Genomic DNA, 143,397 nt, shown 5'->3' on the forward strand with positions numbered 1-143,397 from the left:
ATTTGACTTCAAAATTGGGAAATAATGGCTGATGTAATAAATCTTACAAGTGTAAAAACCACCTTGGACTCATCAAGTAAGGGCAAATTATATGTAAAATATGTGGATTTTACATATCTCATAGAATAAGTTTTAATATTTTATTATAAATATAAGGCCCCGTTTGGTTTGAGGGATAAAGTAGGTTTATATTATTTAACCTACTTTATCCCTCGTTTGGTACGCGTGATTATTTAACTCACCTTATCCCTCCTATGAATGATTAGGTTATATTAGGTAAGTTAAAATAATACCTCCTCACACCCTAAGATTACTTATCCTACTCTTAATCCATCCTATTTTTCCAATTTTACCCTTCTCTTAAATTCAAACTCACCACCACTTCCCGCCTAAATTCAAACTCACCACCGCTGCCCGCCGCCTCAACGACCGCCGCCCGCCGACCGTCGGCGCCGGCCGGCCGTTTCCGGCCGCAGCCCCCCGCCGGCCGTTTCCGGGGACCATTTCCGGCCGGCCGCCGCCGCCGCCATTGACGCCGTCGCCGCCGCCGCGAAGGGGTAGGGCAATTTCGTCTTTTCATAAAAAAATTCAAAATTATCCTACACTCAAAAATCTTACCAAACATAATATTATTTTACTCCATATTAATCCATCCTACCACAATCATTTTCTTTATCATTTACATACTAATCATTAGTTTATCCTATCCTTCCAACCAAGCGTAGCCTAAAGATACAAACACGTCTCTAATATTTGTAAATAGGCCATGTATGTTAATTATAGCTCGAGCTACGTTTGACCTCGCTAAAGCTGAGTTCGAGAAGCTCAAGCACATAATTGAGTCGAGCTCTGAGTATATTGATTGGTCTAGTCGAGTAGCTCGTGAGCGCGCGCGCACACACACACATATATATATATATATATATATTCAAATTAAAAACCTCAGGCTTTACGATTACTATATTATCTACAAAATAGTTGTAGATACATATACAAAAAGTTTACTTGTTACTAATTTAGTCTAGTTTATGTTTTTCTTTAGATCTCTTGTTTACTCCGATAGTATTATCAATCAGATCAATGCAGAAGAAATGAATGCATTTCCATACTATTTCATTTTTAGATACTATTTTTTAAGTATAAATATAAAATTAATTAAGTGAAATAAATAAAATAAAAATAATATTTATCTATTTCACTTAATTATACCAGATCTTACGGAGCTTACTCATGTACAATGTGATTCAGATATAATCATAGAAAAGACTCTCTTTAAGCGAACCAGCATATCTTCTGTATACTGGTTACAGTACGCGGTGGTTGGAACAAAAAACAGTTTTTCATGCTAGAGCTCGAAAATTAATATTAAATCGAGTTGAGCTCGAGTTCGACTCGATAACATATCGAGTTAGTCAAGCGACTCGAAAAAATATGAAATACGACATGAGTTCAATTTGCAAAATTATGAACGATGTTAATAATTTTGATTTTAAATTATTGTTAACAGTAAAAAAAAAATATGTTTTAAAAAGTCCAAAAGAAAAAGAAAAACACATGGAAGAGAAAAGAATGAATTAACTAGTGTTTAGATTGATATTGTTTTTAATAGAAATAAAAATGAATATGTGAGTTTGAAATATTAGTTATCAATTAAATGTCAATTCAAATATTTAAGTTGAATAAAAAACATTTGTTGATATTGTATAGTTGTACCTTATGCTTAATTCTTGTATTTAATTGAATTTTATGCTTAAATTTTATAGAAAATATAAAAATGTAGATACCTCTGTATTTTTAAACTCCATAAAAGTCATTTATCATCATAAATGATAACTCCATTCCAATGACTAGATACTTGCGGCCGACCAGCCCGGACAGATGGTTATAGTCAAGGAACATATATCAGCAAAGTATTTGTTATATATAAACCTGCTTGACAACAACGCCGAGAGAAAAAAAAGTAAGCAGAGAATAAACATTTCTATCATTGTCTTAACACAACTGCAGAAGCGCTTTACATTTATATATAATATATATATAATATATTCTAACCAATCCAAAGACCAGCTGTGATGATAAGCCAATCTTGGCCGGAAGTTTTGTGAAACTACTCTATTTGACAAATGCATCTGCCTTTATGATGCTAAATATAAATCTGTAGTTTTTTATCTTACAAATTTTTGTAGTTGAAATGAGCTTCACTGTTGATCACACACCATCAGCAGAATGTTGCTGATAAGTACGAACTGTAAAACCAGCGTACCAAGCAATCCTCATGAGCTGCATGCCAAGAACCAGCACCCAAAAGCATACTAATCCCCGAATGGTATGCACCATCCAAGATGGTGAACCGAGTTCAGCACCAAGCTTCAGTGCTCTCATCAGTTGCAACAACCGATATGACTCATAAACAATCGGTGTAACTAACCACACGGGTGATTGCCAGTGCCATGTTAACATCTCGGTAAGCATTTGCACAGATAAAAGTAGAAAGTAAGGACCTAATAGAATCGCAAATGAAATGAAGGGAAGTTGAGGCTGAAGAAATCCCTTTTGAGAACCGAAAACTATTGCCAAGGGGATACCATATCCGGTAACATTTGCAACCATGTTCCAGAACTGATAACTAGAGGGAGGTTTGCTGATGCAACCTTGAGTATTGTCCTTCGACTGGGAAATAGCATCTGCCATGAGAAGAAAGAGGGAGGCGCCAAGATTGAAAATGCAGTCTAGTCCTGTTAATGAAAGAAGGCTGGCTATGTTGGGACCAAGGAAAATTGATGAAACCGGTAGCCACAAGGTGGGAACCATGCCTGTGACTAAAAGAACAGTTGGGCCAAGAAACCATAAAGGCCATCTAAGGTGCTGGAGTTGAATGTATGGATGATTGTTAGTATCTACAAGTTGTTCATTATTAGTTATTGAAGCTTCTGCTGGATCACCAGAAGAATTCACGGTTTCAAAGTTCAGTAATTTTACTTCATTTTCAGGGGCATATGTTGTAGGAGCAGGTTCCCATGGCGACATATTTGCATGAACAATAGGGCAAAGTTTCCTACTAATGCAAGGAAAATTACTCCGGTATTGCAGATTTTGAAATTTCCGCATCGGGTTCTTATAATGCAATTGAGAGACGGTAAGTACTGGAACACTAAATAGAGGCTGCGTCGATGATGTCATACTGTGGTTCTTGAACTGAAGATTAATGGTAAAAAAAAGTCCGATTACACGTTCAGATTACCTGAAAAATAGACAGAGACCTCAATATATAGACCGCCCATCGTTTTAACTAAAATGGAGAGGTGGGTGAACCGTGAATATGGCTAGAGCACAGCAGAATCCAAAAACTTTCTGAAAATAGATACGTCATAGTTCTTCGAAGTCAAAAGCAAGCTTATGTTCAAGGCAAGTGCCATCATAAAACTTTTGGGAATTCCAGTTCAAACAAAAATCAATCTCAAATATCAACATTTTTAAAAAAAATCAACTCGATTGCTAGTTTACAAATCTATCTAGCACATACCACATATTTATACGCTTACGATAACAATAGCAAACAAATAACTCAAAGAGCACATTCTCCACGAAGCACCAACAAAGAACAAAATCTTCCATGGCTATACTTTTTCAAATTTTACCTCCAGTTTTTTTCTTGAATAAAGGACAAACCACTGAGTACCAGTGTCACGCCCCGAGCCCGGACCCGCGACTGCACAATGGCCCCTATTGCAGCTACTTCGTATTCGTCCTTGCTTTACGAAAATGATTAACCCAAGTTGCTATAGAAGTATATTGTAACTCATAATAAACTCATTTTAAATCTTTAATTTTTAAGACGCGGGACAAAGGTATCACAACCAGGCTACCAGCTATCCAGTCTTAGGTTATTGCACTTTCTTTAGCACGGTAATAAAAATGTTTCATCCCATTTGATCCTAGCTATTTCAGCTGCAATATTCAAATAAGTATTTCTCTGCCAAAACTTATTTACACTTCCAGCGAAAGTTATCGTAGTAGTATATAATTCAGCAGCAGCAAACAAAGAATCTTTCAGCGCATAAATACGCATAAAAAAAGCGAGGAACTCAAACATAAGTTATAAACAAGAAATCTTTCCAGTAGGGGAGAGGAGATACATAAATTAAAACCACTCACTAATTCGTATTAACCTGATAGGTTTTGAATAGGTGGATTAACCAAGGTTTACCATTACCAATCGAAATCGAGATTAACCGAACAGAAATCTAAGAAATTCAGATAGTCCCAGAAGAGATGCAAACCTCGTAATCGTAAGAACCCCGTCGAGGAAGAATTCCAGAGGATCAGAATCGAATTTCTTCTTATGCGGGGGCGAAATTTAGAGACACAATCGGATGATCGCAGTTCAAAGTTCCTCCGATATATTACTTTATTTTTTAAAATCCATTTTATTATTCTTCATTATGTAAATAATAATAATAATAATAATAATAATAATAATAATAATAAAAAATAATGTAATTTTCAGAAGAAAATAAAAATAGTAGCATTTTATGTTTAAAAAATTATTTGGAAACTCGTTCTATTTCAAATTTACATATTTTTAAAAAAAAAATCAAAATCGCACTAAATAAACTGATTACTGTGATTTAAAAAAAAATAAAAATCGGATTTTTTGAATTATTCAAATTTAATTTTCAAATTAAATAGATATTTCATTTCAATTTATTTGAAATTTGGATCGTATTACCTCCCTCATTTCACTTTCGTCAAGTCCCCATGTCAATGCTAGTCTGCTACCATGTTGGCCTATGTCTTGGCTGCTCCACTTATCCATTCTTTTACACCTACCGTGAAAGATATATCTATGGCTTTCTTAACTTGTTCACTTTGTGTAAGCCTATATATTTGGATATCCCTTGTCATTGGTTGGTCTTTCTATAGTTTTACTTGGTTCGGTCGACCCTATCCCTGCGGGCAGTGCCCGCAGAGGTCGATCCAACGACTCGGATTTTTCCGAGTCAAATTTTTTTTTTTTACAGGGTGGTGGGCTCGGATCACTCATGTGGAGTGATCCGAGCCGTTCATTGCCCTGTCTGCACGGACAGGGTGAAACAAACCGTTTTACTTAACTGTTACACGACGAAGGAGTTTGATGTATTACTATATTTGTTGTAGCTATGTCGAGTTTCTAGATCAACTCACAAATCCAGGAACTTTGGTTGCTACCATATTTCTTGGTACTGGGGAGTCATTGAAAGAAATTGGCCACAATCGGACAAACATGAACGCCCTTGGCCAAAACTTATTGGCCTCATAAAACTACTAAAGCACAGTGTTTGACAAAATGGAAGCAACTTTGTGAATTTTTCCATTGATATTCGTGTGTTTTATTTGTTAACTGTGTATAATACACTTTTGCATCAATTTAGACATTTTTCCTAACATCCATATATGCACTTCACTTCGCTTCAGTCTCTTCCCCATATATATTTATGTGCATCATTACACTTCATTTGGTCATCTTTCTCCCATAAGACATGCTTTATACATATACAAACTTTTATGAATATTTGTACGACTTTGCATGATTAATGAAATTTCATTTCAAAAAAAAAAAAGAGATGGAGAGTCACGAGAAACAAAATATCCCAAGAAAGACCATATTTTTATCCTTTCCCCTAGAGGTAAAATGGGTGAAAAGTAAAGAAATCTAACTTTTAAGAAATCATACAACATATGAACTAAATTTGATTGCAATTTCTAATATCCTAATAAAATACTAGGCTAAAAACAAAGGAAAATAGTCTGGAAATTGAATACTTAAACTATGAACATAATTTTGTATCTACAAAATCTGAAGGAAATTAAAAGGCATAAAAATATATTAAAGCGGATGAAAAAGCTAGCAACTGAATAAAACTGAAGAAAATATCTAGAATATGGAATTAAAAAGTGAAATTTGCTTGAAGTAATGCAAAAGAATTTTTACAGTGTTGCAATTTATTGAGCGATAATTTGTCTCCTTCTTTAGTCGATCCTTTCTCTATTATTTACGACACGAAAGTTTATTCCACTCCCCACAACTATCCACGATCTCCCACCACGATCTCCTGCAAATTGCCATTTGCTTGCCTGCTAACATATGCATTCAAAGTAGTTTGAATAATTATTAGGTTGTTCAATTTTGGATCTCGAGTTTTGGCCAAATCTAATTGCACTAAAAACTTTTTAGGTGCAAAATATTCCCATCGTACATATCACACCGCAAAACAAGAAACCAAAAAACATTATATGTATATAAAAGAGAGTTTGTCCTAAAAATCACCAAAAATATAATCAGGGGATTTGTATAGGCGGAAGAATCTGCAAGGTGTGGATTATGTCGGAATCCGGGAATTTCAGCGGCGGCAACGAGAAATGGCTGAGAGTAGAGCTTCCCCTTCTCATCTCCTGCATGGTGAGAAGCGCCGCCAAGGTGTTCCGGAATATTCCTTCACCGGCTAACGCTAACGCTTCCTTTTCTCCGCGGCGTGTTCCAGCAGCCGATTCCGATGGCGGGAACACGGAGTCTAAGGTGTTTTCACACTCTTTGATTAGCTTTGAGATCAAATCGGTGGTGAAAAAGGGCTGTTCCAGCACTTTTTGGATGAAGGGCAAACGAAGTACTCCACCTGTTCTCTTGTCATATTTCTTGAGTATCTTAGCCAACCCTGAGGTTAGTTTATATATGATTTCAGTGTTTTTAATTCTCATATAAAGAAATCTGATTCAAATATAGATATATGAAATATAAATGTAAGTAATAAAGTCTGTACCTGTGTAATTAATGTTGCTGTAATTCATTAAGAGGACCATTTCACCATGGAAGTTAACTATGTCTTTTCTGATCTTTGCCAACTCCTCCTTGTAATCCTTCTGATCACTCCGGTTCTCCATCACTTTCTGTATTCTCTGCTGCAATTCCTGCATCATTTTATAATAACTAACCCTTCCTTAATCAAAAATGAACCATCCTGCTTCACCACTAATCAAACTTATTTATATCAATCAACTTGCTACCTGGAATGGATTTCATTTTGAGAGGTTCTATACATCTACTTTTTCTCAAAAGGTCGACAGGCCTATTGAGTTTATAACCTAAGATATGAAATCCATCTATACTAGGTTGGAATTTTCTGCGTTAAAAAAACATATGTCAACACTCATATAGCATAGTCAAAGCCTCAATATACATGTATTCCCTCTGGGTTTGAATTACTGTGACATTGCTCAAAAAAATTTCCCAAAAACCAAAATAAAATTACACAACACGATTCTCAATGACAATTTCCAACGAATAACACGCTTTTCTCATTATATGTAAAAAGTGGTAGTCCTCCGTTCAACAGAAGCGATATTGGCGAATATACTCTTGATAAGTTGAATATCCAATCCAACACATAATACGATCGAATCTTACAAATATTCGTGAGGGAGCCCAACTCAACAGTACCAATTTTATTCTCGTTCACGCTGTGAAAAAAGAACTGAACAGAACATACTGAAAACCTATATAATATATATGAAAAAAAAACGGGCTTTGAATGGAATTGATTACAATGACTTAAATTGACTGGGATTTCAACAGAAGCAAAACGCAGTGGATCTAATGAGTTTGAAACTGGAATATATACTACCATACATCAATATCAATGAATCTTAAAACAGAACCAATTGCAAACAGAAAATTGATCGCAAAAGTACTAACCTTGTGGTGGATGATGAAATCCTCCTCTTGCTCGACGAAGAAGGAATTGAACTTGTCAATCTCGTCGTTCAACAGGTAAACGAAGTCTGCCTCCGCCTTTCCACGCTCCAACGGCGGCGACGCCGAGGAGATCGACCTCAGCAGCTTCTTCAACTCCTTGTAGGACAGGAAATAGTCCCGCCACCCCGGAAGAGACTGTTCGATTTGGTTCTTCAATCTCTTCCCAAATTTCATACTCCCCGGTCACAAAATCAATGGAAGCTGCAGATAAATTTGTCGGGAATGGAGGAATTAAACTGGAAACTGGGGAGTGGTCGGTTTTATTATTGGGAAAAAGAGAGAATATTTGGAGAGCATATGCTTTGCGTGATGAGAGTGGCGGGTAGAGTGAACTACTCAGCATATTCGGTTCTTCAACTCACACTTACCAATTAATCAAATTTCTCGTCATATTTAATCTTCAATTAGGTGCTGCTACCTTAAAATCAAATCAAATGTATGTTTTAGAAAATAAACGAGCAAAAATTTGTCTGAGATGATTTCACGGATCGTATTTTGTGAGCCATATCTCTTATTTGGGTCATCTATGAAAAAGTATTACTTATTATGTTAAGAATATTACTAACTCGTCTCACAGATAAAGATTTATGATACCGTCTCAAAAAAACTTAATCAATCAACGTTAATATAGTATATACTGTTCGTATTAATTATATAAGTTTATTAATTTATTTTTTGATCGTCTTAAATATTTAATATTTTTAAAATGAATTAATTAAACAAAGACAAAAATAATAATATATATTTGAGACGGAATGAATTTTGATTCAAACGTTAATATAATATGAAAATAATGGTGAAAATGGAGATATTTTTTTATTGAAAATGATGAAAATGACCTTTAATAAAAATATAATAATAATTCTTTGAAATGGGGACGTGGATATTTGAGAGGTTGATCCCGAGGTATGTATCTGCTGGGATGCTCCCATTGGAGAGGGAGAGTGGTCAGTGTATGGCTACAATTCACGCGTGTACATATCTTTCTTTTGTTCTCTTTAACCCTAGTTAGGCAACCAGTGATCATACATCGGATTAATAATATTAACATTTTATGGTAAGAAAATGGATAGAGTTGGATTACATATATATTATTAATTTATTGTCTCAAAATCAATTTTATGATACGAATATTCAATCCTATCCGATTCATGAAAAATATTATTTTTTCATTTTAAATATAGATCAGCTTAATCGGTTGTCTAACAAAATACCTACTTTGATTAATAATCATCCCAGTCTATTTTCTTCATAGATATGTTTGCATAATATTTTTATGACGTGGATGTGTCAAGTAATTCAAGCACCAATTTTTAACAAAAATAATGAAATATCTTACGTCTAAAATTTCGATGAGAATGGATTTTTAATTAGATCATTCGTTCTAATCTCCTGTACAAATATAATACTAAAACTTAAAAAAAAAACAATGGAATTTGATGAAAAAAATCTTTAACATGATTGTATATCTACAAATCAGTAAGAAATTACAAAACATTAAAGTATAATCTAATAGTGCTGAAATATGACCAAAAAATATTCTTAATGCTAGAGTGTGGAACGAAAAATATAAAAAAAATACTCGAACTATGACTAATTTTTTGCAAGGAGTGGTCGGAATTTATGTGAGATACGTAGTGTGTTCTACCGAATAATTAATTTTTCTTTAAAATTATGAGTTCTTCCCCATTCTTAGTAGAGTAGGTCTCTTGTGAGACGGTCCCACGAATCTTTATCTATGAGATGAGTCAATCCTACCGATATTCACAATAAAAAGTAATACTCTTAACATAAAAAGTAATAATTTTTCATACACAAAATACGAACGGTGAGACCGTCTCACATAAATTTTTGTCTTCCAAATATTATTTGTATTCGTCTTCTTCAGCCACGCGAAAGTCTTGTCAAATTGGAACCTAACTAGGCGTTAGTTCCTTCCACGTTTGTGTGTCGATAAGTAAGTAGATTGATATATATACTATCGAATTAAATATGATATTTTATAAAATTTCCATATCTATCTGTTTTCTATTCTATGTAACGCTAAAGGTAGGCTAACCAATTTTAAACGGTACATGGAAATAAACAATGAGGGGGTGACAAAGGATAATATATTTGAACAAACATCATGGGAAGCAAAATGGATAAATTAAGACAAAAATTAATGGCAAAAACTTGTGTGAGACGGTCTCACGGGTCGTATTTGTGAGACGGATCTCTTATTTGGGTAATCCATGAAAAGGTATTATTTTTTATGCTAAGAGTACTACTTTTTATTGTGAATATGGGTAGGATTGACCCGTCTCACAGATTAGTATCTGTGAGACGGTCTCATATGAGACTCACTCAAAATTAATATGAGACTGTCGACTTTGTGAAACGAGACAGACTCGATCTGTGAAAAATGTTATTTTTTATGCTCAATTATTATTTTTATTTGAAAATATCATTATTTGTCAGTGATGATATAGATAAATATTATGTAATATATGATAATTTAAACGAAAAGTATTGTATCGCATATTATACCTACTTTAAAACTAATGCCATCGATTTATTTGACCATAGGTACTGCTTTACTTGAGAACAAAAATAAATAAACACACATACAAGGATTTCTTAATATTTCTGTTGAAAAAAATTAATTAACATATTTAAAAAAATTATTTGATAAATAAGGATTACCCTTGGCATGTGTGGCGGCCATTTAATCACTGATCCTGCATCTGCATGAGCCGAATGCTTAGCGCACGTACACTGCTTTATACTTCTAAAACCAAGCAACGATTCTTTGCTATGAACCCAGACATCTTCTGAACTTTCTACCTGCCATTTTTATTCTCAGATTTCAGACAAACTGTCCTTTGATACAAAAATTAGTCAAAAACATCTTACTGTCATTTAGCATTAATCACAAGTGCAACTCAAATATATAATCAGCTTATATCAATGAAAATCCTTGCTTTGTTGTTACAGTAACAAGAACATGTTCCTTGGTAAAAAAAAATTGCAGTTTACATTTGGAAGGGGAAAAATTGTTTGACCAAAGAGTCCCCTTCTTTCTTGTAAACGGTTGCCTCTGATCCGATCCAAGAAGAAAACCACACTACAGATCACAACTTTACTACTAAAATAACAAAACTCCCTTATTCAGTTGGTGTAATTCTGCATCAGAAGCAATCGATTTCGATAAGATCGTGTGATCGTCGTTAAAGGGGGGAAGGGAGATTAAGATCCATACTCAAATTCTTGAAAATGGCTTCACCATTAAAGGGCCAACAGTCTCTATAACATTTCTTGAAATTCCAAGAAAATGTGTTCTTTTATGGCCTCCAAGTGCCTGCCCTGATTTAAAGACTCTCGGGCAAAAAGCGCATTCGTGTACTTTATCCTCCACCGCCGCTGCCGCCTTTGAACCACCACCGGAATTCTTGCTCCTCCCTGTATCCCCCCCGATCTTCGCGTGGCTTGCCCTGTGCCCACCAAGAGCTTGATAGGACCTAAACAATTTATTACATGCCTCACATATATACTTTCCTCTAACTTTGTTACTCGTTGTAACCTTTTGAAAATCTTCTGAATAATCGTCTTCACCTCTCTTTACTTCGTCTTCTATTCGAATCCGAGCTCGATATTCAAAATCATGATCCCTCTCCCACTTGTCCTTGGACAGCATGATCAAACAATAAGCAACATCTTCTTCCGGTGTTCTGTCTAAAATTGAACTCAATGGTTCAGTCTCGACAAATGAATTACAACAGTGAATACTCACATTTTTTCCCTTTTCTTCTCCAAAACTCTTTGATTTCTTAACTCGGAAAAAACCCTCCATTTCCATCCTTTCTAAATCACAAGTTCTTGACTTTATAACCCTCTTGGATCTCCTGCAACTGGGGTACTTCTTCGATGAATCCGTTTCACTTCCTCTATCTTGCAGAACAACAGAACCCACAGCATCAAAAGATGAATCCTCGTCATAGCTTCCTTCACCTGAGGTTGAAGAATACGAATAGAAAGGATCATCAGCCCCTTTCATCTTTAAAGCTAAAGGATCCTTTTTTGCTGCATAAAGAGTCATCATGGGAGATTTCATGTGCCCGCCTAAAGCTGAAAAAAAATGTATTCAATCTTTTCACACGCACCGAGTGTGTTGAAAATGGTGGAAAATTGTTAGAGATTTATAGTGCTCACAAGTGAGGGGAAAGTAGAATTAGGAGTAGGTGACAAGCATTACTCCTTCCCAGGGAATATATGCGCAGTAGTGCACTTGTGAAATGAAAATAGTGTAGTTTACGTTTGCATATGACAAATTAACATATATATTCCCTAAATTGTATTCTTCATTACATCTCATCTATGTAAATATTATTTTTAAGCACGCTCTCGATATTTAGTTATGTAAACACTGATTAGGTGATATATTTCTATTGGTTGTGATGAAACATATGAAAATTTTATATCCAATATGAGTAGATCTCTTGTGAGACGGTCTCACGAATTTTTATCTGTGAGACGGTCTCACGAATCTTTATCTGTGAGACGAGTCAGCTCTACTAATATTCACAATAAAAAAATAATATTATTAACATAAAAAAGTAATATTTTTTCATGGATGATCCAAATCAGATATCCGTCTCACAAAATACGACATGTGAGATAGTCTCACACAAGTTTTTGTTATCCACTATATATGTCATATCATCGATGTGAACACCAAAGAGTTACAGCATAACTAAATTTTATATATATATATATATATATATATATATATATATATATATATATATATATATATGTGTGTGTGTGTGTGTGTGTGTGTGTGTGTGTGTGTGAAATTGAGTTTGATTAATAGGAACAAACTTTACTAAAAACGATGCTTGCAGGCATTGTTATACTACAAATGTATAATGCAAGATTTAAATTTCCTAAAAATCCTTTTGACTATCGTGGATTTATACATTTTTCCTCGAAAAGTCGAAAAAGCTTAAAATGCCATGTCGCATTTAATAAATTCTTGTTTAATAGGGAGCATAATAAATGTAGAATTAATTGGAGTTTAACTTTATTTTTTTAAAAAAAATTGCATTGATTTAGGTTATATTTGGTCGAAATGTTTGGATTGGAGGTGGGAAATGGGTAGCTAGGAAGTAAGCCAACTATCATTATATCGCAATGGCCTAATATCAAAACCACACTACAAGAAAAACGCCCAATGACAACACTTCTACGACAACGGTTTTGTTAAAATCGTTGTCGTATAGTTTTTAACAACGGTTTTAATGAAAACCGTTGTCGTAGGTGAGTTTTGACAACGGTTTTCCAAAAACCGTTGTCTTTTAGGAGGTCAAAGACAACGATTTTATAAAAACCGTTGTCTTTTAGGGTGTCAACGACACCCTAAAAAAACATGCCAAAAAGACAATAGTTCATAAACCGTAAAACATGCCAAAAGACAAAAGTTCATAAACCGTTGTCTTTTGTCCTAAAAAAACGCTGAAAGACAACGGTTTTTAGAAAACCGTTGTCTTTTAGCATTATTTTAGGGCAAAAGACAACGGTTTTACGAACTGTTGTCTTTTCGCGTGTTTTTTTGGACAAACAACAACGGTTTTTGAAAACCGTTGTCGATTAACGTTTTTTTTTTTTGAAAAACAACAACAGTTTTTAAAAATTGTTGTCTATTAGTGTTTTTTTTGGACAAAAGACAACGGTTTTTTTAAAAAAAACTTTGCCACATTTAGCGACGGCTTTTCTAAACTGTCGCTAAATATAGCGACGGTGTTTATAACCTGTCGCGAACTTCAAATTAGCGACGGCTTTTTATAACCGTCGCTACACACTAGCGACGGTTTTCAAGACATTCGTTGCATGTTTAAAATTAGCGACCAATTTAGAACATCCGTCGCTCACTATAGCGATGGTTTATCGATAACCGTTGCTACTTTTATCAACGGTTGCCGCTGTCCGTCGCTAATTTGAAATTAGACGGTTTAACAAAATACCGCGCAAACCATCTATAAATATCTCCATTTTCATTCCATTTTCTCCCACAATACTTAAAATTTTTTTCTCTTACACAATTTTATCACTTCACACAACACTTAATTTTTTTTTCACTACTTCATAATATTTAAAATTTTTCTCTCTTACACAATTTTATCACTTTACACAACACTTAAATTTTTCTCACTACTTCATAACATATAAAAGTTTTATCATTTTACAAACACTTAAAATTTTTCTCACTATTTCATAACTCATAAAATTTTTCTCACTTCTTCATAACACTTAAAATTTATCTCTATTACACGATTTTATTTCGATTGTCAGTTTCTTTTAGATTTATTAAATTATTAAACGATTTTTTTTAATTTTCGAAACATTTTAGCGACGGAAATTATGATACAAGACCGTCGCTAATGTTTGCGATAGTTATGATATGAAGACCGTCGCTACGTTAGCGACAGTTGTCATAACCTTCGCTAATTAGCGCCGGTTGTTCTCACCGTCGCTAATTGGCGACGGTTTATAATAAAACCGTCGCTAAAATTATTAGGAACGGTTTTTAAAACCGTCGCAAATTCTACCTACCACAACAGGTAAAAACCGTTGTCGTTGAACGGACTTTTAACAACACCCTCAGTTATAATAATTTTAAAATGGCCTACGACAACGGATTTAATCCGTTGTCGTTTTGCGTTTTTGTAGCAGTGCCATTTTATTATTTTGAAAATTTATGTGTATAAAAGGGGAGAAAAAGGGTAATTAATTCCAAATTCAATGCACTTGTTTTCTTTTTTACTCACTCACTCACTCACTAATTTTATACAATAGAAAATTGTAATCAAATTATTATGAAGCTATAATATACACTAATTAAAACTTATTCATGTCAACAAGTAGACTCGTCAAAACAGATCAATGAGTTGGGGCGGGCGGGCAGGGCAGGGCAGGGCCGTACCTTTTATGAGGCCAAGGAGGCCACCGCCTCAGGATACGGTTCTTGAGGGGGGTCCAACATATATATTGAGTCGTTGACATATTGAAATAAATTTTTTTTTGCCCAATATTAAATAAAAATAAGAGTAATTATCTGATTATTTTTTTGTTTATAATTGATCAAACCCGATTTTTTTTTCAAGTTCAGTTTGAATAATTTAAATAATATCAAGGAGGCATTTGTTGAGTTTGGAAAAGTTAACGAGTTAGTATTTAACTAGCTTGATGAAGTATTGTATATAACTTCAACAATTTTTTTAAGATGCTACAGTATTTGGAAAAATTGGATGATTTATTCTTAAATACTTATAATACATATAAATTTTTTTTTTAACTATCCTAGTAACTAGTAACAGTTGCATAAGTAAGAATAAGTTTATTGAAGTTGAAGTTAATAAACACTTATCTTCGATCAATAATATCACAAAATAAACTAAATGAGTTAGCTATGTTGTTAATTGACAAATAAATGATCCGAAAACTGGATTATACAAATTTGATATATATTTTTATCTAAAATAGCTAGACAATTATTATTTGTGTAATTATTTCAAATATTTAATGACTTTTTTTTATGCAATATAATGTTTTTTGTGTATTTATTGTATTTATTATTTTCTAACTGAATTTTAACATTATTTATAGCAACAAGAGAACTTGTTTTTAAATTTTCGCTTCAGGCCCCTTCAAACACAGATATGGCTCTAGGGCAGGGCAGGTGGGGAAATTGCCAAGTTGACCTACCTATTTGGTTAGACAGACGGTCCGTCAATTTTTAATTATATTTGACGAGTCTGACGAGAAATTATCAATACAACCCACTTATTTGAGGAGCTCAGTCCATTTTGAAGGCTATCAAGAGGTTTTCATATCTGTTTCTCAGTTTGTTGGAACTTTTTCTTGAATTTTTAGGCATGTATCTTCAGGAATCAAAATATTAGTAAATTAATATGCATGATCAGTAGATTTATAGCAAAAACTTGTGTGAAACTGGTCTCACGGATTGTATTTTGTGAGACAGATATCTTATTTCGGTCATCAATGAAAAAATATTAATTTTTAGGCTAAGAGTATTAATTTTTATTGTAAATATCGGTAGGATTGACTCGTTTCACAAGAGACATACTCTATATTTAATTAGTCATTTAGTTGAGCATGCAACGTTGATCTCAATTAACGAATGCGGTTTCTTTAAAGGGCTCATTTTCGCCACTTCAATTTTTAACCCTTTTCCTAATATTTCTTCTTGCCGTTATGTTGTGCGTGCACATCTAAAATCAATAAACACAAACTTCAAGTTATAAAATATAATCAAGTGAATAATAATATAAATAAATTTTATTGATTAGGTGAAATAATAATGTTTAAAATTGTGATTAAATACCATCTTTAAAAATAGGATTAATTAATACTATTAATTTTTTTAAAAATTTGACTGAACATAAATGTAAATGATGTATATAATTAGTTTTTAGAATCATATATTTATTGGTAGTTAAATAAGAAATTCCTACTATTTAAGTCACTATTAAAGAGTTATTAAACCAGTCAAATGATGTTTAACATAAATATTATATTTGTATGATGTTGGAGATTTAATAAAATAAATCTATAAATAATGTGCTTAAATCCATATATCACAATACATCAGAAATTCACGTCAAATTATCAAAAAATATAAATAACAGTAAACAATTATCAGAATTCATCGATTGATCTAGTGTCGGAATTATGAATGTTCCAAGGCAACAAAGAATCGACCATCTTATTCTTACCTTTGATGAGAAAAAGAGATAAATCTAGAATATGTGCGCTGTGTTATTTCTTTGTGCCTTGGGGACCATAACCTTATATAACTTTAGCAGTTTTCAACACATCATAGAAGAAATAATTGGGCTGGATTTCTACACATAAGGTGAATCATACCAATTTATTTAATGTTTTGGAAACCAATAATTAATTAGATCGCTTTATTGAGTATTTTATTAGATAATTTGGTCATATATAATTAATTAAATTACGTGAGCCCACAAAATAATGCCAACATATGATACTTTTAAAACTATAATTTTATTTTTTGATGAAAAAATTATATTTTGAATTTAATATTTTTTTTTCAAAAAAGCAGAAGACGTAAATATAAAAATATCTAATATTTTAATGTTGAAATTTAAAAATATTAAAAGTTTGATTTTCCAGTCCATTATGAAATTATTTTGGTAAAATCGGAAAGGTGAAAAAATTAAATTTAGACAATTACTTTACTTTAGATAGATAGAAATATATTTAATATATAAGTTGTTTTAAATATTAAAAATTAAATTTCTGTTATATTATTATTAATATTAATTTCGTTAGGTATTTTAGAAAATTGATTTATAGACAGACGGTCGACGGAGGTATAAAGACGCGAGGGCACGATACAAGAGGAAGGAATTCTGATCGATCCACCTGATTTGAGAAAACCCTAGAGGGGCGTAAATTCTATTGATTATTATCGAGAAAGGTTGGTTTACTATTCTGCATTCTTTGTTCTTCTATTCGATATTTGATTGTAATTCGATGAATTTATGGGTGTTTTTTTTCTTCATTCATATGGGTAATTGATTTTTTTTATATATATCCGGATGAACACTGCATATTCCGATATGGAAAGTTTTGTCATTTTTATTCGATTGGAAGGATGAGATCTGGGCATTGAGATCTATTCGGACTTTAGAGACGATGAAATTACTTAATTTGGGGTGAATTATGTTTCCGGTCAAAACTTCTTGAGCGATGATTGTTACAGTTTGGTCTGATAGATATTCTGCTCTTATGTTTGAAAAGATTTGTTTTTTTTGTTTGTTGAATGATGTTTGGAAAAGGTTTCTAAGTATACTGAAATGTAAATCTGCATGAGGTCATGGTAAATCCATTCTTTGTGTAATGAAGTTCCAACTATAAATCTTGAGAAAGAATTCAGTTTGCAGTAGCAATTGTGTGTTACACCATTGTGTCAGTAGAACAGGGGAAGCTAATTAAAAGACCTGAATGATGCATTGCGGACCCATGTTTAATTGAACCAATGCCTCTAATGTTTGCTCTCTTTTTTTCCCATTCAGACACTTTCCTAGCAAGTGTGATGTGGACGCATTGTAGTTTGCCTTATATATGTGTCGTGTTATTTCTGCTTACTGCTGTTAAAATGTCTCTGAACAGTTGTTGGAGAGTCATGGAATCTTTTGAATGAAGGTGATATCTTGATAGTCATGAACATTTTATTTTTTATATCACACTCTCGGTGAAACTTGAACAGATGGTTTTGGCTTTGGAAGCCATTTATTTTACCCGTTGAACAAGTTTGTTGGCCAGGATTGTGTTGGCCTTTTGTTTCAGTTTGTCAGCATATGTCTACTCTAAGTTTCCATTACCTGAAGAACGTACTTGTTTGGCGACCTAAGCATACGCATGCTTTCCTTTCATTATATAACTGCTCTTATTTCTTCACTCCCCCTTTAGTTTACTGCTATTGTGCTGATATGCATTTGCTTAGCCTTGCTTCTTGTTCATCTTGGGATGTTATATGCCTTTTTCTGAGAATTGAAATCTTTGGTGCAGAAATGGCCACAGGTGGAGCTGGTCCCCAGAGAGGCACTGCAGCAGCTGCTGCAGCCAACCTTCGTAGGAGGAGAACAGGGAGTGGAGCCCCTGGTGGTGCAAGTGGGACAATGCTCCAGTTCTACACAGATGACGCCCCGGGACTCAAGATTTCTCCCAATGTTGTGCTTATAATGAGCATTGGTTTCATAGCTTTTGTCGCCATACTTCATGTTATGGGTAAGTTGTACTTTGTTCGCAAAGATTAGATGTCTGGGTGGTGGATGACTTTTGGATGGAACACATTTTGGGAGAAGTTTATTTTTGTTTCAAGTATTATTCTGCTAAAACGTTGGATCATATTTTTTTAACCTTTTTATGTAAAAGAACCAGCCCATTTTATGATTTTGCAATGTCTTTCAAAATTTTGTTCTCCTGCTGCTTATAAACCACTTGACGTTGGCTAATGATTCCTTAGCTAAAATCAAAATTCTGAATTTACATTGAAAATTCAGAATATTATTAAATTCACGTACATATGTTCCTAAATTTATCAGGATTTGTCGAAACTTCGTATTGTATTTTCTTAAATTTGAATCATTTCGAGTAAAATATTGATATTTATTAAATTGTTGAAAATAATAAGGAAAAATATATATTAATTTAATCCGATATTCAGGTTGGGTATTAGTAGAATTCTTTAAGATCCACTTCCATCCTCGTATCCGAAAATCTCCATATCTGATTACTCATTTATTTGATCGAGTAAAAAATTAACTTCATACCTTCCTCAATAGGGTTGGGTATCGAATTCTCCATGAGATTCGGATGAAATTGTCCCTCTTAATTTTTATATTAATATATGTGTATATATATAATATTAAACAATGTCTCTATATGCCTTTATGTCTATAAAGTTCGGAATGAAGCAAATGATAAATATATTTTTAATTTCGTATTTTATATTATTCTTTTTTATTCATAAAACGTAAGAAACATATCAACATGTTTACCATTTTTTTGTTATGATTACATTACCTAAAAATTAAAGATATCAAAATATAGTGTAAATATAAATGTCTAACATGTGTAACCCATGAAACTCCAAATATGAGTCGGGTCGGATATATGTTTGGGCTCTAACGGGTTGAAACGGGTATTGGTTCTTCAAAATTTTAACATGTAAGATCTTAGTGGACCCAACCCGTTATGAAAATGTTATTGCTCTGCCGAAGAATAGAAAATTGTAAAAGCTAAAGAGGAAGAAGGAACTTAGGTTACAGAGAATCGAGCTTAGCTCGAATATTATGGAATTCGACCATAAGATTAAATATGTCCAACCACATATTTTCAAGCGAAATTTTTCAATAGCTTTCAAGCTTTGATATATTCTGTAATATAGTTAAAATTAAACAAGCTCTCGAACACGAGCCATAAACCAAGTCCTTGTTTCATAGAATTTGATTCGAACAACACATACTCCAAGTTGAGCTCGAAATATTTTGGTTTTTGAGTTTCGAACCAACGAAGAAAAATCGAGCTCGAGTTTAGAAAGGAAGTATGGAGTAGTATTTTACTCGAGTCACTTCTCTTATGTCCCTGTACTCGAACTGTGTCAGTTTAGTGCTTCCTCCTCTTTGTTAGCTCTGAGTATGTATGTGGAATTTAGCCGGCTGCGGCTCGTGACATCTGATGGAACATTCAGTCAACCCGAATTAGATGAACGAATTGGAAAGTCGGTTCGATTTAATAACCAATTAGGCCAACATGATCAAATGTGCGATATTAGGTGGATAATTTTAATTTGATTGCTTGTATTGAAGAAGAGGTGTTTTGTGAGACGGTCTCATGAATTTATATTAGTGAGACGGGTCGATCCAATCTATATCTACCATGAAAAATAATATTTTCAACACAAAAATAACGCGAGAAAAAAATCCATTTGGTGATCCTGGAAATTCTATGTAGTGATTCATATTATAGCCTGTAATAATATATTCAAATTTTCCTTCACACGTAATGAAATAAGGAATATCTTGGTCTATTTGACCCCTTTTTACCGACCATAACAGGATACTCCTCACTTGGACATAGAGAAGAACTTGATAGTGATATATATATCTGTAGTTTTTTTTAGTTGGGGAAGAGTTTTCGAAATGTGATTTCGAATCCAGGACTTTGTATGAACTTGAGATATTGATGTCAGATGATTTATAACTCATCGTCAAAATAAATATCGAAACAAAATATCTCCAAGGTTATATTGAAACAAAATATCCCAAGCTATCGATTACCATACAGTATATACAATATTTTATTTATATATATGAATATACACACGAAAAATATTCTATATAAAAAGATTTGGAAGCTTGCATCACATCCATGAACCCGTCCAAGTCTTGTGAGTCCCTCCAGCCCCTAGCACAGTCCATGTTTCATGAGCTTTGTTGCGACGGGCCATTAGATTATGAAATCTATGGTGTCAAATAAGGTTCCATGGACCAAAACCTTTTCGCGTTAGTGGTGGTCGGTGTGTATGGAATATATAAACTCTTTGTTTGTGCAGCGAAAATGAATTCGACGCGATTTTTCATTAATTGGTTAAAAAAAATGTGGTGGTGCTCGCCTGAAGCTAGCTTCCCTAAAGTGCATAATTGTTGATATGTTTTTGGCAAAATATGAAGGGCGTTTTCGGATATGCTTCCTTGAGACATATACTGCAATGGACACAGAATGTCCTATAAGAACTTAAGATTCTGAAAAAAAAAAAAAAAATTTATATTATTTTTTATCTCAAATTTCGTATCTAAACTACATACACTGCCTACACGAATGAGATCTGAACTCCAAACTTTTTAAGTTTTGATGTCTCACTTTTATCGTTAAACCAAGAGATCCTTGACATTTAAAATGCACGATATTTGTCTTTGAAAGTATTCTGTTTAACATAAACTGTAATATATGTGTGTATCAAATATAAATGTTATATCAGATTTTGTAACATATTATGAGAGCATGCAGCATAATAATTAATAATCACATAAATAATTTAACTTGATTAAAATAACTCAGAAGTAATTATGCACGAGTATAAATACTTGCACGATTGCTCGGGGTAAAATAATCACTAGAAAAATAAAGTCAGTTTACAAAATCAATACTAGTTATTCAATAAAAATTAATTTCCTCAACAAATTGAGAAAATAAATTGCATCATAAAGCAAATAACCAGACTTAAAATGAAACCTATGAATGCAAATCTAATCAAATGAAAACTTAAGCAACACAATGAAATCTTCAATCAATATTTTCATAAGTGTTGTTTTCAGATGTCTCCAACACTCAACGAAAATACAGTATAATTACGATGCTTCGTCTTTGAGATTTTTTTTTGAAAATTCTTGCGTATATTGCTTGTCTCGCTTTTCTGACACCTTCGACCGACGCATCTATGTGTATCAACTATTCTTCAATAGATATAGACTTGTGTTGATCTTGATAAGTTTAGATAGATTCCTACAAAGTAAGGAAAATAATATTTCGTTATGAATCAAATTCTTCCAAATAATAAAAATTAAATCTAGAGTTTAAAAAATTCAGTATTATAAAATGACAAAATTGTTAAGCAAAATCTTATGAAAAAAAGAAAAAAATTGGGAGAAAAATTATGTCTTATAAGACAAGACACGTTTCTTTTCGGTCCTTATTAACTAAGGTTGAGATAATGGGTTGTTAAAGGGTGTTGAAAGGGCATATGCGAAAGATAAGAAGAATGTGGGTGTGCTATTCTTTAAGGAAACATACCCATATAGATCCCTTGACTTCTATTCTCAACTATAATTTATACACATATCTTTGAAAAGAGGTCGTTGCTCATAAACATACAAGAAATAAATATATTGTGTATATCAGAAGTTACTGTTGTACTTTGGTATTGTCAACACGAGCACACAACATACAGTAGAACTTAATTATTTAATACAGATGTAAACTTTAATAAATAAATACCAGATTTAAATTATGCACAAGTACAAATATTTGTGCAATGACTCATGGCAAAATTAACTAGAAAAATATGTAAATTGTTTACACAAAACAATACTAGTAAGAATAAAAAAACCAAATTCCTTGACACTCCAAGGAACTAAAAATCTGTCAAAATAAACCACATAAATACTAGATGCATAAAATAAGAACTTATTGCTTAAAACCAAACGAAATCACTCTCCAACCATCACACAAAGTTGTTCTTCAAGTATTGTCAACATCAATCAGCAACACGGTAAATCTGTTAATCAATCACCCAAATTTTTCACTCGAATCTTCAATACCGAACTTGTGCAGGTTCAGAAAAGCTCCCGCGACTGTAGCAAATCCCTCCAAAAAGCATCTTTATTCTTCTCTCGATATTCGACCTATATAGATCTCCCTCTTTTTCCTAAATATCTTTTCATAGATATCCACATCCTATAAACAAGGAAACAAGAGTTTATTAGGAATGAAACTCTATCCAAATATAGGATGTTATATATTAGAAATAAGTTCCTAAATTAAATCCCGATAATAAAATTATCTATGAATAAATTTTATCATCTTGACCAATTTAAATTAGTCTAATTAGACTAATAAATATAAATGTAAAATTCTAATATTTTTAATTAGATAGAATATAGATTCAATAGGAATAAAATATTCCTTTCAAGCTTGAATATTAAAACCTCCATTTCTCATGGATGCAATTGGTTCTCATCACAAACTTTAAAGTGACTCGATGCAAAAGGGAGTAAATCATATGGATCAAGATCATATCGGCATTCACGAGTAGTACGTAAGTCGTAACTATATTATAAAAATGTTAAACATACGAGGGGTGAACAATGTCATGTCAACATTCTGATGCCAAATGACTAAAAAAATAAAAAGCAAGATAGTGGACTAAGACTGTAAATTAATCGCTAACATGATCACAAATAAATAATGTTCACATTACATTTCAAATAATGTTGTTATCCCTTAGGATTTTAGTATTTCGATTATTATATATATGAAAAGTTATAATTCGAAAATGGATGCATGTCAAAACGATTTCCACAGTAACGTAACTTAAAATATTTATAATCTAACTCACATGTAACACATTTAAAATAAACAAATATTTAGGAAACAGTCATTTTCTCACATTTCTAATGTTTTATGCATTTCTAATTATTCTAAATTATTCGTGGGTTAGAACAAATAAGTGAATGACAAGAGGAGGAAAACAATTCTCAAAAGAGTAGGTCTCATGTGATATCGTCTTACGGATCTTAATTCGTGAGACGGGTCAACCCTACCCATATTCACAATAAAAAGTAATATTTTTAGCATAAAAAGTTATACTTTTTCATGGATAACCCAAATAAAATATACGTCTCACAAATATGATCCGTGAGACCGTCTCACACAAGTTTTTGCCTTCTCAAAATCATTGAATTCAAATCTCATCCAATAACATAAGCTTATTGACACTAATATAACAAATTTAAGACAAAATCTCGTGTTCGAAACTTCAACATAACAAAACTAGCTCCTACTCTACATTCTTTTAATAAAAAATTAAAAAGAACATCAATAAATAAATAAATAAATTATTTTTAAGAATAGAAATAAATTTATTTCTATTAATAAATAAATGGATGTCCCCATTGATGAAAATGAAAACTAAATCGGGTCCCATTTTGTGCTTATCGCGTCTGCGTAATCTTAGTCTGTTGTATTACAGTGAAGATTTGATGATGTACAACTCGATTCAAACTAAGCCATCTTTTTTTTTTTTTTAATCAACAAACAAATAAATAAAAGCAAATTGCAAAAGGTCAACATCGAAAATCCCATGAATGGAATCATTTAGCTTTTTGTTTAATCAAAACAACATTCCATAAATGTTAATTAATCTCTTCGTCTTAGAGTAGATCTCTTGCGAGACGGTTTCACGAATATTTAATTGTGAGACGGATCAACCCTACCGATATTCATAATAAAAAAGTAATAGTCTTAGCATAAAAAGTGATACTTTTTCATAGCTGACTCAAATAAGAGATCTGTCTCACACAAGTTTTTGTTCTCGTCTTAATGCTAGATTTGTTATCTTTAATTTTAAATAATTCCTAATAATCTAGCCACTCCGAGAAACCTTTGGCTTTTACCACAATAAAATATATCGGAGTTTGAAGTAACTAATCTCATGTTTGGGAAAATTTCAACCTACCCTGACTGCAATGTCTTCCGGTGATGGAGTCAGAAATTCAATACTAAAATCGTAATTTTAATGAACTTTATTTTTTTCCCCTACTTGAATTACTTGGACTAAATATGAAATTTTTTAACTTTTTTGTCTCCTGTCTTTATTTTTAAATACAAATTTGGAAGAAGAATGTGCAATGATTAATGGTGGGATAATAATATTGGTGATTTTTTTGAAACCCAATCCTTATCAATTACCATGGAAGTGACGATGATTTTTTGACTTTGTTAAAAGTTTTTCAAATTATCGGTAATATTGTTCTTTTGTTTCCACTAAATATGATTAAAACGACGATTGTATCCCAACTCTATGATTATTATCATTATCATGACAACTAATCATGCCAAGTTGACCGTGATTTTTCTCAACTTTAAATAAATCCTTTTTATATTTTAAATTTATGGTATATGTCTGTCATTAAAAAAAAATGGAATGCAATCTCTATGATATGCACTTAAGTGGTGTTATTCATGAATTGGTATCTTCGAAAAAAAATATTTTTGGTCTTATAAATTACATTTTTTTAGTATTTCCCACACGCAATGATAACATGACAACGGAAAAATAGTGACCTATTCGTTGTTACATCAGCATTATGATAAAAATGATCAATATTGTAAGTTAATTGCGTTTTTAAATTTATAGCTTGCATGTTTTCTATTCTTAGTCATATTGATGGAAAATCGACGTCAAATCTTTTTGGTGAAACGTTGTTATTTACTGGTGTCATCTCATCACTCAGGTGAAAAAACACGATTAAAATTATTATTAATTATTTTTAAAACCTGAATTAAATGAGTATCCAGTACATGTGCTGTGGTCAGGAGTAAATAATTGAATGCCATATTTTTGGCAATGAAAGAAACAACTTGTGCTTCACGCTACAAACTTTCTGTCTCACAAAAAGGAAGAAAATAAATTAAAGGAAGGCATGGAGGGATGGGAATGAAGCAAACCGGGGACGAATTTGTCCTTTCCTTTTGTCTCCAACCGGTCTATCCCCATCAAAAACACCTACATAAACATTCTTCGTAATTCCACAGATGCCGCGTCTGATTAATCTTCTTTCTAAACTTATTTATCAAATATATAGTAACTAGCAATTATCCGATCAATGGAAAAATATCATTTTATATGATAATTATAGATCAGATCAATCCGTCTCTTAGTTCACCATTTGTCACTTCTGGTCGAAGGAAATATATTCTCTTCCTTTTCTCTTTACATACATGTACTTTTTTGAAAAGAGATATGTACGACGAAATATTAATCGACAGCATGAAAGAATTTTCTTGTTTAGGTCGGTACGATAAAATATATTTCCACATAAAGAGCCAATTCCGTATTTTATGTGGGAATTTAGTGTGACTATTGATATCAGAGAGACTCACACCGACTAAAAGACCACGTATATTACACATAATTAATTTCTTCCTACTCCTCCTCCATATATATATATATATATATATATATATATATATATATATATATATATATATATATATATATATATATATATATAATCACACTACGTGTGAGATTAACTAATTTCTTCGACGATATATCGCTGACCAGAAGGAAAAAAGAAGAAGAAAAATGGTGGATCTCCAGACTGTGTGCTGTATGTGCGGCGACGTGGGATTCCAGGACAAGCTCTTCCGCTGCTCAGGCTGTCGCAACCGCTTCCAACACTCGTACGCCTCCTCCTTCTCTCTCTATATATATAAACACACATCATACGTGTTTCTCTCTCTGTGTGTGTATGTGTGCCATTCTATGATTTTGCAGTCGTGTGTTTTTTTTGAATGATGGTCGATCATGACTCTGATTGGATTTTTGAGACTGCCCAAATTGAGCGATCGATCCCAGAAATTATGCACTGTGATTTGAAACAAGAAAATTTACAGTCTTTAAATTATTCAGTCTCACAGTTTCTTCTTCTTCTTTTTTTTAATGTTGTCTGTAGCAATACTTTCACTTTTGGTAAACACCGATTTATCAAAATACGATGACACTCGCTAATGGTGTTTGAGGTCCTTTTTTTTTGGGAATACTTTCATAGTTATTTTGATTGTTTTTTCCCCATTTAATTTGCCTGCCATATTTTCTTATAATCCATTTAGAAACATTTACACCATGGTTTTCTGATAGGAAAAGGGACTATTTTATATATAATTGCTGGCTTATCAACATCATCATTCTTGATCACACACACACAAAATTAATTAATTAATTATGTGAAACCCGTGTGATTGTGTCGCCTAAAGCATATTCTAATCGAGTTATTACAACTCTTGACTGCTTGAAAATATATTTTTTTATATGTTTGGTGGATATTGGATCGATATGTGATAGGTACTGCAGCAACTTCTACAGTGAATTTACGGGCCCTGTCGAAGTATGCGATTGGTGCCAATATGAGCAAAAGAATTCATCACCAAGGAATGCAAACTCTTCATCTTCAAGAAATAATAGATCTGGCCATGTCAATGAAGTGCGGTCACCGTACTCTGGCGAAAAAATCAAGCAACAAGTGCGCCACGACGGTGGCAGCGCCTCAACGGATAAGGCCGCCGGAAAAATCCCGTCGCCTCGTCCCGCCACCCGTAGGTACAAGCTTCTCAAGGATGTTATGTGCTGATTAATAAATCAACGAAGCACGCCAGTTTAATTAATTAAGAAATGCTTATGTATATATCATGTAAATATATAAGATATTAATTAGCAGGAAAGATTTAATTTTTTTTTTTAGAGTTAAATAAGTTTTACTTACCCGTGTAATACACGAGACTAGAAGTTCATATATGCTAGTAGGGTTCATGTATTCTAGTAGGGTGTTGGATATAATAATCGTTTTTGTTGGAAGAGTATTTGAAACATGATATTTGTACTGTTGTACGTACATTTTAAATGATTTGAGTTGCATCATTATCACTAGTTATAATCTTTGGTAAAACGTCAAGTATTCGGTTTTACAAAGTCAAGGTCACATATTAGATTCTCATTGATTACAAGAAGTTCAGTTATTGAGAGAGATTGTTGGCTATAATAATTATCTTTGTTGGTAGAGCATGTACAGTTTAAAAAGATTCGAGTTATCTCATTACCATTAATTGTAGCTTTTGTTAAAACGACAAACGCTCAATGTTACGTAAAGTTCTCGTGATTTTGGTGTTTCACGTAATATGTATAAATAATATTGTTTCAATGATGTGCGTTAAATTTAATATAATTTGTTGGGAGTTTTATAAATGTTGTGTATTAATTTAGATTTTTAAAATTTTAATATCGGGAACTGTCGTAGATGATATCTTTCCCTTATATGCACTAGAGAATAATATAATTTAGACAAAAACTTGTGTGAGATGGTCTCACGGGTCGTATTTGTGAGACGGATTTCTTATTTGAGTCATCTATGAAAAAGTATTACTTTTTATGCTAAGAGTATTACTTTTTATTGTTAATATGGGTAGGGTTAACCCGTCTCACAGATTAAGATCTGTGAGACGATCTCACATGAGACCCACTCTATAATTTAATGCGAATCATACATGTTAAAATAATTTATCACTAAAAACAATTAAAAATATAACTATGGTGCATGTTTTCACATTTACTTTTAAAAATATGAATTTCAAATCAACTCATTATATATTTATATAGTATTTCATATTAATTAGGATAAATTCAAGCGTTCATCTAATAATAATGTTATTTGATATATATTATACTTTGTCTAATTAATGTGTTAATAAATAACGTGTAAATTTATGATTTGATCAATTGTTTCATTGTAAACAATAAAAGTATAATATAAATCCATGGATTTCAAATCCATCTTCCCAAGTTGGTGGATTATCTTAAAGATCGAACTAGTTCTTAATCCAAATATTAATGTATTATAATTAATTACATCTTTTGATACTTAGTTACAAAAGATTAGAAAAACAAAATAGTAGGTTTCTTGTGAGACAATCTCACGAATCTTTATCATGTAGACGGATCAACCCTACCGATGTTCACAATAAAAAGTAATACTCTTAGCTTAGCATAAAAAGTAATAACTTTTTATGGATGGCCCAAATAAGAAATATGTCTCATAAAATACGACTTGTGAGACCGTCTCACACAAGTTTTTGCCAAACAAAAATTAGTAATTAATAATATATGTTTTCTAAATCGTTTAATTTTAGAAGGGTGTTTTTTTGTCTTTGTCCTATTACAGTGGCTTTGGCTTGTTTGGTCGAATCTATTAACTAAGGAGAAGTTAATGCTCTTGACTTTTTCTTCAAAAGAATGTGAAATATTCATAATACCTAAATCCGATAACTTTACCAGATTCATTGAAAGTATTTATGAATCAATCCCAGTTATAGTTTTTTTTTTCGCTTTCGAAAAAGATTATATGTAGATTTCTCGCATGAATACATCATCGTTCCACTTTTATAAACAGTTCCTATCATATAATTAATTATACACTTCAAAAACACAAAAAATCATGTTAAATCATCTCATATAACAATTTTGTAAAGTAGATTTCTGACACGACTCAACTCATAAAAAAATATAAACGGTCTCATTTGAAAAATATCAATTTATGTCTTTATCAATAAAAAAAACGAATACTTCTACGAGAATATATTGGTACAATGACCATGTAATAAATTATATTTCATGGGATGTAACTTCCAAGATATTTGTCTCTTACCTTTATGGCAACTTACACAACAAGGTAAAATTAATATACTTTTTTGCCACGTACAATTATATTGCTTTCCTTCTTCTTCTTTTTTTTTTAAAAAAAAAATAAAAGGAAAAGGGAAAAAAAAGATTAGTCAAGAGTCCATGTATCTAACTTGTCTATTTATTTATGATTCAACCTATATTAGAATTTGAACCGTCAATCAAGCAATGAATTATATATAACATCCATGCATAATTTCGTTTCTATTTCCTTCTCGTTGAGGTCAAATCTTGGCTGGAACTGGATTCGCCCTTATTATTTTCTTTAAAACGACTGAAAATAGTAAAAAGATATGAAATTAATTTATAAAATAATATAATAAAAATTTAAATATTATATTAATTATTAAACTTTCACTAATTCTAATTTTTATATTATATTGAAGAAGAAGATTCAAAGGTATTATGGTTAATATACAATATTATCATGATCACTATTCAAAAATTATACATTATCACACCTTTGGAGGAATGATATTTAATCACACAAATAACATGAATAATGCAGGGTTTCAATCATAATCAAGGGCCTACTGACTAAATAAAAAATTAACCAAACGCGAGATAAGAGATGATTATTTAATAATCATTCTTTACCATGACTACCAAACATAGCCTTACGGTAGTACGCAATCACATTTAGGGATGATGCTTTTTTTAACAGGTTCGAAGCCTCGTGGGGAAAATCCGAGAAAGTGACGGGGATCTGCGATTTTTTTCGAATTTGGGTTTGGATTAGAGGATTTTTTTTATGATTATAAAAATAGTTCGGGGCGGATATGAGATTACTATCCACATCCCCGAATCTTTCCCGAAAATAATATTAACAATAAAATAATAATATTATTAGTATTTATAATATAATAATATTACTTTTTAAAATATTAATAATAATATTATCATTAATAATAATAGATAATAATAAGTTTGTTTTGAGAAAATCTTTGGACCCGTCTTCGTCTTGCTCAATTAATATTGTTGAAATGTGGATGGGGGCGGGGATGTAAATTTGATCCCGCTATCCCCAAACCCGAAAAACGAGGATCAAGACCGATATAAGGGTGATGATGAAATCCGAGGACAATGACGGGGATGACAAATCCGCCCCCACTCAGCCCCATTGCTATCTCTAATCATGACATTTGTTTTTCATGGCATGAAAAAATACATCTGACTCTCTTACAATTATTATATTAAGTGTTGGGTTAATTGGGTATCAGTACCCAAGATAAAAGAACTTGTGTTTTAGTACCTGGTGAGAGAAAAGAAATTTTAAAATGCCAAAATTGCCCTTGTCTTTTATTTGATTTTAATTGATCCACGCGCTCCCGAAAAATGGTATCAGAGCATGGTTAATTTATTTCAAACACAAAAATTTTATTATTACTAGCAACTAAATGTATGAGAAGGAGAATTTCGAAAATTATGAATCCGAACTTTAGTTCGAGAAAAATAATTTACAAGAACTATTCCAATATTTTGGAATATACACAAGTTTATCTAACTATTGTTAGATATCAGAAACAGGAGAACAAAGGAAATTTATCTCCTGATAAAAGACAGCAGTGTTTGCAAAACCTTGCATACACAAAAGGTAGATCCTTACAGGCCGAAAAAACCAGATCTTCATTGATCTGTTAAACATGCCAGGAACTACCATCCAGTTCGAAATTGAACTTATTTCGCTAGAAATAATTCAATTAGAGCAGGAATTACAGCGAAGTACATGCTTCACTGAACTCAGCACAAAAGGTATGCGTTTACAAGGTTTAAAAAACCGGAAAAACATACTTCAAAATCTACTCAGAAGAAATTCTTCAGAGAACAATGGATCTGTATAGACAGCAGATTTACGAAGGGAAGCTACTGCACCCTCAGGTAAAATCTCAGGTAAACTTATGATACAAAATAATAAGTTTCTGGAGATAGTTCCAGACTCCTCTAAGCTCTCTTTAGATCTTAGAGAAATTCAAAAGACAGTCCAAAATTATGGCAATATGCTGTATTTTGTACCGCAACGAGTTGAGAAAATCTTTGAAACCCAAGAAGAAATTCTGGGATTAATAAAGGATATTCAAACAAGAATTCAGAAACTAGAACAACAACCAAGTTCTAGTAGAAGAACTTCAGGAGGATGGTTACCACCATCTTTTGGCACTGAACCTTTGTTACATCAACAAGGGAAGGCCAGAGTGGTGTCAAAACCTTTGACTGAAGAAGAAAAGATGATCAATCTAATCAAGTCTGTCTCAGAAAAGAAATTCATCTGATGACAACTTTAGAAAGGATTGGTTTGGAGGATCTACAAGAACTTGCGGAATCTTTCGCAAATCTTAAAGTAGTAGATCTAAAGATGAATACAGCAGTAGGTGAAACACCACCTGTAATAACCTGGTCATCTTCTCAGGAACCACTAAGAGAAAGTATGGGATCTCATAATGTAAATATGAGAGAATCTCAGACTGATTTTCATACTGGTGGAGGATCACACCCAGCGGGAACAAGGGCAAGGAGAACTCAAATTCTTTTGCACCAAACACCCTATGGGAAAACTGTTTTAGATCCTATACATCCTTACGGGGTTATGCTTAACCTTGATGTATTAGACTTCAAAAACAGAGAAGATCTCATAGACGATTGGACATCTGCTATGAGGATTGCAGCAGGAACACTTGATCTCAACAAAGAAGGATTCATCAAACTTTTGGAAATGAGTCTTATGGGATCGGTAAAAATTGCTTGGGACATGACTTCATCAGACATGAAAGAGTCAGTCCTAGTTGGAGAATCTCTTAGTGAGATCGCGGGAAAAATGGCTACCCTATTTAAAGCACACTTTATAGGGGTAGACTATTTCAACAGTCAAGATACAGAGAAGAAGAAGAAATACACTCAAGCTCTGTATAGTCTTGAATTACATGACATATGTTTGGTGGATGAATACATTATGTTATTCACTAAATACAGATGGAATTCAGGAGTCGAAGAGGATATAGCTATGCAGCTTTTCTTCGCAAAAATGCCGAGCCCTTGGAGAGAAATGCTCATAAGGGAATACGTACCTGGTAATCCAGATACGTTGGCAAGAAGAGCCTCTTTCCTTAAAGGAAAACTGGCAGAATGGTGCCATATGGCAGCATTACAAAAGAATTACAAACGCTTAAGGGGTATCAACAAAAGAACTCCTTTGTGTTGTAAAGAAAATGATCTTCCAACAATTATTGGAAGTAAACCACAGAAGCATAAAAGGAAAAGCTTTAGGACTCATCCTTATGCACAAAGTGGGAGAAGTTCTTGGAAACCAAGAACCGTATGGTCTAGACAGAAAGCCAGATCTTATAAATCTGGACAAAGAAGCGGACCATCGAGAAGTAGGATATCATCCCAGGCATCGAGTTCATCTCGAAGCACAGGAAGAACACCTACCAAGAAAACTTTCAGAAGAGCTCATACTAGGGCCAATGAAAGTTTCAAGGACTGCAATTGATGGACATGTGGAGCAAGAGGTCATATCTCGACCAACTGTCCAGAAAATGAAAAAAGAGGTATTAAACGCTTCGACCCGACTCCGGATATAGAAGATGCAGTTTATTACCAGGATCTTATTCAAGTATACCGATTTGAGGACATTGCCTCAGATGAAAGTATATATGAAGAAGAGGAAGTCTTGAGTCAGGAAGAATCTGATGGAACAGAATCGGAATCTGACTGAAGACGAGGTGTTTCGACACGAAACACATGAAGATTTGTCTGGGTTTTTCAGCCAGACAACTATATCTCATAACATGGTTCAAAGAACCATGAGAGAAAATCCAAGTCTACAGAGATATCAAGGTTTCTCCGCAGGACAGGTAGAAAAGTTCTTAGGAAGTCTTGGCCTAAGAAACAGAAAGCATCATCTAATCTATAAAGTTTCTAGAAGGGAAATGGCAATCCCAATGGAATTTACAGGAAACAGGATGGAGATGCAGTTAATTCCTTCCGAAGAAATTAAGGAGGAATTACAAAAACTCAAGATAGAAGTAGCGAGGACTATGTCCTGGATTCATATCGGAGCAATCCAAATTATGATAAAGGCTACTTTCAAAGAAGGGATAGATTCACCTATCGATATTGCTATTTGCGATAAAAGAATGGGGAATCTACAAGACTCAGTACTGGGAACAATCTCAGGAAACCTCTGTGCAGGAAAAATTGTAGGGGTAATCTATCCAAGGATAGCCTACAACCTGGCAGATCGAGATTTCAGCCGAGCCTTGACATTGCATCAGAACTTCAAGGAAAAAAGGCTGATGAAAGAAGGTAATAGGCCATATTCTATTACCTATCAAATTTCATATGCTCTATCTAATACACATCATTCTGAACTGTTTATTAGAAATGAGTTTATTGAAATCCCTGAGATATTTGGAAAAGTTGCTCAGGCAATTTATCCAGAAAGAGTCGAGTTTCCTTTAATACAGGAAACAGATATCCAGATCCAAGACAAACCGATTCTACAAAGGAATCAAAGTCTTAGATTGGAATCAAGAAGACTATCTTTTCAAAGAGATAGAATTACAAGTTACAGATGGGATAAAAGGCCTGTCATAGACACCCAACAGGAGCTGAAAAGTTTTTCTACAATAGGAAAACTTAGATGCCCGGAAGGGTGGAAGGAGGTTGAAATAGTATTTGATATTACAAAGCAAAGGAATCAATTTCCTTGTAATTCAATATACTATTTAGAACAACCTGCGATGGGAACTTACCAAGGACTGATTAATATCGGAGAATTGGAAGTCCATATCCAAGGGATTCCAGGGAAAGAATCAGATCGACTGATTCTTGGACTAGAGTTTCTCGAGGAACATAAACCTTGGAAACGTCTAGAGTATGGAATGGAGTTTATGGCAGAAGATAAAATGTGGAAAATACAATGACCACAAGTCCATTCTCCATATACATTCCAGTAGGAATGTTGTATGAACAATATAAGGCAGAATATTTTGCTGCTTATATTGATTCAGGTGCTGGAATATGTACAGCAAAACGAGGAGTTTTTCCAAATAATTTGGAAGAAGAGTTACCCAAGATTGCTGGAAGAGATTTTTCCAGAAGAATCTTAATCTTAGGTAAAGGGATCAAGATGACTGAAATCATGATTGGCGGTGCTGGACAAACACCTTGGTACAAGGTAAAGACACCACCAATTTATTTTCATGACACAGGAGCTGACATATTGTTAGGAAATAATTTCCTACAAATGTTCAAGTCCTATACACAAGAAAATGAAACTAGAAGATTAGTGTTCACAACACCATGTGCTCACAAAATCATAGTCCAGAGACTTAGGGAGGCATTTTACAGAAAATTGCCAATCCAGTTTCGCAGCAAGCGTGGTGATTCAGGAAAATTTCTGAACCCGAAAATGAAAGATTCAAGAGTTAAGAGCAGATAAGGAACTCCAACCAGAAGATATAGAATGCCTTAAGATAACTCTACATACAAATGAAGTAGAGTTTGAATCTAAGGTATCACTGGAAGATGTCAAGAAGAGGATCAAAGAAAATTATAACGAAGATCCCTTGGCATGGTGGGACAGAAATCAACTCAGGGCTTGCCTTAAGATCAAGGAAGGCAAAGAGTATGAATTTGTCCGTTGCAAACCCATCCCAATGAACATCATTGATCAGAGGGAGATGCAGATTATAATCAAGGAACATTTAGACCTTAGATTAATCAAAGCAGGCATATCACCTTATAGCAGTCCAGGTTTTCTGGTAAGAAATCATGGTGAGATTAAACGAGAGAAACCCAGATTGGTTATTAATTATCAAGAAATTAATAAGATTCTGGAGTTTGATGGGTATTTTATACCTAGTAGAGAACACTTGATTAGTTGCATTCGCAATACCAAGATATTCTCTAAATTTGATTGCAAGTCTGGATTCTATCAGATTCGGATGCAGGAAGAAAGCAAGAAATTCACAGCTTTCTCCACACCTCAAGGACATTATATTTGGGAAGTATTACCAATGGGATTGGCTAACTCACCCCAGATATTTCAAAGAAAGATGGATAATCTTTTCAAAGATTATTTCAAGTTTATGTTTGTTTACATCGACGATGTTTTAATAGCATCCAAGGATATGAATGAACATGTTAAACATTTGGAGATTTTCTCTAATGTTTGCAAGAAAGAAGGACTGGTTTTATCTGAAAAGAAAGCAGTCATTGCTACAAGAAAGATTGAATTCCTCGGAATTGAAATCGATGAGTCAGGAATAATTTTGCAAGAACACATAGTAGAAAAGGTGCAGAATTTTCCAGACAATCTCAAAGACAAGAAGCAACTTCAAAGTTTTTTAGGGGTTGTTAATTTTGCTGGGATGTTTATCAAAAACCTAGCAAAACACAGGAAAGTGTTCAGTCCATTATTGAAAAAAGATGCTAGATTTATATGGACAGACGAACACACAAAAAGACTTATCCATTTAAAGAAGGTTTGCAAAAATCTTCCAAAGATGGCTATTCCTCAAGACGAGGATGATCTGGTATTGTATACCGATGCCAGTGATCATTGGTGGGCTGCAGTATTAACCAAGCTCACACCAGATGGAGAACAACCATGCAGATATTGTAGTGGGTTATTATCAGATGCAGAAGCCATAAGATGGCATATCAACGAAAAGGAATTCTATGCAGTAAAAAGGGCTTTTGAAAAATGGCCGTTATTTTTACTTGCAAAGAAATTCACTTTGAAAGTTGATAATACTCAAGTTAAAGCCTTTTTGAGGAATAGAATTGAGTCTAAACCGGAGAAGGCTAGATTATTACGATGGCAAGCTTTATGTCAGAATTATATTTTTGATATTATGATAATAAAATCTCATGAAAATATTCTTGCAGATTTTTTAACAAGAGATGGACAGCATTGACATTGATGCTATTATCAAGATGCAGAGGCATTTGAGGGAACACCTTGAAATGCTTCAAACCGAGTTCAACAAGTTAGCTGTTAACGCAGAAGTTGCGGGAAGGCTACAACAAGCTGATAAGAGAATTGTCTCTGATCGAATTACAGGATGTTTACAGGCATATACTCAGTTATGGTCTGTAACGCAAAGGCCTATCCTCCAGGGCATTGAGAGACCACTGGTTTCTCAAATGGAGAGTTTTCGAGTACAGGACTCTATACCTGTAGCGGGGGATTCAAATACCCCTTGCACAAGTGTTAAGTCGGGATCATCATCAGATGAGTCGGCCAAAACAAAAATTGAGACTCCTGATCCTTATCTTGAGTCTTCAAGTCAACCCTTCACCTCGGGGATTGAAGAGGGGGAGATTAACCTTAGGCCTCGTATTGACAAAGGCAAAACTAAGGTTGATACTAATGAAAGTATAATTTCTCCATTTCAGGTTTATCAGCAGAATTGGGAGAAATTAAAAACACGAAATGGCATTAACCCAACTACAAGCAGGGTTGACGTTTCAGGAAAATATCCAAGGGTATGGATGAAACAAAATTCATATCCAAAGGAAGTTAAAGCATGGTATGAATTTGGGGCTCTTGCCTCAGTTTATACTACATCACCCAGCTTTCCAGAAATTTCAGGTCTACCAAAATGGATCCAGGAAGCTGTTCACGAGACTTGGGCAAACAATGATTATTTGTCCAGGGGAGATGTTCTAGAGCTATACTTCTTTAGTACAGCACCAGAACCAGCAGGAAAAGGTTCTCACGAAGCCTTCCATTTCATCAAGCTAAGGAGGCCAGATTTGAATGTCCAGAAATTTATCAAGGACCCTCCGACAGAAGAAACACCCCTGGTATCTTCAATAACTGAAGATGACATTTCTACCAGAAGAGCTTGGGGTATTTGGGTCTGTCTCACTGAGATGGACAAAGTCAAGTTTCCGTTCAAATTCTACAATCATTCAGTGAACGGATCATTCCTGTTAAATACCATGACAGGAAAAACAACAAGTTTTGCAGAAGATCTATTTGAAAAGAAAAGAAATCTTTTGTGGAATAGCAAGCTGCCGGCAAGTAAAGAAACTCGTCGGAAATTCTGTAATATGGCACATGTAGGAAGATGGTCTGAAAACATCTGTCCAGAATGCCAAAACCAGAAGGAACCGGAATTTGGTAAAGGATTCAAGCCGAGATCTGATCGGAAACACTTTACCGATACCAGTACAAGTGGGGATGGACCACATTCACGATTTCCTCGAGGAAGCCGAAAGCCGAAGATTCCTCGACAAAATTAAAAGGGACATGTGACCCTCCATTACAAAAGCAGGACCACTACCATGTGAGTGGTAGAAACAAGACAACCACTAATTAGTGGTAAAGGACAAATAGACCACCAATAACAAATGGTGGATGACTCAGCAAGCATTGGATACCAATCTAAAAGGAATCCAATGAATAAAAGTAAATTAACTGGTCCCGAAAATTCATCCATAAATAAGGACAGAAAGGAAACCAGTTAACACACCAGAATCAAAACTTAAAAATGTATCGTGTATATTTGAAAGTTTTGAAAAGAAGAATAACATACAAGAGGAAATAGGCAGAAGCACTGAAATGGTTAGTAAATCATTTCAAAGAGTATAAAAAAGATGAAATTACTGCTGATATCCTGGAAACTCATCGTCAATGGTATCTAAGAGAGATAAAGGAGGATGAGAAGTTGATGTCAAGATTAATAATCTAGACAGGGACCCCTCAACCACCAAATGGTCCCCAATGCAAGCTGTAAAGGCTTATGAAGATTTGAAATCCGAAGTTCAAATCCGAAGGAGCCTTCTATAAATAAGGCAGGAAGAAGGAAGTGAAGATCATCAAATATTTTCTCCATTTCTTTCATACAAGGTTGTAATATTTTCTTTTCAAGTTTTATGAGTGTTAAGAGTTCAGCTACGATAAGTAGCTAAACAAGTTTCTCCTCCTCTACAGGAGGTTACTATGTAATAAATAAATGCTTGTGTTTGAATAAAAGAGATCTTTTGCTCTAGCCCCTCTCATGTATTATTTTCAAAATTTTATTTTATACTGTACACTCTAAGGTAGGAAACGAATTAGAGTTGTGCCAAGTGCTGCTGAAGGAATCTGCGTCGGTAACCATCGATTGCGATCGCGTGGTTAGGCTGTGAGGAGCAGTCTGTAAAATACGGTGGATATAACCCGGTGGCACTCCGGTCAAAGAGGTATAAGGTTTAATTTATTTTACGGAAGCATGATGGGCCGTTAAATTTTAAAAGAAAAAATCAATTATTTAAATTAAAGCATAAAGGGTATTTTGGGAAGTTGGGTACTAAAACAAAAATTGAAAAACTTTAGGTACTGAAACCTAAGTTGCCCTTAAGTGTTCGCATACGTGCTATCCAAATGCTAGGATCGAACTGACTTTATCGAGTAAAGGGTGACCACTGTTAAAATAAAAAATAAAAACTCATGAAATTATTATATCTAATTTATAAAAATATATAAAAAGATTCATCTTCAACTTATTGGTTGAGGTATTTAATTCTCACAATTAAGGTTTCGTGGTGGAAAATAGTGGATGTTGACTCACGGCCTACGCATACGTGGCACGTCTAATTGAATGACACGTGGTTTGTAGACATAGCCCTAATTGTCAATTTAGGCTGCGTTTGGTTCGGGTGATTAGCCGGGATAGATTATTTTATCCCGGCTAATCACCCGTTTGGTTGGATTTTTAGGAAATACGAGGGCCCGTGATAAAATTGAAAAGCCCGCACTGTAGCTACTATTTGTTGGACAAATAATACTGACAATTTAGGTGTGATAAATTATCCCACTCTTAATACCTCCTATTTTTCCATTTTTACCCTTCTCCTAAATTCAAACTCAAGTTAGCGACGGTTTGTAAAAATCTGTCCCAAATAGCGACGGTTTTCTCAAAAACCGTCGCTAATAACCACGGTTTTCTCAAAAACCGTCGCTAATAGCAACGGTTTTTCAGAAATTGTCGCCGATCTAAACAAGATCGGCGACGGTAAATCCGTCGCAAGACCATTTCCGGCAGACCATTTCCGGCAAATCCGTCGCTAATAGCGACGTTTCAGGCCCTCTCACCCGCCGACCTTTTCCGGCAGACCATTTCCGCCCGACCGCCGGCCACCACCGCCACTGTCGCCGTCGCGAAGGGGAAGGGCAAATTCGTCTTTTCATCAAAAAATTCAAAATAATCCTACACTTAAAAATCTTACCAAACATAATATTATTTTACACCATATATTACAATCCTATCACAATCATTTTCTTTATCATTTACGTACTAATCATTAGTTTACTCTATCCTTCAACCAAACGTAGCCTTAGACTAGAAGAGCATTATTTAGGTTTTAATGTAGTGGTGTTCTTTGCGGTGATGGCGATGTTTGGGGTGCAAAAACATCATGGCCAGTAATTAAGATTTCACAAAGATTTGAAAGTCTTTTTCTTTCTTAAAATTAATAAAATATGAATAGAAAAATATATAAATTAAATATGTTCCAATATAATAAATAAAAATCCCACTAGCTGCAAGGGAATTTTTCAAATTAAATTTTGGTGACATGTTGGCAGATTAAATTTATATTATTATTCCATTATTAAGGTTGAGAGGGGCCTGCGAATAACTTATTTTTGATGTCATTATAAGTTCTGGAAGACCAACAGGACAAACTGCTAGTTTTCGGATACGAGATATCCACCCTAGCGATATTTATCCAAAACACATACATTATCTCTATTAAACCTTTTAAACATAGTAACACAAATTTAAACTACCAAATTATTTTTTAAATCGTTTAAGATTTATTTAAAACAACCAAAATAACGTCAATTTTTTATTCTTAAAAAAAAAATCAATCTTTTTCTTGCATCCCAAAAAAATTCAAATCAATTTTTCTCACGATCGATTTCTCTCTGTCTGTCTGCTAGTTTATCCAAATTATTTTTAAAAAAATAATTTTAAAATAAGATGCAATAGATTATAAATTATTTAACAATCTTAATCATAAGCTTTGAAAACATATAAAATATTTCATATAAAATCCGCCAAACTTCTTTTAACTTTTATGTTACAAAATATCCTTTTACCTAATTAACACAGAATCATGAACAAAATATATCATGGTAAGATTCAAATCTATTATTTTATCTGAAAATCTCACGGTATACATTCCCAAATTATATTTAATTTCTGCACTTAAATATAAATAATTATAATCTTATTCAAATTTCATTTCATATCATGTCGAACATAAATATTTCAAATTGACAATATTACTTATAATAATATAATAAAAAGATTTTCGAGTTTTCGCCTCCATATTAAGCCGTTCCACGGTTTATGCCAATTCCACATCAATTACGCCCGCCGCAAAGGCTCGCCAAAAATTACGGAAAATGCAAATACTACGATAAACTATGAGCTATTTTTTGTTATTTTATCTGATAATCGTCATATAACATAAGTTCTATTTTAGTTATCATCGTCACCAAAAAAACAACAATCATTCCGGACACATGTTTTATAAATTTATTATTTACAAAAAAAAATTTGTGATCTTTTATAACCTATCCATAGAACACAAAAAAAAAAAAGTCTGCTCAGATCATATTATTGTAGAGAATAAAAATAAATGAATGGAGGGAGGGCGTCATATTTAGAGGTGAGAAAAAATACCAAATTTTCGGTATAACGAGTTACCGTATCGAAAAATACCGAATTTATCGAAATTTTCAGTATGGTATGATATCGATACGGAAATATACGGTACGGTAACTGACCGAAATTTGAATTTTCGGTATATACCAACATTTTTGAAATAATATATATAAATTAAAACATATATAGTATTTTAAAATAATAAAATTAATTTTTTAAAAAATATAAAATATTTTTTGGTGTCAAAATAAAGAATTTAACTTCAGTTTTGACTCATCTTGTTGGAATAGTCCAAATCGAAGTTCAGTGTAGCAACTCGACTTATAGTTAAGAATTTAAACTATTGAAAAGTCTTATATCTGTCGTCTAACCTTACAGCTAGCTAGAGGACTGAATGCTAGGCCTCGACTTGTTAAAAAGCTGACAGGCTTCAGAAATCATAGGACCCCATACATTGTTGCAAAGATAGCAGATGAAGAAGTCGCACATGTTGCGATTGAAGTTTATTGGTGTTTATTGATGTCTTGAATCTCTACACATGTTGCTGTTTGTGTTTATTGTCTAGATGGACTTGTTTTGTATATATCTTTCCAGGTTTCTTTGACTATCTTGAGGGATTTGTTTAGTATTGGTAATCACTTGCCTTGGAATTACAAGAGAATGAATTTTTTTATATATACTTTTCGATATGACGGTATTTTATCGATACCGTACCGAAACTCCAGCATACTCATACCGGTATCTTCGGTACAGTACGGTTCAGTACCGACCACCTCCAGATTCATATTTTAACACATGAAACCGCAGGAGAAGAGAGAATCAGAGAACCCCACGCACAAAAGACACAACTGTCACGGACTCCTTGCGAAAAAGAAGTCATTTGCAAATCTAGTATGATGATTTACAGGCCATATTTGTTAAGGAATAGAAGGACTACGACACCTAAGCCAGACAAGAACATGAAAGTTGCGGAGAAAACTTCCTTCGACCCTAGTTGGAGAATTGAGGTGTATGAGCGGAATGTGGGAAAGTTGACCACAACACATAATATTCATGTAGAAGGAAGTCCACTGGCTTGATCAAGAAACACAACACCAGACAACTCAGAAGTAACATAGATCTTGCCACGCACCATGAGCATGCAATAACATATTGCTGAGTAATAAGAAAAGGAAACTGGATCCTAATACGATTAGATATAGACGATCAGGAGTAAGAGGTCAAATATGAGTGTGTACTGTGTAACTGGTCTATATATGAGATGAGATAACACTGGAAACATTCAAATGTTGAAGTATATTCTCTATAATGTTCTCAGGGGCCAGATTTGAGCTTACTCGATTTCCTTGGTTCAGGAACAAACAACAGAAGAAGGGGCAGATCAACGTCTAGATTTGATCGACATACTCTGTCATGAAAATTCAAGTCCCTAGAACAACTTCAGTGGATCAATCTTTCTCTACGATCCTGGGTCAAAACCAAAAGAGTAACCATGATTTGTTCAATACATAATGTATGTTTGTTGCACAAGAATATATATATGAATGAATTAATATTCAGCAAACCTGGTATTTATAGGATAGATGTAAATGATAACTTTGTTTTCAGTGCTCAGATGATACTCATGGCGAGAGGGTTGCCCATGCTCTATTCACTGACACTGTTAAGTCAGACAACTCATACTTACTTCGATCTAGTCACATGAACCCCACATGCACCGAAAGACCTCCTAATGATGATTAAGTCATTACGCCCCATACATGTGAACTTGAAGATGACACTTGTACTGGAATGTCCGGATGAATATCCTTGATTAAGAGTAATGTTTCTTTGTTGTACTACTCGAACTCGCGCTACCCACGCTCCTTCCAAGCACTGGGTGGGCTGCTCCACTTTCTTGGCTACCCAAAACTCGGACTAAAAATGACCCGAGTACCGGATATATCCCGAGATATCACATAAAAAACATTTTATATTTGATCAAATGAGATGTTAGTTTTAAAAAAAAAGGAGTGTTTTGAACACCGCCCCTGTTTAATTTTTCAGGAGGTCGCGGTCTTTGTGCTCGCTCTATTATTTAAATTATTTATTTATTTTCTGATATTTCCGTAATTTTTTTAATAAAAAAACCCCAAATAGACAATTCATTTTTTATAATCTTTCTAATGTAAATTGATTCAGCCATTTAGAACGGAAGAATGCCTTATTTTGGTAAAGCCCAACAAATACATTATTTTGTAAACATAAATTGCTTCTAAAACTTTATAATCTTTGATTAGAAGAACCCAAAACTTACACCATAAGTCTGTACTTGAAAACATAATTCCAATAATGAAAAACACGGGAAAGCAGGGGAGGGGGTTAAATTTTTTATTAAATAACGTTAAGACACTCCCTCCACTAAATGCCGTTGAATCAGAAACTCGGCTCTCCAACAACCAAGCATCATATCGATATATCTTAACTTAAAATTGTTATATATAGAATACAATCTTCTCCAAAAGTACCATGCGCATCAAAACCCATCAGCATGCAACTCATAAGCCGAAAACTTCTCAACTTGAGGAAGCAAAGAAAGAAAATCAATCAGCCTCCATTGGGTTGCCGTCTTTTTGGATGATCTGCCATGAAAATGCCATTGTTTTTTCAGAACATAAACATGAAAAGTGAGATAGAGAAAAAATTCAAATGCCAAGAAAGAATAATGTAACAGCAGGCAACAAAGATTCAGAGAGGATGAAGAGAAAACGATATGAGAACCATGTAGACAAAAAAGAATAACATCAAACAGAACCCGAGGTAAGTATTCTTTCATTTTGTCATTAATTGATGCGTCGAAAGTATAGGAGGAAATAATGATATGATAGCACCATGTAGACAAAAAAGAATAACATCAAACAGAACCTGAGATATGTATTCTTTGATTTTGTCATTAGTTGATCCGTCAAGAGCTCTCTCAGCAAGCTCATAGTAAACAGTATTGCCTTCAGGGCCATTCACTTTTTCTTTCTGCAAATATCTGATACATAAGGCACACTAAGATCAGATATTATAACATTAGGCCAATCAAAGCCCCCAATAAATACAGTAAGAAACACCTTTGTTGGACGAGCGCCTCTAGTGCCTGTTTGGTATTTCCAAAGTTTGGATGATTCTCCTGATTTTCTTGCAACCCCATTCGTCTCAGATGATGCCAGAGATTTTCTTGGAGAATCAGAGACAACACAATAGTTTTATACATTAAAGCAATCTTAGATTGAAAAAAAATCTATAATATCTGAACTGGCACGATACAAAATCATAACCCCATCGGTCATTCATTCTCAATTTCACCATTTTAATAATATGTGAGTTCACAAATATTTATTGATATGCACAAGCGAGAATTAACTTGAGTTCGATGTGCACTGTTTTCTTGAAATTGAAGACAAGGCAATATATTAACAAATAAAGCATACAACATTTTATCGTGGAATCTAAAGCTGATAATCAAGAAAACAAGCACACCTTCTTCCACTCTGCCACCTGCTAAATGAATGATACCAACGACGACAAAAGTGAAACCTGCCAAGTGTGTTGAGTTTGTATCCTCTACAAATTTTCTGTAGACATCAGGGGGTATTTGACTTACGATTATGTACGATTTTGCATCAGATATCGCTGCATTGAAGAAACTATTAGAACATAGCATTTGGAAGAGCACTAAGAATTGAAAAGAGGAGGGTGCAATTGGTTGATTCAGCTGTCCCAGACATACTTTCAATCCAGACAAACAAAACCAAACATTACCCTCTCATTTTCACCAATTTTTAAACCTATAACATATCATAACTTTAATTCACCTTTCATCATTTCCCAAAAATACTATGTTATTATATTATATTTTAACACAATTCAATGTATTTTAAATGTACAGGACCCCACTCCTAAACATTATTCACGCAAATATGAATACAAAAATATATTATAATACTTATAGAAAGCATTTTACATGATTTGACCCTTATCGTAAAAGCTTTTCACTAAAATACAATTTAAAACACAAAAGTTTTATTCCTCGTGTCATTTCTTCAAAACTTTTCAAGTACAATGGCTAACTGTATAGCTTTGTTGGTAGAGGTTGTTTTCTAAATGGATTTTGCACGTGCACAACTCGGTCAGTTAATAGTTCTAGTGTATTGTAGTGCCGATAAATACTGAAATAAATTCAGAAAATGGCAGTGGAATTTGACAAAAAATGAGTCTGATATAACTCCAGTCAATGATTGTGGACCATCTATGCCGACCTTTGGAAGTTCATCTTTGCTATATTTAGAATGGAAGTGCATTAAGCCAAGTTCAAGATGCTAAGAAGCTCGGCTGAGAACCATTTGTTATCCAATTGAATAGCTAAGTCCGTGATATTGTTCACGAAAGCAAAGTGGGCCAATTCAAGGGGGAAGAGTTGGAATGCATTGATTTGATTGAAGCCCAAGAGTACAAAAAAGACTTAAAATAGGTGCGATTCACTTAAAAATTTATTGATGAAGGCCTAATTAGTGATAGTTCACCTAAGGTTTAGGTTTATTTATAATTTTTAGATTATTAGTCTGACAATTTTTATCGGCTAGCCTACACATTATTCTAGGCCCATACATGTTTCATTTTTAATTTATGTGTGCATATGTAGGGAATGGGTTTTTGACATAATTATTGAATATTATCCAGAGCAAATTCTTGAGTATTGCGAACTAAATGAACTTATCAGGATCTAGATACAGTAGTGTCCAACCAGATTCAGTATCTTTGATTTGTTGGAGAGGTTGAGTTCGAAATCATTTCAAATCTTGGTGAAATTTGGTTTATGCTTGGTAAATAATTGTTCTGCCAATTTCCAAGTCAAACTGAGATGATGCTTTTGCATTCTTGGTTTGGTACCGTGTTGTTTATGTATGATTGAAAACATTGACGACGCCTTTGGAAACTATACAAGTATTGATTAGGGACATTCATTATCGTTGGGGTTCTGATTACTCGTTCTCTCTTTCTGTGAAGGCACTGGTCATCCTCAAAAGTGTCTTAATTCTTCACAATTCAGTTTAAGTCCAACACATAAAAAAAAATGCTGATCCAACCAACAAAAATGTTAACACGAATCTCAGGTTCCTTGAATGTAAGCCCAAAATTGAAAAAATCTTACTTCATACAAAATTCAGGTTTACATAAAACGCATTAACATTAATTAATACAGACAACTGTATTCACCAAAACCAACACAGAAAAATATATCATAAAAAACTTACCCTGTTGCGATTGTGAAGCACGACCTGGATTAGCTGAAACTGAAGGCCGTGACCGCTGAAGCTCTCGCATTTCATAGCCAAAAATCGAGGAGAGTTTAGCTTTTGCCTCATTTATCACGAAAGCAGGCAAATTTCTTTGCCTATAGTTTTTACCAGTAATCAATTGTGTCAATTCATCCCTTTTTATAGGACAACCTGAATTTTGCTCAGATTTGAATAGGATATAACGGATGACTTCCCCAACCAATTTATCCTTTTCCTATAGCATAGATGCAAACAAAAACATGAATACATACATACTGAAAAAAGAATTATTCACATGGATACATACTATTTTTATGAGAAAAAACTCACATGCTCTGAAATGTCGAAATCGGAGAAGATTTCAGAAGACATTGTATAATGTTTTGGAAACTGAGGAGACCGTTGCTTTACCCGCTTCTAGCAAACTGCCAGTGACCAAAATTACCTTGCAAACTATCAAACAATACCAGATAAATACTATCAGTTCACAAGCAATCGTAAGGGACGAGCTCTTGCATTTCACTTCAAACTAAACTGCAATTCCTGCATTTAAGGCACTGTCAGACCTGCATTTCACTAAAAAGCTATGCCTTTCTGAATGCCTTCTTTCTAACAGCTATAACAAAAAACAAACATAAAATCTTTCATCTGTAACTGCAAGTACACTTTTTTATTAGAAAAAATGTAAAATATCAAATGAGTCATTGACACCGCGGAGAGTTCTTTAAAAAATGTATCGGCGGAGGGGAAATTCAAGCTTTCAGGGAGGAATCAAACTTGACTGGAAGGACACTCAAGATTTGGAAGGAACAATTGTTAAAACAAAAAGGGATTTTACTCTTACTTTTCTCTTCAATAGTTTCAGTGACTTGATAACCTATAGGGTTTTTGAAACAGGATTATAGTACAAATTTAGATTTATAAGGGAAAAAAAAAATATATGGGAGCAAAATAAATAAATTGGGATAATACCTATTTTCGTCCTTCTCGTTAACCGCTTTTCCCATTTCAGTCCCTTGTGATTTTTGACTGCTTAATTAATCCTTCATGTTTTCAAAATATTCCCGAATTGATCCTTACCGTTAGTTTGGCGTTAGGGGTAACGTTGACTTGACATTAGCGACGGTTTTATAAAAACCGTCGCTAAGTAGCGACGGATTTTCAAAATATTAGCGACGGTTTAATATTTTCATTAAAAAAAATAATTTTAATAATTTTTTAAAAAAAACTTAGAATCGGACTATGCTAACAATATTAATAATCTTAACACACACTTAAAAATTTACAAAAAATTAAAGCGAAAATGTTAACTTAAGTCGAAACTAAAATCGTGTGAGAGAAAAAAAATTTAAGTGTTGTAAAGTGATGTGTATGAAAATGGAAAGAGAGTATATTTATAGACAGTTTGCGACGGGTTTTGGTAACACCGTCGCTAATAGTGACGGTAATATTATTAACCTTGAAGTATAGACGGTTTTGCAATCACCGTCGCTATTTTACCAAAAGCATAAAGCAAACTGTCTATAAATATACTCTCTTTCCATTTTCATTCACATCACTTTACAACACTTAAAATTTTTTTCTCTCACATGATTTTAGTTTCGACTTAAGATAAACTTTTTCACCTTAATTTTTTGTAAATTTTTAAGTGTTAGTTAAGATTCTTAATATTGTTATCATAGTCCGATTCTAATTTTTTTTTAAAAAAAATTAATAAAATTAATTTTTTTATTTTATGGAAATAGTAAAACCGTCGCTAATGAGGGACGAGTTAAAACATTGTCGCTAATTAGCGACGGTTTTTTTAATGCCGTCGCTAAATAGCGACGGTTTAAAAACTCCGTCGCTAAGTAGCGACGGTTTCTCATAACGCCGTCGTTAATTAGCGACGGTTTAATATTTTCATAAAATAAAAAATTACTTTTATTAATTTTTTTTTTAAAAAATAAATTTATTTATGGAAATAGAACACGCAAATAGGAACTTTTAAAACCGGGTAGTCTCATTTTCATTCAATAGTTTCAGTGATGAAACCTATAGGTTTTGAAACAGGGATATAGACAAATTTAGAGATAAGCGGTTAACGAAAAGGACGAAAATGGACATTATCCCTAAATAAATTTGAAGCCAGCTGGTGAAATAGAAATGGTGAACGAAAGAGGGATTTGAGAGGGAACAATAACAAATATGAGGGAGAGGGTAGAAATGAAAAAAATATGAGGACAAATTTGGTCCCTATATTTTAGGGGTTCATCAATCAAAATAGTCCTAAATATTTCTAATACGATGCCATTTCAATCCGCCGTCAACAGCAGAGCCATCGATCCAATGTATAAATCGACAGATTAGAAATCCCATCTTTTCCTACACGACCTGGACGAAATCCATCGAACCACACAGTCTTGAAAAATAATAAATCAAAACACATTCTTTGAACTTAAAACAAAAACCCATATTAAAATGCAAAACCTACGGAGTTAGCTTTGAACGAAGCAAAGAGCAATCCATTATCATCAAAAGATATAAACTTATCGCCGTTTCAAGAATTATTGCTTCCATTCTCACCACATCAGATAATAATTTTCCACTCTCAAAATCAAAAGCCAATAATAAAATGAGAAACCCACGAATTAAAAATTAACCCTAAACTTATCCGACCCCCAAAAGGCAGAAACAATTAATTAAACGTAGTTAAGTGCCGTATGCGAAAATCAATCAGTAAGCAAAGTTTAATCATCAGTAGAAGCAGGTAACTTAGGTCGAAGGTAGGTTGGCAAAGCTTACCATAAAAGAGGAACGCATCAGAAGCACAAGGAAGGAAGTTGGGAGATCGATCAGACTAACTTTCGGAAGAAGGGAATTGAAGAGACACATCAAACTTATATCAAAAGTAAAATTTCTTTCTAATTATTAATTCAAAAATGGCGGAATACTGTACGAATGAGGATTGCGCTCAGTTTGCTGCGCTAATTCGATGCTTGGCGCGAAAATAGGAAATTTTTAATTTATAGTCTAGGACGATGTAAATGAACCAAACGATTTGCGAGCTATTCGAAGTTTGGTTCCATAAAAAGTTCGTTTGAGTTTGTTTGTTAATCATATCAATCAACATGTTAAACGAGCTATTAATGAATCGAGCTCAAGCCTCGCTTGATTAGCATGCTAAACAAGCTTTTAACGAGCCGAGCTCGATCCTGGCTTGATTAACATTCTAAACGAGCTTTTAACGAGCCGAGCTCAAGATTTTAATGAGCTCAGTAATTTCAATACAAACCAAATTCGAGCCTGATAATAGAAGCTCGAATCGAGCTCGAGCCTCAAACAATTTTAAACAAACCAAGCTCAAGTCTGATACTGTTTGATTTGGTTTGGATCGTTTACATCCCTATTTAGAGCATACATATATGGGTTTAGAATGTTAAACTACAAAATTATATATATATGCAAATATTTTATATATTTATTTGATAATCTTGATATTTATATTATGAAAATATTTTAAAACATTTTTTAAAATAATACATAAGAGCTCAAAAGCTCATGTTAATCATCTACAAATTATTTGAAATTGTTATGGACCGATGAATTTCAAATATATTCAAATATATTTTTGTAGTTTAAAAAAACAAGACCATAAATTTTAAATTCGCTCATTTCATATTTACATAATATTTCATTTAGTTATGATAAATTTCAAGTTCGCCCAATACGGTTGTATTTGAAATTCATTCTACTTTACGTATAAATTATGTGAATAAATAAATAAATACGTATTCAAAATTTTATCTATGGATTCATTGTTCTATCTAAATACAACATATACAAGTATATTTTATTCGACAATTAAATACTCCATTTTTCTTATATATTTCAAATGATTTTATTCCGATCCTCCATTCCATATTTCCATGTATATATTAGGTGATTGTATATGTACAGATAGCTGCATCATATTATTAATAATATATATTAATATAAAATCTTAGAATATATAAAACAAGAACTTTGAATATTATAATTTGGAACACGAAATTTGAACCGCTAGTAATTATCACATAGAGAACACAAGCACAAAGAAGAATTCCAAATAATTTAACATTCACACTCCCAACCCACGACTTGGAGAAAAACCATTCTTATTAGAGAACGAACATTCTTAATTACTCATGCTAGTGTTCCTTTGTCACCAACTTCTCTCCAATACCACACTAAAATCCCATTTAAATTCTCCCAAATCCCATGCAACTTTACACACAAATTCCCACCAAAACTTTGGAATATCTTAGCCATGTCGCAGATCAACGGCAATGGTGAATCCAAGAAATGTGCTAATTCGTTGCCTGAACGCACACCGACACCAGGGAAGGCAACCGTTCTTGCTATCGGGAAAGCGTTCCCGAGTCAAGTTGTTCCTCAAGATTGCTTGGTTGAGGGATACATTCGTGACACTAAGTGCGATGATTTAGCCATCAAGGAGAAACTAGAGCGTTTGTGTAAGTGATCATTTTACTTAGCAACAAATCATAATGTTCATATTTTCCCCTTAAGTTTGCTTTGATCACATATGCCTGACTATCTGTTCGAAAGATATTTGTATATGTGATATACAAAACAAAAAAATTACGTTAAGATTAATGTCAAATTAGAAATCTAGAGGGCAAAATAATAACAACAAATTAAATAAAATATTCATGAAAAGCATATATTATATATCTATAATTTATGCTGTGTTATTCCCTCATATTTCAGGCAAAACAACTACTGTGAAGACCAGATACACAGTCATGTCGAAAGAAATCCTCGACAAATACCCCGAACTCACCACCGAAGGCTCTCCGACGATTAAGCAACGCCTTGACATAGCGAACCCAGCCGTCGTCCAAATGGCTGCACAAGCAAGCCTAGCATGCATAAAACAATGGAACCGACCCGTATCGCACATCACGCACCTTGTTTATGTCTCATCCAGCGAGATACGCCTCCCAGGCGGTGACCTCTACCTCGCTGCTGAATTAGGCCTCAAAAACGACGTTAACCGAGTCATGCTCTACTTTCTAGGCTGCTACGGTGGGGTGACAGGCCTGAGGGTGGCCAAAGACATAGCGGAGAATAATCCCGGCAGCCGAGTTTTACTCACCACCTCCGAAACAACCATTCTTGGCTTCCGGCCACCGAATAAAACCCGCCCTTACGACCTTGTTGGGGCAGCATTATTTGGAGATGGCGCAGCTGCGGCGATCATAGGGACAGACCCGTTACTTGGGACTGAATCGCCATTCTTCGAACTGAACCACGCGGTGCAGCAGTTCTTGCCAGGGACACAGAATGTGATCGATGGGTACCTTTCGGAAGAAGGGATAAACTTCAAACTTGGGCGGGATCTTCCTCAGAAAATCGACGAAAACATCGAAGAGTTCTGCAAGAAACTCGTTGCAAAAACGGGTTTGAAGGATTATAACGAGCTGTTCTGGGCGGTTCATCCTGGTGGGCCGGCGATCCTCAACCGATTGGAGAGCACCCTCGGGTTGAAAAGAGAGAAGTTGGAGTGTAGCAGAAGGGCTTTAATGGATTTCGGAAATGTTAGCAGCAACACTGTGTTTTATGTGATGGAATACATGAGGGAGGAATTAAAGAAGGGGATTGATCGAGAAGAATGGGGGCTGGCTCTGGCTTTTGGACCTGGAATCACGTTTGAAGGGGTTCTTCTGCGTAGCTTGTGATGGAATATATATATATATATATATATATATATATATATATATATATATATATATATATATATATATATATATATATATATATTCATATTCTCAGAGTGTTGGAAGGTTGAGCAAAAAGTAACTTGCATGAGAAATTAATTAATATAATGCTGCAATAAATACTAAATTATGGATCGAGAAAGCCAAGGCATGTGAGTTATCAATGCTTTATTTTTATATATTTTTCATTCTAGATTTCTTTTTTATACACAATGAAAAAGTTGAATTTAAATTTAAGTTATTTTATTACCGCAAAAAATATCACATACAATATTATATTAACCATCGATTGTCACACAAGTAATTTTTTTACGAGTGTTACAGTAATTTTTGAAATACGACAAAATTAAAAAACCGTTGCAATTTGATACACGCTTATTAATGTAAGAAATGTTAATGATGTGATTTTTCTTCTTTATTACACTTGAGCTCAACCTTGTTTTCGCATGATGTATTTGAATTGAGAGCAAAATAAATCATAGTAATGCATGTACAAATTAAATAGTTTAATTTATTTACTCATTTACTGGCGGTATTTGATCATATATCACATTAATTAATAAAACAAATATATGCAAATCACATATCATTTTTTTTTAAAAAAAAATATTAGTGATGAATTTTGGTGGAATGATACGAAATAGTCCATGATTGATTGTTAGGAGTGTCAAAATATGGGACGACCAAACAAGTGGACCCGGTCAACCCAAAAAATCTTATTTGAATGGAGGGTTTTCAGGTTGAGATCAAATCGAATCGAACTTGAGAAAATCGAACCTGAGAAAATCTTTTGAAATATATAATTGTGACACAAAACAAGAACATGATATATGCTCATATTGGCATGTTATTTTTAAGTGGTTGAAGCATAACATTCAGGCTACAATTGGACAATCAAATAACAAACATCTTTTTATCAAAATGAATATTTCATTGACCAAAGTTTTTTGTGATGGTATATTTATTAGACGTATCTCTTATTTAAATCACTAATGAAAAAATATTATTTTTTATATCAAAGATATTGCTTGTTATTATAAACAAGAGCAAGGTTGACTCGTGAGACCGTTTCATTACAGACCTACTATCATCCTTATTACCATAACTAAACTCGCAACCAGTGTCATTCGATATATATTGGATAAACTCACAAATTAATATAATATTTTACAAATCACGTTATTCGGATAAATCTCACTTAACAAATCTCATAAAAAAACATTAGTAAAAAATAAAAGAGAAACCTCGATCATTGAAATAATGTTAATCTTCTCCAACATTTTGTGAAAATAAACCTTGGAGTTTTTAAATGTAGTAAAGATCGTATTTTTTTTATTACAACACATACAAAAAGATTCGAACTCAGAGAGACAACTAATCCGACAAAGATGAAACCTCTTGACTACGAGCCCCGACTCAAGTAAAGATCATTTCTACATAAGCTAAATCATCTATTTGATTTGACCCTTTCCTAAGAAACACGTCGATTATTATCTGAACTCAGTCGTTTATAGGGATGTCAATGAGTCCCGGGTTTACCCAGACCCGAAATGGACCCGCGTATATGGGGTGAGTTTGGGCATACCTAATGGGTAATGGTGCGGGTCTCGGGTCCAATTTTTCAGACCTGTCCGGATATGGGACGGGTCATGGGTCCTATAATACCCCCATACTCGTCCCATATATGTGGATATAAATATTCTAAGGTTTTAGTTTTATTAATTTTCATTTTCTTAGTAGCTCACCTCAACCATAACGATCTTAGCTATTCTTATGCCAACTGTTGCATTTGAATCTGCTTTTAGCAATAGTGGAAGAATAGTTGGTCCTCGTCTTAATAGACTTAATCCAACGACTTTGGAGACATTGATGTGCTCGCGAAGATGGTTGTGGGGTGAGGTGAAAGGTAAATATATCACAGTTTTATTTTGTTATTGTACTTTCATTTTAATTTTTTTTACTGTAGTTTCTCGCTTTAAATTAATTTTTTTTACAATTTGAAATTACAGTTTTATTTTTTCAATGTATTTTTTCTATTTAATTTTATAGTTAATTCTTCAAATAGTTTACCAACTTGTCCCACCATTCTTGATGAAGAATGATCCAGAAGAATGTGTCTGAAATATTACCTACTCGCTGATTTTATATTGATATGTTTAAATTATGTTATGACTTATTTTTTTAGATGTCAAGATTTTTTTGGAGAGCTAGTAACTCTTTTTTATCTAATTTTTATGTCGTGAAAATATTTTGTTTGTTATTATTAAGTGTGATCGAAGATATGAATTAATTTTCCACAATGTTGTATTTAGAGGCTTGTCTGTTTCAAATTCAGTCATGTGACAAGAAAGATTACTTTTTTATTTTAAAAAAATTCGGGTCTAACAGGTCTACCCAGGCCCGTTTCTTATGCGAGGTGGGGTGGGTCCGAAGAATATTTAATTTAACTAACGTGAGACGAGTAATGAGTCAAAGTTTTTTAATGAGGAGGGTCTTGGGTTTAGCCAAATCCACCCTATACCCACCCCATTGACATCAATAGTCGTTCGCACGTAATTTAAAGTCGAATGACTCAACTGCCCTCGACAATTTTTGAATTTCCGGAATGCTCCTCCGTCGTATTCAGGAAAAAAGGTGAAAGAAAAACCCCCCCCCCTCTCTCTTCTCCCATAGTTGTTTTGTTTTCAGAGCTTTCAGTGCGAGTGGTGATTTTTCAAACATTCTTCTTCCCCTTTTATTTTATTTTACACCTTCTGTTTTGTTTGAACCAAACCAGTCTCTTTTATCGCTCGATTCTGTGTTTAAATCGAAGAGAAGTGAATGTTTTTTTTCCTTTCTGTTTTTGTCTTCGAAATCCGAGAATTCAATTCGTGGAGGGTGAAAAGGATCAGTCTTTTTGTATTGGCACTTGTTTTAGTGTGCGTTCTGTTAGATTTCCGTGCTTTGGGTACGAATTGAGTTTTTCGTTCATGTGGGGGAATGGGAAATTGATGATTCTAGGGTTTTGAGGGGGCGGGTTTCAAATGGGGAGCACGGGTGAAGCTGACAGGAAACGACGTCACTTTAGCTCCATATCACCCACTGCGGCTTCCGCTAAGAAACACACATTCGTGCCCTTATCCGAGGAAAAAAAGGTGCAAAATTGTCTTTATCTTTTCTTCATTGTTCAAAACCACGATCTTTTGAATTGGGGTTTGCAGACTGTTGTTTGATTTTGAGTGGTAAGTTACTGTCTGGTGGTTGGCCAGGTTTTTTTTGTATGCATATACTTTCTTTTGGGATGAGTATGGGTTCATGTTTGTCAATAATTTGCAAATTTCAGAAATGATAAAATCAGTTTTATGAGCTTCTGTATATGAATTCTGATTTCATGAGTGCGATTAATGGTTTGACATGTTGTGGACTTGTTTGTTGCAGTGGACCAACTTAGTTCTAACATATTTTGTTATTTGTTGCCACTGAATTTTTACCCATTCTTGATGGATACATGATTATTAAGTCATTGTAGCTATATTTTCTTGACTTCCATTGTAACTAGATTTTCTTGACTTGTGGGGCATGATTAGCTTTCTCAGCTAACAATTCTGCTTAATGGAAGGAGAAACTTAGCAGGAACATATCTACAACATGGTGGTCATTTATGACTTGATTATGATCTTTCTGTTGGCTGTATTTTATTGTATAGCCATGTCCCAATTGTACTTTTATTTTGATATTTTATTTCTTTATTGGTGAAGGAACTTTCAATTTTTATTTTCCAATGCTGTAGCTCGATGTGGCAGTGCTTAAATTTCAAAATCAGAAACTCATGCAGAAGTTGGAAACTCAAAAGGCCGAGATTACTGGTCTGGCAGACAGATTGAGCCTGCTAAAAGACAAGCAAAAGTTTTATGCGAAGACATTAGATGTGGTAAATAATTCATGGGAGGAGGTATATCTTTTTTATGCTGGTTTTCCATATAAAATTACCTTCTTCTCACATAGATTGACTACTAAAGATTTTGAATTGGCATTTGTATTTACAAACTGTTATTTTTTTTATTTTTACAGTTTACTGTTTTATTTGTTACACATGCTCAAACTGTTTAAGGCACCGTCGAACCAAAAATCAGGAAGTGGGATTGGGAAAGGAAATCTAATATGGGTTCTCTTCTTTTCTTAATTCTTTTCACTATCTTTAATTGGTGTTCATTCCAACATCAAGAGTATTTGTTAAGCATCCTGTCATATTATAGCAAGATACAGGTTGTATTTCAAAATTGGCTTAACCACCAATTTTGGATTGAGAAATAATAAAGGAAGAAAAATAAAATAAAATAAAATAAAATAAAGGCACTCAAGTCCAGAGTCATAATTGCTTTACTCACTTCCTTGCTGCTGATGACCTCAAATCAATCATCAAATGTAAGTTGAGGCAGGGGGTTGGTGGGGTGGGGTGGGGTTGGGGGTTGAATGGAACTTTATCAACTTAAACTCCCCTTATCTCTTACTACCAATGGGAAACTTGTCCTATGTTTCGGTCGGGTAGATTTCCTGTCATTTAGCGTAATTCAAAATTTAAAGTTGGGCATCGGATTTTGTTGGTATATGATTTTTCTTTTCTTTTCTTTGAAATCATGGATATACTTTTCATGGATTATTAGGCTTCTTTTGTGTAATGAGCATGAAATTTATTTGCGGTTGGCAACAGTGGTGGAGAGAACGAAACCCATGAAACATTTATCACTGGGTGTATGGTTGGTCAGTAAGTAAATTGAAGATGAATATAGGGCATTTAGGGTTGACAGTGATAGTGAAGCAGATAATACTTGTAGAAGAGGTCTTTTATTCATTTGTTTACCAAAGAACGAAGTCACAAACTATCTTGAAGTCTGATGTCTATTAAACAAACACAATATTTGAAAAATTGTCATTCATAAAATTACCACTGAGTAAGTGGTTCATGTAACCAATACATATGAAGCAGAAATGTTTATATATCATTGGGCATATATTCAAAATTTTCTATGTATTGATTTTAAAATTGTTTCACTTCTTTGCCAGCTGCTTGGTGATATGGAATCACGCTCTAAAGGTACAAAGGTCTTAATGAAGCGCAGACAAGGTTTTGAAGTCAAAAATACAATTGAGGGTGAGTGAAGCCTCATGTTGACATGAAACTCTTTCTTTGTTCTCCCTTCCATCACACCTGTAAACCCATTTTTGGACATTCTGTTGTAAAGAAATTTAATAAATAAAAACTAGTAAATAGTTTATATTATGGTTCTATAATGGAAGAGCAAAGGGGGAAGTTTGCAGCGGCAATTTGCATTCGAATATATGTTGTTTGTTCTGTATTTTGTACAGGTTATGCTTGTAACCTTCTTTTTCATGACTTTTAGATCTCTGTTACTATCTTCTGATATATTCTTTTCAGAGCTTAGTTGATTGTGAAAATGCCAGCCAACGGGTTGTTTTATTTACTGTTTAACTTTCTTTATTGCTTTATTGACTTTATAGCAAGTTGTGTATTTAGTTTTTTTAATATTTGACAGCCTGAATTATGCTTTGTTGATCATGAACTGTGGTTCCTTGAATATTCATTTCAACCGTTGTTACATGAAATTTCATTTACTGATAAAATTATATTAATTGCTTGTTTTGTTAGATGGCGATTCACCACCAGAAGATGCATTCCTAAGCCGGCTACTGGAAACTGGTGCAACTGAGAGTTGCTCAACCACTACGGATACAAAACCAATGGAAATAGATAGACAAACAGATGGTGAAAAGGCTAAGAGCATACTTCGCAATTTAGTAGCTACATTGGATGACCTAAGTGGTTTGAAGGTTTGGTTGTATGCTGCATCTTTGGAGGCAATTTCATCTTGTGGTGAGATTATATGGGAAAAATGTGAACAGACGTTAAGTTGTTTAAAGTTGATGACCAAGTTTCTTATCAGCTTTAAATCTGTTTTCCTTATAAATTATGATTTCCTGTCCCTTTGTTGGTATTTCTTGCCTTCATCTCTCTTCTTACATCTTTTTCTCTCCGTACGCATTTTAGGACTTGGCCAGAGGGTGGTGCCTAGTAATTGTCATGCAGAAGTTAGGAATTTGAGAATTGAAGTTCTCAATCTTCATGTGAAACACAAATCGCTAGCTGGTGAATTACAGAGGCACCGAGACAATGAGGCAATGAATAAATTCGATCTTAAGCGTTTGAGAGGTATTTTTTAATGTTTTCTTCTTTTTAAAAAATATTATTTCTGTATGACTGTTATCAATGAAATGTTTATGCTTTATATTGGTGTCCGCTCACTTCAGTATGCTCTTCAATGTCCTTGGCTCTTGCATAAGCTGTAGATGCCTTTTATAGTCCACATCTATGTCATGGGACATGGATAGTATGAATCCTTTCTTTTGTAGCTAATGATGTTGAATATGCTTTAAGAGTAGGTAATTTTGCTTTAGTTTGTGATGATATTATCAATAATATTCACTAATATTTAGAAACAGTAGATTTTCAAGTTATTCAATGCTAATTCTCTTTTGCTTTGAAATATTTAACCAGTGACTGAAACACTGCCCCCTACGAAAAACAAGAGGTTGATCAGATGAATTTGCTCATGTTTTCCTTTCTCATTTTGCCACTCCCTTTCTTTCAATTTTCAATACCGCTTCATTATTTTCCGTTGTTTTAGAGGCTTTCATCTACCCGCCCTATTATGTACCCGTTCATCTCATTCAACTTAAAGAGTTGTCTTTATTCCAATTCCAACTCCCAAGTCCCAAGTACCCAACAAGTGCCAGGTTTTGATTTTAAAAAATTCTTCTTCAATTTTGATGGATTCCTTATCACAGCAAATTTTATCCAGTATAAATCTTTTGCTTAATCACGCATTATTACCATTTCAAACACATTATTCACCATTTAAATTTTATAGCTTATAGAAACCAAATTATCTTTGTTTACTCCCTGCTTGGTTAGGCTTTATTTGTCTGTTGATAAATGTATTAAGAAATGTTACAAACAAAGGGGAAAAGATAATCTATTTGCCATGAATATTTGATGCCAATTCCCAGGTTGCCTTTATCTCCGGGGTTTATTTTGAACCTCAGCATCCATTTAAAACTTCAAACCACATCAACAAGGGACTTGGTACCAGTTTCTGATTCTACTAGGTGGTTTTCTAGTGGTTTAAGCTTGAACCTTACCATCTTACTAACACTTTTATATGTTAGTACGCGACGCAGTATGCAAAGAAAGATACATGTAGAAGTGACACGAGAGCTGCTCAGGCCGTGCCATGATACTGAAAATTGCAGCACTAGTACCAGGAGAGACTCTTGCGTACACGAGGGTCTTGGACTGTTGGGCCCTTCTCATTTTCTGCCCTTATGTGGCAGGCTCGTCTTTCCCAAATTTATTTTTCCCTAAATGTGCTTTTTGTTTTTCCTCTAGTGGCTAATGGAATGTGGTGGTCTATTAAGTCTCCTGTTTTTTTTTTTGAAATTAAGTCTCCTGTTTATAATAATATTATTTGGTCCTTGTGTAGTAACATCTGTTTTGTGGCATTCTAAATTATTTTTTGATATCTGAAGTATACTCAATTAATTATTATGGTAGTTTGTAAAATGTACAAGTCATTGAGAATTTTTATCATATTTTTGTGTCTTAAGGAGAACTAGAAAGTACAATTGCTGACTTGGAAGAAAATAACCGTAAATTGGCAATCCTAAAAGCAGAAAGAGATGTGGCGAAAGAAACATTTTTCCCTGTCCTGAATCGAGGAAATAAGCAGCCCACTAGCGAGAAAGTGAGGGACAAACAAAAAGATTTGCACGACATGGAATCCACATTGAAGGAACTGTTGGTAGATACTTGCATTTTGATATCTGTTATTTATGATAATTTCATTTCTGGGGGTACATTGACTGATTAATATTTTGACCAGGATCAATCCTCGTCTCGACTGCACGATCTCAAGCATCTCCATGAAGATCGGCTGGATATATTGAGGCAGTTGTCAATTTTGCAGGTCATTATTATAGTTTCTCCTTATTTTTTGTTTCTGGTTTTTCTTCTCACTTATATAAATATTCATTATAAATGAAACATTTGACAGAGCAATCTGAAAAATTTGAAGTTTATTTGCTCATCCCAAGCATATCTCTTGCTGAAAGATCAACTGGCGAAGACCAAGGCTGATGTAGTGCATTATCAGGCTCTCTATGAGCAACTTCAGGTTGTAACTGGTTGATGGTTTCATTTGGGATTCCTTTTTACGCAGTCAAGAGTTTTGGTAGATATACTGATTCTTCATTTCAAACCAAGGTTGAGAAAGATGCTCTTTTCTGGCGTGAAAGGGAAAATCACATGAAAAGTGAATTAATTGATGTTCTTCAGCAATCGTCAGCCTTTGCTGATTCCAGAATAAGTGACTTGGAAACAGAGATACGGAGATTCATCAAAGAGAAAACTGATATTGAGACCAAGCTGGAAGATGCACTAAAAGAACCTGGTATATGAAGTTGACTCTTATCCTCACTCAGTGCGTCCTTTCACTTCTTCACTGTAAGTTATGTGCCAATTTATTATCATCCTTATTATATTTCAATTTTAGGTCGGAAAGAAGTCATTGCAGCATTTAAAGCATTGGTTTCTTCGTTTCCTGAGAAAATGGGGAGCATGCAGAATCATTTAATTAAACATAAGGAGGCTGCTTCAGATGTACATTGTTTGCGAGCTGATGTTCAATCCCTTACAAATATTCTTGATTGCAAGGTTAAATTTTATATGTTTGAAGTCACCTTTTGGGCTGGCCTTTTTTCCCCCCAATTATTTCCGGTATTACTTTCCATGAATATATGCAGGTTAAGGATTTGGAAAGTTATACTGCTAGATCAGCTCAACAAAAGGCTGAAATACAGAAGTTGAAAGCTGTGGTATGAGTTGTGACTTTTTGTTGATTAAACACAAGGAGATATACCTATTTTTGCATTAGATCAATTTGACTGATGATACTTACACTTGAAATAAAGTTCAAAATGAATTTATGTATCATCCTGGGCTTGTGCTTTGTTTTCTGGTGAATAATTTCTATTTACCATACCTGAGATAAGAATGCATTTAGAGCTCAAATAACCTTTTACGCCTTGCCTTGATCTTGTATACAATATGGCATATATCTTGAAATGGTGCAAGCTCGGTATGGCTCCGTCTGACCTCTTCTATGAGAACTTATAATATCCTTGGATTTTTTTTGATAAAATCCTTGGATTAATTTGGTAAAAATTGAAGAGATGGATTAAGGGCTTTTAAATTTATCCGTTCTGGTCTTTTATGTTTATTCTTTCTTGGTTCAGGTCCATGATTTAGAGTTAATTGAGTTGGACTTGAAGCTTTTTGTGGAAATGTATGGAAAAGAGTCAACTGATTCAAGGTTAGCATTCCTCAATGTTGTTTTTAAGCGACTCTTATTGGACTATGATCAGCTCATCTTAATTTACAGCTGGGAGGACTGTTATTATTCTTAATACTTGGGCAATGTCTGCTGACTTACTTATAAAATAGATCTTTGTCACGGTTTAATTAGTTTTAAATGTCAAACTGCGGCATGCCGCCCAATTATACACCTATTTCGTGCAACAGTCTGTGAATTATTGTTAACTGTGAAATACCTTTGCCCTTTTTTCTTTTTTTGGATATGTAAACAGTGTTGCTATCTAAACTCTAAAGAATGATTGTGTCAAAGATAAAGAAGTTTGTTCATTTGAATGTTGCTACTTGCTAATCATGCAAACCTTGTGAAAAATCTGGGAGGAAGTTCAGTGCTTGACGACATGATCTGTTATGTTTTGGGTTTGGCTACACGTGACAAACATACAATGACGCACTTCGTGGCGATAGAGTTTGCAGAGAAATCAGGATTTTTGCCGGTGTATGAATAGTCCCCCCTTCTTAAGTGTTTCCAATTTTTTAGTCTGGTGGCTGTGGTTTTTTGCCTGAAACATGTAGTGTAAGTGATTGTATAGGATCTTGAGATAAGTTGTTTATGCATTTTTATTGTTTACTGCCCTTGGTATCTACTATTATTCATTCTTCTTGCTTTCATAGTTTCTTTTCTAAGAGGTTAGTTGGAGGATTCAGAAACATGGATTTGATGTTTCATGAATTTATGATCTAAATAATTTTATATCTTGTTTACTCCTAGAGATTTATTAAGTTCTTTGAGAATGTTTAAAACGTTGTTGTCCAAGGCACCACTTTATCGAAACGCTTATTTGACCGGCAAGTAATCAACCTTAGAGAAGAGTGTTTCTAGAGTTGTTTGAGTTGGTTTGAATTGAATATCTCCTTGAATTACAAATCATATTCAATGTCTGTGCTTTTAACCATGGCATGTATTCAGGGAAGTTACTGAAGCTAAGAACTCTGAGATCAAGGCGTGGGCTCGAGTTCAGAGTTTGAAATCTTCTCTTGATGAACACAATTTAGAGTTGCGAGTTAAAGTTGCAATTGAAGCCGAGGCCAAAGCACAGCAAAGATTAGCTGCCTCAGAAACTGAGATTGCGGACCTAAGACAGAAGTTAGATGCCTCTAAAAGGTTTGCTCCTTGTCTTTGTTATGTCTGCTTCTGAATCTATTCAGATGCCCCATCTCCCAGTGCTTGCTTCTTTTAATCTTCTATAACTTGGTGTGGTTTCATAAGAAGTTTATAAGTTTCATTAATTTTTTATAATTACATTTTTCATGTTAGGAAGTAACACTAATTGCTGTGTGTTTACCTTTGACCCCAGGACGGAATCCGACCCTTTCTTATTGATCTAGTATTTGGAATGACAAATATAGGTTCAAGACATGATAATTTTCTTGTCATATTGCACCTTGTTGGTATAATTTTGTTATATTTCTACTACTGCAGGTTGACAAATTTGTTTGATTGATGCTTTCTGGTTTAGATACAACATGAATGTTAGGGTTGGAAATGTCCAAAGTAAATGGACTTGCTGTATTCAAATTGACCCTAGGCCCTAGATATTTGTCTTTTCTCTTCAGACAATTTCTCGAGTCCTGACATTGGTCAACCGTCTAACTTTTGAATTACTAAAGTCCAACCATCTGACTCAGGGATAACAAGTCAAATGTAGGTTGGAAACTAAAGGTCCTGACAAACATGGAAATTAGAGAATTTGTGGCAATAGAAAACACAAGTTCTAATAAATTGGGGCCCGTGATTTTGGTTGCAAGGTATAGTGGCATGCAGCAACAGAGAATTCTATTCATATAGGGCCCAAAGGCCCATCTATTGCTAACAGGACATTTGCAAAGCACACAACATTTTGTTTTTCAGTGTATGATTACTGAATGGAGTTGGTGGAATAAACATACCTTTTGACTCTTGAGAATTGGTCTGTATTCTTTATTGAAAAGTTTTGTTTACCAACTAATCTTATAGTTTTTCTCCTCTGAGGTTTCAGGGAAAAATCAAGACTTTCTGATGTCGTAAAATCCAAACACGAAGAGACTGAGACCTATCTTTCTGAGATAGAGGTTTCTGTTCTGGAAGTTTCTGTAAATATTTATGCACTAGGACGCTCACAATGCAAAATGATCTCTAGTTATATTGAATTTTATTTGTCACAGACAATTGGGCAAGCATATGATGACATGCAGACTCAAAACCAACAGCTTTTGCACCAAATCACCGAGAGAGATGACTATAATGTGAAGGTAATCACATACCGGTCTTCCTAATTTAGCACGATTTCTAGAGACAAGTTTTTACATGTTTGCCTGTAGTTGTTAATTCAATAACACGAGATAAAAATTGTTGGATTTTGGAAAATAGATTATTCCATTACAGTTATTAAGTAAATCCTGCTAATGAGAGTTGCTTTGTCTTTGCTGCTGCTTTTGCGACGCTCAGACTCATTCAAATGGTTAACTTTTGAGTGTTATCCAACATCTGAGATTCTTGTAGCATATGCAATCTGTTATGCATAGTTGTCAAAGGTGTGAAGTTGAGAGGCTCCACCAGGCGAGCCTGCTGCGCCTGGGTGCGCACCTGGCCGTATTGGGTTACTCATGCCGTCATGCGTGCCTGGGCGTGCCTGAGAAGCTTTCCTCAGGCACGTTTAAGCTCCCCTGAGTGAAGACAGCTCTTTTTTTTTGCCCTAGTTTGAGTGAAGGCTACTCGGCATCTCTGTTATTTTTCGAACAAAAATGGGTTGCAAAGCCCAGAGTCCAGAGCTGATTAAAAAAAAAACAAAGCCCAAAACGTAAACCCTAAGATGTAAGAGGCAGGGCAGCAACGATGAAAGTCAGCAGCAAGCATTCCCTATGAAGTAAGAATCAGCACAGAGTTTAAAAAAATATTAATCTACTATATCATTATATGACAAAAATGAAATTGCTAAAATAATTAAGTTGTAGAAAGCAAAAATTCATCAACAAAAATGATTCTTTGTTTGTATGATGATTTGAAGACACTCTGAAAATCAATAGTTCACCTTGCTTCGATAAGGCGTGCACCTCACCTTGCAACTGTGAACTGTTACAACTATGATGTTATGCCATTCCAGAGGGACATTTTTGCAATCAATTTTTTCCTTTGGTTTGATGGTATTGCTGCTTGGGGTGTTTACCTTGTATTGATAGGCGCAAGTGCGCAACACATTTATGAGTAGTTTCTAGATCGTAATATTTATTGGAAGTTTCACCTGGCCATTTTTGCTTCTGTATCACAGCTTTTTTTGGAGGGTGTTCAGGCAAGACATACGGAGTCTGCTCTGCTCATGGAGAAGCAAACATTGGAGCAAACTGTACAGCAGACAAAGACAACTATAGATTTATATGACTTAAAAGCTGGTAGAATTGAAGATCAGGTAATTAAGTTGCTTATATGGTACTGAACGCTATTTAGTTTGTTCAGACAACAAAACTCGAGATTTTTCATTGCAGTTGAAAGCTCAATCAGATCAAATCCAGAGACTAACTGAAGATAGAGTCCGAAATGCTACCAACTTGGAAAATATCCAAAAAAAACTGTCAGACACGAGAAAATCATCTCAGCAGCTGATGGACATTCTTGAAGTAACACAATCTAGGGTTGATGATAGTCGCAAATGTCTAACTGGGCTGCAGATAGAACTAGAGAAAGAAAGGTTTCAGTGTTCTTTAATTATCATATCCATTTTATACAAATTCATTTCCAGCTTCATGAACTGTGTTTTTTATTAGGTTTGAGAGGAAAAGAGTTGAAGAAGACATAGAAACTCTGAGGATTAAGGTTAAACATCTAAAGTTGCAACCAGGCTCTTCTACATCCGAAAAGCTTCAGCAGGAACTGAAGGAATACGTGGATATACTGAAGTGCGGCATTTGCCTTGATCGGAGAAAAGAGGTATGACTTTTTATATCTTTCAACATGTTTTCATGTTGTGGATGATGTAAACATCCAAGCAACTGAATGTTTGCAGTGTTTTCCAAGGTTTTATGCACAGTTTTATTTTCTTTTTTTTTTGTGTCTGCGAACTAGTCGAGCTTTCCATTATATTTTCAGGCTGTGTTTGAGATCCATCTAATCTCGGGAATGCTATTTAAATATTATTTTAAAAGAATTCATTATTATGCTTTATCTATTACTCGAAGTTTTAACAAAATTAGTTCCTAAATTTACTTATTACGGATATATAATAAAAGTATGAAAAGAATCGAAATCATCTAAACAAAAAACTCAAGCTCAAGAAGCTTGACTCAACTCACCTGGCACCCTCACTTTTCTTCTCCTTCTATTTGGCTTACGAGCAAAGGTATGTAATTTAGCCTTTCTTACGTCAGTGTAACCAGCTGCCGCTATATTTCACATGCAAAGCTCAGAAGTAAGATTTACATGAGTTTTAAGTTTTAACATCAACAGAATATTATGTGGTTTTTTGGCAAAAAAAAAAGAGAATATTATGTGGTTTTCGGGGACCTGGAAATTTATCAAGAATGAGAAATGGTCGTGGTCAATATGGTTGAATTTAACTACACCATCATCCCTTTTGCTTTGATGATCTTTTTTTGGTCCTCGAATATTGACACAGTTTGCTCAATTTCTTCCATATGTGCAGGTTGTTATAACAAAATGCTATCATCTGTTCTGTAATCCTTGTGTGCAAAGAGTTGTTGAAACTCGTCACCGCAAGTGTCCAGTTTGTGCTGCAAGTTTTGGAGCGAACGACGTGAGACCTGTGTACATCTGATCACTAGTGGTAAGGTCGTCACCACAAGTGTCCAGTGTGTTCCTGAGTCATTATCATTGATTCCAAGTACCATGTTCACATAACTGAATAGCCGTCCCATTTGCTTCAATCCAAGAACAGATGATCCAATCTCAAAAAGTTGCAATCAACCTGGATTTGCCCATTTTATTTTTAAAAAAAAATTATGCATTTTTATATACATTACCTCGGTGGTAATGAATAATATTATCGATGCAGTATGTCGTAGGTTTTGGGTCGTCATATAAGTCGGAAAGTTCGTGTTTGAGATATTCATAGGCAGCTTGCCGAAGGTACAGTAGTTTTAGCAAGGATTAGACAGCTTTGTTCGAGTTTGTTTTACATTTCTTGATGCATTCATTGTACAGATTGTGTTACGCTCTTCATATTTGTAGTTTCTGTAAAAGAAAGTAATGTGAAAAATTTATTTGTCTCCCTTGCTCTTCATTACAGCTTCTTCCCTGCTTTTGCCTTCATTATAATTAATTTTTTAATCATAAAAATAAGAAAACCTTCAAATTGGAAAAACAAAAAAGGCTGCACTTTAATATAAGTTCTTGAAATTAATATCCGCTTTTTCACCAAGAAAAAGAGAAATGTAATTCCATATTAGGGAACAAAAGGTTCATTCTTTTAAAAAATAATAATAGTGAATACAAAAGTCATACTAAATTTTGTTTGGATAATTTATTTAATTCAAATGCTTGAATTAAGCTTCATATTTATGTCTGTACTGTGCAAATGGAATTCTGAGGACCACGTGACTCAACTTAATCACTCATTAATTAATTTAGATCAATTTATTCTTCCAAACTTTTATTAATTTATTTTTCCAAAAAAAAAAAATTGCGACTCGATTGACTCACTACTAAGGTCGTCGGCTTTGGGTTTTTGCTATAGTCAGCTATATTTTTCCGCTTTAATTCTTGTTCTATTTTGTATTTTATATTACGCAAAATAAATTGTTCTAATATAAATATTATATATATTTTTTTCATATGTCTCAATTATATAGTCTAATTTCCATATTTATCAATATTTTTATTCTTTTATCAAAATACCCTTCTATTTTAAACATTTTTTTATTTTATTAAAATATTCATTAAATAAGAATAAAAAGATAGATTTTAATGTAAAATTTCTTTTTTCTATGACTTTCTTCATTTATGTGAAAATATATCGCAAACCTAAATATAATAAGATGAATGAAGTATAACACATAAAGTCAATTAACCGAGGATACCTCTTAATTTTACCGTCTCTCGCATAGAGGTGAGAAAAAATACCGAAATGTCGAAATACCGAGATATCGTACCGAAAAAATACCAAAATTACCGAAAAAATCGGTATACCATATGTGCAGGTATCGGTATCGGTACGAAATTATTATTTTTTCGGTATTCCGGTATATACCGAAATACTGAAAATAATTTTTTATTATTATTTTTTTAAAATTTTAGTTCGGTATACCGAAAATGTTTTCGGTATACCGACATTTTTCAGGTATACCGGCAAAATTTTCGGTGTCGGTACGGTATCGGTATGAATTTTTTTCATACCGAAAATTCGGTATATCGAATGTGGGGTATACCGAATTTCTGATATCGGTATCGGTATCAAAAAATTACATACCGATATGTTCGATACGGTATACGTTATCGTAGTTTGGTACGATATACCGTACCGTACCCACCCCTACTCTCGCATGATGATATTACAATATACTCCCACCATTAATGCATCACTTAATTATAATAATTAAAAAATTGCATTAAATTCTTTTAAAAATATCAAGTATTACATAAATTATCTTGAAAACACACAAAATTTTCTCTATAAATATATCAAAACATTTGAGAGTTTAAAAAGTATTCAAATTTTAATTTCGCAAGCAAGATATTTGACATTTTAAATTTGATCGTGGTTCATCATATGCATATAAAAAAAAAACAAATTTCCGATATTCACCACAAGTTGAATTTGACCTTGTATAACAAAGACCAAAACAATATTTAATGGACCCTATTAATATTTTATTACAAAGAACTTTTGTAATAGAAATATCTTTTTAAATGTCTCTTCGATTTATATATATATATATATATATATATATATATATATATATATATATCTTTTTAAATGTGAGATATTGTCAGTAATCTTTAGACTTGACTAGATTCTGAGCACGAATATCAAAATGATCGGCATCGTATTTAGTGCATTCATAATGAGCGGGGCGACGTAACTATTCCAATAAATATTTCATGCATATTGTATAAACAAAATTAAAAAATATGTATATAAATTTACTTTTGAATTAGTTTTGCATTTATTTTATCATGGTGTGAAATTTTGAATGTGAAATAAAGCAATGAGAATTTGAAATTTATGATGAAAGTCTTCCAAGTACAAAGGTGTTAGATCAATTAAATTGTAGTAATTTAAAGTTGAGTGAGTCTCATGTGAGACCGTCTCACGGATCATAATCTGTGAGACAGGTCAACGCTACCCATATTCACAATAAAAAGTAATACACTTAGCATAAAAAGTAATACTTTTTCATGGGCGACCCAAATAAGAGATCCGTCTCACAAATACGACCCATGAGACCGTCTCACACAAGCTTTTGTCTCTAAAGTTATAGTAATTTAACAAAAGATACATGGAAGTCTTTAACGAAAATAGAATTTTATAGTCCCTTATTGTTTACCGAACTAAATTGAGAAACCAACTGAAATTAAGAGGATGACTGATTTGAGAAGCCGAATCATAATTCAATTAATCAGGTTTATCGGATCAACATTCTCTGAAATTCTGCAATTTACATAGAGCTTGACTGAATTATCAGATAATTTTTTGTATTTTTGATAGAATAACATAATTTCGTGAGCACTTTCTCATTGTACTATTGTCAAAAAAAGAAAATAGCGTGGAAAATACGTGACCAAGTACTGCTATATTTGGAACAAACATCAGATTTGATTTTATCGATCTTTGGATCAAAGTCTATAAATAGAGGAATACATCAGTCAGTCTCGCTCTCGCGTCTTTGAAGAAGATTAAACATTCTCAAGCATTCAAGAACCAAACTAATTAATATTTCTTGGCACACACAAATGATTTAATCATATCGTTAAGGATCTTTTGTGCTTAATATTCTATTTCTAAGATACTTGCAATCTGACTATGTGTATTGATCAGTTTTTTTTAGTGAGTTACAAAGAGTTTTAGTTATCTTGTGTGGTTAGTTCTCCTGAAATGAGCATTTGTAAGTGTTGTAATTGTCGAAGTTTTTTAGTGAAATCCTTTAGCAACAAAGAGTGGGTGGCGTATGAGTAATTGAAGTCTCCGAACATCCAGAAACAAACTCGTATTATTTACAATTCAGTTAAGTTTTTCTTGTTCAATATTTTGATAGCCAACTGTTCTTACCTTAAACCATTTTTGTGTTCAAAGTACTTCAAACCTTATGATCAGTGAACCTATTTATGTGTAATGATAAACTGCTGACTTGTTGATATACAATTGACAAAAATTTCATTTCAGTGTTGCTAACCCAACCAAAATATTTTCAAATTTTTCTAAGATTATTTATTCACCCTCTCTAACTTAACACCAATCTTAACAATATGTTTTATATAGGATAAACATCAAGACTTTAATTTCACGGTATTACAAGACTTGATAAAAATATATTATATCTTCCGATATAGTAAAATCTCACCAAAAAAAAAAACAATAAAACACTAAAATTTTAAATTTGAACTAATATTTAAAATACAAAATCCAATTATAACAAACTTCTTCTCACTAAAAAAACACAAAAAAAGAACATAAGTTTCATGTTTTTTCCCTTTTTCCCCTTAAAAAGGAAAAAAGACATTCTCGCGTGGAAAAATTGAAATGGTGAAAGGAATTATTGACGAGGCAGATGATTTTGTATTTATTTAATAATAATTTTATATACATAAAAAAATTGTAAAATCTTTAGTTATATTGCATGATTGCACCAACTCATCCTTTACCTAGCGAAATTATTATTATTATTATTATTATTATTATTATTATTATTATACTATAACTTCGAGTAACTATCTTTCGATATATACGGAATCAAATATCTAACTACAACACAAATTACATTAATCAAATAAATCGTATTAGATAAAAATCAGTGCGAAAAGTCACAAACCACCCTTTAACTTAGGGATGACAATGAGTAGGGTATGGGTCGGATTTGATACATCCATCTCCATACTCATTTATTAAATTCATCCCCATACCCATCCCCATATCCATCGGATATTGAATTTCATCCTCATCCCCATACCCATCGGATTATCGAATACCCATACCCTACCCAAATACTCTATTATCATATACAATTGAATTTTTTCAAATTTAAATTTCTTCAATGAAGTTATGAATATTTAAATTATTTAAATGAACAATAAGAAAAATTATTATTGATAAAAATTTGCAAAGTAAACTTTATAAAAAAATAACAAAATATTAAAAATAGTTCATATTAGTGGAACAAAAGTATGCAATTTAATAAAAATAAATAAAGTCAAGCATGGAATAAACTTACCAATGAAAAAGATGAGAAATTGAATGAAAAATAAAAGAGCGGTAAAACCTTGAAACGTAAAAGTGAAAGTGAAAGTGAAGATAAAAGAAAAAGTATCGATTTACTTTGGATTTGAGAAAATGAATCTTTAATATAAATAAATATAATTACTATATATATACATATATATATATATATATAAAATAAAAAGAAAAGTATCGATTTACTTGGATTTTATAAAATGAATCTTTAATATAAATAAATATAATTACTATATATAATACATATATACATACATATGTATATGTATATTTATATATTAATTTAAACGGGTATTCGGGTAGGGCGTGGGTCGGATTATATCAAATCCGTCGCCATACCCAAACTCGAAAATCCCCATACCCGATTATCCAATTATTTAATCGGGTCTAAAAATCCCTCCATACCCTCTTTTATTCGGGTCGGGTATCGGATCCTCCAATGAGTTCGGAGGAAATTGCCATCCCTACTTTAACTAGTGAAATGATGATTAGTGAAACAATATTTATTTTACATATATAAAAATTTTATTTTATACTTTTTTTTTAAAATAATAAATGCCATAAGACTAGAGAACCCGTTGGTTTTTTTTTTTTTACAAATTAATAAAATATAAAAGATAAATAGATAATAAATATTTTTCCCGTAAACTTAAGACAAGACCTCTTAGCTTTTTCAACCACAAAAAAAAAGGCCACCAAAGCTAACAAAAACATGTTAGACTTTCCATCGTCCAATCATGTCACCAAGACATTCCTCGGGCAAATAATTCCATGCATCGATCATGTTAATTAATTAGTCAAACAAATGACAATTAATGCATAATTATTGCCCTATTTTAGTGTTGCTAATTAACTAATTAGCATTGCTGTAAGAAGTAATTTATCCAAGGTCAACTCTATTCTAAGTAACCCTTTCTCTAATCTCGAAGAATCAGACCATATTAAGTTCCAAGTCTTTTTTTTTTCCTTCTAATTTTCCAAATACAAGGAACTTCGCCGTATCTATCTCCGTCGTCATGTTTGCATAAGTGTAAGCATACAACGAACGACGTCGGATCTCTCTCCGTCGTTGTGTTTGCCCCTACTCCTCTACCTCATTGGTTATCAACTTTTATATGTATATATTCTAGCTATTAGTCAATATAATTAAACCTTTTAACATTTTCATATGTATGCAAAGATCTTTTGGGGACAAATAGATCAATTTTTTCTCTCAATTTATACGTATATAATACCCAACTATATATTAAAAAATTGGCAAAAATTTGTGTGAGACAGTCTCATGGGTCGTATTTGTGAGACCAGGAGCGGAGCCAGAAATATGGCTCTGCCCGGGCTAGAATTTTTAACTCTAGAATCTTTGAATACTTTAAATTGATCTACCCGGGCGAATATCATATTATTCCAAAATTATACAAAATTTACATATAATTTTTTTTTTAAAAAAAAATGGAGCCACCCGGGCTAAAGCACGGGTATACAAGTACACAGCTCCGCCCCTGTGTGAGACGGATCTCTTATTTAGGTCACCCATTAAAAAGTATTACTTTTTATCCTAAAAGTATTACTTTTTCATTGTGAATATGGGTAGGGTTGACCCGTCTCACAGATTATGATCCGTGAGACGGTCTCACATGAGACTCACTCTAAAAAATTTGTAAAAAAATAATTATGAAATAGACCATGAATTAAAGAGGAGATAGTGATGATGAGGTCACCAATCACTTATTATATATTATAACCCACAAAAAAAATTGAATATAATAATACTAATAATACTAATAATAATAATAATAATAATAATATGCAATTGTCAACTTATACACATCTTTCTTGCATCATGATTCCGCTTCATGTGTAATAATTGGACCGTCTAAATAAATAGTTAAATTTACATATTTTTGAGGTTAAAATATGACTTAGGTGGTTTGAGTTAATTGAAACTAATTAATTAGATTATAATGTGGAATATTATAATAAATACCATTAATATAAGTCTTGCACATGGTAGAATAGCAGGTTGATTTTATCAATTAATGTGCATCAAAAATTAAAATAAAAACAATAAAAAATCTCGTGGTTTCGAACTTTAATTTCAACATCCTTAATTACCCAAGCAAACTATTACATAATTGAATGAAAAGGGGAAGTAAATATTATCTATATGAAACTGTTCAAAATAATTTTTACTTTTACGATATTGTTATAAAATAGTAAACATTTCATTTTTGATATTATATATTTTCTTCTCCGCAATTTTTATATTTTAAGATGTCAAATTTCAATTTTAGTCCACTATTTTTTTTTAAATTTTTTATATTCATTTTCTCGAAGTAATGCTGACGTGTTTGATGTTAAAGCAGTGTTCTTGATTAGATACGACTAAAATTGGAAAAAAAAAATCGGGAGATACATGACTGAGATTGAATTAAATTTCACGACAAGAGGACCAAAATCGAAAAATTTCAAACATGTGAGATCAAAAATACATTTTTCCCTGGTTTTTTACATTGTTCACCACTCGCATCATATGATGTTCTTGTAATCGGAAAAATTAATATAAAGTTAAATATCAAACTGTGTGGTGCAAACTGGGAAGTAATGACTAATTTTTTTTTTCTAAAACTCCCATGAAAATGGATCTTCAACCTGGAATCCTATGTCGGATCCAGCCATCTTCCATGAAGAAGCATAATAACAGTATTTATCACTATGATCTATATTATTATCCAGGGATAAATCTGGCAAGTCGAAGAAAGTATCATCATCATCATGAGCCGTTGAATCCGAGTTTCTTGATTCTTGCCTGTGATTCAATGCTAAATTCGTGGAGGAGTGAGAGCTAGCCAGCGTGGCTCGTTCGACTTCATCCGGGAACGTGGTGGCGGCGGCTTTCGCTGCGGCGGCTTGTATGTCCTTAGGCGAGGTGGAGGTCGGGCGGGGAAACTCATGAGCCAAGTGTGGGAAATTGAGACAAGCCGACTTGCCCTTTATGGCTAAGGCCGCCACGTCGTGTGCTCGAGCAGCCATCTCGGCGGTTTGGTAAGTCCCGAGCCATATTCTTGATTTCTTCCTGGGCTCCCTGATCTCACACACCCATTTGCCCCAATTGCGCTTCCGGACACCGCGATACGTCGAATGTTTGATGCTTCCACTACTCGTCTTCCGCTTGCCATCTTGATTATTGCCTTTCTTTGTGAGGTTTTGAGATTTGGAACGCTTTTTCGAGCTCGTTAATGTGCTTTGAGGTCCAGTAGTTAACGAAGAGGTAGAAGAGGTGGAAGGTGAAATCGAAGATGGCGAAAATGACGCGGAGGAGGAGGAGGAGGAGGTGGAGGCCGCGGTGGGGAAAGTAGAAACTTTGTCTTGAGCTACATTCACCAACAATGTTTCTTCCATGTTAAAAGCAAGTAGCTTACACAGAATGTGAACAAGGAGACATGAAATAGGATCCTTCCACAAGGTCCATCACATTTATATAAATGTACCTTTATCATATATATATATATATATATATATATATATATATATATATATATGTGTGTGTGTGTGTGTGTGTGTGTGTGTGTGTGACACAAAAATCCCAATAACGTCATCTCTGACTCGACTCTACCAATGAAAAAAATATTACTTTTCGACTTATCTCACAGAACCTACTCACAATAACATATGGTTTGGTATTTAATATTGTTTAATTCTAGTTGTTATTTTTGGTTAAATTGCACAAATGATATGCTTGACATGTACCTAGATGTCTGTTGATTCCATCCTACATGTAGGAGCACTACTTTCATGATAGAATCAAGGGCCCAAATTTAGCCACACATACATGGGATCCACAAATTTTTTTTAAATCACATATGTGTGTGAATCTTGTCCATCCAAACCATGTGAGAACATCGACTTAACCGTCGAATATACTGTTTAAATTTATTTATTTTATAATTTGTATCATATTATTATCTATAATTAGTGAACCATATGTCTCCTATCTAACTAGTAATACGCATTAAATCTATTTGATTCTTAATTTCATAAATAATAATTAATTTCACCTTATTTAAGTTGTAGAAAGAAAAGAAAAGAATCAATACAAAGTTACTAACTTAACTAATATTATTAGAGCTATGTAATATTAAATTACAAATGTATGGACCATGGACAAACAAACTCACAAACGTTGTTGGGGGTAAACGGGCCATCTTTTTTTGTGCCCGTTCAATATTTCGCGAATTTTTCACATGCAAAACGGGTAGGGGCCCGGCCGTTGTAGTAATTGCAGGGATATAAACATGTGGAATCATCAAATATATTAGCCATCATCGACACGCTTTGTTTGACATCAAATGGTTACTCCTACAACACGTCCTTGTACAATGTTTGAGGCTCTCGACGGAGTAGCATGAGCAACTTTTAATATATTATGAGTCCAAACGATAGATTCAATAAGTTCTACCAATAACTACGTCTACTGGATAGAAACATTAAACTAAAAGTCTATATAAAATGAGCATCCAGTAAAAAAAAGTCATATGCAGATAATGAAGAACAATAAGACTAAATTACCTGGGATGAATATGCCCATACCAAAGCCACCCATTAATAGTAATAGAACTCTGCTCGAAGTTTTCTCATGTGATATGAGTTACTACCCCTTGATCACTCATATCGCCCCAAATATCTGACTGAATTTTCCAACTGAAATGGAATATAAATACGGAAATCACATCTTACTACTCAAGATGTTTGACCGACAAGCTTTAAATCAATTGTTACTGGATCTTAATTTTCAATTGAGAAACATTCATACCAGTTTTATATCTAACCAAACAATAAAAATCTCTCATGTAACTTTTTCGATCTAATGCATGAAATATGAAGTTATACATATACAATATAATCGGTCACTCTAATCTATTAAATTTGTTGAATCCATCTCGAGTGAAAGAATATTTTTTGTGAAACGGATCGATCTCATCCATAACTTTAATGAAAAATATATTTGACATAAAAATTAGTAATTTTTAATGAATTAGATTTGAGATCCGTATTACAAAATTAACTCATGAGACTACTCATAAGAATTTTTATGCTCAAATAAAATAATCTATGAATGTGTACACCTCGTAACTTTTTAATGTTTTTTTTGTCAAACGCGAAGTCGAAGAAGTTCGTTCCCAAGATTTCAGTTAGTGAACATGTGGAGACTAGAATATATATATATATATATACACACACACACACACACGCACAAAATTTAATTAAAATAAGGACCATACAAGAAAATTGCTTGCTAAATTTGAGTAGGCGCGCTAATTGAGGAACAAATTTGTTCATGTTTCCCGGCCATGGCCGTAGACAGAGGCTGCAAAATCTAGGGAATTCTTGAGTTTCTTAAATTTGATACATCAATTATTAATCTAAAACATTTTACTTAACTTGGTTTGATTTCGTTTACTCTAGAAATTGTTACACTCACAAAATGAACCAAATGAATATTGGAATTTTGGGAAAATATTTAGATCGTAAGGTTAATTGCATACACTATTTTTTTGAAATTCCGAGATTACTAAAAACCTCGCATGAAAAAAATATCCTCTAATTCCTAATGATTCCAAATCTTGAACATTTGTACCTCTAAAAACACGTACGGACAAAAGTGCGTGTGCTCAAGAATCGAAAACATAGGGAGTGGAAAAATTGTTTTTTAGAAAGTTTTTAACAATCTCGAAATTTCACTGACATATAGTATACAATTATCTCTAAATTTTATCAATATTTTTTGGGTAATAATGTTTTTATCGTCATCTTAAAATACACCTATTTTCTCAATTATCATTAGCTCTATTTTTTTGGACAGAATCATTAGTTCTTTGGTGTTTACCAAATACTTGGTACCTGAATTTTGTTCCGAGGGATGAAGACAATGCGTCCAACACCCGCCACACATGGGAATTGATCCTGGGGGGTATTTAGAGTTTACACCCTTCATATAGCTCAATTTTGCATGTTAGACCCTGATTTTTTCTTCACATTTTCAAACGGGAAGGATTATATGGAAACACAAAAAAAAAATAAAAAAATAAAAACTTTATAAATATTTAAAGATTGTAATCTACCAAAAATAAAATTTTATGGTTAGCATTCATAATCGAACTAATCGATCACGTCGAAAAGAATGGATTCGATTTGGAAAAAAAAAGAAGAAGAAGAGAGATTTGAAGCCTGGATTTTTATAAAAAAATCGATATTTGATGAAATTCTTCTTGCTCAAAAGAATCCAAACTAGAAATGCTATTTCATTTATAAAATCTTAACCTTTTTGGTGCATCTTCTTTTATTTTATCTTAATCGTATATGTCAAAAAATATATAAAAAGAAGAATATTAAATTGGGATATCAAGGATCTGATCAAAATAAACTATGATTATTATTAATTAATTGTAATAAAAATAGAATAATAATATCCCATCAATCATATTATTATATTTCAGAAAATTTTGGAGCCATTGAATCTGAAAATTAAACAATACTATTGAACTATATAAATATGAGAAACATGGCTCACGTGCAAGTGGGTCCCAATTTGTTGGTAGGTCCTCCCTTATTTATTTTATTTATGAGTTATTGAGTAATTTATTAACATATTTTCCATTGAAAAAAATTCATTACAAATTTATATTTTGTACAATTTAAATTTATGTTTTAAATATTACATAAAATTAATGACATTTTAAAATCTTATCTTATCCTGCAAACGAGGCGATACAAAAAAATTTCCTATGCCAAGGATTTTACAACTTTTACATAAGGTCGAGATCGAACCCGTGGGCGAAAATTTATTTCCTTTTGAATTCAAATCAAAATGATCGAAAGAGAGTCCTTACCGATGGTTCGTCGAACTTTTTCGAAGTATGGTTATTTTTAAGGAAGTACACAATGTCGATTGTCGGTGACCAGATACGTAATACAATCTATGACGAATATTCTTATAATTATTATTTTTTTTTGAAAATAATATCTTACAATTATAGCATCGGAGATCTGTAGCTATGCCATAGACGTAATCATGTAGGGGCATAATGAAATTTATAAGGTTTAAAAGCCATTAGAAATTACTATATAAAATCAAATTCTAGAATTAGGTCTGATGTTTCTTGAGTTTATAACATAACATTGGTGCTCTCTTCGACTTAGCGGAAGGACCTTGTAAAAGGTTATTATCGAATCAGCGTTGATAATTGTGTAAAAAAAAGAAGAAAAAAACATAATTATAAGATGGAGTAAGGTGCATGATGCATGCACTGAATACTGAAAGACGTGTGAAACTCATCTAGAGTGACGGTCTCAAACATCGGCTTCTCAAAAGGTCGACACTTACAAATGTCTCACATATACAAATTATTACAACTTATAATAAAGAGTAGCTTAATGGAGTTTATAACCCAATAAGCAAGTCTTTAGAGATTAATTAGACACCAAGATTATAACCTAACATGAACTCGGATACAATTTATGTAAATCCAATTTATTTTTCATAATCCAGTTGTAAACAAGTCGCTGGTAGCTCATGTTACATAAAATGATCACATATTACGCAGTTTGTTCACTTGATAATTAAGCTACCCTTGTTCTTTCCACTTTTGTCAGAGTCATCATGTTTCAAAAAATCGATGATTTTCAAATGAACACCTGGATCATTTGTTGAGTAACTTCCATCCAACATGATTGAGTTGTTGATGGCCTGAAAGTTACCATTTACAAATGCAGTGAGCTCTTCTCCTTCTCCTTCTCCATCTTGAGGCACAGGGTTTTCCTCTGCCCGGGTACCGTTACTACGACGCATGGTGGCTCCGACATTGCTTCCGGTCAATGTGATGATCCCAACTCCATTTTCGGCTTCTTCTTTCTTCTCCGTACTTGAATCTCCTCCTTTTCTATTTGTATGTTGTATCTTGGATAGATGACTCGTAAGAGACGAGATCAACTCACGGATCCCTTGTTCAAAACTCGGTGATTCTTGAGCCATTGTTGGGACTTGGAGGAATTATCTATGTATGAGATTATTTTTGTGGAGGTGTTCGGAATTGTTATATATAGAGGAGCAAAGGTGGAGTATAACTCAAGGGAATTTAGTAAAGATGATACTGTCTTTCTTGATATGAAAGATAAGTATTTCTCGGTATGTGATGCGGTGAAGAAAGGTATAACTTGTCCAACGGTTAATCGACGAAGATCTTGAATCTTTTATTACATGGTTTTTTTGTGACAGCCAATCTTTTACTTTTGCTAGTCTTCTGTGTCAAATCCAAGCCACATTTCGATGCTTGTCAAATGTTCTATAATAAGATACACATATTAAATCTGTGGTCAGTTCACGATGCATTTCAAATCACAATAGTATCATATGTATAACAGAAGATTAGAAGCGTACCATTACACTTGTTGCCGCATTCTCTACTTCAGACATTCTCTACTTATCTTATTTAGAGTAGATTTGCCACGCTCATGTGATATAGCAAAGGATGCAACATCAAAAGTAGGAAAAAAAATGGACAGGGGCAGTAGAAAAATACACTGACACTCACAATTAGAGATCTTCAAACTTCGGATAAAACCAAAAATCCAAATCGAAAAAACCAAAAACTGAAAGACGAATTTTGTAATTCAGATATAAATGTTAAAAGTGAATTTTATTTGGTTTGGTTTCGGATTATATATGTAACGGTTTTAGATTATCATTAAATTAATAATTTATTTATATTTTTATTTATATTATATGTTTTTTAAGATTATATTTAGCGAATGAAGAATATTCTGAATAATTTTTAGTTGATTGTTGTTTATAAAATTGATTTAGACTTTATATTTAAATATTTTACTTAACACATTATATTTTATAATAAATTTATATTATTAATTTAAATAATTGTACCAAAATTGAATTAGCAAATCGAAATAACCAAACCATTTTGGTATAAAACCACACCGATTCAAAGAAAAACATTTCGAATATCGGATTATATGTTGCTAAAACAAAAAACCGAAAACCGAACTGACCGATGAACATTCCTACACAATACAAAATTTTTCATATCCACATTTATTCTAATCCTCAAACTAGTAATCGGCTGCCGTAGCCCTCAGAAGCAGGGGAATTGGCGTCACATGCGTCACCGAGATTTGATCCACAGTACAATCCTAAAAAAAGAACGGCCCACCCTCATCGTTCCATCTAGCAATTCAAGTGGAACCCCATGATTGATCACTTGAAAGGCACCCATTCCCTGCAGGCTTTTCCCAGTTCTTCACGGATAGAATTAACATCACAAAGATCTATCATGGGCGCAGTTGGAAGATGCTGATCAATTCTTTTATCATGATTTTGATTCGGCCTGGTGTTGGGGCTGGATATATTGCCGTGGCACTACCATTTCACCATCTTGCACAAATGATTGCACTCTGATGTGATTGCCAGCAACTGCCATTTTTGTTTCTCCAAGGCCTAATTACAAGAATAGCATATTAAAAAAACCCAAATACACACATCGTTGGCAGATTGAAGGTGGAATCAAACAGTGCTTCGTCGAGAGTGATCTCTTACACTGCTTTTCCTCAGTTTCTCTCTCTCAAGTTCTAACCCATATACCTTAGGTTTTCTAGTCAGTTTAGCTTAGAGTGAAGAAGCTTCAAGCTAGTTTCGACTCGAAAAGAGTAGGTGAACCGGGACGCGTAGATCGAGACGTCATCAACGAGTTGGTGACGAATGTATGTAGATCATTATAAGAACTTTGAAGCATGTTTAGTGATTATTGATCTTGCTTAATAGTGATTTCAATATATTGGTATTGTCTAGTTCAGACGACTAAACTTTCTATCAGGTTGTTTTTGTGAGATATGTGATGTACTGAGATACCCAAGCGTAGTATACACACTCACGTTGGACATGATATGCATGGAAAAAACCGACTGTTCATTATGCGAGATATTATTAGATTGAATCTTCATCTGATGTTTTTTCTTCTGTATAATAATATCCTCATTTTTCTGAAATCTAAGAGCCGAACTGCTTGAGATATTAAAAAAACCAGCGAAAAAAGGGTAGGCAAAAGGCTGTTACGAATCAAATACAGCATGATGAATCTCTTTAAAAGAAATGGGTTTTCAATGAAGAATAAAATGGTTAAATATTGCTTGATCACCATTCAATGGATTGGAGCATAAGCCTCAAAGTCCGTACCTGATGTGCGCTTTGCTGAATTTTCATTTTTGGCTGCAGAAATATCTGAAATCGGTGATTTTTCCTAAAGGGTATGTCGAAGATTGGATTTTTTCATTCTTTGTCCTCAGCTTTTGTTTTGCTAAGATTTTTATGATTTTATTGCTCTTATATGTGAAGAAGCCTATCTTGTGGTATTATAATTGATCATCACTCCTCCAGAGTTGAAACAATGAGGCATTCAGTGTTTTTCTAGTTGAATTTGCCTTTTGGAATGGTCGCATAAGTAATAAACCAATTGGAGTATGAATAGATTGCATGGGAATGGATGGAACAGAATGAGAATGGCTAGTTCGGTTCAATAGTTCCATCTTGTCAAGGTTGAAATGTGAATAGATTGTATGACTCAAAAATTCAGCAGAGGCAAAGAAAGGTATAGAACCAGAAAAACTGTGGAACAGCCAAATTGTTGGATATGGAATTGACGATATACAAATTCTATTTTAGCTGTTTAACTGAGAAACAATTCTCTATATCCTTAGTTTAAAATATATAATTAACTGCTTTGCAACTGCAAGTGCTGAATAGGGAGGGAATAAACGCAATTTTACCGTCTTTCAGACGTCATGTCCTTCACTGCTGAGAATGATATGTTGGGTACGGTGCTTCAAACTCAAGTTGCTGTTAACTAGGGAATCAGTGCTAGTACACTATCTTCGGTATTATTTCTTCTGTCCCTGGCACAAGGTTTTAGTAGCCATGCAGGAATAGAAAGGCTGCCACTGGATGGTTCTTGTTGATTCAATTGTTATTTATTCAAGACATTGCTACAAAATCATCTTTCTGATAATATAACACAAAAACGGGACTTTAAAGTTCAAAATCAATAACTAATATTTAACCCTTGTGTTTAAAAATAGCATGGTTCCTCGATTTTTTTTTCAAGGAAAGTATATTGGCCTCACGAAATTTTCATGTATCGATACTGCACCGCCAGGATGTTGATCTATAAGTTGTGAACAGTTTAAGGCAACAAATTAATGTACCGTTTTTTTAGAGACTTCTTTTGTTTGCTTGCATATAAATGTATGGCCCAAAAGCTTATATTATGTTCGTTCTGTGAATTCTTTTGACAGTTATTATGATCAAACGATAAGATACTATAGTCCTTGCTTATCTATTCTGTAGTTCACATCGAATTGGTGGTTAGATGAAATTATGAGAAACTTCTTCTGTTTTCATCCGGAACCACCGAGTCTACTAGGAAAAAAGAATCTGAGGTTCTTCTCCCTCCAGTTAAGAATTTCTACATGGTGTTCTGCTCTTTGTTATTGGTTTCAACTTTCAAGATACCAGAGTCTTATCATTCTTGCAGGGCTGCAGCATATGGGGTTTTCAAGGAACTGATATTCGAACCAAAAGAGTGAGCCGCGTTGGCGATTCTCATTATTTGAAGGCTATTGACCGGATTCAGAATGACAACCAAGTGAGTAGTATCCACCATGATTATATCATTCTTTCTGTTGTTGACTCTGTCGATGAATGAGATATATTTGCTTCTTCAAATTTAGAAACTAATAGCCGTATGCAAAAAAGCAGTCAAGGCACACATCTATGGGTACGACATTTTGAGTGTCTAGAATTCTTATTTGAGGGGGAAAAATGGTTCAAATGAGAAGTCTTGATTATAAACAAATTAAATAAAGACGAATTGACAGCAACATAGCAACATAAACTTTAATGAAAAGATGGGTTGTGTTAAATACTAGTTACGTTTGTGCCATAATTTTTTGGGGCTGAACTGTTGTTTATGCAATTAATTCCAACAAGATGCATTAAATGTTGGGAAAAAAAAGTTTCAGTGTGTGTGTGTGTATCTTGGCTGCTGGAAATGATTCCAGTTCCCTCCAATTCAACAGGTCAGGAGGGTGGGTTAGGATTGGAACCCACCAGCTACAGATTAGGTTCGGAAAGTAGGAATCGTGCTGCCCGACGACCACGTATACCCAATGATAAATGGACTGACGAAGACGGTGTTGAACATGTTGTGGTAAGTGGTAACTAAATTTTTTCTAAAAAATCCCCATCCCCATATTTGTCTGTGAGAAGAATTTGATGACATTTCTTAGGCTACAGAACAGATTCCCCTGACCCAGTGAAGAGTTATTTTGCATGCAGGGGGGAAAGGAGAGGGGGGACAATCAATCCGGGAAGAACAGATGAATTTTATATTATTTATTTTTCCAAAATCAAAGTTTTGTCCCCTTATGTAGTACATTGCCCCATGCTCTCTCTATAAAATCTGGATCCAATATCCATGATCAATTGATCATGAGCCCAGGGTGACGATTCTAGATTCACTAAATTGCTGAAACTAGATTCGAAACATTTCAAGGCTGACTGACATACATACGTTGTTGAAGGTTAATTTCCAAATTCGTGGTCCAAATGGAGCTGGCAAAGTTTACGCAGAGATGTTTAATTAAAGACAAGGTAGACAAGCAGTGGAAGTTCATGTGCCTAATTGTGGAAGTCACATCGCCTTCACCAGCTCAACTAATTGAAAACTTTCCATGGATTTTGATTTCATTTACTAGCAAAAACCCATCACATAATGAAATTGTGGGTTTTTTGTTTAAAATTTCGGTGTCAAAACAATGCGAGTCATGTTCGATTTCGGTAACCATAGCAGGAGTTGTTCACAGATGTTATTTTGAAGTTATGTTCAATGTAGTCGCATTCATTTGATTTTTCTTCTTTGTTTTTTTTCCTCCCCTTTTTATGGGGTCGGAAATCATTCATTCCAATACTAACAAAACTAACAGAAGTTGGTAGAGTCATTATATAGAGAACTTAAAAAACCAAAAATGTATTTGTATCTTCGCCATCTACTCATTTGCCTTCTCTAGGACGTACTCCTAATCCGGTCCTTATATTTGCACCCACCACCTTCATGTCTCCTACCTACGACGTAACATTCAACCAAACAGAAAATTACAGTGACAAGTTTAAGGCTTGATCTGGAATTTGGAAAGAAAAGAAATTTATAAACTTCGATTGTTTGGGAAGTTGGGAGATTTTAATGGAAGGAAAAGAAAGGAAAATACGTTATAAATTTAGAGTATAATTTTACTTCAGATGCTGGTGGAAATGGATGGAAAAATTTAATCTTTTCTGCTCTCTTCTTTTCTTTACCCTTAATCTCAGCTTACTACAATATTCGATTCCATCAAAACAGAAAAGAAAGATGGATATTAAAGAAGACATACAGAATGGATGCCAGAAGCCCGGAGAGAAGCAGTGGCGGCGCAGGCGGAGGCACCGACGAATAGGGAGGCGACTGAGAACGCCTTAAAGGGCATCAGACTCGAGTCTCCGGCGTGCCCTTTTCTGAATGCGAAGATCCCCCACCCTAATTGAGCTGCGCTGGCGGCGGCCCACCACCAGTACTGTTCCACCCCAGTCACGACGTCTCCACCTTTCCCTTCCTCTTCCATCTCACTTCCATTCAGCGTTTACCATCAAAATATGATAGAGAGTTCTTCTACGAAACGGGCCCTGGCCCAAATTGTGGTCTCATTCTTTGGGCCTAGCTGTATTTCCCGTCCAGTTAGAATTCCGTATTATAATTTTGAGGTATTTATTTATTTTGGAGGAGAAATTTATTTTATGATGACAATATAGTAATCCTCAATAAGAGATATCAACAAATCTTGGTAAAACTTGAGATTCATTTAATAAATACAAGAAATTATATTCAAGGGTGGCATTTGAAAAATAATAAAATCATAATTCATATCGTAAAAATTCTAATAAAAAAAACAATTCGTAAAACAACTTGGAACCCAAAGAGAGGAAGTCTTTGAACTATTTTCATAGTTCTTGTACAAAGAAACAACGCACCGCAAAGCTATCAAGTTGAACTTGGATATGTTAATGATCGGCATGTTATTCCTTAATTTGTTCCAAGACTGGGTAATATCTCCGTCAGTGTATCATTATGCACACACCGCGTATTCTATGCAATAGCTGCATCAATTTATAGCGTAGTTTCCCTTCTCTAATAATTATCATATTACACGGAAAGAGACAGAAAGAGACGTCTGAATATCATAATCAACGATAAAACTCAATTGAATTTACAAAGGAAATGGGGCCATCAGCCAATAATCTCTAGGAGCCAATCTTGAAAAGACAGCATACAAATTTCAGCACCATCTAATTTGAAAATTTTGGACAAAAAACTTAGAAAGGTTCAACTTATCCTTTCAAGTTCAAGAAGTTTTAACTTCACACCCTATGTCGAAACGCGTGGAACAGATAGATCAGATTCAACAAGATCAGATACGACAACAGTTCTTATACTAACAACAGCTCTGGTTCTACATTCACTAAGGCGTTCAAATCTGCTGGTGCAAGGCTTCCATCTATAAAGACAACTTTTAAATATCAGATTTCATCCACTGATTCGTATAAACCACTCTTCCGATCTTCTACTTCGTCTATTAGGCACAAACGCAAACTCGAACAAAGATACATTTGTGCAGAAGTACATTTTTTTTTTCGCGTGGCACACAAGAAGGATGCGAAAGATAATATTCCAGGAGATATTTATTATTCACTCGTCATCTCAAAAGTAGTTCAAACCAATATTAATATGTACATAGCAATTACATGAAATCTCAAACGTATAATAGAAATTATTACATATTGAACAAACAACCGAAAAATATGTATCAGGTGTTTTATCTCTTTGTCACTCTTTCTCTATACATGCGGCTGCTGGTTATCAGAGAAAACATCTTCAAAACATGTCTGATAGTAGTTTTTTGTTCATGTTGTTTTCCCTGAAATTACCTATCTTCAAATTTGGATTAAGAAACAGCAGCAGAGCAAGAACTCTAAAACTAAAAAAATTCAAAATTCAACAGAGAAATTTAGTAGGAATAAGGACTCTTACTCCGCCACTGTTACAGCATCGTTCTCACACTTCTCAGTGTTGAGCCAAATCCGATTACACAACATTGACAATCAGTGCGTTGGAAAATGGAATACAGATTTATCACATATAGAGTAAAAGTCAGATAATAAATCATCACCCCCTTCTGCTTGGCCAAAAAAAATCCCAAAGAAGAATAATTGGTAAAAGCAGAAAAACTAATTCAAGTTGAACAGGAGTCGCTAGCACCATCTATGTATCGTTCTGAACCCATAATTCAAGAGAAATTACTTAGAATCCATATTTACATTCAAAGACAAGCAAAAAATGGGACTGCCAAGCAACTATACTTCCAGGATAGCATATGAGTGCATGATCATACATCCATTGATGGTATCTAACCCTGTAGAAAAAAAAGCCATTTCTGTAAGAAAATAGTGAGAAACTAACACAAGGATCCAATCACGAAACCAAACTGAATAGATTGAAACTATACCTTGAGATAATTCTCTGACACCTTGTATGAATCCGGAGTTATAGATACCAACCACATTCCAGGAAATACAAACTGCAATCACACACATTATATCAGAAATATTGTGCTTCAAATAGAAAATTGGCATAAAAACACCATACGAAAAACAAAAAAAAAATCGATCCAAAACAATCTAATCAAATTAAAGTACAACTGTACAAAGGTTTTCTTACATCCACTTGTTTCTGTATGTTCTTGGCCCTCTTTTTAGGCCTCCTCGCTGGCTTTGATCCAGTCATAGAGAAAATATCCTCCTCGATCTCCTCCTTCGTTAAGGCAATCAAAACACTGAGTTTTTTCTTCACTTTCTTCTCGCCCCCTCCACCTCCACCGATATTCCCTTCAATTTCCCCTGATCTATTGGTCAGATTCTTCGAGGGTGAATGAGCTTTATTCTTATCAGACAGGACCGATGCAATAACTCTAGCTCCATCTCCATTCATATTGGCGCACTTGTTGATAGGCTTTCGCGGCCTCAAATTCCAAATCTTTGTTTCTTCATCGTTATTATTACCCGTCTTTCCCTCCTCTTCCACCAAGCGAGTCTCATCCTTGTCATCATTAATGTCGAGCTCCCTCAGTTCTTCTAGTATACCGTCGTCTTCAGATTTGTTCTTGGGAGGAAATTTTATCAATATTTTTGATTTATTAACTGCGGTTGATCCGCCATCTATCACTTTCTGCTTCTTTCCCGGTTTCTCCTCGGCTCGTTCAGAATTTGATGCATAAGCTCCATTCTTTAGACTTACACGCGAAGGAATCCTCGAATGGTTCCTCCTGTACTCAATCAAACAACCTTTATTCCCCACCAAAGCCTCCGATTCAGAAGAAAACTCACGCTTTGAAGATTGCCTCGAAGAGTCCCCACGGATCGGTAACTTCTTGACCGAGTCACTACCCATCACCGAGTGTTTCATCCACTCGCCTTCAGAAGACTGGTTAGGAGATTCACCGCCGCCAATCTTAGACTGTTTCACCAACTTATCCGTAGACTCAAACGCTAACGGCGACGCATAATCGCGTAAGGGAGACTGCCGGCGAGGGGAAGGCGCCGAAACGGAATCTCTCAACGGAGATTGACGGAGTGGAGACACGGGAGACGGATTAGGTCTTCTTAACGGTGATTTCACGGAGCGGCGGCGCTGGTGGTGACCATTGGAGTGCCCGTCCTTGTTCCACTTAAGATAAGGAAGATTGAAATTATGCAGCGGCTGGGACTTCTCTGGAACTGTAGAGGCCATATCGACGATCAACACTCAAGAAAAAGCAACTATTTACACCCAAACACGAAGAAAACACCTATCTGAAGCGTGATCGGCGGCGTAATTTCATTACAAGACAGAATGACGCAACCCAAAATGCCTATACGCGTACATACGTATCGTACTGTGAAAGTATGTGCGCTGGGATTAGGGTTTTGTTAAATAAAAGCTTGAGGAAGAAAGGATTTGCGGCTGTGGAGAGAATGAAGAGTTTAGAGAGAGAATGGGGCTACAAAGAATGGCGTGGAGAAGAAGGCCTATAAATTTATGTTCTTGATATTGCATGCATTTTTATCATTTAATATTAATATTTTATTTTATGACAAATGGGGAGGTCAGGGTCTGGGTCGGACCCGCTGGATTAGGTAAGGAAAAATCTCGACTCTTAATCGCGACTTTCCTAGATGTGATATTGTTCGAGTAGTGAATCTGGCGGTCCAGGTCCGGGTTCGGTTAATCGCCGAGTCCAGGTCTGGATAAGCATATCTTTTTTAAATAAAAAATATTATTATTATTTCAATAAATATTTAAAGAATAAAAAAAAAAGATTTGTACTTATGAAAACTCTATTAAATATTTTCTGATATCAATAAAAATAATCTCTATTCAAAAGTTTTCAATAAATCAAATATCACAATTAAAAATTTTAAAATATGATATTATCATCGTAAATCTCGAGCTGCAAGCGTCATAATTTATGTCACTCTCCTAGAACTTCTTATATTTTGTTTTTTATTTCAAGGGCTCAATTATAATATTAATAAAAATAGTCGGTCTCGAAGGGGCAACGGTTTTTAAAGACAAAAATCGTAACCGGCACGCCAATGGCCATTTACGAGCGTCAAAACCGTTGACCCGATCAACCATCTCGTTGACCATGAGCCGGTTTCGATGCGAGCCCAACGTGACATGGTAACCAACATTTGTTGTGTGTATGTATGTATTGTTGCCACTTGAGTAATATCCTCAACTCATTATATCTTTGACATGTTGCAATTTAATTTTTAAAAGAATCCATTGTTCATAATATTGTCGTTTGCATGAAAATATAATGAAGGTCTTAATTCTAGAGTAACATAATAGACTAGCATGTTTATGAAATTCAAAGTTCCTGTTAAGATATTGTCTTGGGAAATACCAGGATTCAAACCCTAACCTACCAAAAACAAAAAAAAGTATCCCCGATCATATATATTTATCGTCCCAATGTCAAATTTACCTAGTATTGTCCAGGATCATATAGTTTATTTTCGATTAGATATATCTGATCTGGGGAAAAACCCCATTTTCGAAGTTCTCTGTTCTGCATTTTCATCCTTGCTGAACCATATATATTCCATGCATCACAACAGACACCCTGTACACAGATCAAACACCGTAAATATTGATAAATGATGATGCATGACACTGAAAAATGAAGAACTGGAACCAGAAATAATTTAGAAAGGATGACAGGTTGGGGTTGATACATGAATTTGGGTAGGAAACATGTGTTGTAATTTGGCACAATTAGAAATCCATCGATTTAAAATTGCACACGGTAAGAACTATTATCAAATATGTTCAAATTGTATACAGAAATTTATTGGACCAAAAAGTAGCATTTGTGAACAACATACTAAGACAAAGTTAAGCAAGTTTGTAAAAGAAGCAAAACTCCGTAATGGAAAATTTCAATAACATTTTTTAAAGTATTTGCAAATACTATTTAATTTTTTGTCCAAACGTAACCAATGAAACCAATGAATCTATCCAAATATAGCCTCCGAAAACTGGAGTTGTGTATATAACAAGTGCACCGTCGGTGAAAATTATTACCACTAATATGTTTGCAAAAGATCTGTGCAAGTACAGTGACCTAGCAAAGTGCATTTACTGTACTAAATCATCATCCCCAATCCAGACCCTAAGTCAAAATTCACTTCTTTGATTCTCCACACAATAGCATCTCCCAAGCATTAACAAGAATCTCAACAATTGATACCACTTCTGGCATGATGTGAAAAAAGTAGACCACGATTTATTTGTACACAAGTGTAATAAGTTGAGCAACAATTATCTGCATAACAGTATAGTCTTTTAAAAATATAACGCAGAACACCAATCCGTATAAACAGACAGAATGAACTGTCAACCTATAAGAGCCAAAATATCATACTGTCATGTAACTATGGGAGAGTGACATTTTTAGTGTTTTATTTATGTGATACCAATAGTAACTTCATGACTATTTTGGCAAAGGCGAACTAAACTAGATTATTGATAAACTGTTTTTATACTAAAGATGATAATCACAAACATTTCATACTAAAATTTACGGTGCAATTAAACGGTATTTCAATTAGTCTCATTTTCATAATTATTTTTTGATAATCAATTAGCCATTCATGGCCCAATTTAGGAAATTTTAACCAACAAATTAGAATGTTTTGACAAGAAGGACAAATATGAATTGTCCTGTAGTATTTCCATGAATGTAATTGATGATAACATACATAGAGGATCCAAGATGTAAACCCGCAATTATAGGACTACAAACGAAATTTTTCTTCCACTACTAAGATGTCTAAAAAATGTTCACTTTAATGTCATATCACAACAAATTCAAAGAGATAAAGTGCAGGAAGATGGACAGATATTACAATTAAAAAAGGGTGTTTTAATTACATAAAGAGTAAAGTGTATCATAGATTGTGTGTGTCACAGATATCACAATTAACACAATTTTATTTTTTAAAATAAAATGAGAGTAAAATGTATCATAGATTCTGCGTGTTACACAAATCCCACTTTCAATAGCGCAAACTCTTGCACTGATTTATTCTAACGTCTATTTCCATTTGTAATCCACGCATATAGATGATTATGTAGATTGATGAGAAGAATAATGATTTCCATTTTGCTTCAGTTTCTTCGAAATGACTTGCCTCCACATGCACAATGGTTAAACTTACAGTACCACTTAAAAAGCGACAAAAAATTCAAATTGTCACAAAACAATTGACGAATAAACTGCATCTAGTCAAGTTTCGAGCTCGAGTAGTGCCAAGTATCACACTCATCGAGCTCGACTCGGAAAAATATGGAAATACTCGAACTCGAGCTCGACTTTATTTGAATATTAATTTTCAAGCTCGAACTCAACTCGATAACGTTTCGAGTTACTCGTGCTCAAATAACTTTTTTTTGTTTTTTTTTTAAAATTTTTAAATAAATATATACATAAACAAATATATAAATATATATATATATATATATAAATAAATCTAAAAATATATATAGATATAATTAAATATATATGTAGTCGAGTAGCTCTCGACCAGACCATCAAATACTCGAGCTCGACTCGATTACGGGCTCAAGCTACTAGAACTCGACTCGAGCTCGGTCAAACCATGGAGATTGAGCTTGAGTTTTGAGTCTTTTGACCGAGCTTGAGTAGAGCTACTCGTGTTGTTTGCAGCCCTAATATAAAAGGATCACAGTTGCAAAACTAAATATCATATTCAGACAAATCTTCATGCTTCTATGGCTCATAATTAAGCTTATAAAAAAATAACCACCCTCAAATATAGCTTGTTAAGGAAGGTAAGAAAGGAATATTTGATGTGCACATCAATTTACTAAGACAACTAATTCATGTGTGTTATCCAGAAAAAGAACGACCAATGCTTAACATGTACAAGTACTTCGTTAAGCTACATTTGTTGAATTGATCTCCACTTTTATGTCTCGTACTCTTTTAATCACAAGTTTTAGTGTTCAATGAAATCTTTATTTTTCGACAGAAAAAAGAAAGAAAGAAAGAAAGAAAGGGAATTAGAGTATCTAGATAATCATTTCTATTTTGATTCAATCTATGTACATCAGTTGCATGGACATATACAACTAGTTTTTGGATAAAACAAATACTTCTCAGGATACAAATTTGAACTCATTGAAAAAAAACTAACAGATATGGTGTGATATTGATTCACTCTTTCTTTGTTGGTAGCATACCTTCAAAAGACGCACAAAAGACCACTCTGGCACATCAGAATTGCGGAAATCTACAAAAGGCTTGAAGGAAACAATGAGCAAAAAAATTATATTCCCCATAAGAAGCAAAGTTACTTGAAATTCATAACTGGTAACATCTACGAAGATATTTCTTTTTTCTTCTCATGATGTGTGCGATAAAATGTTTCATTAAACATAAAAAAAAGAGTGTGAAAATGATACCTTCCTAGACTTTATATTTGCCAACTGTTATTCCTTTTAAACCTTCACCGGGAAAAATTAACTAGAAAAACCAAAAATATAGACATAAAAGGAAAAAAATTTAATCACAAAAAAAATCAAAATGATCAGATCAATAAACTGTTTGCTACCTCAATCTGTTTCTGGACATTCTTTTCCCTCTTTCTTAGTGTCCTCGAAGGTGTTTTACCAGTCATTCCGTAGATGTCTTCAGAGATTTCTTCTTGCCTTAACTCAAGAGAGAAGTTAGGGAGCTCGGGAAACTCCTCTTCTTTCCTTTTCTTTTCCTTACCTATTTTCCCATGCAACTTTTGTTGCTCGCCTTTTTCCGCAACATCTTTCTGTCTCTGAAATCCCATAGCTTCTTTTACAAGAAACAAATATATCGATAAATATTAACCATATAATCATAAATCAATGTATATATGACAACCTTTTGGCAAATATTTTTAAAAACAGTTGGACAACCCAAATTCAGTACCTAATTTGAAATTGGTTCTTTTTCCCTCTTACCTTCAGGTACTTCCACAATGTTAACATGATTATCATCTTTCTTGGGTGATTGAATCTCTTCATTGTCATTTATCAAGAGTGGGCTTGATATAGAGGATCCTGGTAATGACATTTTGCTCTTCTTGTTGATTGAATCAAAAGCTTTGGAAAGAGAAATAAAATAAAATGATAGCCATCAGAGCATAAAATATAACCAAAATTTATGCAGAACCATAGCAACTCATGCAAGAAAAATCAAGATGCACCCGTTAAATGTGCACTAATCATGCAAGAGCTTGCCTTGCCCGTGTGTAGATGTAGATGAAATTATACATACAGCATATAGTTAGAAATATAAACTGCGTAGATACAAATATACAGTTGCATGCACCGGAAACTTCTTGAATGAGATTCTGATATACTAATATAAATGGGATGATTAAATTCTCTTCCACTTCAGAAAGCCTGGATTAAAAAAGCCCTGAAACAATCGGATAGAATAATTAAGTTACAAAAAAGAAAAGCATCTACACAATTTCATTCAAAGATCTAAAATAGGAAAATGTATATATATTCATACAAGTATTTTTTCACTTGCAATTACAGAAACAAATTAGGTATCTTTTAAGCAGAAATTTAAAATAGGAAAACAAGGTTTCAACTTTTTTATATATTTCTTAGATGTGTTTATCAGAAATTTCTCCCATCTCATAAGGCAAAAAACAAAGTACTGAGTTTTTTTCCCTATTTCTCTAGGTTTTGGTTCAGAAATTTCTCAGATATTTCAAATGTATGTGTTAGAAATTTATTGAACCTAAAAAACTGGAAACCCTTTGGGAAGGAAGAAGACATTGGCATAGTAACAAGAGACATCAGAGATAAGAGAGACAGCTAAACTTACTTTAATACAAACAACTTTAAATAAAATCCCAGGAAACTTTTGAAACCGCTGAGTGAGATCCTCACAGAGAGTTGAATAAATTGTAAGAGAATGCAATGGTGTAAGGATAAGAAGAATGGAACAGAAAATGCAGTTTATAGAGATTCTGAGAGAGAGAAAGGTGGACTGATGTCATGGAATAATAAATGAAATTTGTGCTCTTATGGAAAAAAAATCAAGATGCTGGATTTATTTAATTTGTCAGCAATGATGTGTCAAAAGATTACCAGAATGTTTATGATAATTTGACAGCTTTTTCACCAACGCACTGTATCATTAATAATTGTCCAAAAACACCAAGTGTGCCATTAAAATCTGAAATTTCAAGGGATCTTAAAGACCAACCCTCTTCAGTTGAATTTATTTAGTTTTTGTATTCTTTGATATAAATTCTGAGTACATGGTGGTACAGTAGCAAGTACAAAAATATATCTTTAACCAAGGACGCATGAAAATACAACAATCATTTTAACCTAAAACATTTAAAGTAGATGTATGCGCTCATATTCTTGCAACATTGGTGTTCCGTAAAATGCTACTACTTATTTCATAGATTCTGAGCGATACAATACGGTTCAGCATAATCCAATGTATAACAATACCAAATCCTATCAACTGCCACTAAACAACGGGCATATATTGTTACATCATCAGTACTCAGTTGCTTACCATCCATGAAGAAAACGAAAAAGGAGCTAAATCAAGTCTGCCTTAAGCAAAAGTGATTCACTCATAATTGACTGCATGAAAGTAAAAAACACATTATCAGTGCCATAATTTGCCGAGATTGCTTCAAAATTAGAGTGTCTCAGATATGAATGATAAATTCTCCTTTAGATAAGTGACGCTCATTCTGCCATCAGATAGCTAACATATAAGCATGCAAAAACAGACACTTCCAGATGCAGCAAGGCTTTGTAAGAAGCGATAGTAACGCAAAAATGGCTAAAGTAGAAAATAAGATGTTGCAGAAACCTGAACAAAATTAATTTACAGGATATGCAGTGAAAAGAATAAATATTGAAACAAGAAGTAAACTCCAACATACAGTAGTATTCTACTCCCCGTAAAAAATTAGCATCAAACATATGGAACACATTTGCATCAAACATATCCATGGTAAAGACTCCGCTCTATCAAATTGTTAGAAAAGGTTTGGAAAATTATGAGGAAAAACTCAACAGAGAAATTCAAAGTTACAAAATTTTATTGGAATAAATTTGGTAGAGGTGGAGTTGGACTGACTCATGGGAACCTCGAAAAATTACCTTTGGATCAACATTCCAAAAGTGTAGTTTCTAAAGGACAACCCAAAATCCAGATACAACAAACAGATTTCTTCCTAGAGAGGTGAAGATAATTGAGTTTTTCCTGATTAAAGAGTATGGTCTAAACCGCCATTGAGCCTTAAACTAGATGAGTCATACCACAAACCACCACCATTTTTAGTAGGTTTAGTTATAGATAGAAATCATCTTCAAACTTCAGCTAAACAAGTAAAAGTGTGATGACTGTAGATAAATGGGTTTGCGGCAACTCCATGCGTTGTCTTGTATGGCGATAGGAAACCCCAAGATAGAGGAAGACAAAGGAGAATCAGTTGTGGGTGTGTGAAAATTATTGTAGAGAGCATTGTATCCTGATACAAAGGCATATGAAAATCAGAAATCCAATATCAGATCAATGGACAAGGGACACGTGGCAAAAAGAGAGAGGTCATGCAATAGAGAATGAACACGAGTGATTATTATGATCATCCACATAACTACCTGAGCAAGTGCCACTGAGATATGGAGAAGGGAGAAAATGATTTGCCGCAATTGCAACTGATTAAACATATATCAATCTAAATCAATTCCAATTTGAGTTGTTAACTTGTCTTTTCATAAGATTGATAGAATGGAAGTCTTATACTTCCATTTTACATTTTCATCAAGAATTTTATTTCTTTTCGTCTTATTACGAGAACAAGCAGTCTCATCCAAGAATTGTGTGATTTCTTTCCAGAAATGTTGAAATACAAATCAGAAGAGGTCAAGCAAGTTTCATGTGCTCTGCCAAAAGTTAATCTAAACATGGAAAAAAAAGTGATGGAAAGATAGCAAGGATAGCTACATCTATGATTGGTTGGAAATTAGATTTATAATCCATTTGTTTTGAGTATGTAGATAACATTTTCCTTGCTATAATACTGATGACAGTTGTCTAGGACTATATCAAGATCTACTTTAGTAGGTTATAATTTTAGATCATTTGATTTGATTAATATATTCGGATAACAAATTAAAGATACACTTCAGTGAGTAAGAGATTCATATCAATAAATATAACCACTCTGCCTACCTTTTCAAACTCTAAATACACCAACACAATCCCTTAAATCAAGAACCAAAGGTGATAATATCCAACGATGGACATTATAACAAACCAATGGTCAACATTAATTGTTTGTATCGAAAACGTTAAAATCATTCATGTGCAGTTCACTTTTTTCCGTAACATACAGAGAAATCAAGATAAACCAAGAAAACATGATATACCGCATGCATCAAAGTTAGGACTTCAACCATAATCTAGATCGATATCCCTCAACTTCCATAGACTCCCATTCTGCAACCACAATAAATGCAGTTCCTGAAAAAAGGAAAAATATTGTTAGATAAAGAAATATGGATACAATTTAATTTTCTATTCTTCTTGGAATCCTATAACATAAACATTACAAAAATAAATGAATCCCGCAAGTTTGAAGGGTTACAACTCAGTCTCATCATTTCCACAGATTAGTTCTTTTGTTGCATTTAACACAAATGCGTGCAACAAATGTATGATATCAACTTCATGTTTCTTCTTGTTTCACCAAGTCTTTTGGCTGGTGCAAATGAAGAAAAATATCGAGAAGGCACCGAGTTCAAAAGTGATATTACAGAACGATGAGACAAAGCAATTGAATAGCATATCACAGACAACTCAAAGCTAAATGGGCTAAAGAAAACAGCATTAATTTTATAAAAATACCTGAGAAATTACAAATGCATGAAATATTGCAGTTGTTGACAGCTATATTGAAGGACAGATGCAGTTGCACAGACTTCCCTTCCTATTCACATAATAATCACAAAATATCATAAACCGTGAGAAAACAAAAGGTGACTTTAAACAACTGAAATTTTAATAAACAGATACCAGATGCAGAATATGATAGTTCTCAATTGTTTTTACAATATAATTAAAAGCTACATGTTATTTGCTATTCCCTATTTATAATGATTTTCACTCAAGGAAGATATCATCATGCATTCCTCTTCGATGCGTCTTTCTAGAGCCACCATAACGAATCCAACACTAGTAGAAGTGAAGGTTTTATCAAAACTACAATTGTTAAAAGATGAAGTAAAAATTCCACTACATATATAAAGAACCACTCCGACACAAATTAGTCCCGAGAGTACAAGAACCAGATATAAACAAATAATACATAAGCGTGTGCAATAACAATGTCATTCGAAAAACCAAAAAATAATGTGTATACTCGTGCATATATCTTCGTAAAGGTAAAAATTCTACCCATAAAAATGATTATATTGAAATTCATCATAGATTTATTAGGACAAGACCAAATGTTTAATATAATGTAAGCCATAATGCATTTGTTACTTTTTCTAAATGAATCTTATTGTTATAATTTACAAGAAAACCAAATAAACTACTTAAAAAAAAATCACAAACACTGTGCAACTAAAACAAAATGTTACTCTAACATAGATAGCATGGGGGATCCATCGAGGAACTGCAGAAACGAACCCATATCGCCATTTAAAGGATTCAAGTTCTTTCAAGAAGCCTTCAGGCATTCAATCCCACGATGAAGAGAAGAATGGAATGGCCCAATTACATGGATGTGTGTTCTTTCTGGTTGCGCTTTCAAGAATCCATCTATAGACCATGGAGTGGATGCCACAAGTTCCCAACAAAGATTAATGCTTGATTTTCTGAATCTAAAGTGCCCCAAAAATCAAGAAAGTAATACATACCAACTTCATGACCAAAATTAGTAACTTTTGGTTTGGGAGAAGAGGCAATGTAACTCGATCCTTTATACCAAAACCCCAGCATACATCATTCGCAACAGGCGGGCCCAGTAAAATCGAAAACAATTCAATTCTCACCTGTAATTTTTCCAATATTTCGGGTTTCAACGCTATGCAGAGAAACCCCGTCGCCCAACGACCAAGTGACATGTACAGTGGCGATATATTTTTTAAATGGCAAAAATTTGTGTTGGTAAGATCCGTGAGACGGTCTTATATGAGACTTACTCTTTTTAAAATGACATTTTTATCAATTAGATTAAATTTTCTGGGAAAACAACTAGAAATGATAAAATTATTATTTTATAACTATAAAAAAACTGTCATCTAATTCTAAATTTATATTGGAGCATTCTATCACATAGTGTTTAGAAAACATTTCATAAAGATTTTGTTTTAACTTTGGAGAATCTAATACCTACTTAGTTAAAAATAAATTTTCTTTTCTAGATGTAATTTGATGTAATGATTTATCGAATGGACGATGTTACCCCAAATAATATTTATTTCACTCAACGTAAGAGCTAAATTAAAAGTGTGTTTTTACAAATATACGAACACAGACGATGTAATTCATAATTGCCAAATTTTCATGTAAAATTCGTGGTAATAATGTTAGTATCTCAATACAGCTTAATTGTATTCTCGTCATGTCCAGATACCAGCCTCAAAGGAGAGTGTTTCGATGATTTGTGTCGCGTAGTCGAATTCTCCAACAAGTATGGAAGTATGTGTTCTTCCATTTCATCATAAGAGATTTCAAGGTGGCTTCCACATGCTTTTACAAACTTCACTTTCCCAGCTTCATCCAGTGTTTTCAGGCCGATCCAATCTTCGGTGTAGAGGGTTGTCTGTAAAGATTCAACAATGCAGCTTGCTTTAGCATGCATGCATGATCACAAGATTGAACTGATGGCATTCTTTGGATTTGTTGTGAGTTACACTAGCACGGTATCTATATTCAGTTCACACATCTTAATCCGATTGGACCTTAATCTTGATTCAAGTCCGACGGTGAGTGAGCCTTACCCCGTCGTCCCTCTATTGTATTGGCTCTTATTGAGAGCCTGAAGGTCGAGATATAAGCTCAAGAGTACAGCCGGAAGGAAAAACTCGATTGATTCAATGTCTCAACACGGAATAACATTAATAAAAACCATGCAGACACAAACTTTCCAATAACTTGTGGGTTCAAGGAGAGCAGATTCATAACGAATCATGGGCGTATTATAAGAAACAGATACCTGCTGTGCGGACAAAATGGGGTCCCACGAATTGTCTGGATAGTACCCGAACCAAGAGGTCTCTTTCGGCACTAGAACATTATCTTTCTCGAACTGGGTAAGAAACAATAGCTTGAGCCATATGCATATACATGAAACTGGAGGAAAATGGTAAGATTTCTTGTATCTAACAGGTAATCAGAACCATTATATCAAACTTACCATTATAAGTACCAAATTCTGCAAGCTAGAAAACCGCTCTTTGTACGTGGAATTCTGGTGAAATTCATTATTTAGCTTAGGGAGGAACTTGCATCCATCCTTGTAGTCACTTAAATCCTGATAAAGTGGTCGACAGAATTTTATATGTTCAAATGGAGGCGTCAAGCCTTAAACACGTGGGGATATGTTAAAGAGGATAAATTGTATCGAACTACGCCAAAATGACTTGGAATTCAATCATCTGTTTGCTTCAAGAAAACAAACTTGGTCTAAACTCCAGTTCATGCGTGTCCACTGTGTTATCTTTTGAAGCTCTCATTATTAAATGTGAAATGACCAATTAAAGGATCAGACATTTTTTTCATCGCTGTTTCGAGAAAACCGATTGAAAAAAACTTGATGTTACATTGTTATAGAGAAGAAGACATTTAAAAGGGAAATGTCTCCGACATGCATAGATTCGAAACATAAAAAGTTATATGCATGGGCAATAAAAACAAGAAGATCGCTAATGTTTCATACTTATAAGCATAAATTCAATTCTTGCAAAAGAATTTTACTCACAGTAGGAATTTTAATGTAGTTAGACGGTGCCAAATGTTCCTGTAATGACACAAAGCTGAGATGATTCAAAACGATGTAGATTCCCATGATGTAAAAAGTGAAATCAAGAAAAGAAATGTTGCAAGTTCAGGAACTGAAAATCTGGGGTTTGAAATTTAAAATTCAACGCCATGTTGAATGATTTCAAAACCTGAACAAAGTCGGTATAAACTGCCAACTCGATCAAAAAGTCCACGAGAATGCAAACCAAAGCAGACTGCAAGACCAAGAATAATTAAACCAGATGGCCAAAGCAAACAATTTCCACAGGCTATATTATTCAATTACAAATGGTGAATATACAATGAAGAAAGAATGAGAAACGATATGGGATTAAACCATGAAGAACTAATACTATCATTATCATTTATATAAACGAAAATATTTGGCGATAAATACGGTAGAAAATCTTTTCTTTAACTTGATCATAATAAAGTAATATCACAAATATATCATAATATAGTAATATATTACATGATTATTAACACTACTGTACACGGTAAAGTTTTTCCAAGATAATTGAAGAGCAATGTAAGGGCAAATCTCTCTTTTACCATCAATTACTGTAATCATGAGTGTTTTTTAAAGACTTTTTTTTACCATCTGACTGTATTAGTTTCATCAAAGGTGATGATGTGCACCGTTCCAAGTTTTTCAGATGGTTGCTTCTAGAAGAAGGAAATTTCAGTTATGGTTGTGCACCTTTTGAAGTATCTCCACTAAACAAATGAAAAGATAAACAGAAACGGGTCAAATCTTATCTCAACTCTGCTGGCTTTAGTGTCTTTTAATAAAACATTGCAGCGACAGATTAAGCAAACAGATATAGAAGTCCTCATATTTAAGAAACAAATCTACAGAGTTTTCCTACTTGCATCAGCCAATAATCATCAAAGAATTGAACTTTGGATATTTTATGGATCCATAATTCAGAAGACTTAAATGCAGCTAGAAAGAAATCTTACTCCGCAGAGGGGAACAGATGCAATCCCGGCATGTGGACCTGCCAGAGAAATAAGATTTCTCACCTGTGTCAATTTAAGAAAAATAAGGCATAATAACAGGTATCTTGAACATAGATTGTGATATTGGTATATAGAGGCTCCAAATTTTGAAAGAGTAAGAACTGGAAGTAATAAGTGGTAGTTCGAAAGGACAATATACAACTTGGACAAACAGTTTATCACATCTAAAAACCATTCAAAGGGACCATAGTGAATCAGTGATAGAGGATTCGTGCTTCTCGAAATTGAGTTGGATTAGGCACTTTGAGGGCAGCTAGTTGCATGTATGGCAATAGAGTAACGACTAAGCTGTTCTTAGGTAGCATTACAGAACCAATTGCCCCCAACTGTCCTGTGTGACTCCCTATGTGGAGGCAACAACCAAAATGAGACGTTTAAGATGTTGTACAGTTCAAAAAATTAATTTGCACTATTTTCAGTACCTCTAGCTTTGGAATATCCATAAATATTCCATCCTACAATATGCTAAGGAGAGCATCAAGTTGAAAAGAGTAGAGTTGTACAGTCTGGGGCTTGAAAAGTATTGACGACTCGATGAATTTATAGAATGAAATTTTTACCCAGATTTCTTTATCAAAGTGCTCGATCAGTACTTACTGGAGGTCCGTCACAGAACTCAACTGACTCCTCTTCCAATCATATTACCCTGGAAAGTATGAGATTAGAGACAGATGTTCATCAACAAATGAAAACCATAAAAAGTGAGTATGATAACACCATTTTTTCATATGTCAAACATAAAAACATCAGAAACAATTATTGAATGGTTCACACTTCACATCTTTCTTCCATGATAGAAATACGTTAGCCAGAAAACAAAACTCAATCTCAATAAAATTTCCTCCCGTCACCGAAAGAAAATAATATGCATCAGTGAGTTTTTTATGGGAAAAACATCATATATAATTAGCCCATAAAATGTATTTAAAATATGGTTCGATTTTGAGAGATGATGGGGATAGAAACAGATTCCCACCTGCGAAAGCCCGATGATGTTGTAGCCATCACTTAGCTCACTCATTTTCTTCACCTATTTGTTAAAAAGGCATTCAATCTAAGCAAGACATTCTGGGTCAATTAAGATAATTCTTCGGACAGAACAGCATACCTTTTTGCAAGCAGTGGCAGTCTGCACCATTCAACCAGAAAAAAAAAGAAAAAGAAAATTCCATTAAATTGTAATAATAATGTTCTTCTGTATAATACGAACTGAATAATTCAGAAACAACGGACCTGCTTTAGAAAGGGCATTGTCCAAGAATCCCATTCACCGTTTCCAATTTCTCTAAGATACAAAAACATGACAAAATGAACCATTGGCATACAGAAGGCGGTAGTACATCCACATTTTATATCCATTTTTCAATATTAAAAAAGCGAAATATGAAGTAAATGTACTCTATGCAGATCAAATTTATATCCATGTTCGTACGAATTGAATTAAAAACATACATGCAATAACCAGGTGAACCAGACCAATTACTCAAAACCTTGGTGAAATGTGAGACTCCTTTATTATCGCAACTGTCAGAGACTCCTGAAATATTACAGGTCAAAATGAGAGCCATATTTAATATCTAATCTTTGGATTTTTACTGTAAGGTCTAATTTGTAGAATCTTGAAACTGGGAATTCAATATATCCTCTGAATTCATCATTTCATCAAATTAACATAGTTCCCATCAGCTAAAAAAATAAAATAAAACAGGATAATAAGGATGGAAAAAGAGACCAAAGAATTGATATTTCCAAGAAAAGTGAATCCCCATAAAGTAAGAGTAAGCGTGAAAAGAACCAAATCCGCCTCCAAAAAAACACAGATCCTTAAATTTTTGCCATCTACGAAATCATCAAACTCTGAGACTAAAATATCACAGAACCCAAATTTAAAAAAATGGATGCAACCGCTTATTAGTAACTGTCGAAACAGCAGAAATTTCACAAGACAGGCTATTCCAAAAAGTCAACAACATATAGGCAGCATGAATCATTTTTATTCCAATATAACATATAAAATCCACAGCAGAACCTCAGAGTTACCATGAAATACAACAAAGGGGATGGAATGAACAATTCTTGAGGTCAAAATAACTGAAACTATACATAGAAATAAGAATATTTTCAAGAAAATTTTGAGGGCCATTTGTTCTTGCAAATGGTAGTTCGAATCCGCCAATTGTTAATCTCTGAGTTCCAGCAACTTTTGAGTTTTCATGGAAAATTATGGTTGGAGAATTGAATGGATACAGTAATAATAATAATTTAATAATCAAAACCAAATTGATGAAGGACACTTGGATAGGTGGGAAACTAAGAAACGAGGATTAGAATTTAATTTTTATCAACGGCTCATCTAACAGTCAACGTTACAGATATCCAGTTATCCATGTGGATCCTTGGGTTTAAATGCAGTTTGCACCCATAATGTTTTGAATTTTAGCAATTTGACCCTGGATTTTAGTTTTTTTCCCCCTCTGTTTCCACAACCATATAGCGACCAATCCGGTGGCATAATGGGGAATATTATTATTATTTTTTAAAAATAATAAGAAGACTAACATTTTTTCGGGTTCGGGTATTGAATAGTAAATTTCTACACGATATGGGATAGTCCATGTGCATGATTAATTTTAATTTTGAATTTTTATTTTTAGATAAGATTACAAATTTAATTAAAATAAAATGATGTATTTTTAGTTATATTTTAGTTGATTATGTTAACATATTAATATTGTTTGTATTTTTAAGTTTAAATATATTTTGATTAATTAAATTTATAATCTAATATATATTTTAAAAATAATCGGATAATATAACCCGAAATAATCAAATTCAGATATAAAATTTTTAACACGACTCATGTTCTCCCACATTATACTAAAAAAAATTCATATATTATTTTGCATTGTAGGTATATATCGAGTTGATTCGTTTCATGGATAAAAAGCATTGAATAGATATAAAAACATGTCCGATTCCAACAAATTTCGGATATCCTTCGTTATAACATCATTTGTACCCAGATCTTCAGCATTATCAGTAATTGTACCAATTGCTAGTTAAGAGTATGTAAAGACATGAACATCTATCTTTTAAGTCCAATTCTCAAGCATATAAGCTCCGCTCTTTTAATCGATATGAGATGTCTTAACAATATAGCCTCATGTTCAAATATTGGATCCATGATTTCTATGAAAATTAATATTTATGATTCAAATGTAGTATTTTTCATTGATTTGAAACCGATCGGAAGTCCGTTTCATAAAATTGACCCGTGAGATGAAGGGAAAACTATGTAAAAATTCAATATGTGAAATAAAACCAAAAATTAAATTTTAAAGAATAGGAAATGAGAAAAAATTAAAGGTTTATATAATTGGCAGGCTGTTCACGGTGTAGATTAATAATAATAAAATGGAGCGCAATTATTCATTGTATACAATAATTAGCCAACGACCATGGTAGTGAGGAGTTGTATTTCTACTTCACATAATAAAAGTTTTTTTTATCTCTTTTAACATTATAGAAAAATATAATTATTGTTTTCTAATATGATGCGTAATATGAATAAATTAAAATATTATTATAGTTTTTTTTGTTCCGTGTAATAATTGTATCTCTCGTGAAAGCGAGCGGCTCTTGTGCTGCTGCATAGTTTAAAATATAATAATTGATGTTACCATTACCTATATTACTTGATAAAGTGGTAAGTGTTCGATTATGTAATTGGTATCAAAGTCAATTTTATTCTTATATATTACAAGGAATAAAAATAGTGGGAGGGGTATTGTTGGGGTGTTTTAATTGTAATCAAAATGTGACGCTTAAACTGTTGTACGATTTAAAATATTTGAGTTATAACATTGTTATCAACTGTAGTTTTTGGCGAAACAATAAAGGAGTTGATATTTACATTCTATTTTCTGTTATCTACAGCCAACTTTATGTGTAAAATATGTGTCAAATTTATTCACAAATAGAATGGAAAATGATAAGAATGGAGAGTAAATATCCACCCTCAAAAGATAAACATTTGGACCTTAATTTTTTATATTCACAATCCACTTAAGAATATGATGGGAATCGATAGTTTCCTTCACTCATAAAAAATTAGGGAATGACAAAATTTAGGTTATTACATGATCCATATGTACTTGGGCCAATTCTCATGAGCATACCATTCCAAACTCGCATCAAGCTCATGAAACTGCAACCCAATCTTATAATATCAAGAAAAAATGACAAAAACTTGTGTGAGACACATGTATTTTATTTGGATCATCAATACGAAAGTATTATTTTTTATGCTAACAGTATTACTTTTTATTGTGAATATCGGTAGGTTTGACTCGTCTCACAGATAAAGATTGGTGAAACCGTCTCAGAAGAGAACTACTCCAAGAAAAATATAATTTTGGTGATATAAATTATCTCTTTTTTATTTAGTATTCTATGTTACTAACATTGTGTCGATGTGATGTGACAATTGACATTTTATAAAAATGTAGTAAGAAATCTTAATTTTTATTGAGAAAATTATAAATTTCAATTTATCTAAGAAACTTAATTGTGGTGTGAAATAAACAATCATTTGTGAAAATGCATTTTATATGCTAAATAAAAAGAACCATATAACAACAAACCATAACATTCACGTGGGAATATTACTTCAAATAATAAAGAAAATATTGGATGTAGAATTAAGATTCACTGAAACTTACGTTTTGCATGATAAACAACAAAAATATACTCGAATTCAATTATATTTCTTTTATTTATTTTTATTCTTGAAATTGAAACCTCTATAAATATACACTACAAGAAAAGTGGGTTTCCGCGGCGTACAATATACGCCGCAGAAAGGGACGCACGCTGTAAAGTTGAAAGCCGTCTTAAGTTTGACACTATTGGCGGCGTGCGATTTACGCTGCGGTTTAGTCTATTAACGGCGTGCAGAGTATGCTGTTGATAGTTAAACTATTGGCAGCGTGCATATGTACGTCGTTAATACACTATCTGCAGCGCGCAATGTACGCCGTTAATGTTAAAAAAACATCTAAATATTAGCGACGGTTTGTGACAAACGTCGCTAAATATTAGCGACGGTGTTTAAATGTAGCGACGATTTTGCAACTGTAACGACGGTATTTAAATTTAGCGATGGTTTTATAGACCGTCGCTAAAATCTGCATAAAATAAAAAAAATTACTTATAATTTAGTAAATTTTTTAAAAAAATACAATACACATATGATAAATAAACTCATGATCTTAATTAAAACACTTAAAAAATTAACCAAAAATTGAAACAAAAAAATGTACCTAAATCGAAATTAAAATCGTATAAGAAAGAAAAATTTTAAGTGTCGTAAAATAGTGTGTAAGAAAGTGGAACGAAAATTGGATATTTATAGACAATTTACGACTATTACCGACGGTTTCACAACAAACTGTCGCTATTAGCGACGATTTAGGTATAGTCGTCGCTGATTTTCGGCAATTAGCGACGGTTTACTAACAACGGTCGCTAAAAGCAACGGTCATTTTGATACCGTCGCCGATTTAAAATGGCGACGGTTTACATAGCGACAGTTTTAGAAAACCGTCGCAATATTTAAATTAGCGACGGTTTCTATAAAACCGTCGTCGCTAATTTAAAATTTCTCAACATTTTCCACAGCGTGCTATCAATGCAAGCCGTGAATGCATAAGGTATTAACAGCGCACATTATGGTACGCTGCGGATAGTATATAATATTACTTTCTGCAGCGTGCTTTTAATGCGCGCCGTATATGTTATTAACGGCGCGCATTAAAAGCACGCTGCGGAAAGTATATAATATTTACAGCACACATAAATGCACGCTGCAGATATTACTTTCCGCAGCGTGCTTTTGATGCACGCCGTTATTTCTGTCAATTGCAACAATATTAACAGCGCTGCCGTTAAAAGCACTATTCACAGCGTGCTTTTAATTCACGCTGTTGATAACGTGCTGCGGAAAATCATTTTTCTTGTAGTGAATGTTTCACGTCGCAGTTGGATTGAAAGAGTATTTTAAGAAATGATTTGAAACGATTTCATATTGTAATAAATTTAAAATCCACCATACTTACTAAAAAAAATAATTAGTTTAGATTTTAAATTCATTATCAAGTTAGATGGATTTGAAATATACGGATTGTGATTAAAACAATAAAACTATATATGAGATATTAAATTCATATCTTACTTATTTACACATTTGTAATACAAAGTATAATGAATTTCAAACGATATCATATTGAATGAACTTGAAATACATCCTAATCAACATAAAATATAATATAAATATGTAACATATGGATTTGAAGTTTATGGTCTTACTTACCTAAACAAACAAAAAAATGCATTTAAAAATAGTTGAAATTCATGGAATTTGAATCATCAATCTAAACACAATTTAAACAAACCAATGAATTTGCTATTATGGATTTGAAATATTTAGCTTCAAATTCATCCATCCAAATACAGTCTCATATCCTGATCAAAGTCCACGAATTACTCGGTTTAAATGCGTGTGTCCAGTTCCAAAATCCTGTCAACATTCTTATTAGAGATCTTGTAACGTTACAATACTGCTTGACTCATAAGATAAGATGATATACTGAAACATAAGGATAACATAGCTATTTTTTTAACTCAAATTATTAAATGGGAGACGATGTACGTAAGAACGTCGAATCTCATCATTCACATCAAATGGTTCACGTAATGTAATTAAAAAATATATATTAGATTATTTATATAAGCTTTATGGTTTTAGAACATAGTTCGAAGCAACCGAATTATAGCTTAAGAAAATGCATCAAATAGTATACTGAAGTACGACAATATTGACAAAACTTTAACATAATCTATCATAAATATTAATTAACTGCCTCGGACGACCAGCCTCCAACGTTGTGACAAATATAATTCCAACATTTTCTAATACCAAATAGATGGTTTAAAATTATTTTATTTGGACAAAAAAAATATTGACGAATGTGAACGTACTTAATTAAAGAATTTTAAATATGTAATAGACACGTGCTATTGTATTTTTAATTGATATATTAGAAAATATAAATGACTAGATATATCAGATAATGGAACAAGATTGAATAAAATAATGTATTTGGTGGCACACTGCATGGATTTTACATAAATATTAATTGACTATATTTAATTATTAAAAAAATTTACTGGACGATCGACTTCTGTTTTTTTTGAAAGTTATGCATGGTAGGTATAAAAGTAGTAGAACCCAAATTTGAACACGTGCAAACATTTATTATCACATGCCCAATTTCAAAAATATATCTCGAAGAATTTTTTTTTTCGCTAACTAGTTCAATTTTAGTTTAGTAAATTAACTTACAAAATTTAATTTTGGTACACAACTTTTTATTTTTTGATTGTTTTGATATCGGTTATGAATTCACGCCAACATTTTCGATATTAAATCAACACAAAGATGAAATTGAACTGAAAAAATGTCAATGTTATTGCATCAAAATCAAATCTAAATACTCAATGGATCAGAAAAAAAAAAACAAGCGAGTGGGTTTTGGACTAAAGCAAAAACTTATGTGAGACGGTCTCATGGGAACGTCCTATTTTGTAAGATAAATCTCTTATTTGGGACATCCATGAAAAATTATTACTTTTTATGCTAAGAGTATTATTTTATATTGTGAATATCAGTAGAGCGTCTCACAAGAGACATATCCTTAGACTAAAACCTTCGCGCAAGTGTGTGTGTATATATATATATATCTTGGGTTTTTTTCTTTTTTTTTCTTCTATTTATTTTTTAATTAATTTCTCGTTATTTTTTATAATTATATTTTGATACTCATTTAAATATAAAACAATGAATTATAAAAAATATTTTTGCGTACACCTGACACACAGTATATTAGAATTAATGCATGATCAATATCCAAATGGTATACCAAACTATTTGTATTTGTCTTAATTTTCACATGGAACTTTTCGTGGTGTCTATGCATGCAGACACTATAAATAGTTGGAAAGCCCGTCGAATGTTTATGTAGAAAATCACATTTCTTTGACTTGTCGTTTTTAAGGAAGAAACTAAATAAATAAACAGATAAAACCCATAGTTATTCTCTCCCTCTCGATCAAAAATGTTTTCAGAAACCATTTCAAAAAATGATGCCATGATTCTTGATTCAATCCAACAGTATCTCCTCGATGATTCCGATTTTCCAGATGACTTTTTCACCAAATTTTCAAAATCTAAACCAAGCTTAGAAGACTCTTTTTGGGCACGACATTTCAGCGATTTGATGTCAAATTTGGATCACAGCTCAAAAAATCCATATTATGGGTTTAGATGTGAAGACCTGATGGCAGAAAACGGAGCGGCGCGTGAACATCAAACGCCGCACGAATGGAAGAGGTACCGAGGGGTGAGGCGTCGGCCGTGGGGAACGTTTGCGGCGGAGATAAGAGACCCAGACAAGAAAGGGAGGAGGATTTGGCTGGGGACTTACGAGACACCGGTGGATGCAGCATTGGCTTATGATCAAGCGGCCTACAAGTTGCGTGGCTCACGAGCCAGGCTCAATTTTCCGCATCTTATTGGCTCCGACGGTGCAATGAAAGAGCCGAGCAAGGCGACTAAACGGCGGCGCAGTCGCCGGAGCTGAAAAAGTGTGTTTATTCACCCTCGAGTCTAAGAAATAGTACTATTAAGCTCCGTTTGGTAGGTATGATAGAATAAGTACTAAATGATTAATAATTAGAGTTATTAAAAAATGAGATATATGAATTAATAGTATGGTGTGATAAATAACATGATGTTTGGTATGATTTTAAAATGATGGATTAATTTTGTAAATTTTATTGTTATAATGACCAAAATGTCTCAAATGTTAATTAAATATATATTTTTAAAATAATTGGATAGATAATTAAATATTTATAATTATAATTAACATTTATTAAAATTAATTTAATATATTTATTAGAAATAAATTTGTAAATATGCATTTGCTTTAATAATTAAAATAATAATATTTTAAATATTAATTTTATTGTTGAATAAATTTTAGTTATAATTACAATATTATTGTTTTTTAAAAATAATTGAAAATAATAAAAATATATGAAATTAATATATAAAAAATATAATAAAAATTTAAATATTTTATTAATTATAAAATTTTCACTAATTTAATTTTCATATTATATTGAAGAAAGACAATTCAAGGGTATTATGGTTAATATACAATCTTATCATGATCACTATTAAAAATTATATATTATCACACTTTTGAGTAGTGATATTTAATCACACAAATAACATGATTAGTAAGGGCTTTCAATCATAATCAAGAGCTTGAAGACTAAATAAAAAATGAACAAAACACAAGATAATTCTTTTATCATGGCTACCAAACATAGCCTTGTACTATGGGGAAATTTGTAAAACAAGTTTTTCATAACGTATAAAATGCAAATGTAAAATGGCCAATAAGTCTAGCCAGTGAACGAATCGGAGGAGCTAGGATAATAACCCTAGCATAAATGAGTTGGATATGTATTTTTCCGACTTGTGCCAAAAGTTTTGCTTGGATGAAATGATTTGATGGATTTTAATTTCAAATTATTTGGCTAATTTTCAAGGCAAAAACTTGTGTGAGACGACCTCACATGTCATATTTTGTAAAACGGATCTCTTATTTGAGTCATCCATGAAAAATTATATACTTTTTATGCTAAGAGTATTACCTTTTATTGTGAATAACAGTAGAGTTGACTCATCTCACAGATAAAGATTCGTGAGACCGTCTCACAAGAGACCTGCTCAATTTTCAATTTTTAAGGCGTTTTGTGATCAACCGATCAAATTATCGTTTGTTTGAGTCCTTAATTCAGACCCAAACTTTCAAACCCATGGCTGAAATATATGAAATCATCTTATGTAAATGTAACATAATAAGTTGATTCAATCTTGTGTTGAAATTTGAAAAAAATAAATATTTACGTCTGTCACATGCATCTTGAATCACATAAACTCAAATTAACTCTGACTAGATCATATAATACGATCAGGTTAAGTTAGAATTGAAATTGTGATTTGATTCGTTCGCGTAAACTGGTTTAATTCTTGTAAATATTTATAAAAATTAATACCTAGATATATCGTGAATTAATGAGTATAATAAATATTAAAGATCAAATAAAACTTAAAAATATTTTCACACACGATTTCACAAGCCAAGTGTTTTCAAATTCAATAATATTCTCAGACGATATTTTTCGATGCGCACTTAGCAAATCTTCAATCTGATATAATAGCTTGTAGTTGTCACACGATGTCACACAACAACCAACACGTAGAATATTTGATTCATTGAACTGCATCTATAAGATTTTAATTGTCATTGATTATAATTTTGGGTATAAATATGTTTACCATATACTGATTTATGGAGGAAAATATTATTCTTTGAGCAAGTCTCTTGTGAGATGGTCTCACGAATCTCTATCTGTGAGACGGGTTAACCCCGCAGATATTCACAATAAAAATTAATACTCCTAGCATAAAAAATAATATTTTTTCGTGGACGACCCAAATAAGAGATTTGTCTCACAAAATACGACATATGAGACCGTCTCACACAATTTTTTGTCTTATTACTTTTTGTGAATGCATCCTTTTGTTCTAAAATTAGATTAATAAATTAGAAAAAAATCTTCAATGAGTTTGTTACTGTTATGGTATAATAATGAACACATGAGGCTCAAAAGGTACCTGAGCAAAACTGTCGAAGTGATAAGAACAGTTTCAAGAGTATATCATCTTTGCTATTTAAAGCAAATCCAAAACAGCGTAACAGCTGCTTATTTCAGAATACAGCGCCTCCAGCCCTATATATACCCGATCCAAGAACACCTTCAACCAAGCCAAAACTCAAATTAACTACAAGAGTAAAATCACCAGAAAAAAGAAACAGCTCCCATTATCCAAACATCAAGAAAATGAACTCCCGTGTGGTGGTACCCGTGATCGCTATTCTTGCCATTGTCCAATTCTTTGCACAGCCTGGATACGCTGTCACATGCGGTGAAGTAGATGTTGCTTTACTATCATGCATCGATTACCTCAGGGGACGTGAAGCTGAACCAACTCCGGCATGCTGTAATGGCGTGAAAGCCGTCAAAGGGATGGCCGGAACACCGGCAGACAAAAGGACTTGCTGCAACTGTGTCAAGGCTGCTGCTAACAGATACACGGACTTGAAGGATACGGCGGCTCAGAGTCTTCCGGCTAAGTGTGGGGTTCAGTTGGACATCCCTATTTCTCGCAGCGTCGACTGTGACAGGTCAGTGTAACTCTTCTTGTTTTGATACATACATGTTATTGCTTATATTTTTTTACTTGAATAGTAACGTTTTCTTTCTTTCTTTCTTTCTCTTGGCATGCAGGATATAAAGTGAAGTTTGAAGTTCATGCAGGAGATTTGATTCAGAAATAAATTAAACCACTCTTTAGTTTTCAATAATATTATGGTTTGTAAACCTACTTGTATCAATGGAGTATGATGAATCACATGAAGAAATATCATTCTTTCTTGTGATCAACAACTCCATAACATTTCGAGCAATTAACTAAATAAATCATTTACAGCTATTGCATCATCATATTTACTTCTATATACATATACTATCTGTACGTACATATAGATCTCTTACTATATACGACGACGCGACGACGATCAATGTCCATTGAACGCACTGAATGCCCTCAATCAATGACCGATATCAAAGAGAACCAAATTTAAACAGAAGCGCAAAAGAAGTAAGAAGCAGTACTAAGTAACATGCAGATCAGTAGAGAAACATACCATGCATGCAAACTACAAAAAAAAAAAAGAAGAAGATGCGTGAAATTTTCTATTCAGGCTGCAAAAAGGACGAGAATTGCACACATTGAAAAAAACATCCTTAAATTGATTGAAAATATGTGTGACAGATATCAAATTTATACAACCAAAAATCTAGGATTGGATTAAATGAAATAAGTCTTGAAGAAAACTTGTCCTAGACTAAATCATGCATAGGCCGAGAAGCGTGAGCAATGAGCTAGCATGAATGAATCTCGTGCCTGCAGATGCCTCCAAAAAGATTAAGCCAACATTTACTTCTCAAGTTTTAGAATAAAGACAAACCGATAAAAGCAGTTACAAACTACGTACTCATGGGATTTATTTCATCCTACGTACTCTTTATTCGATGGTTGTAAAGAGGCTCGCGTGTTTGGATTTGAGACTATTTCGAGACATCCACAGTATAGTTGATTTTTCAGTATTAATTGGTATATAAAAGGATGATTTAGTATATTTGTAAATGGTGAAAACTTGTATTTATTTCATTTTAAAAAAACTTTTATTTTATGAAAAACAACTATATCTAAAGATTCAAAAAAAAAATAATTATATAATATATATATATATATATAATATATATATATATATATATATATATATAATATATATATATATATTCGTGAGCTGGGTCAACTCTGTTGATATTTGATATTATCTCTCAATATAAATATATTTGTTATGATATTCACCAAATATTATCATCTTTGTGTTTACCAATAATATTACACTCATCTATTGAATTTGATAAATATATCAAGATTATATATCTAAAATATATGAGTATGATTGACACAAAGATAGACATGGTTGGTGTACGAATATCGACACTTTAGTTAAATAACATTCACTTTTGAAAAATCAAGCCTTTCAAACCTATAAATACCCCCCATCTTCATAGCCTCGAAACCCATAAGATCCACAACCACAACCATAAAAACAGTAATTAATCGATTCCCTTAAAAGATCATGCGAACACAAGAAGAATATTTCCATAAGAATATGAAGTGTGGTTCTCTAATATCAGTGCTCGCAATTCTTGCCTTGGTTCTGTTCATGGCTCAGCCTGGATACACCATCAGTTGCGGTCAAGTGGACACTGCTCTAATGCCATGCATCAGCTACCTCACCGGGCGTGGCGGAAACAAACCATCTTCAGCATGCTGCAACGGTGTAAAATCAGTGAAAGGGATGGGCCGGACGACTGCAGACAAGAGGGCCGCCTGCAGCTGTGTTAAGGCCGCCGCAAATCGGTACCCCGGGATGAAGGACGCGCTGGCGCAGAGCCTCCCGGTTCAGTGCGGCGTTCATCTGGATATCCCCGTCTCCCGCACTGTTGACTGTAACAAGTATGTTTATCTTCCTTTTCTTATTATTAATTTCTTTGTCAATTTCTAGGATGAACTCTCTGAGATTTTGTGTTCATTCTTCAATTATTCATTTCCTGCAGGATCAAATGAGGCCCAAGGCTCGAGAAATAAGGAAAGGAATCCCTGAAACTGAAGCTCGGATTATTAGAGTTTTATTTCGTGTTCCTGTGTTGTTTGTATAGTTGTAATAAATGTTGCTTCATCAGGCTTCTTGAAGCGGCCCAGTAATATGAAAATCTTTCTCGATTCCTAGTAAAAATGTGCATTCACAGCTACCAAATGTAAAGATGTGTTATGTGATACATCCATACTGATTACACATTATAGTATAAAAATATGATAGAACAGAGAAATCATTTTCTTAGTGAAAAAATCAAACGTAGATCATGTTCTTCAAATCTAATTTCAAAAGCATATTTAGAAAATATATCTTCCAAAATGCTCAAAATGAAATCAAATATGAACACAATTTCTCGAGGCTTCATAATTTTCTAACATACTTGCAACATGATTTCATACTTTGGTTTAATCAAGAAGGCACCCTGTAGGCTGCACCCAAAACCACCTTTTTAGTCTTTGGTAAAAAATAATAATAATAAAATACAACCTTTTAGCATCTGTGGGAAGGGAAAGATGAGCTGTTTGGCTAATAGAATTTCGTCCTTGGTATTTTCGTTCAAGCATTACACTAAAACAAAGTCGAAATAAGGAATTCCTGCGTAAATTCATGATCATTACATCATCTGTTTGCAAATGAACGGAAGGACCAAGTACACTATATCCCGTTCCCTCGTCATTCAAAATTAAAAGCATTTAAGGTAATTCAAGCAAATGCTGTCAGTTTCTAGGTGGGCTGACAGGTCTGCTGCTGAAGGATCGTCTCCTCTCGAAGAGCACATCGTCATCCCAATACCATGGAGTCCAAAAAATGGCCAGGTGTCTGACAGATTCATCCTAGGTTCTCCTCTTTATCTCTATCTCCTCGAACTATAGGGTGTCGTCTCCTGCACGTTTTACAAGTCATACAATAAATCTTTGCATGGATCTATTAGGAACAATAACTCCCTAAACAATGAAGCGCTCCTCTGTTTAAAACTATAAAAGAAGTCAGCATTACGAGCTAAGCCACATTTAAGAAATTAAGGTTGTACGGTAAGTCGGTCGCTCAGGAGCCTGTTGATCCAGCTCGATTAGCTCAATATTATTTGAACTTGATCTCATGTTCAATAACATGTTCATGAAAAAAAATATTTTGGTGGTTCAAGTTGAACTTGAGAGCCCGAGTTCAAGTCAGACTTTTGAGTTCGATTTATTGTAAAATTAGCTACAGCAATGGGTTGGAAATATTGACTTTAATCTCCTGAAAGCATGAACGTAATTTTAACGCATAGAGGCCATAAAAGAGAAGGTTAAAAGAGAGGAAAACACGCCAATGTTGAAGTTGAATATGTAGAGCGTTCGTAGCGTTATCCCGAAGTGGCGAAAGTATGGGCATCAAATGCTACCTCTTAGATCGGCTGCGATCTTCCTCATAGTCCATCACTCCACCCAGTTCAGAAGAGATCTCTTCATGCCCTCGGTGATCAAGGTCGGCCTGCTCACAGTTTGTAACTTCTGCCACAACGTAAGTAAGACACACCGAAAAACACACATAGAGTTCATGCGTATGTGCCATGGTTTGTAAAAGAAAGAAAACATATATCATAAGCATCAAGTTGTGAAACTAAGAAAGGCCATGTGCCAGCCAAATAAACTTTGCAAATGCATTCAGAAGGAAAGTGGCAAAAACTAAAACTTTTAACGTCTTATTTATTACATCAAACAAGTAAATAATTGAATTTTAAAATAAATCAACTTTAATATAAATGCCCGCAATTGACCAAGCAGAATTGCTCACTTCATGAAATTAAAATTTCAAAAATATCCATGAACTGAGCATTAAATTTCCATCAACATAACAAGAAAGTTAAGGTACCTAAGTGCTCAAGTCAATTCTAGAGAGCCTAGCATCCTCTCCTGACACAGTTTGATCAAAATTCACGAGGCCATCAAGCGGCTTTCATATTTAGCAGCAAAACTAACACATGCAGTAAACTGAATGACACTACATTGAAACAGAGAATATTGTCTATTTCACTGACAAAAGTAACTGACCTTCACAGATAGTGTCTTCTTCACTTCGTCAATTCTTTCTTCTACTTCCTTTTTGTGCTTCTTGTCCATTTCACTCATAGAATCTGCCCATTTAATCTTCTCTTGAATTGAGACAAGAAGATTTTCAGATGTGGACAACCTAAGAGACAATAAAATAAGATTTACATAAATAATTTAGATACTAGATGGAAAACATGCAGCCATTGAAAGGAAAGCGTTGCAAAAAATTAGAGTTGAAAATCGTATTACATTCATTTTCTCGCACCAAATTTATAACAAGATATGATAACAAAAGAACTGAAGCAGGCTTCTGCTATGTCAGCTGTTTATTAAAATGAATTTAATGCCAGACAGCCACAGGCAATCATACTATCATCATATACCATGCAAAGCACTCCAACATGAGGATCCCTGAGAAAGATTTTAATCAAAAGGCAAGCAAGTGTGTGGAATGATAGAGGCAACTTCCAAACGAGAGATGGAATAAGTGCCAATTATTGAACCATCCTCCAATCTTCGAAGCAGCTACTGAACATAAAATAGCAAATATTTACTCTAGAATTTAATATTTGTATTGTTTTCCCAACACGGTAAATACTTTCCGAGAATGGAATATGCCACATATATCAATCTATATTCAGAAACTCAAGCAGTAAAGATGCATAGGTACAAACAAAATATATAAAAATTTAACCCTCAGGAAAGAAATATTACCAATTTGACAGCGTTCTGATCATACCACCCAATTGTCCAGGTCTAAGATCCCTCCCTGCAGCAAATTGCACCTACAAACTCACACAAACATTAGATTAGCTCATTAGCAATTAATTATCGCCAAATAAGTGATCTGCTACTGGAGGTTAAAAAACTATAATATTGACCTCAAAGCATCGGCGCAATTGGTCCAGCTTTCCTCTGACTATCCCCTGTTCATATAAGCAACAAAAATAACATTTATCCTACAAAATTTTTCAAAGAATCGAAATAAATGACTTTGTCTACTTTACTGTCAAGATCACGGGTCCTTTATCTAAAATATGAAATATGAAGCATATAAATTTAAAAGGTGAAATAATGAACAAGATGGATAACTTGTGCAAAGGAAACAATTAAACAAAAACATTGCAGACAAACATTGCAAAAATACATTGTTGTTTAAAGCAAACACCTTATCTGAAGGAACCAAAACTTAAGAGTCAATTTAATGGTTGGTCAGGAATGAATAGCGAAATGAAACCTACCACGTACATACAATCATTAATGAGAAAATCCTCCAATTCACGAACATTTGTAACATCCATCTCATGCATCAATGTATCATACGGCAATACCTGTCCAAGGGCCAAAAAGTTCATACGCTCGCAAACAATTACGAAAGACAGGAAAATCAAAGACCAGTATAACTAATACAGTAATACCAAATATAAAGGAAACCAAGAACATAAGCTAACAATCAAATCTCTCACATTTTCAACTAACACACAACTGCACAATCATAGGCGAGCCCACTAGAAAAAAGAAGTCGTTGAACCTTATTTGCCTCTGCCAAAGTGAGCACTGTCAGCTGCTTTAGCTTAAGGACTTGCTCCGGAACCAATTGTGGAAGCCTGCTGGCATCACCTGCAGCACAACTAATCTGTAAAACTAATGCATGGAGAAACCACCAAATTGAAAGAAACATCTCATTGCGGCAGCATTGAACACTATATAATACATTAACAGTTATAGGCACAGTAAATACATTTTGAGACTTGAGAGACCGTGAAAGTCCAAACAATATTATAACCATTAATAATTTTACAAATTAATTCAGGCAAATTTGAGACATAAAATTGAAAACCTGGGAAAATTGATGATTGAACAGATTGGCCACTTACTTTTGTATTCACTCCATGTACCATATGCAAACATCCGAAGCAAACCAAGGAAAATATCATTCTCAGTTCCTTCAAGCTGCACAATGGTCCAAACATAAAGAAATATTGACATAGAAACATCATTTCTTCAGAAGTTTCAATACCAAAGAAAATGTTTAAATATTGTACATATTAACATGAAAGCAAGCAAAAGAATATACTGATTGCTCTCAACTTTTGTTTGATACCAGTGATAATTACTTAATTTTTAAGACAGCGTTAAGTAAAACTGCACTTGATCATTTCAGACAGAAATTCGTGTTTGCACTACCTAGCTTTACAAACTATTATCTTTCAGCATATTTTGGAATTTGGAGCCTATCATAAATATTAAAAATGATATAAGATACAAGTCAATCACAGAAAATTCAGAAACATAGAGCTGGCAATTTCACAACCAACCTCAGATTGAATGACGACTCATATCATAGAATAAGTCAAGAAAACCATTTAAATTCCAATATCCATCAACAAGGGGAACAATATAAGTATTGGTCCAAAATGTTAATATATGTATAAAGGAAACAAGCATACAAAGGTACACAACATGTGAAAGCAATGAAACACTCAAACATCAGCAAAATCAATTGCATCGGTCACAGTATTAAAAGAAAACATGTCAAACAACAACAAATCTGTCGGCAAAAGATTCCAGACCATCCTCCCCATGAAGTAAAATTATGCTGTACTGAAAGATTTTTATGATTATATAAGAACTCAAAATAACATAAGCCCCCAAAAATGAAAATCACATAAGCCCAAACCCTGAACTATGAATTCCGCGAAGAATTATGCTTAGAATGTGTCCCATTCAAGCTGAGGATTTTATCCCGCTAAATCAATCACTTCAGTTCAAAATCTAGCACGTCAATCCTCAGCCAAATGATATGATTTTGGGAGCATATCCATGAGACTGCCCAAATTCATTTATAATTTGCAAACTTCTGGTGGTTATCCATCATTACCGTTCCATTTCAATCTCACTGAATTCAAAAGCCTCGGTGTAATAGCTGTACGCCTGTATTCATTTCAATTTTTCATCTCCTAGTAAATTATCCAGCCTATGTTCATGATTTTGAGATGACTAAGCTGAGACCAGTCCCAGAAAACTAAGAAACATAACGCTACTGATACCCTCCAGGCCTCCACTGAGAACCATTTTCCCGAAATAATATATGATAAAACAAGGGTAGCGAATTATCTAACCCAAAACTATCCTAAATAATTAAAAAAGGTATGGAAAAACATACCGGCTTTCCGACAACCTAATATTACTATGACTACAAGCGCTATCGAAATCACAACCCAGGAGACCTCACATACCGCGAGAGCACGTCTAAATTCCATACATCACGAAACAAAATCAATCGAAAGCACGTAGCGTAATACCTCGATGACGCTAGGTACGGAAAGAATCTCAGAGAAAGCAAAGAGGGCTGGGTGAGAGGTGGCCTCAACAATCACATTAGCCAGTGCCGAGCCCTTCAGATTCGACGCCTGCTTCACAAAGTAGTCTATATGCTCCGCTTGCTTTTGTTCAATGTCCATTTTTTGCAGATTTCAAATGACTGCTGCTGATCCAATAACAGAAGTTGTGAAATTTACAAATAACTACGAAAATGATCAGAAATCAGTGATAATCTAGGGTTTTCGGGACTAGAAACTTGGAGAGCTCATTGTAGTTCCTCTTCCCTTCAGATTTGGTGCGTTGTGTGTCTGGAGACGCACGATATATTTATAGCGTCAGTTTCTGTTCTGGGATGTTGCTAACATAAGCCGTATGTTTCCTCCGCCCGTATAATTGCAATTACACCCTCACACGGCACTCTGGTCATAGATGTCAAAAAGCTTTAGCTAGAACCGATCGTATCGCACATCTTTTATATATATAGACGCTGTGTACATTTTTTTATATCATATGATGACTAAGTGAATATACAATATTAGGATAATTGATATATGAATGATTGAAATAAAATATAAAATAAAGTTGTTTGTCAAAAACAAAAGTGAATATTCATATAGGGTAAAACTGGAAAAGATGGTCCTCTGTATTTTATAAGTCTCAGCCTAAAAATAGTATATTATATATATATTTATATATATATATATATCATATATATATATATTGTATAAATAATGTTTTTGCAAAAAAGTAATTTTCCTAATTCATTTTAATTTAATTAATTTTTATATTAATTCAAATTTAATTTATGTATTATATATTTTTATTTTTTTATTAAATATATATATAAACAGAGTTTTTGCTAAAAATAGTCATTTTCGCAAAATGTCATTTCTTAAAAAAGAAAAGATTTTATCTTGAATATTGACATATGTGTACTGCAATAAATGATCACTCCAATTATTGTTTGCATTGATTATATCACTTCATTTAATTCAATTTTAAATTTAAATAATTTTTATATTACTTCAAATGAATTTATGTATGATATGTTTTTTTTATTTTTAACTCAAACTAAAATTAAACTCTATTGAAAATATAAACTATATTAAAAATTTTGCATTGATTATATCAATTAGTTTAATTAAAAACTGCATAAATAAATTTAAAATACAAATGATTGCAATGTTCAGTATCACTCATGAGGTAAATCATTCAAAAATAATTTTTCAATTTTAAGTAATTTTCTGCCCAAGTTACTTACTGAAAAAGAAATACAATATCTAATTAGTTTATTTAATTTTTCTAAAATAAAATTGGTTGAGTGTTAAAAGTTATCACTACAACAAGGTTTTCCAATTAACATTAATTTACCATTTAGTAATCATAATTTTTTTATCCCAAAAACATATTATTTCGAAATTACCTTAATTTGAAAGAATTAACGCGTTGTGGTTTATTCCAAAACCATATGTATATTGTATAATTTAAATTGTCTTCCTAAAAACTTAAATAAGATAGCACAAAAAAACTAAAAGAGATAGATTCAAAAGAGTTTCAAATGGACATTAAATTACTTTCAATAAACATGTATATTACCTTCAATAATCAGAAATGTTTGACACCGAATGCATGCAATTCGAGATTTTCATAATTTGAAAGAGTTAATGTATGATATAATTCTGTCAAGAGCATCCAATGTATAGTTTTTGTCCCTTGGGATGTCTTATTTGAATTTTAAATTTAAATAATACAATATTGTATATTATATTAGAAATCATTTTTATTCTATTTATCTTACTAAATTTATCTAATCCAAAATTTAGTTGAATCTTTCCAAGATGTAATGTTCATTTAAATTTAGATTTGTTCGTTGTTATGAACTACCTGCATATGGAAACAACGAGAACAACGAGACATTCAGTTTGAAATATACCTTTCATGATCGAGAAGTAAAAATTATTATTCATCTATTTATATAAATTTTTGATCATTACATATTACTAATGTGATATTCTTCTATATTACAAAGTTCACGGATACATGATAATAGAAAATTCTCGTAATGGAAATGATTAAACCAATTCTAAAGAAAGTGAACATCTTATTAGAAGGCACCTCATAAAATGTATTGACATTGTTTTGTAATACACATAATAAATGTTAATAAAATAACTATTCTGATTTATACATAATTTACTTATGATCAGATGTTTCATTTTTCTTTCGGAAAAATAGGCTGTTGTGTTTATTATGAAGAGATTTTGAAATAAAATCACAACCCATTTGGATAAAGATATTGACGAAACAATTATTGTTATCATTCAAATGTGTCAAATACGTGTCATGTCATAAAATTGTTGGTGAATATGGATTTAGACGAAATTACTGAATTTTTAAAAAAGTATTTTTCATTAATTTTAATGAATATGATTTAAAAATATTTTTTGTCACAAGTTAAACAATAATAATATGTAGCTTCTCGAAAATTATTGAATTAAATATGTATTAAGGTTGGTAGCCGACATCAATATATTAAACAGGATAACCATCATGTCATTGCCTTAGGCTAACACAATCTAAAATTTTGATATATAATAGTGATTATTAGGCAAAAAAATTAATCAACATGTGTTGTATTTAAGAAAGTTTTTTAAAATTAGCGAAAAAATAGTTTTATTTTTATTTTTTATAATTATATTATTTTTTTCAATTTACATATCTAATTATTTTTCACCGATTTTTTATAATATCAGCCCGTGCATCGCACGGGTTAAATACTAGTATAAAATAAATGACTTAAGGTGTGAAGTTTCTCCATCCACCCCCGATCTGTCCAAACAATGGCTATCTCAAATTATACATAAAATTAGTTTGAGGAACTCGTCTCATCACCTAAAATATTGGTAAGATTGATATTTTCTCAACCCGTCAAAAGGTGAGTCGGCTCACCAGCTCATCTAATTATGGTTTCTGAGTCGGCTCACCCCACTAGCTCTCCAGATGCAATGTCTTGTTTGGAGTGGGTCTCCCATTATCTGAGGGCTATCTTGCACCCGAAGTTTTATTCGGGTGCCGCAGATTGTAAGCCTCTTATTAGTACTCGGAGTTTTGATAATAAATTTTGGCAGGCCGTATCTGTCACATATCTCTTATTTGGGTCATCCATGAAAACGTATTACTTTTTATGCTAAAAGTATTACGTTTTATTGTGAATATCGGTAGGGTTGACTCACATGAGATCCACTCATAAATTTTCAACTTAATCTAAATTTCTTTTAATTCAATTAGGTACACATTTTTATTTTTACAATGTTTAATTTCTTTTTGATTAATTTAAAATAATATACTCTATTTATTAAAAGAATATATCATCGTATTTTATTAAAATATTTATAATTATTAAATAATAGTTTAATACGAATATATCTCAACAATAAATTATATATATTTAAACATATTTATAAATATATAATAAAATAATATTTTCTATTTATTATGTATTAATAAAATTAAAACTCAATAAATAAACCATACATTCAGCTAAATATATTTTAATAGACCGATAAAATATAATTGTAGCATCCTTGTGCTAGAAGCAAGTGTTCAACTTATTTAAAGATGATAATTTAAAATAGGACTATGTGTCATGATAGTTCATTAATAGAAACAAATTCATCCAAAATAAAGATAATCCTAATAATAACTAAATTACTACTGATAAAAATAACATTAAATAAATACCCATAATAAAAATAATCATAATATTATATTAGTACATAATTTAGTTTAGACAATGGAAAACCCAAAAACATGCAATTATGCCTACTTAGACATTCCAAGTTATCAGATAAATCGTCATATTTTCGTGTATTTTAGTTCTGAAAAGTCACTTAGAACATAGAGATAGAAAATAGAGTGAAAAAAAGAAAATTCACCCAAAAAAATCACAATCCTTGCATAAAAAATCTGGAAATAGTTACCCAAAAAACAATCGGTGATGGAGGTGTAGCATGTTCAAGCCTTTAGTTTTTTGTGTCCCAAAGGATTTTGTTCTTACGAAATGAGTAAATGTTATTTGATTGTGTTGTCAAGTTTACAAAACGTTTGACCGATCGTCCAAAGGTGGCCGGAAAGCCTTTTCTTGCTTATTTTTGAAAAACATTCTAAAAATATACTTTATGGGCAAAATCGCTTGAGAATTTCAAAATCATTTCTTCATGAATGTTGTAGAACTTAAAAGGTTGCATTAATTGGAAAATATGCGGCTAGAGATCGTACACACGCCGGCGAGATGGCGCGTGTACCAAACGTGCCACCATGTTTCTAGGATTTAGCCTCAGACCAGGGGCGGATGTAGTGTAGGACTCGGGGGGCCGTGGCCCCCGCGAACTTTTTTAAAAAAATTATTACTATATAATATATATTTTATTATTTAGTATATATATTATTTGATCATAAAAAAAATAAAATTTCTATAAACGGCCCCCTCGAATATATTTTTTAAAATAATTACTATATAAGATATATTTTATTATTTAGTATATATATTATTTGTCCATAAAAAAAGTATCTATAATTAATTTAATGGTTATAGATTTTCAGATTTAAATATTGTCCGCGTTCCATTTTCTGCAAGTTTTTTTCGAAAACTAAATAACGTGCTTTTACAAAGGGTCAAATGCCTAACTTAAAACTTTCATAGTTGGTGGTGAGCCGGCCCCCCCAAACATAAAATCTTGGATCCGCCCATGCCTCAGACGAACGATTATGAACATATTTTTTGCTTATTGTTCAAGTTTTAGAATTTTTGGCCATTATACTAATTGTTATGAATTTTTAATGAAGAATTAAATATATCTATGCATGTTTCTTTGGTGGAATAGGAATCGATTTGATATCTTTGTTTTTCCATTACACACATTGTTTTTTGTGCTATAATATAAAATAAAAATTGTTCACCGTATCGTGTAGTGTACTTCAGCCAAAGTCCCAAAAGGTCATCGGAATTAGGCATTTTCTCGCAACCAAAACTCCTTGAAAATCATTATGAAAATATGAATTCTGAGCAAAATCGATTGATAAAAAAAATAAAATTTCTATAAACGGCCCCTCGAATATATTTTTTAAAATAATTACTATATAAGATATATTTTATTATTTAGTCCATAAAAAAGTATCTATAATTAGTTTAATGATTATAGATTTTCAGATTTACACATATTGTCCGCGTTCCATTTTCTGCAAGTTTTTTTCGAAAACTAAATAACGTGCTTTTACAAAGGGTCAAATGCCTAACTTAAAACATTCATAGTTGGTGGTGAGCCGGCCCTCCCAAACATAAAATCTTGGATCCGCCCCTGCCTCAGACGAACAATTATGAACATATTTTTTGCTTATTGTTCAAGTTTTGGAATTTTTGACCATTATACTAATTGTTATGAATTTTTAATGAAGAATTAAATATATCTATGCATGTTTCTTTGGTGGAATAGGAATCGATTTGATATCTTTGTTTTTCCATCACACACATTGTTTTTTGTGCTATAATATAAAATAAAAATTGTTCATCGTATCGTGTAGTGTACTTCAGCCAAAGTCCCAAAAGATCATCGGAATTAGGCATTTTCTCGCAACCAAAACTCCTTGAAAATCATTATGGAAATATGAATTCTGAGCAAAATCGATTGATTTTCTGTAAACTTTGTATGCAAAAATTATAGAACTCAACAAGACCTACCAGCTGAAAAATTATGTTGCGGTTGGTGGTCAGAGCTCGGTCACGTGCAATATTACTTTGCAAAGACCTATATGTATATGAGGTCTTGAGTTCGAATCCTGGGAAAGTAAGAGCTACAGTGTCTCGGCTGAATAAGTCCTATGAATAATGATCGCAGATGAGTGATGTCAGATCATTACAATAAATGAATTAAAAAATAACAGTTTAATTGGAGCTCTTGACAAAGTTAATGTACTGGAAATTGAGCGAACATGACAATGTTGTTACGACCTAGAAAGTGAGTTCAATGAACAATGTGATATCATTCCGAGTGTATGATTCATTTGAACAACTTGATTTCGGTCCGAAATTGTACGTAAGTTCTCTTTAGCTCGTAAATGATGCATTGTACTGATTCTATTTGAGTAAGTAGGAAAAAGTTTTACATCGAAAGTTACTTAAGTTTATATCGCTTTATCACTTTTGCACGACACATCATATTGAATTATTACACTGTTGTATTATAATTTGATTTGTTATAATGTATAAACCAAATATTCCATCCTTGGGTCTCTAAAAACTAAATCTCTTTTATTTTTCTTCTATTCATTGTAAATGTCAGATATCAAAGTACTATACCTTAAAATGAAAAAAAAGTGACATATTTTAGCTTGAAATCATATTTTGTTGTATTTAAAGTTTTAATCCGTTGTGTTAGCATTTTGTGATTTTACTTATGTAAGTAAACAAAATACACAAACTCTTCCGATACTATAATAAAAATATAATGATGTCTATATTATAAGTTGATCATAATAATACTATAAATATTTGTCACTTGAATCTAGACGATGTCGGAGAATCGAAACAACCTTAATCATCATTTTAATTTTTTCGAAATCTAATAATTATCCGTTAATAATTCAAAAATATGTTCAATATGAAAGTTTTTAATCATTAAAAAAAGGGAAAAACTTGTGTCAGACTGTCTCACGGATCGTATTTGTGAGACGGATCTCTAATTTGGGTCATCAATGAAAAAATATTATTTTTTATGTTAAGAATATTATTTTATATTGTGAATATGTGTAGGATTGATTCGTCTCACATATTAAGATCCGTGAGACGGTTCACATGAGACCTACTCTTAAAAAAAATCTCCTAGAAAAATGGTTGCACGTGACTTCCAGAACAGTGATACATGGTGGCACACAAATCTCACTTACTATCTCGATACTAGTATTTCACCCGTGCGATGCACGAGATGATATTATTAAAAATTAGTGAAAAATGAATAGATATTTAAATCGAAAAAATATTATAATTAAAAAAAAATAAAAATAAAACTATTTTTCGTTAATTTTAAAAAAAAAATTATTAAATACAACATGTCGATTAATTTTTTTTTGCAATTAATCACTATCATATATCAAAAGTGTAGATTGTGATAGACTAAGGCAATGACATGATGCTTTCATGTTTAGTATATTGATGTCGGTCACTAATCTTAATACATATTTAATTCTTTAATTTTCGAGAATCAGTATATTTTTAATTTTTTACATGTTAAAAAAATATTTTTAAATCACATTCAATAAAATTAATGAGAACTAATTTTTTTTAAATTCAGTAATTTCGTCTAAATCTACATTCACAAGCAATTTTGTGACATGACATGTGTTCGACACATTTGAATGATAACAATAATTGTTTCATCAATATATTTATCCAAATGGGTTGTGATTTTATTTACAAAATATCTTCATAATATACACAAAAACCTATTATTTCGAAAGAAAAATGAAACATGTAAATCATAAGTAAATTATGTAACATCAGAAAAGTTATTTTATTAACATTTACTATGTGTATTTCAAAACAATATCGATAAATTTTATAATGTATCTTCTAATAAGATATTTACCTTCTTTAGAATTGGTTTAATCATTTTTATTACGGAACATTTTATACTGTCATATATACATGAACTTTATAATATAGAAGAAAATTATCACATTAGTAATACGTAATAATTAAAATTTTGTACAAATATAAAAATAATATTTTTTACTTCTCGATCATGAAAGACATACTTCAAACTTAATATTTGTTGTTCTCGTTGTTTCCATATGTAGGTAGTTCATAACAACGAACAAATCTAAATTTAAACGAATATTACATCTTGGAATGATTCAACTCATATATAGTGCTAAAAAGAGGAGTCATTTCAGAATTCAATTTTGGAATAGATAAATTAAGTAAGATAAATATAATAAACTTGATTTCTAATATAATATGTAATATTGCATTATTTATTATTTAAAATTCAAATAACATCTCCCAAAAGACAAAAATTATATATTGTATGCTTTTGATAGAATTATACCATACATTAACTCTTTAAAATTATGAAATCTCGAATGACATGCATTGGGTGTCAAACATTTCTGATTATTGATGGTAGTTTAATGTTCATTTGAAAATCTTTTGAATCTATCTCTTATAATTTTCTTATGCTCTTTTATTTGAATTTTTAATAAGACAATTAAAGATATACAAAATACGTATGGTTTTGAAAGAAAAATTCAATGTATTAATTCTTTCAAATTAAGGTAATTTCGAAATAATATGTATATGAGATAAAAAATTTATGATTATTAAATGGTAAATTAATGTCCATTGAAAAACATTGATGTAGTGATAACTCTTAACACTCAGCCAAGTTTTTTTTTTTTGAAAAATTAAATAAACTAATTAAATATCGTATTTCTTTTTTAGGAAATAATTTGGGCAGAAAATTACTTAAAGTAGCAAAATTTATTTTTGAATGATTTACCTCATGAATAATAGTGATCATTGCAATCATTTGTATTTTAAATTTATTTATACAGTTTTTAATTAAAATGATTGATATAATCAATTTAGAAATTTTAATATAGTTTACGTTTTCGATAGAGTTTAGTTTTAATTTGAGTAAAAAAATAAAAATATATATAATACATAAATTACATTTAAATTAATATAAATTTAATTAAATTCAAATTTGAATTAAATGAATTGATATAATCCATGTAAACAATAATTGAAGTGATCATTTATTGCAGTACACACATATCAATATTCATTATATCTCTTTCCTTTTTTAGTAATGACATTTTGGCGGGAAATTACTATTTTTGGCAAAAACTCTGCTTTTATATATATATAGATTTGTAATTCCAACGTTCTAAAGTTTTGCACTATGACATTTTTCGTAAATTTTAAATTTTTTGACATGAACTTTAATCTAAATATAAAAATAGAAAATATATTCTTGTTCTTTTAAAAAAACATCTATTGGAGTGAGTCTATCGTAATAACATTTGTTTTGGGTATGTTTATCTGCCCATTTGATTTATTTCAAGAATTAATTTTTTCAAACTCTTCATTAATAGTATTTAAATTAAGATTTTTAAATTTTTCTTCTAATAATTTTTCTATATCGGAAACAGAAGACTTAAATTTAAAATAAGTTTATAATTTTTTTCGAGTATAGAAATATAATATATAATGAATGATTTAAAAAAATTAAAAATCAAGGAACAAAATGTATTAATTTATTCTGGTTTTCACAATATTTATAAAATTTTGAAACAATATATTCAAATTCTTCTTCAGAGAAGCTTTTAAAATACTATTATCTGAAAGATTGTTATTTGTATAAATAAAATTCTTCATTTATTTTGACTCTAGCTATAAAACCTTTATTAAAATTTATTTTTGATTTATTATCCATTAAATACTAAAATTATATTTTAATTAATAGTTTAAAAAATATATATATACCGAAAAATATCTCAAAAGACTAATTCATAAAAAACTCACATCCAAACGAAACCTAAAATTTTTGCTCGTGGTTAAGTTCGATGGCGAAGCCGGCGGCAGAGGGGCGGAGCAACAGAGCGGCAGTTCAAGCCACCAACGACGACGCATCCGCCAGCAAGCTGTAGGCTTTATTTATTTATCTCAGTTCCTTGGTATCGTTTTTTCTCATATTTCTGTGAAACTCCGTATAGGATATAATCGGGTGGGAATTTTCTTTTTACCTTTAGTGGCAGTATTTTGATTGTTAGGATATTAAAAATCTTCGATTTCGCTGCATTCAGGTCTTGCGTTAAAAAGGGATACATGACGGATGACTATGTCCATTTGTTCGTTAAAAGGCCAGTAAGACGATCCCCAATAATCAACCGTGGTATGATTTTTTGGCTGTTTTCAAATCCCGTTTTGACATAGGACTTTTCTGTAGTATAGAACCTTTCATTAACTGAACTATTGTTTGGCCTTTGCGTATTATGTGTAAAGGGTATTTTGCACGATACGCTGCACTAAGGAAGCTTCTCTACCAGTTTCTTGATTGCGAAATAGACACTGACGAGAAAGGCAATTCCAAGAAGCAAATATTGTCACTGGGAGCTGGCTTTGATACTACCTTTTTTCAGCTGCAGGTGCTTGGGTTTTCACGTGAGAATATCTGGTTTATAGACTAGTTATTGTCTTGAACAGTTCATGTACCCATCTTTGCAACTCAAACATATCACTTGTTAACTTACATTTCTTGGAGCCTATGAGTGCTTTTGATACATCACCCAGCTACTTGTTTCTAAATATGCAAGCCATTCACAACCCATTTTGTGCAATTCTATTGCTTTTTCACACTTATGAGCACATTTGGTTTTCTGCTGTCTTGCTATCTGCCGATGGTTCTTTATTCTCTTCTGTGTCCAACCACTTGTTGGTTGAAGGCAGCTACTTACACACACAGAGACTGTATAATTTTGTTTGAGCACAGAAAACATCTCATATGCTAGAGATTATTTACATTTTACTATTCAATCAGAAGAAAGCGTTTGAGATCATTCAGTTTTTGGAGCTGTCAGCTTATGTTTTTTAGAAGTCCCCAGAATGCACTTTGAATTTGTGAGAGAACAACTCCTATATAATATAAGCTCCTCTGAAAGCTATTGTGAATGCTTCCACGTGTCTTCATATACATCTAAAGTTTGCTTGGTAAATAGTAGGAATCAATTCTAAAATTTTTTTACCAGTCTTATTTGAAATTTTTTATTGGTTCATAAAATGTACTGTTTACTTTTAACAGGATGAAGGAAAAGCACCTTACCTATTCGTGGAACTTGATTTCAAAGAGGTAGAATTCCATTATTAATTGTTAAATTCCAGTATTAACTGTCTCCTTACCCCCTTTGCCCTGAACCCCCACTCTTTTCCTATCTATCCACAAACACACAAAAGTTCCTCTCGCATATATAGTGTGTGTATTTAAACTTTTGTGAGAACAGATTCTGTTTATCCACGGAAAAATTCATCTAGTTGATATTTTTAATTTATTTATAATTACTAGTTGCTACCATCTTTCATGTTTAATTAACTAATTATAGTCTCATAATGGTAAAAAAAGGGTAAACTTACTATTTTAATTTATTTTTTTAAAAGTTTTTGTTCTGTCTTGTGATGCTCTCCTCATATTTTATGTGTTCCCACTTGCTAGGTGACTAGTAAGAAAGCTACCCTTATCGAAAAATCTATTCAGTTGAGGAACTTGGTTGGTGAAGATGTGACGATCTCTCAGGGTATGTAATGATTTACTGATGCCAAGACTTGAGTTTTCAAAAATTAATGTTCTCCTGTCAGACATAGCTGATCAATTAACTACGTATCTTTTTTGGTGTTAAAAAACTATCTTGAATGGAATACAATGATTCTAAAACTTGCCAAAAAATTTCAAAGAAACGAAGACAAGGAAAATCGCTTTCATTATGTTTTCAGATGTGAGGCATGCAGTTCAAAATGCTTTCCTTTTCCCCTTTCTTTTTTCTTCCATTCTGTGATGTGGAACACCTTCTATTTTTCATAAAATGGAAATACTTGTTATCTTTTTCCAATAAATGATTCAGAATCTATGATGTATTGTGGTGTTGATAGACTTTAATGCAATGAGCTAGTTAGGTAATTGTGTGCAACCTTGGCCAACATGCATCTGATAGTATTTGATATTCTTTGCTCTTTGGGTTGCCATGTGCAGCGCATGTCACGTGGCTTCTCTGCATTAACAAGTCATGTCACGTGGCTTCTCTGCATTAACAAGAATACTTGGAAGATTTAATGCAGCTTGTCACACTTAGATGGGTCATACTTTGTCTTAGATTTTGGTATTTTTTTTAGTAGCTTTCCCTTTTAAAATTGAGTTTTCTGTACTTGTTCTGTAGCCAATTATCTTGAAGAATGCTGTTTAACTTCTAAGTTTTACTCTTTATCCAAAGATTGATTCTTTCAAGCTTTGGCAAATGTTGCCAGGCTTGGCATGTTAGAGAGCTCAATCATGATATGTTGGCTACAGGAACTTGTTTGAATGAAATGTCTCACACCAAACTTTGGGTGATAGAACTTACTACCCTAGTTATAATTTGTCTAGTTCAAAATTCCCTTACTGAGATTTGACTATAATGTCACAATCATGTGGCTTTCGTTTTGAGATTGTTTTTCCAGCAAAATGCTTCTGTAGTCCTGATTTTAAATTTTTTGCATTTTTATCACAATTAATCTATTGCGCTTGGCAATCGAAAATCTTTGAGATGTTCTTTGGCAGTCTTTGATGACAGTTTGGCTTGTTGATACGATTATGCATTTAGATTTGTGATCCTAATGTGATTTCTACTTGATGGATTCTCCATATTGGAATACTTGGTTGCTTTTCAGTTGCTAAGATTGTAAATACCCTCTGTTTATCTCCTTCCTGATTTTCTTCAGAGAAAGGTGAAGTGCTTGGCAATCACTACAAACTACTTCCTGTTGACTTGCGTGAAATACAAAAATTGGATGATATCATTTCTCTGGCTAATATCGATCCAAGGTACGTGTATTTACTTCAATTAATTTTTTCAGTTAACCACCCGCAGCTCTTTGTTTTCGCTAACCAGTCAAGCAATCATTACATGTTCCACATTCATTTTATTTTCCCGATTTCATGACAGTAATTTTCTGATTATTATTTTTATATTACAATACCATACCCAGAGTTATTGTGCCTAATTCTTTTGATCCCAAATAATTTGGGATTAATGCTTATGTGACGACGAACAACATTTTTGACCTAGCTAACGCTCCTCATTAGTCAAAGGTGTGATTGGACTGTTAAGTGGGTTCTCGAGTGGTCTCCGTTGCTGCATGTTCATGCTGTAGTGATCTTGTCTGCTCTGTCTGTTTGGTATTGCAACCGGTGTTGTTAAAGGTGTACCTCTGGATCAAGGCTTATCAGGCTCAAGACAGATGCGCTCGGAGACACCAGGCTCACTGATACTGAACGGGTGCACACCTTGTCAAGTTAGACGCAGGCTTTGAACAATTAACTGCTTCCATATCAACCCACACTTGAATTCCACCCTCCAACCAACCCATCCTCTGAATCTGATGACTGATGGCCAATGCCCAGCAATTTTGGGTTTTTTTTTAGTTATTTTGCATCATTAATATTCGTTGATGATTTACCACTGGAAGATAGTAATTATACACATGCACACACCCCTTGTGACTTGAAAATCCCCACTCATATGAAAGTTCTGAAATATTGATTCGTCCAGTGCAGTTCCTAATTCATCTTGGGAGTTCTTTTGTCTGCTTTTGGTTTATTTTCCCCATCTTTTTGTATGATTTGCTCCCAGAGCTCATTTTTATCACTTCATTAATTTTACATTATAAGATTTAGTGGATGATTAAGTTCTGTCCTGATGCTGTTATCAGTTTGCCGACATTTATAATTGCAGAATGCGTTCTGATATACATAGATCCAGAGTCGAGCCGTGCTATAATCAGTTGGGCTTCTAGAACATTTTCTACAGCTGTATTTTTCTTATACGAGCAGGTATTGGTTTCCGTTTTCTTCTATTAACTTAGTTTTCTTAGATTCTCTTCAGACTCCAATGAACTGACATTACATTTGTGCTAACAATAGATTCACCCTGATGATGCTTTTGGGCAACAGATGATCAGAAATCTGGAGGTATTGCAACATTACCTTGTTTTATAGATTTCCTTTGCTTGGAATCAGTATTAGTCATGGCTCCATTCTCCATTACATGGCTGATTCTATTTTTTCTTTGCAATTACATTTTCTCCTTAATTTGATTCTGAGATGTTGGAGCTTAGTTAAATGCTGAGAAAGAGGAAGAGAACATTGAAGATGCGTGCTTTTATTAGCAGCATCAGTTGTCACTGCAAAGATTTGCATCCTGAACCTGCCCACTTGTCCAACCAAATCTTTTTTGCTACCCCATCAACCTCATATGCGCCCATTATTTTGCTAACGATGGCATAAGTTGAAATTCCTTTTTAATGCTCATTTGGTTGAAATATATTTATTGCTTCTGGAAAAGAAATTCAGGATGCCATGTTCTGGTGACAGTTTGGGGCTATCACCATGAGATACTCTAGATACACCAATATTTTGAAAGATTATAACGCGAACAAAAAGAACTGCACATTGCATTTTAGTTGGCTGTCTATAACTCTTTGTTTGGTACCAGCATTTTTTATTCGTCAGAACTGCAAGGAGCGTCCAACTATTTATTCTGTTGAGTAAATTTTAAAGTGAGTATTCTCATTACAAAATGATAAAAGACAGGAGTAAGAAACAGTTTTACCTTCTAATGGATGGCCCTTTACATTTATCAGATGAAAGCTGTAATTTCGAGTGTTCTATCTCTTTTTGGCTTTAATTTCAATGTGGAACCTTTTTTCAATCATTTTCTTTGGGCATCTATTTTCGAAAGTCATGTATTCGTCTTCATTCTTAACAAAGGACCATAGCCTTTCGTTTATGTCATGTCAATTGAAAACGTGTTGCTTTGGAGTTGCTGATGCTGTTTTTTATTCAGAGTCGAGGATGTGCACTGTTGGGCATTTACGATACTCCAACTTTGCATGCAAAGGAAAGACTTTTTCTTGATCATGGATGGCAGGTATTCTCACTGTCATGTGAGCAGTGATTAGGACCATGTTTGAATTCTTTTCATAAAAAACATTTTCATTATCCCCAAATAAAATCAACTTTACAACACCATTTCCTTTTCATTCTCTCGAAATTATATGGTCGGTCACATTTTCATATCTTCGGACATATCATCTATTTTTAACTGGATTCCGCAAAAAACTCTGTTATTGTCATGTTTTAATCCAAAATATTATATTTAAAATCTTAAAATACGAAACACACCATTAAAATTACTAATATATGATGTGACGTCATGTACCCAATAAATTCTTGTATAACAAGATTATATACAGGAAAAATATCACCTTCGAAAGATAACTGAACATGCATTATATTTCTCAGTATAATCCCTCTAAACACGGTTTTTCAGATAGCGCAAAAAATATAACAAATATTACCTTTGTTTTGACTTGAGTGTTGCAAAATGTGTTGTCCCTCAATATTACATGGAAAAACGTTAAAAAAATATTTGTCTCATTTTGTACAGTAGTTGGTTATATTTGAACTACATTGGATTTCGTTTGAATTGTTACATAGCTTTAAGTACTCATATGGTAAATATCTGACACCGATAATTATTTGTAGAGTGCTGTGGCCTGGGACATGTTGAGAGTTTACAGTTCTTTTATTGAAGTCCAAGAAAGGCGCAGGTACATCATTTTTTAGCTTGCATGAATTACGAATGTTGTAACCTGTGTTGCTGTATTGTTACCTTGGTATTTGTGCTATGTAAAAAGCAGATGTATTATCTAAGTCCTAAGATGAATTTTCTGCTATATTTGAATTGTTAACTGTTTTCCTTTCATTTGATTTAATTTATGGTGCTGTTATGTATTCTTTATGGTTTACATGATTTAGATTGAAGTAATTCGTTGATGGTGTAGGCTGAACCTAAATTGTAGGTGTCAATCTGTTGAACTAAGCTCTGGTCTTTGAAGAAATTATGGGGAAGTTAATTCTTTGAGGTTGCACATTTTCCGGAGTTGTTATTTTACACCATGTTTGCCTTGTTATAATGTGAAAATGATGTTTCCTTGGATGGATGCTTGCACTTGTAATCAACTTATTGTTCACCAGTATATAGTCAGTTTAAGAATTTGGAAAGAATGAGATTGATTGATGTGGATGAGACATAGTAGAAGTTATGATTTGGGAAGTATGTTTCTTTGAGTTTGCACATTTTCCAGAGTTGCTATACACTAGGAAGGTGCTTTATTTTTGAGGCTGCAAAGGTTTTGCCCGTTTAGGCGTGTTCCCTGTGTTGTTGAACGTAATTATTTCTGTTGGTGGTGGATGATTCTATGATCTTGATATTATTGTCCTAGCCAAAAGGCCCAAAACAACTATAAGAGTTTTATAAAATAAGTGTAAAATATTCTAATTAATGAGGTACAGTTGTAAGGACCCAACTTTATTTCAGAATTTGGCTGGGACTCATTTATGTATATTAGTATCTCTTTGTGATCTGTTCAACGAAGAAGTATTCTAATCCGAAACCAAAAAGTTTCGAAGGGTTCCATGACTTCCGTTAGAAACCCTCTTTTGTTTTTGAGTTTGTAAAGTGTCTTTATCTAAGTTCTAAAGGTTTATTCTTTCTGTGTGCATTTTCTCTTCTTTTTATCTTTATTTTGGGAGGTTGAACGCACATGGATATACTTTTTAATTATTCTCATTTTTCTTTTAATTAGGATTGAACGACTAGAATTGTTCGATGAATTTGAAGAGTGGTACATGATGCAGGCAAGTGTTTTATTGCTTTTCTGTTGTGACAAAAATAAAGTAGTTTTATCATCCTTTTTCTATTCGAGAAAAATACGTCTTTTGAAGAGGATGCTATGAGATTAATTTATCCCACAGTGGTAGAGCAGAAGTCTTCTCCAATAATTTCAAGATTAAATGCGCTTTACTATGCTACTGTTACCAAAATTAACGTTTTAAATGGTGTTCGAGTGACCTGAAAATAAAATCACTTTAGATGTCTGAGCTTGCACGTCCACTTAGTAACTTCCAGTCGCTGCATGTTTCATGAATTAAACTGCACGTCCACTTAGTAACTTCCAGTCGCTGCATGTTTATCAAAGTGTTATTGCTGTTATCAAAACTCCTAATCCTCGTCTGTCAAACTCCTGAGAACGACGCCCGCCCGTGTCCAGAGCATGCTCTAAGCAACCTGACACCATGGATGACACTTTTTTTTTTGGTATCATACATGGCTTCTTTCAAATCTTTACATCTAAATGCTCTCTAAAATCTAGGTAGTTGACCACTCGTGAGAACTAGTTTCTTGCATTTTATTGATGTAAATGGATGATATATGACCCTTTATGGTCACTTAAACGTTTCTTAAACATTTATCTAAACCCAATATTGCTTACTTGCAGGAGCACTACTGTGTGGCTTACGCAATTAATGATGCATTGGTAAGCTTGTGCTAATATATCCTAGTCCTTCACTCATGACATCATTCAAAAATTCACTAACCGCACGCCGACGTTTTAACGGTACAGGGTCTATTTGAGAATTTCGGTTTCCCTGTTAACAAAGATGAGAGCAATTCAGATGCCTCTGAAAAAACGACCCTGCGAGAGGAGGTTGCTATAGAATCTCCCGAACCGTTTTAATTTACTCCCGAGTAGTTTCTGTGGGGATGGATGATAATGTGTGTATCTATCTACCTGTTTGTTTGTAAATGGGAAGATCCCTTCCTTTTTGCTAGCTGTTGGACATAGAAAACGTGGTAGGGACCCCCCTCACCCAACTCTTTATTATGGAAGGAAAAAACCATATGCATATAATGTTGCATTAAAATGGAACTTGACCTGCAAAACTTTTGTGACTTCTTTCAAACAAAAATGTTTTAATTGTGACATACAACAGATTATCTTGATATCACAGACTGGATATGAGCGCACTTGAACCCCAAGTTATGGAACTAATGGTAGAACATGTTTACGCGATCGCCTCCATAAATTCTCGGGATCCAAATGGCATAGGGAAAGTAGATCTCGGGTATTCATAAAAGATCTCTCCTCAGAAGATGATACCTCGCATTATCCTTGACTCTTATTTCCTTGAAAAAAGATGACTAATGTTTTGAGACGAGTTGGAAGATACTCAGGTAAGGGCAGAGATTGTAGCTAAGATTGTCTCGACTTCTTGCCTTGCTTGATGCTAGCTCGGATTGACAGCCTCGATCCAATTACGAAATATACGTTGTATTCGCATTTGCATCAAGGTTGGATCACTCCAATGAGTACTTTGAACATCATACCAGACGCAAGGATATTTTACTTGAAACTAAAGAATTTGCAATAGGGTTGACGTAGGGGTCCTCCCATCTCTCTATTTTATATGAAGTGCAATATGAATTGTGGAAAGCTCCTTGTGTGTGTGAATTGTTACTATTTTTTTGCCGTACCCTTCAATGAGGTGTGCCAAACTTTTTTTACATTGAAAGGCACAAAGGAGCCATGCCACTCGTTGGATAGCATTGTAACGGAATCTTATAAAATGCTTCTCTTAGACGTGGGCCTTGGCACTAAACCTCTCCGAGAGGTCGATTGTCAAATTTCTTGTGCTTCAGGGATACATGATTCATGGACTAGTCAGTCTGGCTTATCCAAATCTTGGAAAACATGTTATACTAAATAAAGATATAATATAAAGTTTATTTGTAAATTTTGTTTTTCAATTAATTTTTTTTTTAATTTCAAGGGAATAATTGGCAATTTCTTCGGGAAAAGCTATGTGTTGTGACGATGGGAGAAATTGGTCCCCATTGGAGGGAGGGAGGGAGGAAAAAAGAAAGTAGGTGTACCAATTTTTGTTGGAATAAATCAATGGTGACAAGAATTAATTTGAGGTGGGGGCAACAATAAGTGTCCCTTTAATATTTTCCTTTCCATTTTATGAGTTGAAACAAAATATTACAACTAGAAAAAAATAAATGGTTCAATCATTTTCTATGGAATGCAGCCTCTTCAACGCATCTCCTCGTATTAATAATACACACTGGACTTTGAGGGGATTAATAATTCATACTCTCTTGTCCCAAATATTTAGTTTTATGTGTATTTTCACACAAATTTAAAAAAATTATTAAAAAATTCAGGTTTTATTAAAAAAAATCTCATTTACCTTTATTTAATGAGTGCTTTGATATGATGTAAAAATTTGTTTAAAATAACTAATTTGTTTCATGAAAAATGATATATTAGTAAAGACTAGGTCTCTTGTGAGATGGTCTCACGAATCTTTATCTGTGAAACAGATCAATCCTACTGATATTCATAATAAAAAGTAACTTTTTCATGGATGACCCAAATAAGAGATTTGTCTCACAAAATACGACCCGCGAGACCGTTTCACACAAGTTTTTGCCATTGGTAAAAGAATTAGAAAAAATAATATTAAATATAAACACTTGAATATATATTTTTAAGATAGATAGAATATGTTTTAAAAACCTATGGTTTTTTATTATTATTTTATTTTTTTTTGATACCTTTATTATTATTTTATTTGTGCCAAAAAAGGTGAGTAAATTTTATGGAGATTTCCAAGTAGCCGATTTCGTGCATGAAAAGATGAGACATATTTATCTACTCGCAATTCAAGGTTTCATTTGTTGATCGATGCACTTGGTCTAACCTAAAGCCTTTTTATAGTAATAAATACTAATGATTTTAAATAAAGAAATCATCATAAATCTAACAGTAAAACAGAATGAAAGTGTGATTTTCCGAATCACAAAAAAATCTTGTGAGATGATTTCATATATCAATTTTGTAAGATTAATATACTATTTGAGTCACACATGATATTTTTTTTTATATATAAATATGAACAGAATTGAACCACAACAAACATTATTTCAAAATCCTGGTCATTATCGAGGATCAAAAACGTTTCTTCCAATCCAGAATGGCAAGGTACCATGGGGAAGCTTTCGGCCCCCTCGTCCACAAGTTTGCTCAAATTATAGAGAAAAGTGGATCACGTGTAATATATTGAAATTGGACTATTTATCTCACTCGCCAACCAAAATTACATAATCAAGATACTAAATCAAAATTGCATAATCAAGAAACGAAATCAAATTTTTGTAGGTCAACGTTGAACAGATTGTCTCGATTCGAGTTATTTTTTATGAATATTTTTTGAAATATTGTAGAAATTAATACAAAAATATTATATTAATATGTCAAGTTGTCCGATGTTAATTTTTTTTTAAATATTAAAGTTGTGTGAAATGATTTTGACTCCTTGTAATATCTGAAAACAGGTGAAAATCTTTAAAATTAGCATAAAACTCCTTGTGATTTATATACTGGTGACTTAGTATGTCTCTTATATTACCTTGATCCATAATTATCATGAAAACTAATTCTTTTAACATAAAAATAATATTTTTTATGAATTGAGTCTGATCAGAGATCTATCTCACAAAATTAATCTGTGCAAATAATACTGAGAGTTTTTATGTTGGTAATAAATACTAACATTTATTGTTTTGCAAAACTTTCACTTTATCTATCGATCTAAGAATTTATTCTCCCACAAACTGAGAACATCTTTTGACCAAAGGTGCTTTGGATATGCCCACCTTTTATTAAAAATTGAGCAATATATATAAAATATAGTAATAAAAGGTCAAAAAAGGAATTCAGAAAATTTATAATTTTCATAAAAAGGCCCCCACCATTTTAAATGTATCTTTAATGTTCTACTTTTTCCTCACCAACTTGACCTTTTTCACTTGTTGTCTTTAGGCTTAATGCCTTCTTTAAATTCAACTTCATAGTTCTTTAATTTCTAACTTCAATTCCAAACTTAACGTAAGATCTTTACTTGGATCGTACGTTTTTATGAGCTCCCGAACACTATATTAAATTAAGATTGGGTTTCATATGAAACCGTCTCACGGATCTTAATATGTGAGACGGGTCAACCATACCGATATTCACTATTAAAAATAATACTCTTAGCATAAAAAGTATTGGACGACTCAAATAAGAGATCCGTCTAACAAATAAGACCTGTGAGACCGTCTCACACTGAATTTTGTCTTAAATTAAATATTTAAATTATAAAATGTGCGACAATAAATATATGTTACCATAAAAATGAAACTTCATATCAAGAATAAGATTCAAAGCTCACAATTTAATTTTTTTTACCACTCTATCGCATTAGTTGAAAATTTTCGCATAGTTATATAAATATATACATAAAATCTTATGGAATGATCTCAAAAGTCAATTTTATTAAAGGAATATTTTATTTGAATCTGTCGTGAAATATTAAGTCCCATAAAAGCAATACTTGAGATTTCTCGTTTTCTATACCAATTGAATCAAATAATGTTTAAATAATATTCTAGGAACTTTTTAGTGTCACATTATTTTTTTTGAAAAATAAATAATAATTATGTGCTATGCTTGGTGTTATAATGGTGGATAGAGGAGAGTGGAGTAGAGAGAAGTTTGTCAAACGATTACAGAGATGAGGAATTAGCTCCCCGCTGTTCAAATCTTGCCATCTCCGCCACCCTGGTGCCGGTAATATAAGGCGGCGCCACCTCTCTCCGTCAGGGGGCCATTTCCAATTTGTTTGAGTACTCTGTTTTTTTCCTGACGAAATAAAAAATAGAGAAAATTGAGATTGGTGTGACGATATGGGCTGCACGGCGTCGAAGCTTGACAATGAGGATACTGTGCGACGGTGCAAGGAGCGCCGCCGCCTCATGAAGGAGTCTGTTTATGCTCGCCACCACCTGGCAGCAGCTCACTCTGATTACTGTCGGTCACTACGCATGACAGGCTCCGCCCTTGTTGCGTTTGCCTCCGGCGAATCCCTCTCCGTCTCACACCACACCCCCGCTGTCTTCCTCCGCACCCCCTCGGCCGCTACCGTTAAGCCTCCCACCTCCATCCCCTCTCATCCGAACCCTTCCCCATCGCCTTCACCTTCCTTCCACCCTCCTCCACCACCCCCCATGTCCACCGCCTCTTCCCACCATCAGCACCAAAAAAAACAGCAGCCACCACCCCCTCCACCTCGTCGGAAAAAGCCCGTTAAAGTACCCCACATCCTCTCCGACTCAAGTTTCTCATCCTCTCCACCACCCCACCACAATAATTTCACTTACAATGCGAGAGCAAATTCAACTTATTCAACCACCCCCTCACAGGCCTCGTCTGTATGGAATTGGGATGATTTCTATCCTCCCCCTTCTCCGCCGGACTCTGAACACTTCCACCAACTCCAAAACGCGAAGAACCAAATCGAACACCACCATTCCTCGGACGAAGACGATGATAAAGCTTCAAGCTTTTCAAGTGATCACCGTCAGAAACCTTTCGGCGTGAATGAAAACCAGAAATTCGACGACAGGGCTTCAAATTACTCATCCTACTCTCGATATTCAACCAATAGTACTGCGAAGAACTCCATGAGGCGGGGTCCGGGTCCCATGCCAGACTCCAAGAAAGGGCAGTGGGAGAACAAAGAAGAGGAAGAGACTGAGAGAGAAGAAGTACAATGCAGCGAATGGGACGATCACGATCATTATAGCACCACGAGCAGTTCATCAGATGATAATGTCGAAGAGGATTCCGAATCAAGATCCGATTACGGGGCACAATCAAATTTGGGATCGTCGAAAAAAGGGTCTGCTGCTGCTGCTGCTAATAATAATAATAATATGAGAAATGCCAATGTGAATTTAAACCCCAAGTTCTCGAGTAAAATGGATAAGCTTTCGTCTGGTGATGATAGCAAGTCTTCGGTTAGCTGGGGGAATGGGAATGGTGAAGGGATAAATTCTGATAGGAGTCTTGTGGTGAGGCACAAAGATTTAGCAGAAATTGTGTCGGCTATCAGGGAGTATTTTGACAAGGCTGCATCTGCGGGAGAGCAAGTTTCGGAGATGCTGGAAATTGGAAGGGCTCAATTTGATCGGAGCTTCAAGCAATTGAGAAGTAAGTTTGTTATTGGATTCTCGAATCAAGAATTCTTTCTTGAGCGACTGTTCAGATTCTGAGATTCCAATATCTGTTTCTTGAGAGTTTAATTGGCAATTAGCATTAGTTTCTCTTTCTTTCTTCTTTTTTTCTGTTGCAAAATATCCAGTCTTCGGATCAAATTAGCTCGTGGACTTGCAAATATTGAGAGACGATTGCCCCTTTTTTCCGTCTGTGTTCTGAATTGTTGGTGGGATACATTAGAACTTTGGCATTAATTGATTTTGATTTGGTGTTACAGAGACTGTGTATCATTCTAGTGGAATGTTGAGTAACTTGAGCTCGAGCTGGACTTCGAAGCCTCCTCTGGCAGTGAAGTACCGATTTGAGCCCGATTCAATCGAGCAATCTGCTGGTCCAAAGAGCCTTTGTTCCTCTCTGGAAAGGCTCTTGGCTTGGGAAAAGAAATTGTATCAAGAAGTGAAGGTACCGATTTAAACTCAAATTTCCTCATTTCAGTTCATTTTTATCATAATCAAACTTTTGTATTTCTTGTCTCAATTTAAGTTAAATTCTTCTTTAAAGCTTGCATAGACGCCATAGTGGACAATGGCATAAAGTTATTCCTTTTCTTGATTGCATCTTGCTAACCAAATGACAAATCTGTTCCTGGTAAAAGTTTGGGCAGATTACATAGATTTGCAACATGGTGTCTCTTTTTTGGGTGGTGGTGAATAATGGTGATTATTTATTCAAGGGGTTCAGCTTATCCATAAGTGCAATGCAAGCGCGGATCAAGCAGAGATGAGGGGTGGCTATGGTCCAAATTTAAAATTTATGCGGAATTTTAAATTTGGAATTTTATCCGTAATTTTTTGGAAAACTCAAGCCTGGCAACTCGATTCATGGAGCCATCCCCTCACCCGAATTTCGTGTTCGCCAGATCATAAATGCATATCGTAGTATCTTTCTTCTGTAATCATGATTTTTAGATTCCATTTTAGTGGAAGTGACTAAATTGCACCGAATGACTGTGTTGTGTGATACCAACAACCTGGAATGATATTAAGATGTCAACTTGGAACATGCTTGTGGGTCCTCTC

General features: G+C 33.4%; 17 protein-coding genes across 54 annotated transcripts in view; 7 read left to right on the forward strand and 10 right to left on the reverse strand.

Annotated features, from left to right (window-relative positions):
- Positions 1-1,902: 1,902 nt before the first annotated feature.
- On the reverse strand, positions 1,903-4,407 carry LOC140814756 (uncharacterized). Its single transcript, XM_073173842.1, has 2 exons — positions 4,281-4,407; positions 1,903-3,241 (listed from the first exon to the last, which is right to left on the reverse strand). Exon 2 carries the CDS (start codon positions 3,178-3,180, stop codon positions 2,209-2,211), a length of 972 nt encoding a protein of 323 aa, XP_073029943.1. The 5' UTR covers positions 3,181-3,241; positions 4,281-4,407; the 3' UTR covers positions 1,903-2,208.
- A 1,787-nt stretch (positions 4,408-6,194) lies between these two features.
- On the reverse strand, positions 6,195-8,159 carry LOC140814977 (SPX domain-containing protein 3-like). Its single transcript, XM_073174070.1, has 3 exons — positions 7,730-8,159; positions 6,798-6,945; positions 6,195-6,692 (listed from the first exon to the last, which is right to left on the reverse strand). Exons 1-3 carry the CDS (start codon positions 7,961-7,963, stop codon positions 6,319-6,321), a joined length of 756 nt encoding a protein of 251 aa, XP_073030171.1. The 5' UTR covers positions 7,964-8,159; the 3' UTR covers positions 6,195-6,318.
- Positions 8,160-10,480: 2,321 nt separating this feature from the next.
- On the reverse strand, positions 10,481-12,043 carry LOC140814657 (zinc finger protein ZAT9). Its single transcript, XM_073173705.1, has one exon. The coding sequence runs from the start codon at positions 11,880-11,882 to the stop codon at positions 11,031-11,033; it is 852 nt and encodes a 283-aa protein (XP_073029806.1). The 5' UTR covers positions 11,883-12,043; the 3' UTR covers positions 10,481-11,030.
- A 31,429-nt stretch (positions 12,044-43,472) lies between these two features.
- On the reverse strand, positions 43,473-49,343 carry LOC140814850 (uncharacterized). 7 transcript variants are annotated; one of them, XM_073173946.1, is made up of 7 exons: positions 49,153-49,343; positions 46,699-46,821; positions 46,345-46,603; positions 44,570-44,722; positions 44,161-44,266; positions 43,967-44,081; positions 43,473-43,683 (listed from the first exon to the last, which is right to left on the reverse strand). In XM_073173946.1, the coding sequence occupies exons 2-7, from the start codon at positions 46,738-46,740 to the stop codon at positions 43,645-43,647; spliced, it is 714 nt and encodes a 237-aa protein (XP_073030047.1). In that variant the 5' UTR covers positions 46,741-46,821; positions 49,153-49,343; the 3' UTR covers positions 43,473-43,644. The 7 variants fall into 7 exon arrangements, with proteins under 7 accessions (XP_073030047.1, XP_073030050.1, XP_073030049.1 ...); XM_073173949.1 differs by having other exon boundaries at positions 46,699-46,911; XM_073173948.1 differs by having other exon boundaries at positions 46,699-46,944.
- Positions 49,344-50,656: 1,313 nt separating this feature from the next.
- On the forward strand, positions 50,657-52,088 carry LOC140815082 (type III polyketide synthase A). Its single transcript, XM_073174189.1, has 2 exons — positions 50,657-50,861; positions 51,118-52,088. The coding sequence occupies exons 1-2, from the start codon at positions 50,657-50,659 to the stop codon at positions 52,086-52,088; spliced, it is 1,176 nt and encodes a 391-aa protein (XP_073030290.1).
- A 2,662-nt stretch (positions 52,089-54,750) lies between these two features.
- On the forward strand, positions 54,751-66,811 carry LOC140815303 (E3 ubiquitin-protein ligase BRE1-like 1). 2 transcript variants are annotated; one of them, XM_073174429.1, is made up of 19 exons: positions 54,751-55,261; positions 55,865-56,058; positions 57,171-57,258; positions 57,775-57,999; positions 58,174-58,335; positions 59,790-59,983; positions 60,065-60,148; positions 60,236-60,355; positions 60,445-60,631; positions 60,734-60,894; positions 60,984-61,055; positions 61,476-61,552; positions 62,522-62,716; positions 63,591-63,663; positions 63,757-63,843; positions 64,860-64,997; positions 65,074-65,276; positions 65,353-65,515; positions 66,228-66,811. In XM_073174429.1, the coding sequence occupies exons 2-19, from the start codon at positions 55,936-55,938 to the stop codon at positions 66,357-66,359; spliced, it is 2,484 nt and encodes an 827-aa protein (XP_073030530.1). In that variant the 5' UTR covers positions 54,751-55,261; positions 55,865-55,935; the 3' UTR covers positions 66,360-66,811. The 2 variants fall into 2 exon arrangements, with proteins under 2 accessions (XP_073030530.1, XP_073030529.1); XM_073174428.1 differs by having other exon boundaries at positions 55,897-56,058.
- A 6,632-nt stretch (positions 66,812-73,443) lies between these two features.
- On the reverse strand, positions 73,444-74,446 carry LOC140814464 (ethylene-responsive transcription factor ERF039-like). Its single transcript, XM_073173461.1, has one exon. The coding sequence runs from the start codon at positions 74,385-74,387 to the stop codon at positions 73,608-73,610; it is 780 nt and encodes a 259-aa protein (XP_073029562.1). The 5' UTR covers positions 74,388-74,446; the 3' UTR covers positions 73,444-73,607.
- An 8,194-nt stretch (positions 74,447-82,640) lies between these two features.
- On the reverse strand, positions 82,641-84,884 carry LOC140813652 (uncharacterized). Its single transcript, XM_073172273.1, has 2 exons — positions 84,477-84,884; positions 82,641-84,171 (listed from the first exon to the last, which is right to left on the reverse strand). The coding sequence occupies exons 1-2, from the start codon at positions 84,702-84,704 to the stop codon at positions 84,100-84,102; spliced, it is 300 nt and encodes a 99-aa protein (XP_073028374.1). The 5' UTR covers positions 84,705-84,884; the 3' UTR covers positions 82,641-84,099.
- A 916-nt stretch (positions 84,885-85,800) lies between these two features.
- Positions 85,801-88,210, reverse strand: LOC140813651 (uncharacterized). The gene is made up of 3 exons (XM_073172272.1): positions 86,855-88,210; positions 86,643-86,714; positions 85,801-86,549 (listed from the first exon to the last, which is right to left on the reverse strand). The coding sequence occupies exons 1-3, from the start codon at positions 87,920-87,922 to the stop codon at positions 86,544-86,546; spliced, it is 1,146 nt and encodes a 381-aa protein (XP_073028373.1). The 5' UTR covers positions 87,923-88,210; the 3' UTR covers positions 85,801-86,543.
- An 825-nt stretch (positions 88,211-89,035) lies between these two features.
- Positions 89,036-97,893, reverse strand: LOC140813538 (uncharacterized). Of its 23 annotated transcripts, XM_073172083.1 has the most exons (8): positions 97,419-97,870; positions 96,633-96,714; positions 96,155-96,248; positions 94,284-94,354; positions 93,066-93,155; positions 92,696-92,836; positions 92,314-92,546; positions 89,036-92,225 (listed from the first exon to the last, which is right to left on the reverse strand). In XM_073172083.1, the coding sequence occupies exons 6-8, from the start codon at positions 92,805-92,807 to the stop codon at positions 92,169-92,171; spliced, it is 402 nt and encodes a 133-aa protein (XP_073028184.1). In that variant the 5' UTR covers positions 92,808-92,836; positions 93,066-93,155; positions 94,284-94,354; positions 96,155-96,248; positions 96,633-96,714; positions 97,419-97,870; the 3' UTR covers positions 89,036-92,168. The 23 variants fall into 23 exon arrangements, with proteins under 23 accessions (XP_073028184.1, XP_073028171.1, XP_073028191.1 ...); XM_073172070.1 differs by lacking the exon at positions 94,284-94,354 and having other exon boundaries at positions 92,696-93,155; positions 94,387-96,248; positions 97,419-97,612; positions 97,784-97,893; XM_073172090.1 differs by lacking the exon at positions 94,284-94,354 and having other exon boundaries at positions 92,314-92,529; positions 97,419-97,871.
- A 308-nt stretch (positions 97,894-98,201) lies between these two features.
- On the reverse strand, positions 98,202-103,069 carry LOC140814973 (uncharacterized). The gene is given in 13 exon segments (XM_073174066.1): positions 98,202-98,556; positions 98,950-99,042; positions 99,151-99,267; positions 99,715-99,753; positions 99,905-99,970; positions 100,719-100,781; positions 101,376-101,399; positions 101,401-101,424; positions 101,755-101,808; positions 101,887-101,907; positions 102,012-102,063; positions 102,231-102,315; positions 102,819-103,069. Coding segments are annotated over 13 exon segments (969 nt in total). The 5' UTR covers positions 102,922-103,069; the 3' UTR covers positions 98,202-98,328.
- Positions 103,070-108,952: 5,883 nt separating this feature from the next.
- Positions 108,953-109,477, forward strand: LOC140815650 (ethylene-responsive transcription factor 13-like). Its single transcript, XM_073174725.1, has one exon. It carries the CDS (start codon positions 108,953-108,955, stop codon positions 109,475-109,477), a length of 525 nt encoding a protein of 174 aa, XP_073030826.1.
- Positions 109,478-111,599: 2,122 nt separating this feature from the next.
- LOC140814939 (non-specific lipid-transfer protein 1-like) lies at positions 111,600-112,478 on the forward strand. The gene is made up of 2 exons (XM_073174037.1): positions 111,600-112,159; positions 112,263-112,478. Exons 1-2 carry the CDS (start codon positions 111,816-111,818, stop codon positions 112,267-112,269), a joined length of 351 nt encoding a protein of 116 aa, XP_073030138.1. The 5' UTR covers positions 111,600-111,815; the 3' UTR covers positions 112,270-112,478.
- A 1,173-nt stretch (positions 112,479-113,651) lies between these two features.
- LOC140813967 (non-specific lipid-transfer protein 1-like) lies at positions 113,652-114,370 on the forward strand. The gene is made up of 2 exons (XM_073172804.1): positions 113,652-114,069; positions 114,171-114,370. The coding sequence occupies exons 1-2, from the start codon at positions 113,690-113,692 to the stop codon at positions 114,178-114,180; spliced, it is 390 nt and encodes a 129-aa protein (XP_073028905.1). The 5' UTR covers positions 113,652-113,689; the 3' UTR covers positions 114,181-114,370.
- A 340-nt stretch (positions 114,371-114,710) lies between these two features.
- LOC140813966 (COP9 signalosome complex subunit 7) lies at positions 114,711-120,011 on the reverse strand. Of its 4 annotated transcripts, none has more exons than XM_073172802.1 (9): positions 119,550-120,011; positions 118,122-118,197; positions 117,776-117,864; positions 117,486-117,575; positions 117,126-117,170; positions 116,959-117,029; positions 116,245-116,383; positions 115,596-115,701; positions 114,711-115,094 (listed from the first exon to the last, which is right to left on the reverse strand). In XM_073172802.1, exons 1-8 carry the CDS (start codon positions 119,706-119,708, stop codon positions 115,630-115,632), a joined length of 741 nt encoding a protein of 246 aa, XP_073028903.1. In that variant the 5' UTR covers positions 119,709-120,011; the 3' UTR covers positions 114,711-115,094; positions 115,596-115,629. The 4 variants fall into 4 exon arrangements, with proteins under 4 accessions (XP_073028903.1, XP_073028901.1, XP_073028902.1 ...); XM_073172800.1 differs by having other exon boundaries at positions 115,596-115,684; positions 119,550-120,010; XM_073172801.1 differs by having other exon boundaries at positions 115,596-115,704; positions 119,550-120,009.
- Positions 120,012-129,117: 9,106 nt separating this feature from the next.
- On the forward strand, positions 129,118-137,139 carry LOC140813641 (leucine carboxyl methyltransferase 1 homolog). Of its 6 annotated transcripts, none has more exons than XR_012113991.1 (14): positions 129,118-129,269; positions 129,430-129,518; positions 129,629-129,771; positions 130,425-130,472; positions 130,833-130,914; positions 132,092-132,194; positions 133,082-133,202; positions 133,293-133,340; positions 134,215-134,298; positions 134,916-134,980; positions 135,215-135,295; positions 136,019-136,070; positions 136,712-136,750; positions 136,838-136,853. XR_012113991.1 is itself a non-coding variant. In XM_073172250.1 (13 exons), the coding sequence occupies exons 1-13, from the start codon at positions 129,190-129,192 to the stop codon at positions 136,949-136,951; spliced, it is 1,068 nt and encodes a 355-aa protein (XP_073028351.1). In that variant the 5' UTR covers positions 129,118-129,189; the 3' UTR covers positions 136,952-137,139. The 6 variants fall into 6 exon arrangements, 4 of the variants coding, with proteins under 4 accessions (XP_073028351.1, XP_073028352.1, XP_073028353.1 ...); XR_012113992.1 differs by having other exon boundaries at positions 135,233-135,295; positions 136,838-136,852; XM_073172250.1 differs by lacking the exon at positions 135,215-135,295 and having other exon boundaries at positions 136,838-137,139.
- A 3,629-nt stretch (positions 137,140-140,768) lies between these two features.
- The window catches only part of LOC140813434 (nitrate regulatory gene2 protein-like), a 4,992-nt gene continuing 2,363 nt past the window's right edge, over positions 140,769-143,397 (forward strand). The window contains exons 1-2 of the mRNA XM_073171896.1: positions 140,769-142,312; positions 142,596-142,780. Coding sequence (XP_073027997.1) covers positions 141,007-142,312; positions 142,596-142,780 — 1,491 coding nt within the window. The 5' untranslated portion in view covers positions 140,769-141,006. The remainder of the gene's footprint in view (positions 142,313-142,595; positions 142,781-143,397) is intronic.

This window comes from Primulina eburnea, chromosome 15, assembly GCF_022965805.1.
Source record: "Primulina eburnea isolate SZY01 chromosome 15, ASM2296580v1, whole genome shotgun sequence".
NCBI classification, from domain to species: domain Eukaryota; kingdom Viridiplantae; phylum Streptophyta; class Magnoliopsida; order Lamiales; family Gesneriaceae; genus Primulina; species Primulina eburnea.

What these genes read in the sequence shown, in the direction of transcription:
- LOC140815303 (XM_073174428.1), top strand. Translation starts at nt 55,151, where the DNA reads ATGGGGAGCACGGGTGAAGCTGACAGGAAACGACGTCACTTTAGCTCC. An exon ending in GGAGGCAATTTCATCTTGTG is followed by an intron (nt 58,000 to 58,173) that starts GTGAGATTATAT and finishes TACGCATTTTAG; the next exon opens with GACTTGGCCAGAGGGTGGTG. An exon ending in ATAGAACTAGAGAAAGAAAG is followed by an intron (nt 65,277 to 65,352) that starts GTTTCAGTGTTC and finishes GTTTTTTATTAG; the next exon opens with GTTTGAGAGGAAAAGAGTTG.
- LOC140814939 (XM_073174037.1), top strand. Translation starts at nt 111,816, where the DNA reads ATGAACTCCCGTGTGGTGGTACCCGTGATCGCTATTCTTGCCATTGTC.
- LOC140813652 (XM_073172273.1), bottom strand. Translation starts at nt 84,704, where the DNA reads ATGGAAGAGGAAGGGAAAGGTGGAGACGTCGTGACTGGGGTGGAACAG. An exon ending in GGGCTTCTGGCATCCATTCT is followed by an intron (nt 84,172 to 84,476) that starts GTATGTCTTCTT and finishes GTTACGTCGTAG; the next exon opens with GTAGGAGACATGAAGGTGGT.
- LOC140814977 (XM_073174070.1), bottom strand. Translation starts at nt 7,963, where the DNA reads ATGAAATTTGGGAAGAGATTGAAGAACCAAATCGAACAGTCTCTTCCG. An exon ending in ATTTCATCATCCACCACAAG is followed by an intron (nt 6,946 to 7,729) that starts GTTAGTACTTTT and finishes AAAATGATGCAG; the next exon opens with GAATTGCAGCAGAGAATACA. An exon ending in CAGCAACATTAATTACACAG is followed by an intron (nt 6,693 to 6,797) that starts GTACAGACTTTA and finishes AACTAACCTCAG; the next exon opens with GGTTGGCTAAGATACTCAAG.
- LOC140814756 (XM_073173842.1), bottom strand. Translation starts at nt 3,180, where the DNA reads ATGACATCATCGACGCAGCCTCTATTTAGTGTTCCAGTACTTACCGTC.
- LOC140813967 (XM_073172804.1), top strand. Translation starts at nt 113,690, where the DNA reads ATGCGAACACAAGAAGAATATTTCCATAAGAATATGAAGTGTGGTTCT.
- LOC140815082 (XM_073174189.1), top strand. Translation starts at nt 50,657, where the DNA reads ATGTCGCAGATCAACGGCAATGGTGAATCCAAGAAATGTGCTAATTCG. An exon ending in GGAGAAACTAGAGCGTTTGT is followed by an intron (nt 50,862 to 51,117) that starts GTAAGTGATCAT and finishes CTCATATTTCAG; the next exon opens with GCAAAACAACTACTGTGAAG.
- LOC140813641 (XM_073172250.1), top strand. Translation starts at nt 129,190, where the DNA reads ATGGCGAAGCCGGCGGCAGAGGGGCGGAGCAACAGAGCGGCAGTTCAA. An exon ending in TGGAACTTGATTTCAAAGAG is followed by an intron (nt 130,473 to 130,832) that starts GTAGAATTCCAT and finishes CCCACTTGCTAG; the next exon opens with GTGACTAGTAAGAAAGCTAC. An exon ending in AGATGATCAGAAATCTGGAG is followed by an intron (nt 133,341 to 134,214) that starts GTATTGCAACAT and finishes TTTTTTATTCAG; the next exon opens with AGTCGAGGATGTGCACTGTT.
- LOC140813538 (XM_073172070.1), bottom strand. Translation starts at nt 92,807, where the DNA reads ATGTCATTACCAGGATCCTCTATATCAAGCCCACTCTTGATAAATGAC. An exon ending in CATTGTGGAAGTACCTGAAG is followed by an intron (nt 92,547 to 92,695) that starts GTAAGAGGGAAA and finishes TTCTTGTAAAAG; the next exon opens with AAGCTATGGGATTTCAGAGA. An exon ending in ATGTCCAGAAACAGATTGAG is followed by an intron (nt 92,226 to 92,313) that starts GTAGCAAACAGT and finishes TGGTTTTTCTAG; the next exon opens with TTAATTTTTCCCGGTGAAGG.
- LOC140814464 (XM_073173461.1), bottom strand. Translation starts at nt 74,387, where the DNA reads ATGGAAGAAACATTGTTGGTGAATGTAGCTCAAGACAAAGTTTCTACT.
- LOC140813651 (XM_073172272.1), bottom strand. Translation starts at nt 87,922, where the DNA reads ATGGCCTCTACAGTTCCAGAGAAGTCCCAGCCGCTGCATAATTTCAAT. An exon ending in ACATACAGAAACAAGTGGAT is followed by an intron (nt 86,715 to 86,854) that starts GTAAGAAAACCT and finishes GTGTGATTGCAG; the next exon opens with TTTGTATTTCCTGGAATGTG.
- LOC140815650 (XM_073174725.1), top strand. Translation starts at nt 108,953, where the DNA reads ATGTTTTCAGAAACCATTTCAAAAAATGATGCCATGATTCTTGATTCA.
- LOC140813966 (XM_073172800.1), bottom strand. Translation starts at nt 119,708, where the DNA reads ATGGACATTGAACAAAAGCAAGCGGAGCATATAGACTACTTTGTGAAG. An exon ending in TACATGGAGTGAATACAAAA is followed by an intron (nt 117,865 to 118,121) that starts GTAAGTGGCCAA and finishes GTTGTGCTGCAG; the next exon opens with GTGATGCCAGCAGGCTTCCA. An exon ending in CTTTGGCAGAGGCAAATAAG is followed by an intron (nt 117,576 to 117,775) that starts GTTCAACGACTT and finishes GCCCTTGGACAG; the next exon opens with GTATTGCCGTATGATACATT.
- LOC140814850 (XM_073173946.1), bottom strand. Translation starts at nt 46,740, where the DNA reads ATGTCTTCTGAAATCTTCTCCGATTTCGACATTTCAGAGCAT. An exon ending in TGCTTCACAATCGCAACAGG is followed by an intron (nt 44,723 to 46,344) that starts GTAAGTTTTTTA and finishes TCTTCAATGCAG; the next exon opens with CGATATCTGATGCAAAATCG. An exon ending in TCAAAGAATACATATCTCAG is followed by an intron (nt 43,684 to 43,966) that starts GTTCTGTTTGAT and finishes TTTTCATGGCAG; the next exon opens with ATCATCCAAAAAGACGGCAA.
- LOC140814657 (XM_073173705.1), bottom strand. Translation starts at nt 11,882, where the DNA reads ATGAAATCTCCCATGATGACTCTTTATGCAGCAAAAAAGGATCCTTTA.